We start from the raw sequence: 103,673 nt of genomic DNA, 5'->3' as shown, positions 1-103,673 counted from the left end.
TTGTTTTCCAACGTGCATTACTTTGCATTTATGAATATTGAATTTCATCTGCCATTTTCTTGTCCAGTCACCCAGTTTAGTGAGATCCCTTTTTAACTCCTCAAAGTCAGCTTTGGACTTAACTACCTTAAGTGATTTTGTATTGTCTGAAAATTTTGCCATCACACTATTCACCCTTTTTCCTAGATCATTTATGAATGTTGAACAGTACAGGACTCAGTTCACATCACTGGGGGACCCCGCTATTTACCTCTCTTCCTTAGGAAAACTGGCCATTTATTCCTACCCCTTGTTTCCTATCTTTTAACTCAGTGTTCCCCTGCATATACAGCCAGAGATTTACTGTCTTAACCACTGAGTCACTACTTCCCAAAACTGTCAGCTCCTTCTAGAAGTGTGACCTATATTCTTGGCTCCTAGAAGTATGACACTATATTGAGCTATATTAAAACACATGCTGTTCAAGCTGGCCATGCAATCCAGCTTTCTCTGTAAAACCAACCCGTCCTTATGACCCTTCCACTAATTTTTGTGTCGTGTGCAAACTTGACAAATCCAGGTCATTGAATAGCATTGGGCCAAGAATAAATCCTTGTGGGATCTCCCTAGAAAGGCCCCCAATAGATGATAATACCCTATTTAAAAATGTTTTTGAGATCTATCAGTTAGCCAGTCTTTCATCCATTTAATGTGTTGCACTAATTGTTTGCAGTGCTAATATTTTAATCTGAATATTGTGCAGTACTAAGTCAAATGCCTTATATAAGTATAGTATGTCAACACAGTTACCTTTTCTCAACCAAACTTGCGATCTTATCTGAACACTTTGTCAAGTTTACTTGAGAAGAACTTTCGTCCATGAAACGACATTCATTGGAATTATTTATGCTCCATCCTTTAATTCTTCACTCATTGAAACCTGTGGTAGCCTTCCAATGATTTTGTCTGAGATTGATGTCCGGCAATTGGGCTAGGGTTACCCAGGTTATCCTGTTCACTTTTTAAAAATACTGGCACATTAGCTCTCCTCCTCAAACTTACTGGCCTTAGATTTTTTTCATTAATAAATTTAGCTTCCCTTATCAATTGTCTGCATTTTATGACTGCTAATTTAGCCATTTTTATAAAGTTCCTCCTTTTTTCATTGATTTAATTTTTTTTTAATTGCTGCTTTCACTTCCCTTCTTAACTAGGGTGTGGTTTTTTTAACCAACTAAAGACATTTTTTTTCTTGATTGAGGAACTGTGGGGTTTTGGGGCATCTGATAATCTTTCTTACACAACTCCTAGTTATTAGTTTTATCTGCCCTATAGCTTGATACTGCATCCCTCGCCACCAGTTTATTTCCAAAATCTTGGCCACTGTATGTGGCTTAAAAGCACAAACACTCAATGCTTATTGGAAACATCTCCTTTTATTATTGGCTTCCCCCCACACAGCCCCTCAGTGGAGATATGGGATGGGAGCAAGGAATTTTGTTAACAGTAGCGACTAAGAGCGGGGGAAATGAAGTATCCTCTGCAATCCCTGGCTATTTCATCCCCCTTCCCCCTTTTCTCTTTACCTTGTCTAGGGAAAGAAATTAACATATTACTGATAATGATCGTTAGACCCTTCACAACTAATTCGATTAGTTTAACCCATAGAGTTCTCAAGCCTTGGCACCACATGCCCCAGGGTTGGGACCACCCTACCTCACTTTCTGGCTAGCTCAGGGGTCACGTCTTACCTCTATGGGAGGGGACTAATGGGGCCCTTTCCTGTCGTAACATGGGGTCGTGGCCTGGCAATTGGCCCAAGTCATTCCCAGCCCCAGGGCAGGAAGCCTGGCTGAGCTGACTCCATCCTGCACCAGCCCTGGGGGACCTATCAAGTGTCTCCAGTCCTGCAGTGGCCACAGTCCTCATCCACGTTCAAGCGTCCATCCATGCTAGGAAATGGACCGCTGGCGGACAGCTGCCTCTGCCCCACCCCCTCGCTGCCCTGGATGCTAGCTCTTAACGCCTGGGGAGGGGAGGGCCCATTGATGACAACCATTGTCCTAGCGTAGATGGGGGTCTTGCCCGTTCGTAGGCATCCTGTGGAAGGTTGTGCCATAGCCTCATAGATCCCTCAGCATTTGCACGTGTTCCCTGATGGGCCGCTTAAGTGCTGGCCTTGGATACGGGCAGGTTCGCAGCTGGCACTGCCCTGGCGGGAGGTCCGATGCCGAGGGAGGAATCCCACCCCAACACCTGGGTGAATTAGAGGGCTTCTCCTCCCCTCCCTGGGTGGAAAGTTCCCTTTCTCTGAGTCAGTCTAAGCTGCCTGCTGCCTTCCCGAGGGGCTCCTCTGGCCGGAGACAGCCACCTCTGGGCAGCAAATTTAATTAAGGTTTCTAACAAAGGAGTCTGAGATCCCCTCCTGGCTCTGATCTTCATTAGGAGCTGGTTCGTTGCTAACGGACACCCTTCTAATTAATAATGGCTCAGAGCAGCTGCCAAGCTGGGATGGGGAGGTCCTTCTCCTCCCCCCCAACCCCCCTCCCCCACCATGTGGCTTGTTTTTTTTAAATCAGCAAAATAAATATTCCTATCTATGGAATGTAAATAACAAGGGGCTGAGATAAGCCACCTATGGGGCTGAATTAAGAGTCGGCTCCCTGGGGCGCAGTGTCCTTTATTAGAGCCGAGGGGGGCTGGCCGCTTCCCCCATTTCCATGGCAGGAAACCCTCCACCAGCTGCTCCGGCGCTGGGTGTTAGAGGCCTGCTCTGAACCACCCCTCGCGCTCTGGGGCTGCCCCACTGAAGCATGGGAGACAGCAGGGAGGAGAAGAGGGAACTTGATTGAGTGGCAAACTGACTCGCCGGCCCTTTATTCCCTGCCCCATAGGGACAGGCTGAGGCCTGAATGACAAGGGCTGTTTGCTGGGAGGGAGCTCAGTGGGGCAGGCATCCCCCATGCTGCTCCTGCATCCCCCCTGCCCCACCCTTATCCTCCTGGCATGGGAAAAGGGAATGGCCAGCAGATCTACACCAGCCTCCCGGCCCTGCGCACAGGGATCCCCTGGGCTTGCAGCTCCTCTCTTGGGGGGAGGCCAGAATCCTGCCATGCAACTCCCCAGTGCCACTACAGTCAGGCTGCCCCAGCCCACCCTCGGGGAGGGGGTGGGCCAGGCCAAGCCCCACCCATGTCAGTGACCGGGAGGTGAGCAGTCGTGCCTCATGGGGGGAGCAGGAGTCAGGCCTAGTAGTTAGAGCAGGAGTCAGTAGCCGGAAATCTGAGCCCAGGGTCAGAGGCCGGGTGCCAGAGCTGGAGTCAGAAATCCGAGGAGTGAGGCAGGGCTGGGAACAAGCAGAGCCAGGCGCTATCGTGGCTGATGAGCCAGGCTGCTGACCCTGCAACCAGGCAGCCAGCTGCAGGCCAGCTGTGTTCTGCTTGTCAGGCTGCCCAGAGCCTGGCTCTGCTGCAGGCCCTGCTTCCCGACGCCCTGCATGGAAGGAAGTGGCCGCGGAGGAACTGCTGCAAACGACTTTGGCTGGGGTGATCTCTACTGCCCTTTGGGCCCTGTCCGAGGAGCACTGGGCCGATAACTAACCCAGTTTAACCCCGCGCAGGTTGGTGGGTAGAAGCGAAGAGCCCCACTTCCCTGGCCACAACAGGACCTGCCCCTGCAGCGCTTTGCGCGACCGGAAATGCTTCCTGAGCTCCAGAAAATGGTTTGTCTCCTGCAGGACAGGGAAAAATCAAAGCAGCCTCCCAGAGCCCGAGAGGAATAGAGCAAGTGGCTCGCGAGGTTGTGCCATGCATGGGAGCGTCCAGCAGCGGAACTGCAAACCTCGCAGAGGGAAGCTGCGTTTCCCCCTCTCTTGCTTTTCTTTCCTCTCCCTCCTGGTGCATTTGTCTTCGCTCTGGTCTATGCTACAAACGTCTGTGTAATGACCTCGCTCAGGGTCACCGACAGCCCCCAGCGTAGAGAGCCCTGTGCTGGCAGGAGAGTGTCTCCCGTGGACGTAGTTACCAGCTCTCGCGGAGGTGGAGTCCCTACCCTGAGACAGAATCAGACTTTAACAGCAGAACTGAGATGGCTTTGAAAAGACTCCCACGCCAGGGCCTTTTCCCCGTTTTGGGACGGGACATGATTAACACGGTTAACATGATTTCTAACAATTTAAACCTTTTGACTATTCCCTTGGTATCAGGACCCCAGCTGGCCCCACGTCACTGCTAATGATGTGGAAGGGGAAAAGTAACTTTAAAATGATCCCCCATGAGATCCTGTCTGTCTAAAGCAGTGGCTCTCAAACTGTGGGTTGGGACCCCAAAGTGGGTCGTGACCCTGTTTTAATGGGGTCTCCAGGGCTGGTTTAGACTTGCTGGGGCCCGGGGTTGAAGTCAAGTCCGAGGGCTTTGGCTAGGGGTGGCAGGGCTCTGGTTACAGGCTCCCCCTGCCCAGGTGGCGAGGCTGGGGCTGGCTGGAGCAGGCTCAGGCTTTGGTCCCCCCGTCCTGGGGGTCATGCAGTCATTTTTATTGTCAGAAGGGGGTCATGGTGCAATGAAGTTTGAGAACCTCTGGTGTAAGGTTTCTATAGCCACCTATTGTTGTAGAATCTGTGCACCTTCCATATCAAATCAACAGCAATAGCAAAGACCCTGGTGCATTAGGATGGATGTCCAAAGTCTGCGATGTGGCTGACAAAATCCAAGAAGCCTGACTTTGCTGGTATGGACACATGCAGAGGGTGAACAAAGAGATCCTGGTGAAGACAGTATGGCAGAAGAGTGGTGTTAGGAAAGAGACCCCGTGGAAAGCAGAGGAAGTGATGGATGGATTGCATCAAAGAGGATGGCAAACAGGTGGGTCTTATTTCCACCTCAGACAAAGATAGCGGACGCTTGCATGAGGACCCCACCCCAGATGATGGGATGAGAAGCCTATCCAAATTCCTAGTGGACTTAGTGCAGTCTCTGGCTCTTCTCCTGTTGGGATAGGGTGGGGATGGTTGGTAGATTTATTTGTTTCACTTTTGGGGAGGAGGGTGCCCGTGTTGAGTGTCATTCTTGCTACGTGGGAAGGCAACTAATTAGGGTCAGGCTCTGAATATGCTTGATCTCTTCTGGAAGATCCCATAGCTGGAGCCCCTTGACGGAAAATGCTTTGTCCCCAGCTCTCACCCGCTTCGTCCTGGGCTTTGAGATCTGCACTGTCCCTGAGGAGCCCAGCTGTTGTCCTGGTTCAGAGATCAAAATTTGATCTTGGACATAACTGGGGCTTAATCCATTAACTGCTTTGACATTTAGGACTAAGGCCTTGAACTGGCATCAGAAAGTGACTGGGCGGGACTTGGGCACAAGGCTGATGTGCTTACAGCAGCCTAGATCATGGTAGAGGCAGGCGGCCGCCTTCTGTACCACCTGGAGCCTGGGGTACTTGGCTTCAGAGACCGTGAGTGACAGCAATCCAGCCTGATGAATGCAGCCAGGTCCTCAACTTATTGGAGCTTATTAGCTCATTAGCCCCTTTGCCTGCTAGATTGAAGAGCCCTCTGCTATCAAATTTCTGTTCCCCAGGTAGTTACCTATAGACTGTGGTCAGGTCACCCCTTTATCTTTTCCTTGACAAGCTAACCAGATAGACTGCAAGAGCTTAGTCACCAAAAGGTAGGTCTTCCAGTCCTTTAATCATTCTTGTGGCTCTTCTCCGATTTATCAACCCCCCTTCGTGCATTGTGGACTGGACATAGGCTTCCAGTAATGGTTGCACCAGTGACAGATACAGAGGTCATGCAACCTCTTATAAAAGCGTTCCCTCAACACTCGGCGCCCCTGCTGGACAGGCCCGGTATTGCAGCACTCCCTTCTATAGCGCCCCCTGCCAACGGTTCTTCCGGCGCTCGGTAACTCAGCCTCCGGCCGGGTCAATCTCCTCAGTCCAGGTCTCTTGGGGTCACAATCGTCCAAACTAAAAGTTCCCAAAATGTCTGAATAGAAACAAAATCCTTCCACCCTCACTAGAGCCGTTCCTCAGCCTGTCTTCAGGGCTCCTCCCAAAGCCCCCTGGCTGGGCTCGATAACCCTTCCGATGGGCTTGGCTGCCCCCTTCCCTGGGCCAGGAGGGGAACCCAGTCGTACCCTCCGTCTGGGTGCCGGCCCCGAGCCCTGCACGGCACAGCTAGGTCTGCTGCTTCCCCTGTGCTCCGATTTGCCCTGGGCCACTCCCTTCCTCGAGGCTTTTTATGTTCCCCTCTGGATTGCCTAGGCTCTTCGCTGTTTAATCAGGGTCTCTCCCAGGCCTCCCTGCCCTGAGCTTCTTGCCCGGCTCTCCCACCGCTCAGGCCAGAGAGGAACACGGGGCCCACCGTTGTGCGGAGCCATCCACGCCTGCTGTGGCTTGTAGGTGAGCTGGATGTGCCGAGACGAGAATGATGAAAATACAGCCGGGCCCAAAGCGTGCCATGCGTCCCCCAAACCCTGAGCCCTGTAGAATTCCGGACCGAATTCACGGATGGGGACGCCAGCTGATGTTAACAGGCAATAAATCTAGGCCTGATACTGCAGGGATGGGGGAAGGTACTAAAATCTGATTAGAACTGAATGGTGTTACTGTGGACAGGACCAGTCCCCTCCCTCTGCCTCAGTTTCCCCCTGTAAAACAGGGATGTTGCGAGGCTTAATCCCCTGATGTCCATCAAGTGCTCTGAGATGCTTGGATGGAAGGGCCGAAGAGGTGGTCGGACTGGCTCTGTGGGGTCATGGGGCCACGCGCCAGCCCTCGGCGCAGGACAGGTGATGGGTTGCTCAGCCCGGGTGGCTGAGGCCTCGCTGGGGCTGCTGAGCCGTGCGTGTGCTGTGCTTTTATTACTGTCTTTCTGGAGGGGCCTGCGTCAGGGTCTGCCTCGGCGGCGGCTCAGCGCTCAGGAATGCCTCCCGGCCTGTGCAGGAGCTGACACATTAACACCCTGAACTCCTGCGGGGCTCTGAGTCTCGCCACCGTAACAGGAGATGCAGCGTCACCCAGCTGGGAACAGGGCAGCACTCCTTCCCCACCCTGGCGCTGGTGCCAAAGTTTCTCAGTTTCTCAGCCGTCCTCCCAGCCCACAGGGCGGAGGCCCTTTTCCGACTGGCCCCAGGCTATGGGATTTTCTGCGCCGCCCTGAGATTGCCTTGGAAAGAACAGAAGGGGGCTGGCCAGGGGATAGGGAGCATTTCCCCTGCAGGCTGCCGGTTCACAGCCCAGAGCCAGAGTGTGATGGTGGTTCGGTGTCTGAGGACCTTTCGCGGCTGGTGCTAACCAGCCCCTTTGCTGGCAGCCTCAGGATGGATTTGAATAGGCCACGGAGACCGACTCCTCCCAGATCCGATCCATGGCCCCTCCGGCCCAGGGCTGCGGCGAGCATGGCTTGTCCTGACGTTGTTCCTCCTCTAAGGATATTCCAGAGTTCCTGAGGTCTCCAGGGCGCCCTTCACCAGAGATGGACTTCTGACACTAACGAACCAGCTGGGCTGGTTTCCTGGTCCCCCTGTAGTGATCCAAGTGTCGGTTTCAAGATCGCCGGCCTCAGGAGACAACTAGCTCTTTGCTTCTAGAGAAACTGATTTGGTGTAGGCCCTATGTAAACGTCAGAGTTTGTTTGGGTTTAAATGCTCATGACAAGATTGTGGAGCGACTTAGGAGGTCGAGCTCTGGGCTTAGTTTGGCTTCATTATTCGTTTCCGGCAGTGCCCGCAATGTGCCGGGTGCTGCACAAACCAAAGGGCGCAGTTCCCCGCCCCAAAGAGCTTACCATCTGATGTGTGCTTCGGAGTCCCCTGGGAAGAGCCTCTTTCAAGTCCCTCTCCCCAGCTCTGATTCACTGATGCCACAAGGCTCGCCGATCGTACCTCCGAGCTTTGGGACTTGGTGGGGGAAGGGAGTCCTCTGTCCCGTCACTCAGCACAATCCCTGAGCTGGCTGGCGAGCGGAACAACCGTGGCTCCAAACGCGGATACCCACCCAGTCCATGGCAAGATGGTGACAGTCACGGGAGACCGGGGGTGGGGAATTGTGGGCCGGGGGGGAGGTGGCTGCTGTTTCCAGCCACGATGGTATTTCCTGACCAGGCTCCGACAGGTGCAGAGCGGGTTGTGTTTGGAGCAGGTGTTGCCCGCAGGGAGAGCAGGCCATGGGGAGGAGATCTCTGGCCAGGTGGCAGATAAAGGCAGCGCCAGGAGGCTGCTCGCTCTCCAGGGAGGTGGAATTTGCCTTGGTTTGACTTAAGGAAGGACACGACGATTGGGATCTTGGAACTTAGAAAAGACCCGACTTGGGTTTGCTCTGAACTGTTAGTCCCAGCCAGGCGGTGCTGGGAGCTGCAGGGGTGATGGGTAAATCCCAGGCCAGCCCACAGGAGGCTGCAAACCCCTGTGTGTGAGAGGGAGACGATACCGTCTGTGTGGCATGTGTTGCCCGCTGGGGCATGTGTGCTGGGGCCCCCTCTATGGCTGACCCACAGAAGAGATGAGCCTGGTCTAGCCTCTGCTAAGCAGCCTGGAGTTTTTAGCTCACACTGCAGCAGCTCCTGCTTTTAGTTTTGCAGGTCCTTGGTGCGTCATCCAAGATGGCTGCTGTCCCAGGCCCGTGCCTCTTCGTGGCTGGATCTCAGCGTGTGAGGCCTTGCTTTGTGCACTGATACACATTCTTGTGTGCACCGCTCTGTGTGTGTGTGTTTGCACCAGGCTGCGTTCACACCTGCTTGTGTGCACATGGCTATGGTCCTGGGTGTACACACGGCGCCCACGTGTGTTTCTGTATGTGCTGCCCGTACACACGTGGGCGCCTGCGGGCTCCTGTTTGAACAGGTGCAGAAGTAGCAGCGTGACCCTTACGGGCTGGTGCAGAGGGTTCAAGGTGTCCTGTTGCTGTCCCTGAGCGCAGAGAGTTCTCCACGTCCGTATGGCCAGGCAGCTCCTGGGGAACCAGCCCTGAAATCGGGTTTACTCCCCTCCCCGGAAAAGGAAGGGGACTCGCCCCCAGCAGCTCTAGTCCTTGCTGGGTTTGCTCAGGACAACTGCAACCATTCCCTGGCCATGGCGTCCACCTTGCCCCGGTTGCTTACACCTAATTCCTTTCCCTGCCAGGTGACCGCTGTGGGATGCCTGTTCTCACTCATTTGTTCTGCTTTCACCCTGGCCTCTGCCCTGGCCCCCTTTTCTGCTCACTTGTTTTGCAGGTGAGATTCTGATCTCTGGGCAGAAGGGACAGGAAACCCCCCAGGGTCTCTGCAGGCAAAGGAGGCATATACTTCCGTGGGCCTTAAAACTGCCATATAGATCCCAGGATCTCTCTGCCTGCTTTCGGCGCTCCAAAACCCTCTCCCTGGAGACCTCCCATCCACCCCACACTCAGCTTTCACCTCACGGCCTCCCCCTCTGCTGCTCCTCCTTCGTGGACCGAGCGGAGCAGAGCATGGGGGCCAGGTAGCTCAAGGGCTGGATGCGGCAGTTCAGAGCTGTCCGTCTCACCCTCTCCCACCCAGCCCCGGGCAGTAGGAACAGCATTGTTACCGGGCTACCGGTGCCCTGTGTATATCAGGGAGAGGCTAGCGGACACCACGGGTGGCAATCGGCACCTTCGTAGGCAACCTGAGCAGCCAGGCCAAGGACCGAGTGGACCACACAGACTCTCATCCCTATGTCTGTCCAGGTAAGGGCTGGGGCACACGCGCTGGGCGGTGCTTCCTAGCTTGCCCTTGTTCTGTGTCTAAAGGCAGCGTGGGTAGTGGCCAAAGCACAAGGCTGGAAGCCCAGGGCCTCCTGAGTTTTAACCCTGGCCCACCCTCTGGCTCGGTGCATGGCGGGGAAGCACATCACCCCCCACACCCCGCCTGCTACTCTGCTCGGTGGGGTTTATGCTTCCTGCCGGGGGGAGGGTCAGCTAAGCTTTGTGCAGTGCTTTGCAAAGTTCTTATTACATTTTTTTTTCTCCCCGTGTTCTAAAAATGCTCCCACATCTTGCTGTGGGTGCTAGGATGACCAGGTAGCAAGTGTGAAAAATCAGGACGGGGGAGGGAGGAATAAGGGCCTATATAAGACAAGCCCCCTAATATCGGGACATCTGGTGACGCTAATGGGCACACATGGACCCAAACTGCCCCACACCAATCGGATCAAATAAACCCAGAGCTCCTCCCTGTTACACAGAGAGCTCACCCCTCCCTTTACGTCCCTTTCACTTCTTTGCGGGGAACCCAAAAGGGAAGCAGGGGCTCAGGCAGGAGGTCCTAGAGAAGGGCTAGCTGTTACTGTTAAGGAGCTGGGCACTTAATTCTCCTAGGAAAATCCCAGTGCAGATCATCATCCCACTGGGGCATCTTCCGTCCCAGGGGTACATCAGCAGGGGGCCCAAGTGGCAGCCACGTCTTCTTTGCAAGGGAAAGGGAATCTTAATCTCACAGCCTGGCCGCATTTTAATGTGGGGTCTGTTTCGTGGGCACCCCATTGCATAAGGCCCCCGTGCCAGCCACAGGAACTGCTTGCACAGGAGCCGTTTGTTGGGAAAGGAGTCATGCATTTTTAGCTATGAAGCAGCTTGGAACGAGGAGGGGGGGCCAACTGCCTCTGGGATCACCAGCCAGCGCTGTGCACACCGCAGTCTGAGAGCCCCCAGCGTGTGCATGTAGCCTCAGCAGGGTGTTAGGCGCTGTACAGACATGAAGAAGCCCAAGTCCCTGCTCTGTAAATATTACAATCTTGGGATCCAATCCTGCTTGCAAGGCACCTCCTATTGGTGACTAAGTCCATAGGAACTGAGGCGCTCGGCGTCCTCAACTCCTGTGGACTCAGTGGGACTCGGTCACCAACAGGGGGTGTCCTGCACCTTGCAGGATTAGACCCACCGAGGGAAGGGGATCAAAGTGGTTGAGGGGGTGGGGAGTTGAGCACAAGCTCATTAGGCCCGTGCTTCTTGCACTGACTCTCTTTATCCTATTCTCTCTCTTGTGACCATCGGCGCTGACTCTGTGGGGCTCCGGGCACCCACCAAAAATAATAGGGGTGCTCAGCACCCACGGGGCCGGATGAATCTTTCGTGCACCCCGACCGTGGCCCTGCCCCACCCGCCCCCCGCCCTGCCCATGCTCAGCCTCTTCCTCCCGAGGCCCCGCCCATGCTCTGCCCCGAGGCCCCGCCCCCATGTGGCTGCTTCCCCCTGAGGCCACACCCACTGCTCACATGGAGGGGGGCAGAGAGGAGCACCCACCCGCAAATACAAAAGCCAGGACCTGTGTTGTGACTAAATCGCAGCAGCTGAGTCCGGGATCCCTCTCCTTCCTTTCTGAAGGGACAATCGCCTCTGAAAGGGGGTGACCGGGCGGGGGGGGCAGCTGGAACCCCGACCAAGCCCTGACCTGCCTCTTGGCTTTGCATATGAAGCAACCATACAAAGCCGCCCTCCTGAGCCGAGGGCTTGGCGCCCTTCCCCCCGCTCCGCTGCCGAGGCACTGAAACCTTTCGCGGAGACGCTGATATGCCCAAAAGCTAGAGCAATTACGAATTCTCCAAATATCTTTCATAACAACGGCTCCATCTGTCCAGCAAAGTTTGTGTTGGATAAAAAATGGCTCTGTCTTGCCACAACACCTCATCACTCACTCTAACTCAAACAGCACGAGAGACAGGCGAAGGCTGGGCCGCTGGGGTCAGCTCGAATGCTTTCTTTGTTTCCTGTTATTTACCTCCTGGCCCTGGCCTGCTCCAGTTCACCTGCCTCATCCCAAGGATAATACGTCGGAAAGCAGGAACGGGCTGCCACACTTCGGGATTTGCACAAAATCGGCTGGGGGGTGGGGCGGGGGGGTGATTTTAGCTCAGTTCAGGAGCCGCTTGGATAGGCCCGAAGGCTGAAGCCTTGACGGAGTGTGTGTCATGTGGGAGACAGTGACGTGAGATTCCCCCCTCCTTGATTTCAGGTTCTCTGGTCCATTCAATCCCTGGCCTGGAAGTAAGGGGAATTCCCACCCTGCTCTGAACAGAATAGACACACGTCGACCAGGATGTTTGGTTGGACTCGACACGCACGCTCGGCGCACGCCTTTTGAGAGCGGTTAGATTTGCAGGCTAGCTTTGCTCAGTGGATGCCAAGTTCTCTTGAAAATCCAGCCAGGAGCGTCAGCAGACCTGGTCGTCTGAACTCGGTCTCCACACTGCGGGGCAGCTTTAGCGGATGATTGTTTGTGTTAAAGTAGTGCGTAGAAATCCCAACATTGCTCCGGGGGCCCATTGGGCTAGGTGCTGTACACAGAGCGGGAGAGACAGTCTATGTCCCATAGAGCTTCCAAGCAAAATCAACTAGACAAACAAAGTTGGCAGGGAAACTGAGGCATGGAAGCAGAAGTGATTTGCTCAAGGGCACACAGCTGGGACTACAACCCAGGTCTCCAGAGGCCTAATTCAGCAGTGACATTGATCCTTGATGTGGTCTTTCAGGGGTCTCTATTGCCCCCTGACTGGCTTTCTCTGGTTAGCCCCTGGTCAGGACAGTTCTTGGCCCAGGCCACTAATTAGGCCTCGTGGTGTGTGTCAGTCCCCGTGGGCTGTTTCTGGAGGCAGCCTGGTGCTGTTACCCCTTCACTCTCCCAGGCCTTTCTGCCTCTCTTCCTGCTTTGAGCCCTCTCTTTTTATAGCAGGCCTTGTTTTCCCCTGTTGGCTGCAGCTGTGAGTTCCTGCCTCCATGATTGGCAGCTGCACAGGGGTGTGGCCAGGCTGCTTGCCTGTAGGCAGGAGGGGCTCCCCTCCCCCTTCTGCATCTGCTCAGTATGGGGTTTCTAGACTGCACTGCACACAGCCTGGCCACTGGGCCACACTGCTTGCCCCGGGCCTGCTGGCATTCTCTTCTTATTGCATGCTGGTTTCCCTCCCCTGCAGTGCATCTTCTCTAGTGACCGCCGTGATCTGCTAGCCCTGGGGTGCAGCGCTGGATAGCGTCGAACGCCGGCTTCGCCAGAGCCACGCTCCAGCAGGTGCAGCCCTCCTCCAGCCAGCTGGCCATGCACAGGCGGCAGGGTGGGAAACCAAGGAGAGACGAGAAGAGAGAGCACCAGCCAGAGAGCACTAGAGAGATTTGACTGAACACCGGGCCCCCCGGTGCAGCTCCGGTGCCCAGAGTTCCATGGGAATTGCCGTCGTGGATCAGAGCAGGGCTCCCTCTAGTCCAGTGTCCTGTCCCCAGTAGCGCTATGGAACCAGAGGAAGTGTGCGAGCACCCCAACGGAGTGGTAGAGCACCTGTCTTCCTTACCCCTGCCAGCCAGGGCTTGTTTTGTGCCCTGACGCATGGGGTTTGTATTTATTTTATGTTTTTACCCCAGCTAGTGTAAACGCAGCTGTTCTTGGTATCCCTGTACATCGATTGTGAGGCCAGAGGTGACCATTTTGATTACCCACTCTCTCACCTCTGGTGTAATGAAGGCCAGAGATTTTTACCCAGTGAGTCCTGCACATCTCCGCAGTCTTAATCCAGTACTACATTATTGCCTTCTTGTGGCAGTGAGTTCCACAGGCTCACGGTGCGCTGTCTTTTACATGCGTTACCTTTTAATGTAACTGGCTGTCTCCTTGTTTCTAACATGACGAGGGACTGGACAGGAGCCTTCTTTCTCTCCCATTCATTATTTAATTTACATGTCCTCTGTTTGTTGCACTAACCTAATCTTTCCACTCTCTCCTCTTATGAAAACGTTTCTGAGCCCCTTAGTAATTTTCATAGCCCTTTGCCATTGTATAAACCTCAGCTGGGATGCCACCTTCCGTTCTGGCTGCCTCACCTCAAAAAGAGTAGAGCAGAAAGCAGTCAGCGTTATTCGCCCCTAATACTCTCTAGCATTGCATTGGATCATTTGGGGGATCTCACTTTATACCAGACTGAAATGTGGCATGTTCCAGCATGGCCCCACCCCTGGGAGCTCTCTATTCCAATCGCACGTGCCCTTTGAGTATCCACTGCGTGATACGGAGCCAGAAATTCTGCTGATAGTAATGAACGAAATGATTATATTAATTCCATTTCCGACAGCACCAAATCCCAGAGCTTTGCACGCCTCATGAAACAGGAGCTCATCCCCTTAACCACGCCTCCCTACCCATCCCAGCATACAGCCTGCCGCTGAGCACATGCAAACACAGCTGGGGTATCCTCCCTGATTCCCCCAGGTAAACCTGACACTGGCCCAGTCCCAGCTAGCAGATGATGAAAGATTTAACTTGGCGTGTAATTGATCAGCTCCTGAAAGGTCCCAGCTTGGGTGAGGGCGGTAGTATTGAATTGATTAGACTGTTAGGAAAACAGGATCAGGCACCTGCTGACCTTGCCCACATCAGTAGCCTAAGGAAGAGGGAAATGGAAAGCAGGCAGGCAGCAGCTGCTGCTGCGTGGCTTTTGGGCTGGAGGCAGATCAGGGTAAATTTCACCAAGTGTTGATTGAAATATACTGGATGCTGCCTCCTTAGCTGCATAAGTCTTGATGAATTCTGTAGCTTGACTGGTCATGGGAGCATGGTTTAAGAGAGCTCCCGTGGCACAGAAAGGCACAGTGTTGGCTGAGGTTACAGGAGTGAGTGGCAGCGGTGGGATTCGAACCCAGGGCTTCCTGCCCCTTGCACAGCCCATGAGGCAACGCTGCCCCTCGAGTAAATTGCATCGTTTTCTTCTCTTGATATGCTTATTTTTCCACAATGAAAAACTAAACAATTAGTCGCTATAGTCAGAGTTCTGGAAACAATTGGTCAGAAGGGCTTGTCAGTCAAGCGATTCTCATTGTGTGTTCAAAACTTCTGACCAATAGTAGCTTTTGGGGGTTGATAGTATCATGGCTCAGCCGTCATATGCTATGAAGGGAAATGCCCCTGAACTAGCCCTTGGTCTATTGCTGTTCAGAATTTGTCTAAAAGGTACAATATGGAAAATGCAATACTTCACTGCAAACCTACCTTGGGGTTAATTCACACAGACACACTCCTCTCTCACCCTCTGCGTGTGTTCAATGCAGATAGTTAGGCTTGGATTTTTATTGGCGAACGTCGATTTCACCGCCACGCACAAACTGACGACAAATATTTCCGTCAATAATACTTTGCCTCTCTATACATTTCAATTAAGAGAACTGCTGCTTGAGAACTTAGTAGAGTTGGATTGAAGGCTATTTACTTTGTATATTTTGACACGTGGTGCTGTAGCGGTTAGAAAGCGTTCTCTTTTTGAAATCAGTTTCTGCTGTCATGGAATAATTATTGCCTAATCCACCCTGTTGTCTGACTCCCCCATAAATTGCCCACAACCATGAACATTTAAATTGATAAAAATTGGGGGAAAAATGCTTCAAACTAACCATCAATATTATCTGTCTAAATGATTTAAAAAATTAATTCTGCCAAGCCTACACATGGTCCATATGTAGAAATGGACCCAAACTGCCATGTTGATAGCCAGATGCCAAATTCACCATACTTCCAGCGTAGTCTGAGTGGGGAGATTAATGTTTCACCAAACTTTTCAGGCTCTTTGGATCCAGGATTTTGATTCAGGCCTTTAAGCAGCATTAAACCTAGAGGCCGCAGATAGGACACTGAACTGGGAAACAAGAGACCTGGGTTTTACTACTGACTTGCTCTGTGACTTTGGGCAGGTCCCTTTGTTTTTCTTTATCCTTTGTTTCTCTTTCTTATTTACTTGCTTTAAAGCTCTTTGAGCTTTCCAGATAGAAGATCCTACATAAGAGCTAAATATTGTTCCTCTCTCAAATTCATCCAGCACTAGTGACTGGAGAATGTATTCTTCACTCCGTGTCCTAACCTGTGCTTGCCATGTGCTTTGAAACAGCTGCAATGATCCACCCTAGAGCTGGCTGCATTTCAGAGGTGGGTGAGGCCATTCTTGTGTGTCTATGTTGTAAAACACTTTGTGAGCCTTTGGTGCTACAGAAATGCCAAATAGCGTTAGCATTGTTTCCTATCTGACATTTCCTTTCATGAGTTGCTGCAGCTGATTTAACAAACTCACTGGTAGTAGCAAAAAGAACAGGAGTACTTGTGGCACCTTAGAGACTAACCAATTTATTTGAGCATAAGCTTTTGTGAGCTACAGCTCACTTCATCGGATGCATGCTTGGTAGTAGGTGAATCTGTGAATCTGTTTTAACCGGTTAATGAGCAAAACAAATAAAATCGCTTCCTATGTATAGGGGATTTACCATTGCAGGGGTGGATTTTCCTTCAAATCAGACTGGATGCCTTTCCTGAAGAGATGCTTGAGTCAAACCCAAGTTATTGGGCTCAAGTCAGGGATGACTGGGTGAAATTCTTGGGCCTGTGTTATGCAGGAGGTCAGGGGTAGTTAATTATTTTTTGTCAAGGTCCAAATTTCTTGGTCAAGGTATAGTCAAGGTCCAGACTCAGGAGAAAAGAATAATAAAAAAGAACAGTCATGATGATAATAAGTAAATAAAAAGATTTCGGGGTCTGTTCAAAGTGTCTGGCTCTCTGGATTTGGCCCACAGTCTGCCTATTGACTACCCCTGGACCAGATGATCTAATGATCCCGCCTGGCCTTAAAATCTATCATCTTATGAATTATCTTTGGTCTTTTCAGACTAAATTTGTGGTTTTAATTGTGCAGCCATGACATTCCATTACTACAGTATTTTGCATTTGATTTCTTAGCTTTAAAAACAAAAGAGAAAATACATTTGCAGATCTTACCATCTGAAATGTAGGGGCCTTTGATCAGGGGAGTTTGTAACTCCACAATCTAAGCAGCATGCCTGCAGCTCGGTGAGAAGACGTGTGCCCTTCGTCCATTGTTAAGGGCCTCGTTGTAGATTTCATGGAACTTTTTACTTTGCAAAAGTAAAGTAAAAAGTGATTCACAAACACTCATAGCCTTTATGAAATCAAAACCAGTTTTTTTCAAACCAGACTGAGACACTCGGCCTCAAAGGCCCTGTTGACACGAGGAAAGACAAGGAAAGGAGCGGCAGAAGAAAGGTCAAAGTTTGCCCAGCCCGGCAAAGCCAGGCATAGCACCCTGAGTCTCCAGAGTCTCTGTCTAGTGGAGACGACGCTGCCTCTGAACCGGAGGGGACAATCCTGACCCAACCGAGAGAGGGTGCCGATGGTGAAGTGGTAGATTTTTGTTTTTCTCTCTCAATTTTCTCCGATCTTATCTACCCTAGCCCGCCTCACCATCAGGAAGAAAAAAACCCACTCCGCAGCCTGCGACGTGTAGCGTACAGAGTTCACCGTGCTGTACTAATTGATCTGATATCATCCAGAGGCATTGCATGTCGTATCCCGGTGCACTTCAATTGCCACCATTTTATCTATTTTTAGAGCAGTCGTGAGCCCCATTAGCATGATTACTGCTCCAAAAACTTTACAACTCACGGCTTAATACGCTGCTGAGACCCAAGTGTATTTCATACTTTAGAGAGAAACTAATAGCTGCAAACATCTCCTGTTGGTCCCTACTCAAAAGCCGGGGGGAATCTGTTTATTTCAATAGACTAGATCAGAGTATTTTGTGGGATGCTGGTCGGATCCTCAGGTCAGATCCTAGTGAGCAGCTGTCCTCATCACCCTCTCCCACTTGCTCCAGCCGTGTCACTTTCAAGCAAATCTGCCAAGCGGACAACTATTTTCTCCTCTTTGGAGCTGGTCCCTTCGGGTCAGGGCTGAGGTATGTTGCTTGGTGAAGTTGGAGCTGCTCGGGGCCTAATCGGGCTTTTGGGCCAATGCGTCACTGCTGCTAAGCGCAACCAGCAATGAAAATAAACAGCTAAAGGCAAAATCTCATTGCCCTGGTGGGAGCTGCACTGCAAACCAAAGAGGATTTGTGGGGGCTGTCGTTAAATTCAGCGATTCCACTGCACGTGGCGGGGGACAAGGAATTCTTCTTCTGAAAACCCCTCGCACAGATCTCAGACCCAGACGAAGGGGAAGAGCAGCATGCTGTGATCTATCACTGAGTGCTAAAGTTCTTCCCATAATCTCTCAACGCAGCATCCAGGACACCTGATAAAAGCTTTTGTACTCTCCTGGCACGTGCTCCCTCCTTTGCCCAACTCACTCCTGTAGATTTAGCCTACAACCAGTTTATAAAGGGGAATTGTCCTAACAGTAGTTAAGAGAACATGGTAATGCACTTGCATATGTATGCATGTGTGGCAGAGCTCGCTGCTGGGTACAAGTGATGTTACTCCGCTGTGTCTCATAAGCTCCATACTGGTAGACATTCATGGAGATTCTCCTACGGCTCAAGTAGCACTAGCTTGGGATTTTGGAACAAGGTGATCGGCGTTCCAGCCCCCTTCCTGCAGTGACGTTCCAAGCAGACAGCGTGCGTGTTTGTTACACTCCTCAGCATTCATGTAGTGCTTGACATTTTTTTCAAACAAACTGCAGCTAATTAAGCCTCATCCCCACCCCCCCTCCACTCCCACGCACAGACTCTGAAACCCAAAGGCCGTTCCAATTGCTCCTGCTTTATCTCTGATTGCCTTCTGGACAACGGCTTGGAAGGGCAGCTCGGAGTCACGACACCTCGTGATGGAGGAAAATGCTAATCAACACATGGACAAAAAAATTCTCCAAATACAAATTCGAGGAGAAGTGCACAAAAACACCTTTGGGGTGAGCTATTTCTGAGCCTGAGTGGGCACTTTAAATAGTAACGTGCTTCGTATTTATTCTTAGATTTGTTTGCAAATTTCATGTAGCTGGTGATTTTTAGAAAACTAAAATCATTTTTTTTCTCCCATACCCCAGGGCAGCAGCCCAGTATGCAGGAGCGACCCACTGATAACACCCTGGAGTGTGCATGCCTAGCCCACACGAAACACCCTCCAGTGCTCAACTGTGCATTTGTGAGCCACTATACAACAACAAACTGTTGTGTAAAACCCAGTGTTCATGAGAGACTCTACAATAAGAATCCAAAGCATGTAATTCAGTCCTCATAGGCAGCCCTAGCAAATGAGTAACGGGAAACCTTACAGCTGACCTGTGAAACTCATTGCCACTGGATGCTGAAGTCAAGAGCTTGCTAGGGTTCAAAAGAGAATAATCTATTTAGCTGGAGAATGAGATTATCCAGACAGGATTAAAATGAATAAAAGGGATATTGAACCTTCCTGCAGCAAAGCCTAAGCCAGTCACTAATTGGTTGGGATTTGGAGGAACCTTCTCCTGTGAGTGGCTTCTTCCATAATTGTTTGCCTCAGGAATCCTTTCACCTTCCTGTGAAACATCGCTGACTCCAGCCAGAGCCAGGCCACTGGACTACATGGACCCTAGAGCTGATCCAGTCTGGCATTTCCCATGGAATGAGCTGGGAGAAGACTTTTTTTAATATAAAGAATACCGTGAGAGTCCTTTAAAGAACAAAAGGGAAATAATCAAAACCAGAATGAATTCGTAGATGCCTGGCAAATAGTTCCGTCCTAGGCCTCTGAGCCAGCCAACAAGTCGCTGATCGGTCTTCTCTGATGCATGGGAGGCTGCCTTGACGATTTATGGGCAACGGAGCAGGAGCAAGAGGCATTGGGAACACGATCAGCAATGGGAATGCCAGTCATTGCCTTCAAAGGCGCCATCGGGGTGCTTTGATTGGAAATTGTGTTGCAAATAATAAGACGAAACTCGGCAAGAGGGCTTCAGGGAGGCACCCGAGTTCAAAACAGCGGCAGAAGGTGTTTTCATACATTCATAGCATTTAAGGCCAGAAGGGACCATTGTGATCATCTAGTCTGACCTTCTGTATAGCACAGACCAGAGAATATCACCCAGTCACATCTGTATCTCAGCCCAATAAATGGTGTTTGACTCAAGCATATGGTCCAGAAAGGCCTCTGGTCTTGAGCAGAAGACTTCAGGAGGCGATAAATCCAGCACTTCCCTTGGTAGTTTGTTCCAGTGGTTAAAAATTTGTGTTTGATTTCTGTTTTGGAGTTGTCTGGCTTTCCTTGGCCTAGGAAGGCCTATTCCAGATGGTGCAATGACACCTCCCTTTGAGGCACCCGACATGATGAGACTGCAGGTGGTTAACACGGGTGGTTAACACTCTCCTGATGAGAGAGAAACAGAGATTTCCACAGGGAAACCTCCAAGCTGCCCATCCAACCCAGGCTCTCTCTAAACGTTGACCCTTATATTTTTATCACATTTACTATTAAGGTTCCATTTATAAATGGCTTGTAAAGAGTTAATACACAATTCACAGACGTGATCGGCACGTCACCCCCATGAGCAGGATGTGTCATGGAGGTTTAGAAGCATATTGGTGGAGGGTGTTTATAAATGTTTATATCCCCCGGCAATAAGACACCTGTTGTCTTGTCTGGACTCTGTTTGATCAACCATCTATTAAAACACCTAATCGTGTATTAACCCTTTATAAACTATCATTAGAACTTAATCTCAAGTGAGACTTTTTTTAAACTAAAGCCATAAGAATTTTCCTTCTTTCTGCATTTTTGCTTTCAGAAGAGGAAGTCTGGGTCAATGGTTGGGCCGCTAACCTCGGACTCAGGTAACCAGGGTTTGGTTCCTGGCCCCACCCCTGACTTCTTGTGTGATTGGGGGCAAGAGGCTTAAGTTCAGCTCCACAAATGTATTTAGGCTTCTAACTTCCATGAAGCAGGAACTGTGATACCTTTGAGAATTTGAGCCTTAGTCTGGTTGTGTCTTGGTTCTCCACCTGTCTAACGCAGATGAGGGCACAGCCCTCCCTCACTGCAGTGTCGTGAGGCTCAATACACTAAAGATTGTGAGAAGTGCCAATATGACAGTCATGGGGACAAGATAAGTACCTGTGAGCGCAAATCTGAGATGATGCCTTTGGCCCTATGCATCTCAGACAGCAACTGCAAGCCTGCCTGTCCATCAGTTTGTCACACGTGTATCACCCAGTGTTTTTCTACGCTGCCCTTTGTACACAGAGCACTGTCCCAGGCATCACTTGTAAGTCACTGCCCTCGCCTTCAAACCTTATCTCAAGACCCATCCACCATAGGTACTGAGTTTTACTTTTCCCTGGGGGTGCCCCACACCTGAACCACCCTGAAGCCCTGCCCCCACTCCACCGCTTCCCCTGAGGCCCCGCCCTCGCTCCGCCTCTTCCTGCCCCCGCTCCACCCTCTCTCCAAGGCCCCTGAATGCCTGCTGCTTGCTCCTCTCCGCCTTCCCCCAAGCTGTGGCTGGTGGATGCTGAGCACCCCCCCTTTTTTTTTCTGTGGGTGCTTCAGCCCCAGAGCATCCATGGAGTCGGTGTCTAGGACCACCTCTTCCACGGTGCCTATAGGAAACCAGCCCATTCATAATGGCTCCGTTGCAGGGAGATGGGGATAAGTGGCACACCCTAAAAAGAAAATTACAAACAGGTAGCCCATTTTGTATCATGGTCTTACCACCCTTCATATGTCACTTGTTTGCTTAGACTGTGTCGCTACATGAGTTTGTACAGCACCCTGCACAAGAGAGGTGCTGCTCCTGATTGGGACCTACTGTAAAACAAGAGATGTTTGTTCCTAGAGATAACCCTGACCTGCGACTTGCAGTGTGTTTGGATCCAGGTTTTGAGGTGGCCTGTGATGGTGAATGGGGCCGGCTGCACAAGATGGACCCAGATTCAATTCCACGAGGTTCCGGTGTTCAAGTTTGGGCCCTTTTTTTATTTTTCTGGTCCATTAGTGGGGTGTTTGGTTTTTAATGGCTGGGTTAACCTGTGGATGATTTTTAAAAGGCAGCCAAGAACAATGGGACCGTTTTGTGGCTACCGCCGGTCATGTGTTTTCCTCTTAGTAACTCGCGCCCCAGCAAAATAGCCAGCATGTCACGCCCTGCCGTGATATGTGGATTTGGTATCTGACGTGCCTGACTCAGAGCCCGCAAGGGCCTGGCCTGGATGAAGTGATCACAGGAGGAAAGCTATCTTATTTGGCTGCTAGGGCTCATGGGACCAAACCCATCCCCACGCAAGGAAATTCTGCGTCAGAATTCCAGTCGCTTATAGCGCTCAGTCTCCATTCAGTCCTTGGCTGTTCTGCTGAAGCAGCCAACAAAGGAGTCTACAAGAGCCACTTCCAAAGCCCGCTTTTTAGAAATCAGCTTCTCTTTGGCTTTCCTGCCGGTGTTCAGGATTCTGTTCTCTGGAGAGCGCCAATGGGCCAGCACTAAATGATCTGCAAGATGCGACCCACAAAGGGCCCCAAAATCAGCCTTGGTGCAAGCTGGAGCCACAGACCCGCGTCTATATGGCTTTTGTTTGTCAGTAGAAGCGTTTAGGGAATCTTTCCTTGCTCTGTTAGGAGCTGCACGTACTTTGTCCATCAGCTGTTGGCTTCAGGTTGGAGAGAGGATACGGTAGTGTGTCTCCCGAAGACCTGATTAAGCCTGTCGTGTACAGTCAAGGGCAGGGGAGTCTGCCTGACTCCGCAGAAGTTAATTCCACATGGTCTCTCTCGGAGAGGAGGTTGCTTTTTAGCTGAGCTCTAACCCAGCCTTTCATGTGGATTTTTGCCCTTATCCAAAATGGTGGCAGGCTGCCCTCAGCGGAGATGGCTACCATTTCCCCTCAGGCCTGTGGAAGCAAACTGCTCCTAGTCTAGATGGCTGCCATCTCCCATTATTTCCCAGTGGGACTGAAGCCAGGCTGCCCTCTGGGTCTGGGTTCAGTGTTTAGGAAACTGGCCAGGGAACTGCGAGCAGCCTTGCAGGAGGGTTGCAGAGGAATTGGGGGAGAGCAGGGTAGACTGAGGGGATGGGTGGGAATCTGGGGACCAAAGGGGCTGACTGCAAGGGGATGCAGGAGGTAAAGTGGGGAGCAGAGAAATGTGGGTGCAGGGCAGATGGGGGCTGGGAAAATGGGTAGGGAGAGATAATGTAAGTGGTAGGATACTGGAGGGAAATGGGGGCAGGTGGCTGTGGGACAGTCTGGAGAACGTGAGTGGGACAGGAGGCTGGGTGGGGCTCAGAGTTGTTAGTGGCAGCAGGGGGCCCAACTGGGGAATGCTGATTTGGCCACCCTGACTATAGCTAATGAATAAATGCTTGTGCTCCAGGTATCAGATACCAAGGTGATGGGCACCTTAGAAACACCTGACATAAGGGTAGCTTTTGGTCTGATCCCTCATATAGGAAGAGACAGCATTAATCAGATTAATACAGTGGACTTAATACAGTGGTGACACCCAACCTCTGGAGCCTATATTGTGACCCCCAGGGGTGACTGTATTAGGAAAAGGTGTGTTGGATTATGAATGGAAAATGTGTCCCCTAAGGCAGAACCCACAAAGTTAAAGCTGTGAGCCTGTAAGCAGAAGCCGACTATTGCCCGGCGGCAACTGCTCTGCAGCGCCCCCGCTGGCTGCCTGCTGTGTTGCAGGAGAAGGAAGCGCGTAGCTTCTGGCTGTGGGACTCATCCGGGGAGAGGGGAATAGTGACTCAGCGGGTGAAGGGGTTGAGTCAGGAGAGCATCGCTATAGGTGCGTAAATTACCTGGCACATGCTTCAATGCTTGCCTGAATCTCCTAGCAAACTGAAGGTGGCAAGAGACATTGCTTGACCCTGTTTCAAGCCGCCTGAGCCCTCTGTCAGTAGACTATCCTCTTTCTTTGATCTCAAGGAGTCACCCTGAAAGGACTGTATTTTTTTTGTCGTGTCCTTTCCAAATATACACAGGTCTAGATCCATGATTGCTCCTGGTACACAACCAGCACTCATATTTGACTAGCACGCATTCCTGGCCTAATTTACACCGATATCTTTGTGCTTTTAAAGGGCTTTTCACATTGCTCTTGGGCAAACAAACCTTTTGGTCTTTGGTGAGGAGAGTTGGTTTGGTGGTTAGGGCACTGGACTGGCAATTAGGAGCTCTGGATTCTATTCCCAGCTCTATCCCTTTGGGCAAGTTACCGCACGTTTCCATGCCTCAGTTTTCCCATCTGTAAAAGGGCAGGGGGGAGTCGCTTCTCTACCACTCAGGGGCGCTGTGAGGCTAAACGGATGTTTGCAAAGCGTGCTGGGATGGGTAGGTGGAATGTGCTATATAAGTTTGAAGCATTAAAATAGTATTTTGTTAGAGCGCTCAGTAACTTCCTGGGCAGTGGGTTTATTAACATGCATGTGATGATAGTTGTTTGGAGGCAGCAGGGTTTAACTGTATGACCCATGTAGAAGAGGAAGGAACGGCAGAGAAATAGGTCCTCAAAAAGCGTAAATACAGATTACAAAGGTTACAAAAAGAACAGGAGGACTTGTGGCACCGTAGAGACTAACAAATGTATTTGAGCATAAAATTTATTTATTTGAGCATGCATCCGATGAAGTGAGCTGTAGCTCACGAAAGCTTCTGCTCAAATAAATTTGTTAGTCTCTAAGGTGCCACAAGTCCTCCTTTTCTTTTTGTGGATACAGACTAACACGGCTGCTACTCTGAAACCTGTCAAAGGTTACAAAATGTCTCAGCCAGCCTGAGACCTGCGAGCCCGAGTCAGCTGACTGGGCCAGCAGTGCGTGTTTAACTGCTGTATATATAGACGTGCCTGAGCGGTAAGACTTGACTACAATCCTGAAGGTCGTGGGTTTGAATCTCATTTGATCTCACGCTGAAAGGCCACCTCTAGTTCCCCCAGCGCTAAATAGGTACCTGATCCACCCGGTTAGGGCATTCAAACGTAGTCAGTGCTGGCCCCTCTTTTGTGTACCTTTTGGAGTTCATTTTCCATGGTCCATTCAGCTCTCCGCTGAGGCGGGCAGCAAGAAGCCGTTACTTCCGTGTTCTAAACATTTGTGAAGTGTTGCCATGTGCTGTTCAGCAGCTACTGCGTTCTGCCCAGAAGTGGTTGCATTTCACTGGTGGATGAAGTGATCCCTGAGTACGTAGTTAAGCCCTCTAGAAATATGAGGAGGAGTTCTATATGCAAGGCACCAAATTCATCAAAGGACTATTGTGAGGGTATATTTCTAACTGAATGTGCTGTTCCTCAACAAACCTCCCTACCCAAAAAGTGCTGAGATGTCATAAACAGCTCAGACAAAAAGTTCGGGCTCATCCAGGGGAGTATGAACAGTCCTCGGGAACAGGCTTCGGGAGGGCTGGAACCGGGCCATGGCCCTGTAATTACAGCTTTGACTGCTTCATACATTCCCATACACTCTGGACACCCTTGCACTAGGGGGTGCTTGCTGTGCACCCTGCTGCTGGCGGAATCCCGTGGAGAGGAAAGCGGGAAAGGAGGCCTCTCAGTATTTCCCAGGTGCTCATCCCCTCGGTGTCTAGGCATCTAGGGCCGTGCACGGCTCCAGAATGAAGTGGTTCTATCCACATGAGTGAGTTAGGCAAATCATGCCAAACAGGTGCCAATAAAACCTTTATCCCCTTCCCTTCCCCCAACTCCAACACGCTTTCTAGAAATGCCGTATCTAACAGAAAACCTGTTCAAATAAACCCCACTCCCCATCTAATGTTTAAACCCCTTTTTAATTGCTCCACCTGCAGAGCCAGGCCTGGAAGGGAAAGGAAAGTTGAACTAATGACATTTGAGGAAATATCCCTCAAGTAGCTTATCTCCACTCATCTCAGCTTTCCGAGCCGATAGAGCTGGACCTGCTTGGGCTAGAGAAGTAACTGCTGGAATATCCTCTCTTTCCAACTGTATAAAGAGCCTACTTCTAGCCCTCAAGCGTTGCGAGCAGGGCCGGCTCTAGGTTTTTAGCCACCCCAAAAAAAGAAAAAAAAAAGGTGGCCAGAATGCCGCCCCTAGAATTGTGCCGGCCCAAGCACGTGCTTTGCTGATGCCCAGAGCCAGTCCTGGTTGCGAGATATCGGAGCTTTCACACCACACCGTAGTGTATTACACAGGCCTTGTCTGCACTAGGGTTTGGAAGGTGTTTGCTAACCGATTAACATGTATTAGCATAGACCAGTGGTTCTCAACCTATTTACCATTGTGGGATGGTCCTGCTTTGAGCAGGGAGTTGGACCTCCTGAGGTCTCTTCCAACCCTAATCTTCTATGATGCGTATGCAGCTCTCTCTGTGTTTTGTGGGCTGTGTCCACACAATATATACACTACCTGCACCTGGCCCTGAGGATGTCACGTGGGCCACAGCTGTGTGCTGACTCAGCGGCAAGCAGGCCGCAGGTTGAGAACCACTGACTTAGACACATCAACTCAACCAGTTTACAGAGTAACAGCCGTGTTAGTCTGTATTCGCAAAAAGAAAAGGAGGACTTGTGGCACCTTAGAGACTAACCAATTTATTTGAGCATACGCTTTCGTGAGCTACAGTATGCATCCGATGAAGTGAGCTGTAGCTCACGAAAGCTTATGCTCAAATAAATTGGTTAGTCTCTAAGGTGCCACAAGTCCTCCTTTTCTTTCAACCAGTTTAACAGGTGCTAAAGCTGAGGAGGTCTAGGCTTTAACTTGACCAGTTTTACGCACGTTAAAGGAACGCTGGCTTGACTATATTGGGCTGCTGACGCATGTTGGCAAACACCATCCAAATCCTAGTGTAGACAAGCAATAATACGACTGTTAAATATCTGGACTGTGGGAGACAGGAGTTACAATTAGCCGAGGAGTCACATCTGTAGTTTTGCGTTTTCTAGTGTTCTGCAGGAGCCAGTGCGCTGAACTTTTCCTGTTCTTGTCCTTCTACCGCCGTGGCTCCCCCATTGTGCCTCTGGATTGGGTCATCTCCCCTGGAGAAACTGAAGGTGCGTGGAAGAGGAGGAGTTTGTGGTTGTCTCTCTCTCTCTCCCAACAACAACACACTTTACTGTACTTTTTTCTTCTTCTTCTTCTTCTTCTTCTGTGTGTGGCTTTGACGCAGTTTCCTGAAAATCCTGCCTCATTCTGCCAGGGCCTGAGCAAACGCACACCCCTGATCTCGATCTCGGAGGAGGAGCAGAGAGCTGGGGAAAGTGAGCAAAGACTTTGCCAAACTGGCCTGACCAGAACGTGACAGGAGAGCAGGAAATGAGTCACTCCGCTGGGGCAGCTGCTCTGCTCTCAGGCATTTGCACAGAAAGAAACCTCACCAGCCAAGGGGAAATTGACACCATCCCTTGGAGCTTTAGCTCAGTCTGAGGTGCCAGGGGGTTATCTAGCTGGATCCATCTGTCCATCCTTGATTGTTTCTCCAAGCTTGCGGGGGGTGGGGGGAGACCTCCTACCATGTCAACCCATCAGCCTCTGTTTAAAACCAGACCAAACCAACCCCTTTGCTAGGCCAGGAAAGGCTCTGCCTTGTGCCCCAGGATGGGCCGGGCTAGGCCAGGGGGAAGGCCACTGGGGGCCCTGCTAAGCCCCGCTGGCCTGCTCGTTGCACAAGGACAAAGCTCTGGTGAGGGGATGATACAGACATAACTGGTTCAGCATCAGAGCTATTGTCTGCACTGGTTCCTAGCTGCAAAGGGATTTATTTGTCTTTTGCGCTGGACCGGGGACAGGGCGAGGGGGGGACAGGAGGGGTGAGGGGCTCGCTTTGTGTGGTTTGATGTTGGTAGCTGGTGGATTGTTGGCTGGCTCTAAGTCCTCTTTTATTAATCATTAAGGATGGGAGCCTGTCCCTTCAAATGGCAGCGCTGGCTCTTAAAAGGGCAAAGCCACCCACGCCTCAGGCGCCAGGGCAGGTGGGAGGCTGCTGGAGAGAAACCCACTGAAAAGATCGTACTGTGTGTGCAGCACACGTGTATACAGCACACACCTTCACCAGCAGGAAGGCATACACCTGTGTGTGTGTGTGTGTGTGTGTGCGTGCGCACTAGTGCAGTTGTGCATGGGGGTAAGTAGTGTGTGCATGTGTGTGTCTGTGCAATTGGTGTGTGTGAGAGACAGAGAGTTTGGGGTATGTGAGGGTGCGTGTGTGATCATGGGAGAGTGGTGTGTGCACGCATGTGTGTCTCTGTGTGTGTGTGTGTACATATATGTCTGTGTGACTGGTGTGTGTGTGTCTGTGGGGTGTAACTGGTGTGCGACGGGTGTGTGTCTGTGTGGTGTGTGCCTTGCGTGTGTGTATATGTGTGTCTAGTGTGTGACTGTGTTATATATATATATGTGTGTGTGACTGGTGTTTATATATGTGTGTCAGCATGAGTGGTGCGTGTGTGTCTGTATGGTGTGTGACTGGTGTCTGTGTGTGTCAGAATGGTGTATTTCTGCAAAGATGTATATCTCTATGATGTATGTGTAGACCTGTGTGTCTGCAGGGTGTATGTCTGTGTGATTGTTGTGTGGGAGTGTGTTTGTGAGGGTCAAAGAGATGTGTCTCTCTCAGACCGGGGCTGTGAAGTGACAAGTGTTGTGTTAAGTAATTTCTGTTCTATGACACTCTCTCATAACATGTTCCAGGGGCTGCCATTAAGCAGACATATTTATGGCTGCAGCCATTTGAATCCTGGCTCATGCCACCCTGTGAGTTCACTTCGTCCATAAACCTTAAACCCAGTCTCAAAACTTCAGCTGAAGCCTTTACCGTATTACTCAACACAGGAGAAGTTTGTTCCACAAGCCCCTAGCCATCCGCTTGGCTTTAACGGGAGTTTAGCCACAGGAGTCAGGTCTGAGTCAGGACTTTCAGAATTGCCCCTGGCTGTTTAGTTTAGTTGTAAAAATCTGTGACCTTTTAAAAAAGGTTTATAAGAGTAGATTTCTGGCAAACTAAAGTGAACCCTCTGCTCAGAGCCGGTGACCATCGTCCTGGGCAGCAGTGGAGAAGGGACCTGTCACTTTAATAAACCCTCACTCAGTAAATCTGTGCAAACAGCTCCATTCTCCAATCAGATTATAAGGGTCTGTGGCCCTAAATAGCAAACATCGGTTCTGTAGCTCTGTGGGCTGATTAAATATAGCGCAAGTAGCTTTGGGAAGCAGAGGCAAGCTCTTAATGCGATCCACCAGGCACAAGTACATCAGCCTTCTTTGTAGACAGCAGGAAAATGCATTTTCATGCATGCCGAGTGACAAAGCGACCTTCGCTTCCTGGATGTGAAGCAATTTTTCCCTACAGTGCCTGAGACATTTACAGCTCATAAAAGCTGGTTTGGGGGATTGAGATGCCTTGGGCTGGGGAACCTTTTGCTGCTAGGATGCCTGTTTGAGCCCAGAATAGGTCACTAGTGAAGAAAGCTGTTGCCAGCCAATGGGCATTTTGGTGGCCTGGGACCGTACGTGAAATAAGCTGCTGGACTCACATCAGTTTGAAATGGGCAGGCATCCAATACCTCCCAGAGCCAGTAGCTCTAACTGGCAGCTCAGCAGAGAAGCCAATGATTTAAAGGGCCAGAGAGACTGTATTCCTTTCTGATCTCTAAAAAGAACAGGAGTACTTGTGGCACCTTAGAGACTAACCAATTTATTTGAGCATAAGCTTTCATGAGCTACAGCTCACTTCATCGGATGTGGTGGTCCCTCCCCATCAGAACTGAAAGCAGCAAGTGGCTCCCAGTACATAGATGAGAGTGGTCAATTTATCAGCGAGCTGGGTGCCATTAAGATCATCTGTCACTGCAGGGGAAATTAGGAAGCAGACAGGTGCAGTGACCACTCTAGCTCTGATGCAAGTAGGGTGACCAGATGTCCCGATTTTATAGGGACAGTCCCGATATTTGGGGCTTTATCAAATATAGGCGCCTATTACCCCCCACCCCCGACCCGATTTTTCACATTTGTTATCTGGTCACCCTAGATGCATGGCCTATTGCATCTGGTGCATACACTGCCATATATGCATATAGCAAAGCCGCCCCGACCTACTGCCTCTAACCACACCTCTGTTTAGTATAAACACATCCTTTTCTGCCACGCTCGGTGCATCAAGTGTGGAACTGAGGGGCCTCAAGGAGAGGGTAAGAGCACTACCTTGTTTAGTTGGAAGGATCTGAGTTCTATACCCGGGGCCTTGCCATGTGCAACTTGATCTCTGTCTATCGGATTCCCTGTGTAAAGTTAATGGCCGTTAATGATTGTAAAGTGCTTTGAGTTCTGCACACTGGAGCCATGAAGTTTTAGAGTCAAGGCTCCCAGCACAGATTACCCCTTTCCATCCTCTATAGTCCTTGCCCCACTGGGTCTGGGAAAGGATTGGCAGGCGAGAGGGGAATTCTAATTCAGCTGGTCAGGAAGCCCCAGTAACAAGAGTTACCAGCGATTAAACACACCAAAGGCTTCAAGTTCAGTGAACAAATTGAGTTGTCTGTTTGTTTTTAAAGCTTTTCTAATATTATTCTTATGTTAACAGTGAGGGTGATTAACCATTGGGACAACTTTGAAGGCCGGAAGGGACTGTCTGATCGAATACTGACATCCTGTGTATCACAGGCCAGAGGATTTCACCCGATTCCCCCTGTATTGAGCCCAACCTCTGGGGTTTGGCTAAAGCATCTCTTCCAGCAAAGCAGCCAGACTGACCTAGCTGTGGGGTGGATTCTCCATCACTGGAAGATTTTTAAGTCCCTCTAGGACCCGGGGAGGTGGCAGGGCCCTAGAGATCGGGGGCTGCAGCCAGAATGTCTACACTGCAGTTGTGTAGGTGCCTTTTTAAGAGACATGCTACATGCGCAGACAGAAGGTCTGGGCTTGATGCAGCAATTTCTGGGTGAGGCTCTCTGACCTTTGTTAAGCAGAGCTCAGACTAGGTGATCCTCATAGTCTCTTGTAGCCTTAAATGCTATTTAATGATTGCAGGGTAGGGTCATTTTTGGCTTCTGTTTGCGCCATTTCATAGGTTGCTATTTGTAGCATCCCTGCTCCCAAGGGGGTGGCGAGGGAAGGCAATCTAGATCTGTGTAGAATGGAACCCTGGACCGGATCTCTTCTGTGTAGACAGACCCAGAATGTCAAGACATTAGAGAGTACAGCTGCGGGCTGCCTCTCAGGAATGAGACTATTGTGTCAGCCTCTTGAGCCCCAGCCTCTAAATCCTGTGAGTCTCAACCTCATTTGGGATCATCCTCATTGCTCTGTGTGTGTGTGTGTGTGTATGTATTTACTACTGCCTCCCACTGGGTGGAATCAAAACAGCTGTCCCATGTGTCATGGCCCTATACTGTTACTAGCGCACAGGGATTCTCCTTTAATTCAAGTGGATGGGTGCCAATGCTTTACAGTGCATCTACACTTTGAGCTTGGGGTGTGATTCCCAGCTTGAGGAGAAATACACGTGTAGCCCTGGCACTGCGAGCTAGTCATCCAGAGTACACACCTAGAGTCTCGGACAGGTATGTACTCGGTGCAATTAGCCCCTGCTGCTACCTCAACAAGGGCTAGCGCGAGAATGTCTCCTGAAGCTGAAAAAGCACAAGATCAAATCCGCACAGACACACCCCTGGAGCCCCGACCTGGGATATTCTGTCTACTACCCAAGATCCATAAACCTGGAAATCCTGGGCGCCCCATCATCTCAGGCATTGGCACCCTGACAGCAGGATTGTCTGGCTATGTAGACTCCCTCCTCAGGCCCTACGCTACCAGCACTCCCAGCTACCTTCGAGACACCACTGACTTCCTGAGGAAACTACAATCCATCGGTGATCTTCCTGATAACACCATCCTGGCCACTATGGATGTAGAAGCCCTCTACACCAACATTCCACACGAAGATGGACTACGAGCCGTCAAGAACACTATCCCCGATAATGTCACGGCTAACCTGGTGGCTGAACTTTGTGACTTGGTCCTTACCCATAACTATTTTACATTTGGGGACAATGTATACCTTCAGATCAGCGGCACTGCTATGGGTACCCGCATGGCCCCACAGTATGCCAACATTTTTATGGCTGACTTAGAACAACGCTTCCTCAGCTCTCATCCCCTAACGCCCCTACTCTACTTGCGCTATATTGATGACATCTTCATCATCTGGACCCATGGAAAAGAAGCCCTTCATCGGATGAAGTGAGCTGTAGCTCACGAAAGCTTATGCTCAAATAAATTGGTTAGTCTCTAAGGTGCCACAAGTACTCCTTTTCTTTTTATTGTAAGGAGAGTGATCACTTTAGATAAGCTATTACCAGCAGGAGAGTGCGGTGGGGGGAGGTATTTTTTCATGCTTTGTGTGTATAAAAAGATCTTCTGTACTTTCCACAGTGTGCATCTGATGAAGTGAGCTGTAGCTCACGAAAGCTTATGCTCAAATAAATTGGTTAGTCTCTAAGGTGCCACAAGTACTCCTTTTCTTTTTGCGAATACAAACTAACACGGCTGTTACTCTGAATCCTGAAGCTGGGAATCCCCCCCACTCCCAGCTCTGTGTCCACATTCCCTTTGAGCAGCATCAGAGTTGATTCCCACTGCTGCTGGGCCACTCCAAGTGTGCCACATAGTGACAGCCAGGAATGCCCAGGTGGATGCTGATTTGTTACCAATTAATTCTGCATTCCTGCAGCGCGTTCTAACTCAGGATCCCAAAGCACTCTACAAAGGCTAATACATTTAGCTCTACAGCATCCCACGGGAGTTTGGGAGCTGCTAATGTCCTCTTTTTGCAGATGGGGAAACTGAGGCACAGAGCCGCTAAGTGACATGCCTCTGGTTACATTGGGACTCTTGCCCAAAGATAGCCTCTGTAGCAGTTTAGCACCCCGTAACACCATGATGGGATACTGGATTTAATACTGAATCAGAGGGCAGAGTGCCCCTGCCCACAAATCATGAACACCACATTCTGCTGTGTGCTGCATTATTTTCTTTTCTGAGCTCTCTCCTCTCAGTCTGGTCCATCCCTACTAGCTATGATATGATCCCAGCCCATGGGCGTGTAGCTGTGAACACAGCTTACGGTGGTGTCTAGGTGGAAGCAGTAAGAAAGGGCAAGCCACTTCTTCATATAAAAATCCAAGGAAGAGCCGTGTTGTGTGGTTGAAGAATGACAACGACCCGCTTGAATTTCCTTACAAAAATGTTTTGCTTTTATGACCCAGACAAATATTTTTTCTGACGTGTGAGAGTGATCAAAGCAGTCCTTTAACCAGCTTCCAGAAGCTGCAACCCCCACTCTCAAGTTGCTGTTGTACACAGAGCTGTGTCTTCAAACTAACTGAACAAACACAGCAGGTGCAGGCTAGAACATTTGTTGAAACAATGACTTTTTTTTTGTCTGCAGCACTTGTAGCCAATAAGAAAGCAGCAGATTTCATAGACTCCAGTTCAATCCTTGTTCATACACACTGAGATAATTAACCCTTTTGTTACAGGTCTAAAATATAACATGGGTCAAAGCACATATCTAACGACTTAGCACCAACTCTTCCTTTTTTAGAATCAACATGATTGCAGTCTGCTAATGGAAGAATGAAACACACACATGAATGCTGCCAGGGCCTGTTTGTCTGTGTGTCATCTTAGGTATTTATAAGGGACTCGCTACCTTAGGATCTAGGTGCTTGCAGCATTACATTTAAAGCAGCGCACTCTCGAAAGTTGTAGTAGATAGCAGGGGTGCTCTGTGTTGGGGGAGGGGTGCATAGGGAGAACCTGGAGAGAGGAGTGGCCCCAGGACAAACCAGCAGTGGGTGCTACGCTTCAGGACTGCTCTGTGTTACTGAGCAGGAGGCCCAGGACTGGAACAACAGTGGGGCTGCGTGTCAAGCTTGAGGTATTTGGTAGAACTTCATAAGGACTACTGGGAGGGGCTGCAGGCCAAAGCTGAAATGCCGCGCTGAGCTGTGCCAAGCATGGGCTAAGCAAGTCAGTGTTGGCAGAGCTGCATGGAAAACGCTTGCTCAGCATTTGCCTTACACCTGTGCTAGTCGCCTGTCACGTTTACAAGCCCTCTCTGTAGGTTCCCCTCCCCCAGAACGAACGCCCTGCACTTTCAAAGCTAGAATCAGAGTTGAGCATTTTCTTCACTGAAGCAGCCCCATGCCTTCCGGACACAGTGGGGATTGCCAGGGAGTGACTTGTGCCATTTCCAGGGTGGGCCGGTCGGCTGTCACTCACGATTGCCAGGGCGTGCAGGAGTTTATATAGAAGCAAGAGTCATGAATAGTTTTGAGCTGAGCTTTTCCAAGGGAAGGTTTTTCTTATTAATAATTTGTCCGGCTGACAGAGCCTCTGACACAGCACCCGCCACCCTGCCCAGCTCCTACAGATCTGAGTCTTAAGAAAGCTTGTAAAATCCAGGAGGAGGAGAACAGCCCCAGGCTTCCAGTGCTGTACAAGAAATTACTTTCTGCTGTTTAAATAGACAGATTCTTTCAGTCGGCCTTATCCTTTAAAATAAATCAAAAATCATCCAAGGAGCTCAAAGAACTTTAGAGACCTTAATTAAGTCTCACACCACCCTAAGCAGTAAGTAAAGGCACCAGAGAGGGATCATGTCACCTGTCACTGGAATGCAGCCACCTCTGAGGTGGTAAATGGCAGCTGTTTAATACCACAAAACAACATTATTGCAGGCGTTCAGGACAAGAAGTCAAAAATACCATATCCAAGTCAAACAGCAGAGCTAAATTTAAGGTGCCCAGGAAGGCAATGCTGGAGCTAACATTTGGCCAGCACACTTGGGCATTACCCTTACTTTTGCAAATAAAACTGTAATGAAAGTAAAGTCTCAGAACTTCGGCTTTAAGTATTGTTTAGATGGCAGAACCTCAGCGCCCCTTAATGCCATGTTGCATTCAGAGGGACGAGTGCAATCTACTGAATTGCTAGCATCCTTTCCTGTACTAGCCTGGGTTTTCTTATGGGGTCTCATCCACCTGCAGATGAAGCCAAACTCTGCACAGCGTGTGCACTGAAAAGTTCTCAGTACAAAGAGGCCTGGTTGCAGCCACACCTTGTTTTACTGCATTCTAACGTTAAAGGCAAATGATGTACCACACACACACAGCAGCAACTCTATGCTGTTGGGGCATGACCTTTTAAGGGATCACAGCAGTTTTCTTCCAGGAAGTTGTTAGGTTCACAGGCCCACACACACACAGAAGTTAGATAAAAACAAAATACTCTTGCTGGAAGGTTGTAATGTAACATGACTTTATATCTTAGAATTCGGAACGATAACACACAAGAACCGAAAAACAGAGAGAGAGAAAGCAGGCTGCTCCCTAAAAATGGAGTGACACAACTCACCCTTCCTTATTCTAACCTGGTTCTCTGCAGAGTGATTGCTGCTAGGTCTGAATTGCACACGTCCACACAGAACCACCTAAACTGCAAGCAGGACCAGGAAAACCCCCTGCAATTTAAAGTGTCAGCCGACAATTTTAACAGAATTTTCAATGCACCGCAGAGGTGGGCCTGCCCCCTCTTGTCCATTTCTGATCTTTACTCAGCCACCAGCTACCCCAAGTGCCAGGAACCCCTGCGTCAATACTTGTGGCTCCTTCTTTGAGGTGCTATTAGGACTGGCACAGAGGATTCTCAGGGAACGGTTTCCAAGGAGTATAGGTGGCGAGTGCCATATGGTATGAGCAAGGCTGTGAGATCCTGACACAGAGCCCTGTGATAATCTGTATTAATGGCCCTTTAAACAGCCTGACTGGTCTGTATGGAGTAGGGGGCGGGTAGCAATCAAAGCTCCTGTTCCAAAGACAGAGCCTATTCAACAGCGATGAAATTCTAGCTGGCTCAGGGTTGCTTCCACCCTCTGCTGCTTATGCTTTCTATTTATTCCCTAATAAATGGCAAACCCTCTCAATTAAGCCTCTCCTGACCCAGGCTATGAGAACCTCCTTACAAGTCTGCTAGCTCTAGCATTCCTCATCTGGCCCCAGACTCTTTTTGATTGCCGTCATTCTTGGAGAACTTTACAAACATCAGCTCCCTGAACCTCAGGGCAGCCCCTGGGAGGGAAGGCATTAAATAAATGCTATTTTTCAGGTCGGGAAACTGAGGAAGAGAGCGTGTAAATGGCTGATCATTCGAGAGAGTGTGTAAAATCAGCACCTACTCACTGAGCTGGCGTGCTCCCTGTGGGCTTTCAGGGTCTGTCTACACTGCAATTAAAAACCCGGGGCTGGCCCTTGTCTGCTGAGTGACTTGGCCTTGCAGGGCTTGGGCGAAGGGGCTGTTTAATAGCAGTGAAAGGGTCCCAGAGCTTGGGATGCTAACCTCGTGAGGTTGGCTTTAAACTAGGCTCAATGGGGGCAGGTGACCAAAGCCCACAGGTAAGTCAAAAACATGGAGACCTGGGAGAAGGGTCGGAACCTGGGGGGAGCACGAGCTGTTATAACAGGGATAAGGGAGAGACAAGACAGAACTGGGCAGGGGGGAATCAAATCAGTATCTTAGATGTCTGTATACTAATGCGAGACATATGGGGAATAAGCCGGAAGAACTCGAAATGCTAGTAACTAAACACAACTATGACATAGTTGGCATCACGGAGACTTGGAGAGATAATACGCATGACTGGAATATTGGAATAGAAGGGTACACCTTGCTCAGGAAGGACAGGTAGGGAAAAACGGGAGGAGGTGTTGCCTTATATATTAAAAATGTGCACACTTGGACTGAGGTTGAGATGGAAATGGGAGACAGACTCGTTGAAAGTCTCTGGGTCAGGATAAAAGGGGTAAAAACCAAGGGTGATGTCATGGTCGGGGTCTACTACAGGCCATCAAACCAGGAAGAAGAGGTGGATGAAGCTTTTTTAAACAACTAACAAAATCATCCAAAGCCCAGGACTTGGTGGTGATGGGGGAATTCAACTACCCAGCCATCTGCTGGGACATCTGGGGCACAGATTATCCAACAAGTTCTTGGAATGTATTGGAGACCATTTTTTATTTCAGAAGGTGGAGAAAGCTACTAGGGGAGGCTGTTCTAGGTTTGATTTTGACAAAGAGGGAGGAACTCTATATTCAATCAGGACAAATGCAAAGTACTCCACTTAGGAAGGAGCAATCAGTTGCACACGTACAAAATGGGAAATGACTGCCTAGGAAGGAGAACTGCGGAAAGGGATCTGGGGGTCATAGTGGATCACAAGCGAAATATGAGTCAACAGTGTAACACTTTTGCAAAAAAACGCAAACATCATTCTGGGCTGTATTAGCAGGAGTATTGTAAGCAAGACACGAGAAGTAATTCTTCCGCTCTACTCCACGCTGATTCGGCCTCAGTTGGAGTATTGTGTCCAGTTCTGGGTGCCACATTACAGGAAAGATGTAGACAAATTAGAGAAAGTCCAGAGAAGAGCAACAAAAATGATGAAAGGTCTAGAAAACATGACCTACGAGGGAAGACTGAAAAAGTTGGGTTTGTTTAGTTTGGAGAAGAGAAGACTGAGAGGGGACATGATAACAGTTTTCAAGCACATAAAAGGTTGTTACAAGGAAGAGGGAGAAAAACTGTACTTAACCTCTGAGGATAGGATGAGAAGCAATGGGCTTAAATTGCAGCAAGGGCGGTTCAGGTGGGACATTAGGAAAAACTTCCTAACTGTCAGGGTGGTGAAGCACTGGAATAAATTGCCTAGGGAGGTTGTGGAATCGCCATCATTGCGGATTTTTAAGAGCAGGTTGCACAAACACCTGTAAGGGGTGGTCTAGATAACACTTAGTCCTGCCATGAGTGCAGGGGACTGGACTAGACAACCTCTGGAGGTCCCTTCCAGTTCTATGATTCTGTGCTCCAGCCTGGTTTGCAACCTGTTTCTATAGCGCCTGAGTGGCAGAGGGCCAAGAATCTGTCCTCGTATTTAAAGATATTGTTATGAACTGGGTGCAGGGGTGCCGGAACAGGGGGTAGGGCCACAGTTTGGGCACCTGTGCCCCCCCCCCCCACCTTTATGGTGCTTGCACTGCTCCTGACTGGGTGAATCCTTGTTGTGGGTGGAGACAAAACCTTGTTCAAACTGATGTGTGAACACGCACTTCATTTAAGACAGGGTAAGAGGTCGTTAGGGGGCCACACCTAACACAAGGCCTTATAGAGTCTGCCCATAAGCCAGCTTTGTTGTGCACCAGAGTTTCCCAGAACGCAGATGTTAAATGTGTGCCGGGCTTGTTAGAATGATGCCAGTTCAACGACAACCCACTTTATCTGGTTTTTCTGCTGCAACTAGATTTACTAGTTTGTCGTGAGCTCTTGCTAGGTCACGGTCCCAGCTGGGCCTTCTGGATAATTTGTCTTCTGTGTGCTCAAGCAGTCTGCCTGCCTGTTTCAATAGCCTCGGCAAAGCAAATACATGCATGTTGGAGCGTGTCTCATAGCACAGTCAGTAATCCATCGATGTTTGCTTTCTTGCTGCTCATCAGGGGAACTGGTGCAAAAGTTTTACGTGCTGCAGCTCCTTCTCAAACCTCTGGCCTAGCCTTGGGTCGCCAGGCATCCAGTTTTCGACTGGAACGCCTGGTCAAAAAGGGACCCTGGCGGCTCCAGTCAGCACTGCTGACCGGACTGTTAAAAGTCCAGCCAGCGGTGCAGCGGGGCTAAGGCAGGCTCCCTGCCTGCCCTGGGTCTGCGTGGCTCCTGGAAGTGGCCAGCATGTCCCTGAGGCCCCTAGGTGCAGGGACGATCAGGGAAGCTCCATGCTCTGACCCCACCCCGAGCGCTGGCTCCACAGCTCCCAGTGGCCGGTAACCATGGCCAACGGGAGCTGCAGGGGCGGTGTCCGTGGGTGCAGAGCTGCCTGGCCACCCCTGTGCCTGGGGGCTAGGCCAGACATGCCAGCCACTTCCGGGAGCCACGTGGAGCCAGAGCAGGCAAGGAGCCTGCCTTAGATCTGCTGTGCTGCCCGGCTGGAGCCTGCACCCCCCACCCCCTCCCGCACCCCAACTCCCTGTCCCAGCCAGCCTAGAGACCCCCTCCCACACCCTAAAACCCTCATTTCTGGCACCACCCCAGAGCCCTCACCTCCTCCTGCACCCAACCCCATGCCCCAGCCCAGTGAAAATGAGTGAGGGTGGGGGAGAGTGAGCGATGGAGGGAGGAGGGATGGAGTGAGTGGGGGTGGGGCCTTGGAGAAGGGGCGGGGCAAGGGAGTTTGGTTTTGTGGGATTAGAAAGTTGGCAACCCGACTGCCAGCCCCCTGGGCGAGAGCCGTCCACGCGGTGTACTAGGGTAATTTACTAGGGTATTGAGAGCACCAGATCTGCCCCTCGAGAGCTGCATTGAGGTGAGGGGAGCTTAGGGCAGAGAGCTCTTTGGAGAGGAACGTAAAGAGTGGGGGTGGGTGCATACCATGGGAAAGTCCCAGTTATTCTTCAGCACGTTCATAAGTCCCTCCGTAAGGACAGCGTCATCCTTGACTTCAGCTTTCCACCAGGAAAGGGCGTGAACTGCATGAGCAGCTGTCTGGATTGACTCTGCCACTTCTAGTGATTCCCAATCGGGAACCATCCAAGCTGGGTTTCCTCACCTTGCCTTTCCACTCACTCCCCTCCTGATTTACCTGACAAAAAATTCCCAACCACCCTCAGTCGGTCCCTTTTTTTAACGAGCCTGGGTGGGAAGCAGGAGAGAGTTTGCATTAGGGTAGATCTGTAGCATAAATGACTGCTAGGTAAATATGTATGCAGTGGTGGTGTAGCTGGGTGGGTCCCAGGATATAAGAGAGAGAAGGTGGGGGAGGTAATATCTTCTGTTGGACCAAATTCTGGTGGTGAGAGAGCCAAGCCTTTGAGCTACACAGAGCTTGTCTTCAGGTCATTATTTGCTAGGCAAATAGCGAGACTCTTCTGACTAACCCTGAGCTGGGTTCTCGGAACCTGGTGGTACATACAAATCTTCAGTGCTGTTACTCTGTGTCTGGGGTTCCTGGTACAGAAGAGGGCTCTTCGGGAAGGAAACAGGCTATTTGTCTCAGGCCCACAGAGGTACGTCCTGACTGGGTTTTAGCCCCGGCTCACTGGCTCTCACACAACTGCACCAAAGTTTTACATAAAGTTATGAAATGGGGAAGTGTGGAAAGAACCCAGCAAACCAATTTCATTCACGAGTGACTGAACTTGAGTACAGTTTAAACTGCAGCTCTCGGAGCCCGAGTCTCTTTGCTGCCCAGTAGACTCTGCTTAAAGAGGAAAGTTGGTCTTCTGGTTCAGGCACATGACTGGGGGTCAGGGAGGTTGGATTTGATCCTCCCTGACCTTGGGAAACTCAGCTAAAGCCAAGTTTCCAGCGGGGTCGCTGATTTTCAGGTGGACACCTCAGGCTGGATTTTACAGAGGGATTGAGCCACTGATTTCAACGGGAGGCATGAGAGCTCAGCCATGCTGGAAATCAGGTGTCACAAGCCAGGTACATCAAAGCAGGGACTGCTCTTGAAAATGCCGGCCAGACTCTCTGGGTTTCATTTTCCTCGTCTGTGAAACAGGAATAATGACCTGCTGCATTGATATGTGCAAAGTGCTTTGAGATCCTTGGATGGGAAGTATTATTAGATTACAAATCAAATTTACTTAACCCGGCTAAAAAAGAGGTGCGGCTGGTGTGGATCTTTGGGGGCGTCTACACAGCAGCTGGGAGCATGGGTCGCAGCCCCCCCCCAGACCGACACGTGCTAGCTCTGCTCAGGCGAATGCGCTAAAACCACCAGTGTGGCCACAGCGTCCTAGGCTAGCCTGAGTACATACTCAGGGGCTTGGGCGGGTTTGGATTTGAGTGGCTAGCCCACGCTGCTGCCATGGTGTTTTGAGTCTGTTGGCCCACGCTGGGAAGCACACTCCCAGCTGCAAGTGTAGACGTACCCTGTAAGTCTTGGGCAGGGGTTCAGCTGAACGCAGTGAATTTGGAAATATATTCAGTCATTTTGTGCCAGTTTGCCAGTGCTGGGGACCAGTGTCTCCTGTTTCTCCACAGAGCAGGTAGGGTGGCAGTGACTAGGCTGCCCATTCTGGCGTGACCATTTCTAGAGGGGTCAGTGTGCAGGGTTCATTCAGTGCTTGGCCTCTGTGCCCAAATTGCCATCAACGGGGCCAGGGGTTTTGGTGGCTTCTGCAATGCAGATTCCTGTCCGCTAGGGATTGGATTCAGCCCCACCAATGCACAGCTCAAGGGGCACCAAGCAGTCATTGGGTTGCAACGACTTGCAGACACTTCCAAAGTCGGTCAAGTTAGCAAAGGCAGAAGATTTCACATCCCGCACAGCCATTGGATTTAATTCAGCATTGAATTTCGCGTCCATCGGGGCAGATGAGCACTTGGTCCGGTCGTATTTATATTGTGCTGGGCCATCTGCCAGCCTGATGGCTGTGTTTTGTGATGCTAAAGAAGCTAGCACAGCACTGTAATAATGAACATACTATGCTTTGCCACGCTCTAGTTTCCTCTCTCCGAGGATCTCAAAGCATTTTTACAAACAGGGACAAATTAAATCTCACAACCCACTAAGAAGTAAATCACTGGTATCCCCATTTTACGATGGGCAAAGAGAGGCACAGAGCGGTCACGTGACTTACCTAAGGTCACACAAAAAGAAAAGGAGGACTTGTGGCACCTTAGAGACTAACCAATTTATTTGAGCATGAGCTACAGCTCACTTCATCGGATGCATACTGATGAAGTGAGCTGTAGCTCAGGAAAGCTCATGCTCAAATAAATTGGTTAGTCTCTAAGGTGCCACAAGTACTCCTTTTCTTTTTGCGAATACAGACTAACACGGCTGTTACTCTAAGGTCACACAGTGAGTCAGGAATAGAACCCAGGAGTCCTGACTCCCAGTCCTGGGCTTTAATCACGAGGTAGTGCTTCCTCCTGTTAACATGCATTACAGTGGTATCTTGATTCGGCAGAAAGCACTACGTGGTTTTTTAATCTAAATGTTCCCTTTTTAAGCCGCTCTTGAGTTCTGCCTTTTCAATTCTCCTTATGGGAAATGTGTTTACATTGGAAACATATTTTGCTTCCAACACCCTAGCACATTCAGCAGGAGTCGGATATACAACCCCCCTCCTCCTGCAAAAGCAGCTGCTGATAAGGAGATTGGCAGGAGAGATGTGATAACAGACACACCCCTATGTTCTCTTCCAAGGGAAAAGGAGAATTGCCCAATCTCCAAGAGAAGGGGAAACAAAAAACAAAAAAAAACCACAGGTAGGAATTTAGGTTTTAAAGAGACCTTGTGGGCAAAACATAAATTGTTCAAAACTGGGGAGAACAAAGCACAGCTAAAATGTTTGGACACAAAATAATGGCCCAGTCCTGAGCCTAGGGCAAAATGCTCATTGGGAGCTGGATTGGCCCATGAGGATTCGGCTCTTTCCAGAGTTTTTGGTACCCATGGCCAGTCTTGCAGTTCGCAGGACCCCAAGCTAGAACCAACTGCTGGAAGGGCTGGATCAATCTACGAATTGCTCCCTGGTGTGGCTGGAGATGAGGTTCTCCATCCCACACTGGTATCACAGCATGATAGGGACGCAGGCCCTAGGTGAGCTGTCCTGGGACAGTGCGTTCAGCTTGCGTGTAAGGCAGGCCCCAGTTGTACTCATTTGCCAGGCTGACAGCTTGATTCATCATCCCGTTTGCGTGCGTCAGGGCTTGGACTTGTCTTTAACTGAAGTATATTCTCCTTATTTTTCATCAGTTAGCTGCTACCCTCCACCCCAGAGATGGCAGCATTCAGACCCTGATGTCGGTTACACGGAGCAACTCTCCTGAGGCAAGGTACCACATATTGTAGTCTGTAAAATGGTGTGAAGGTTTCTACAGATTGTCAGCAGCTGCTTCCTGGTCTGCTGTGTGCTCTCTAACCTGGCCGAGGGTGGGTGCAGCTGAGTGGGATGCAGTAGCACGTCGGGGCCCAATTTAAGAGGCTCGTTATTAAGGCAGGAATGGGCCAGCCACAGGCTCCGAGGCCTACGGAATCAGTACCTGGAGGTGCTTAGGAACAATTGCTGTAAACTACTAATGGCTCTTGTCACCCTCCAGCTTGCTAGGTGCTAGTTCATCTGTGTTTTAAACCATTGCATGGACGCAAGCCACCACCAACCGTTTCAAATGTGGTTATGAACCCCGGTGAGGACAGACTATACAGAGCTTGTAGGGCCCCAGTTTAAAAGCAAGCGACTATTGGCTCTTCCTTTCTCACTTGACCTGCTGCCCGTGTGTTTTCACAGTCAGATCAGCTCACTTTCACGAGTAAAATGAGTGCTTACTACTTCTCTCTTCCCAGGACCGGCTCTAGGCACCAGCAAAACAAACGCGTACTGGGGGATGCACAATTCCAAGGGCAGCATTCTGGCCACTCTTTTTTTTTTTGGCTTGGGCAGTTGCGCTCTCGGAGCTTAGAGCAGCAAATTTTTTGCTTGGGGTGGCAAAAAACCTAAAGCCGGCCTTGTGTCTTCCTCAGTACTTCGATGGTCTTCACCACTCTAGACTCTGAGCACCTGCTTTATACTCCTCTTCTCCTTGCAGAACCAACACAGCACTGAGAGAGAGAGAGAGAGAGATCGATCTGGATTCTAGTCTGCGTTGCTCATGGTCAAAAGAATTAACAAAACAGTGACGTTATGTGTATTGTTTCTTTAAATCTGTAGCAATCCACCAGGCAGCAATAAGGCTTGGGGAGATTATAGGCAGAGCTCTACAGTAAAGCAGAGAGAAACAGAGGAGCTTTAGGGTTAGCATTGAGTTGCTTATTCTAATAAAGGTCCATGTTCCGTGTTGGAAGAAAGTGACGCTTTCTAGGATTCTTTGCCACTGACACATGACGGTGTCACAGATGAACTCATTCTGAACCAGCATCAATAACAGGAAAAGAAAACTGCCAAAGTTCAGCGCTCCCCAGCCCTTTGGGTTTGACAAGCCCATGGACTGGCCTGAATGAAAGGAGCTTCACCAAATCCCGAGCCGCAATGAAGCTAAACGCAGAGTGCGGTGAAGTGCAGGTCAGCTCACTGTGATCAGCACTGGTGAGCAAAGCTGGAAATATTTCTCAATCATTTATCTTCGCTGAAGAAAGAGAGAAGAATAACTGCGAGATCACTCCTAAAAAGTGGGGTGAGCATTTAATTCCAAAAAGGATTTGGCTCCAGGGACACTTATAGTGTTGCCCACTCTCACAATTTTATCCCAGCTCTCATGGTATTTGGGTTTTTTTTCTTAAAGCCCCAGCTCCCAGATTCATGTGACTATTCATATTTTAAAAAGGGTAAGGTGTGGGCTTCAAAAACATGACCCAAGTGTAGCTCAAGGGCTCAAAACACAGAAGGAAGATGAAAAGTAGCGAAACTTCATTATTTTTGGTTTCATTGTCATGATTTTGAAGCCAATCGTATAGTCTTTTGGGGGGGTGACTCATGATTTTGGAACACTTGGGGTTGGCTGGACTTAGACTGCTTTTCTCATGGGGTGCAGAAAACGTGGAGGCCTTTACAAGGTTGTATGCAAATCTGTAAAACTCTGCTATGCTTAAAAACCAGCACCCCTAGAAAGAACGCACACATCCCTACAAAGTCCTAGCTCCAGAATCTGTATTGTTGGCAATGTGTTCATCTACCTCTCAGATCTCAGGTGGAGTTTGCAGGGTGGGCAGCTAGAAAAACCATGTATTTTCCTGGAGACTGAAGAGCTTTGATCTCACACAACATGGTCTGGTGCTTAGGCCTTAGTCTCTCTGTGCCTCAGTCCCCCATTTGTAAAATGGGGATGATAGCGTTTCCCTATTGCACGGGGGTGTTGTGAGGGTAAATATATTAAAGATTGTGGGGCCCAGCTCCCCAAAGGTATTTAGGCACCTACCTCACATTGATTTTAATGGGAATTACGTGTCTAAGGGTATGTCTTTACACCACCTGCAGCAGACAGCCTTGGGCTTGCGCTACCCGTGAAGCGGGCCGTTGGCTGCCTCGATGCCCCCTTACGTGCCTTGGAGGATCAGGGCCTCAGATACTGTGGGAATGGGGGCCAGAGCGGATGGCTGTACGCCCGTGCCCCTGGCCAGAGTAGAACGCTTGATGCACCGGAGCCCTGACCCCCCGGCTGCCTTGTGCCCGGGGCCGGGAGCGCCCATGCTGCTCCCGTCCACCGCCTCCCGTGCTAACCCTCCGGGCCTGGTCATGCCGGCAGGTCCCTCCCGCCAGGGATTGGAAGCTCTTTGGGGCAGCAGCGGTCTTGGTCCCCTGCCTGGTGCTGCGGGACCCGCCTGGGGCTGGGGGTCCCGGGTGCCACGTTCACAGCCCTAACCCTGCCAGGGGGGCAGCGAGGGTCGCAGGCGAGGGGGAGGGGGAGAGCGGTGGGCCCCCCCCCCCACCTCTGCCGCCCAGGCGCGGCCGCTTTAAGGCAGGAGGCCCCGAACGCGGCGGTGTGTCAATGTAGCGACTTGTGGCGGTCACGTGGGCCGGCGGGGCGGGGCCCGGGCGAGAGGCTGGTGCGGCGGCTCGGCGCCGGCGTGAGAGGCGGCCACGGGCGCGGGGAGGCGGCGGCGGCAGCGGGCGAGGAAGCGGCGGCCGCGGCACCCTCCGGACCGGATCCCCCCGCGCTCCCCGAGGGTTGTCACTCGCACGGGGCGCCGCGGCCCCAGGGGCGCCTGCTCGGGGCGGGGGGATCGGGCCGCCCCCCTGCGCAGCGAGAGCCCGAAGAGGACCCGGACCCCCCCCCCTCCTTCCCTGCAGCCTCTATCGCCCCCCCCCAGGGGGAGCCGCTTCCCGATTTCCAGCCCCCCCCACAAAAATCCCGAGGACTTTGGGGTCCGCGCACCCCCCCCATAGCATCTTGAGGATTTATAGGGCGGTGTGGGGGCCGCTTCTCCTGCTCTGCCCCCCCCCCGTCCTTCCCCGACACGCATCTCCCGCCCCCCCGGGGATGTGGCAGCCTGGCTCTGGAGCTGCAGCTTGACGATGGATCTGTAGCTGTCAGGGGTCCTTATTCCTTCTTTATGGCCCAGCCCAGGGGAGCCGCTGCCCCGGCGGGCGTGTGACATCGGGGCCGAGCCCGCTTGGGTTGGGGCTGTTGCGTGGCGGCCGGGGGGGGTGTGGGTGTGTGTTTTTTTCCCCTCTCCCTCCCTTTTCATTCTGTTGGGGAGTCGGTTTGTTTTTTCCACCTCCCCCTGCGTGGGGCAAAGAATCCGGGAGGAGCGGGTAGGGCAGAGGAGAGAGCCTTGAAACCAGGGTGCTGCCAGATTGGTGTGTGGTTTTTTTTTATGGTTCTGGGGGCGGAGGGAGGGGGAGAAGAGACGGCTGTCTTTATTAAAAAGATTATTAAAAAAAAAAAACACACACACACACACACACACACACACACACACACACACACACACACACACACACACAAAACAACACAACAAAAACCAAGATGGCTGGAGGTGGCCGTGATGAGCCTGTTGGCTTTTTTTTTTTGATCTGATGATAAAGCCAAAAGACAACAGCAGCTGCTGCTGCTGCACCGACTCAATGTGGAGTTTCCCCTCCTTAAACTGACACATCAGGCGCATACTTTACAGGGTGGTGCCGTCTACCGGATCGGTTATTTTTTTTTGTATATTGTTTTTATTACTTTTTCTTGTTAAATCCACCCTCCTTTCTCTTGTCGCTATATTTTTAAAATCCAAACTGAGAGCGGCAACTCAAAATGGCTGAGAATTGACTAGATCCTGCTGGAATTGTACATTTCGGCAGTCGGCTTTCAGCTTCTTTCTCACCCCCCCCTTTGCAGGCTGGATCTGAAAGGAGAAATAGCTTTCATGTCAGAGAGAAAACAGAGAAGAGAAGGAAAAGGAGGGGGAAGGGCTCTTCATTAGCAGTTGAGAAATTCCTTTTCAGTTTGATCAAGGCATGCTTGTTTTCCTGCCAGCGACCCAGCTCGCTCCCAAATATTGAGCTTTTGTTTTGTTTTATTGTTTCTACTTGGGGACGTTTTTACCTTGAATCGGAATCTCTCCAGATCCTGAAACGAGATTTTCTTTTTCTAAACCTGTTCCCTAGTGAGAATTTAGAGCACAGGTTGATTTTTGTTTCATGGGCCTTTTTTTCCCCTCTCCCAAACCTTTTTTTCTTCTTTCATTCTCATTCCTATTTGTGAAAGGAGGAAGGGATAGGGAGGGTTCCTTTGGCTCTGGGCTGGAATTTCATCTGAATGATTGACCCGTCTTCCCACTGTGTTCTTCCGTCCAAGATCTCACTATTCCAAAGCAACCGAAAGAATTTTTTTTGCTGCTCAGCTGGGTTAGAAGAAAATCGTTGGGGCAGTTGAAAGAATCCAGTTTGTTGTTTCATTGTTTTTTAATCTTCCTCCTTCTTTCCATTTGGATCTTAACTCTGATTTTTTTTATTATATTTTTTTTTAAAAAGACTAATTCCTAGCTCCCCTCAGGGAGAAAAGGAAGGGGGAAAAGAAATCGGAGGCAGTCTATTCTCTTGGGCTTCTGACTGGGTTGGTGGACAAAAGTCCCTTTAAAATATTGAATGTCAGTTGCAAACCGAAGACAAGAAAAATCAAATCCGGAGTTCTAAATTTAGGAGGTTTTTAATGGAACTTGGACTCTGCTACTGGATTTTGTATGGATTTTTTTTTCAACCTTCAGTAAGTTTCGATTCATCTTCCGGAATCAGAAGAAACAGAACTGCTCCTAAGAGTTGTTAAAATTGTGGGCTTTAAACCCTGAAAGCGTCTGTGTTTTTTGTTTGTTTTTTTTTCCAGCTAACACTGGCCCTTAATCAGATCGTATATATACATTTTTGTTAGTGTTTGAGTTTCGTAGGACTCTGCTCTGTGGGTTATTTTACTTTGAATTTTAGAATATCCTGTAGTTTTTATTTTTTATTATTTTTTTATTTTTCAATAGCAGTTTACCGGCAGGCTTCCCACTGCAGGGGGAAAAGCCCACTCTCCATTGGCATCTGTAGATCAAACTGAAATAGTAAGAGAGAGATTATATATATATATATATATATCTGTAGAAATGGCTGAAAATTGGAAGAACTGTTTTGAAGAGGAACTTATATGTCCCATTTGCCTGCATGTCTTTGTGGAACCCGTTCAACTTCCTTGTAAGCACAATTTCTGCAGGGGCTGCATAGGGGAGGCATGGGCCAAAGAGACTGGGTTAGTGCGCTGTCCGGAATGCAATCAGGCCTACAACCAGAAACCCAACCTGGAGAAGAACTTGAAACTGACCAACATTGTGGAAAAGTTCAACTCCCTCAACCTGGAGAAGACCCCCTCCGTCTTGCACTGCGTCTTCTGCCGCAGGGGCCCCCCGCTGCCTGCCCAAAAGATCTGTCTGAGGTGCGAGGCCCCCTGCTGTCAATCTCACGTGCAGACGCACCTGCAGCAGCCCTCCACGGCCCGGGGGCACCTCCTGGTGGAGGCGGACGATGTCCGGGCCTGGAGCTGCCCCCAGCACAACGCCTACCGACTGTACCACTGTGAAGCGGAGCAGGTCGCCGTGTGCCAATTCTGCTGCTACTACAGCGGGGCCCACCAGGGCCATTCGGTGTGTGACGTGGAAATCCGGCGCAACGAGATCAGGGTAAGTGGACCCCGCAGTTGTCCCTTTTTTGTCTCTCTCTCTGAGATGGTTGTGCTGGTTGCAGCGTGCCCGTGGTGTGCAGGGTGCTGCCCAAGAGACAAGTAAAGGCAAGTAAGTCCCTGCCCCGAGGAGATTCCAGTCTAAAAGAGATGGTCAAAGTCCTTAAAAATAATGTGTCGTTGGAACCGACCTGGGACTGGCCAGTGGGGCAAGACAAAGGGACTTCATGGATCTCTTCCAGTTCAAGAGTGGGATGGAAGCGAATCACTGCCCCGCATTGCCTGTCTGAACCTTTACCTAGCCCCCCACGGTGATTCTTTTTGATCAAGGGCTTTTACTCAATTGTGAAGATTCCAGACTCAAGTAGGCACAGTCAAATCTGAGTCCCCCTCCCCTCCACAAAATCCACCTGGTTTAAAGTCATTAGGGGAGGAATTTGCCACCTATTCCTTGATCTACTTCATTTTTAATCCTCTGCTGTGCCATTGAGAAATCTTTTTATTTTTTGAAAAGGGCAGTGTTTACGTAGGACCTACACAAAATAACTCCTTGCACTCCTCCTCCCTGATGGTTCTGCAACTGCCATTTGATGCAGTGCCCTGTTCCCAGCTCCTCAGTGGTGCTGGGGTACAAATGAGGAAGTAAACAAAAGCAGACGTGAGAGAGACAAAGTAGGTGAGGTAATATCTTTGACTGGACCAACCTACCTACTGTGTCTCATATCCTGTGGACTAGCCTGGCTACAAAAGCAGACGTTAATTTCAAGCTCAGCTGGAAAGGCATCATGGGGGTGAGGAGAAAGGGGGCGGGGGGAGTGCATGTCAAACAGGGGTGGGTGATAAAATCACTGGTATGGGGTTTGTGTTTTCAGCTTTCAAGGGGTTATTCAAACAATGGAGTGGAGGTGGGGGAGAGGAAGCAGTGAGATATTTGATGGGGATCTTTTGAAGTCATTTGTCACCCACTGGTGACAATAGGACTTGAAACCTTCAAACTGCTTTGCAAACTAATTAACGAAGAGGATATGGGTAACTTGCTGATGCAGCTAATTATGGGTATGTGGTTATAACGTAAAGGATCCCCTCCCTGGGCCATTTGTTGCAGCGGATGAATGCAGAACATAATCGCCCTGGTTTAGAACAAAACATCAGCAGAGAGAGACCCTTTGCTAGAGGACTTGCCTCCAGAACCTTTTCCGAAGGCCCTGCCCTCTTCTGCTTCCCAAATAAGTGAGGGTGGAAGGGAAATCAGATGGGTTCGTAGGTTGAATTGCTTTGAAATCTGGTTTCAGGCAGCTTGCTCCCAGGGGTGGCAAGCAATGCCTTGATTACAATGCATCCCTCCCTTGGTATGGCTCGTCAGTGTCAAATCAGCATCTCCTCTCTCTTCCCACCCCCTGGGCTCCACCAAAGTCTCCCTCCTCTGGTGATGTTTGAAACCGGCTGGAGGTGGGTGTTGTGGAGGAGGGGTGAGGCAGGGGCAGGAACTTGAGCAGCTGGGGGTGGTGTCACCAGTGACTAGGCTTCTCCAAAAGCCCTGGGGAGGGGGCAGCATGGGGGCGCAGCGGGCTAATGCACCAGCTTTTCTGCCTGTGGGCACTTAGCTGACATTTGGCTGAACAATGAAGAGTTTGTGGTGGGGACGGGTGGGACCAGTGCCCATCCTGGGAGGAGCACAGACCACTGAGGTTTTGCGTGCTCGTGCCCAGAACTGGAATAATAGGGGGTTTTGTACATTGAGACTTGTTTGGCAGCGTGGCCTGGTGGAGCCCTTCCTGCCCTAATCCTGGGGTCTAGTCCCTCCCCTTAGCTGTGGAGACTGGGGACAGCTAACAAGCGCATAGGCCATCAACCCACCCCAGCGTTGCTGTCTTCCTTGGGCTGGCCCCAAGGTCTCTCCTCTTCTGTCCTGCTGTCTCCCGTACAACTGCTTCAGGGCAGTGGGACCCTCGGCTTCCTCCCAGGGCCGCAGTGCACGGAATAAATATTTAACAGTGAATCGAATGGTGGTTGCTGTAAAATGGGGATGATTTCCTGTGTATTTTAACGCTGCCAAAATGAGTCACCATTTAGCAATTAAAAAAAAAAAGGGGTAATAAATAAAAAGCGCAACGTGATTACTTTCCAGTTGGATGGCCAGGCCTGGGGGGGATTCTCTGCGGAGAGGAGTCAGTGTGAGCTCACAGGAAAGTGGTTTTTCCCCCTCCGGGTTTTTTGGGGAAAGCAAAGAGTTGCATGGAGCTGCTAGTGGTTCTTCTTTTCCTTCTCCCTCCCTCCCCCCCCCCCCCCCCCGCAACCCTGAGGAAGGGCAAAGACTCAGCCAGACTTGTGAGAAGCATTTGTTTGCTTCTGTTAATTCGTCCCTCTCTGGGAAAAGGGCAGAGCCAAGTAGGAAAGATACCTTCATCCCAGAGCCGGGAGTGGCTGGCTGGGCTGGGAAACCCACGCACTGGGGCGGTCCGCTGCGCAGCGCCGTGCCAAGGAATTTTCCGGGTGGGTTCCCAGCAGACTTGGATCTCATCCACGCCCACTTTTAAAATGTGTTGTTGCTCGAAGGATACCTTCTGCTGGCTCTGCATTAGCCCCCTCGGGGTGTTTCCTGGCTAAACTGCAGGTTGCAAAGCTAGAGCCAGGCAAGGAATACACTTCAGTCTCACTGCAAACCTTTAGTATTTAGGAAAGATGGTCCAGTGGTTAGGGAACTAGCTTGAGGCTCGAGACCGGGGTTCAATTCCCTGTTCTGCCACAGACTTCTTGTGTGACCTTAGGGGAGTCACTTAGCCCCTGTGTGCCTCAGTTTCTCCTCTGTGCAGTGGGGATGATGGCACTGGCCCCCCCTACAGGGCCATGCACTGTAGATTGTGAAGTGCTCTGATGTTGTAATGGGGACCTGATAAATTCCTTACATAGATTAGGCCAAATATTGAGGTTCTTAATCAACAGTGCTACAAGTCATCAGCCTGAGTTTGTCTGAATAAGCGAGGCACCCTGATCCAGTGGATAAAGCACAGAGCTGGGAGTCAGGAGATCTGGCTTCTATTCCCAGTTCTCCCATTCGCTCACTGTGTGACCTAGGTCTTGTGCCTCAGTTTCTCCCTTCAATAAAATAGCAATAAACCCACCTTTTGTCAGTGGGCCTTGGGATCTGCCCATTTAAATGTTTAATGTGCATGGTGCTTTGCAGACAAATAGGAACTGGCAACTTCCTGCCCTCAGGATCTTGGACTCTAAGGGCCAGATCTGGTGATTTTTTTTTCTCAGGCGAATATTCCCTTTGACTCCCTTGGAATTGCTTGTCTGAGTGTGGTTAGCCACAACACAACAAGGGATGGCAGAAAACCCCAAACCTGGGCTATATAATGACGTTGATGAATGGCTAATAGCACGGAGCTAGTGAGATCTGCGGCCGGGGGGGGGAATGTCTGAGAGGAACTGGTCATGTGATATTCCTCATGGATCTTTTTGTAGCTCCTTTTTTGATTGTTTTTTAATTACTTAACAAAGACATTTGATGACTCTGGGCCTGATTCTCTGCTCTGTCACCTTCCTAATATCGATGTGTAGCTGGACTCTGGATCCAGCTCTGTGTCTGTAGCAAGGGCCTGGGGCTAAAGTCGGCATGGGAGGCCTTTGAAGGTAACCAGATCACAGCTAGCCAGGTGGCAAGTTGTGATGGTTGCCTCGACAGGCCCAAGGCGTGTGACCCCTTGTTTGTGTCCTCCGCTTGTTAGGACAAGTCTTGGAGACTGTACGCTCTTTGGGTGCAGGGGCTGTCATTTTCAGTGTGTTTGGTCTCAGTCGTGCTAGGTGCTGTACAATCTAGTTGAGACCTTTTAGTACTACTGCAATATAAACAGCACGAGTCAGGCGAGATCGTTTCAGGTTGCAGGGGCACAGATAAGACTGTATGGGAGAAGGGGCAGGTGTGTCTCGAATAAACACACTCAGAATTGCAAAGGCAGATAGTCTTGTATGTAGATTGCAAACTCTTCAGGGCAAAGATTGTCGTTTTGCTCTGTGTGTACAGCACCAAGCACAGTGGAGTCCTGGTCCATGATTGAAGCTCACCGACACTATTGCAATACAGATATTAGCAGCACATATCATTTGTGGTTAATCTTTTGCTTGCGAATGTGTGTAATATATCTCCCCCCACCCCTCCCCCGAGATGTTTTCTCCTTTTAGTTCCTGTTTTTGTGGCATGAAAATAAAAACCCTCTGTTTGTTTCTTGTCATTTTGTTTGTATTAAGGAATCAAAAGATGAGGGGGGTTTTCTTCAGGCCCTGCTTTCGTTGTTGAAATCTTAAATTTCCCAGGCTGACCTTTATCCCCGGTTATAATGCAATCTCCTTCCAACCTTGCAGAATAACCCCATCTTGGGAACAATTTGTTGTTGTTTTTTTGTTTGTCTATTAAAGTTATATCCGATTCTGAAGTCATCTAATGGGGATTTGAAGGAAGATAGGAAACAAAACCAGCAAAACATTTTTTCCTCCCAAACATTCTCCAAATGTTGCCATGTTCATCCTAATCTCTGTACTGGATGCAATTGACTTAGACTAGCCTGAATCAAAGCTCACTTGGGAATCTCAAAGCAGACAGTACAGAGTTAAAATGCCATTTATACCCTGTGCTTTGGCCTTTTTTTTTAGGGATGCTCAGGATTTTAATCCTGCTATTTGACTTGCCTTACAGGTAGAACAGCTTTGGGGTGTGTGGGGGGGAGGGATTCTTCTATGTTCTGAATAGCTGTAGTATTTTTTTAAGAAGAATGGGAGATCTATATGTAACCAGTATTATTTTGGTGAGACCTTTTGAAAACAATGTTTAGTGCTCCCCTTTCAGGTGCTAAGGCAGTACAGCCCTGTTTCCAGAGCAATGCTGATTTGGCTATTGCACAGGGAGGAAGATTTTGGTTTTATAGATGGACATGTTGGGGTGGGGAGTTGTTTGTTTTTAATCACACAAAGAGCCGAGTTGATTTCAGCTCTCTTTTAAAATCCAGGAGGGAGGAGACCTGTAGTATTTGCCAAAAGTCTGAAATGGATTGGTGAGGGGAACAGTGCTGAATTCTAAGCTCCTGCCGGGGAAGATTTTTTGGGAGCGAAATTTCTGTACAGAGTCAGGCCTTGTGCCAGTGCACTGCTGGGAGAATTGGCTACAGAGCCTGACATACGTGTGACCTGTTAATCGTGCCTGTCCAGGCAAAGCAGTGGCTGGCCATACCCTCCCTGCAGATGATCTGTGGAAAATGTCCATGGTGGCTTTCTTCCACCCCTTTTCCTGGCTGGCCCTATCAATTTGCCCTGACGCACTCCAGCAAGGACAAAAAATTGCCAGTTACACAATGGGTTTCAGAGCGGGAGCTCTGCAGGCCTCTGTTTGATAGACAGCTGTGGAGCTGGGGGAATTTTTTTTTCCCCTTTGAAAGGGTCCTTCTCTCCCAAGGGTAAAAAATGTTATTGGAACTGGAGTGCCTCTAAATACCGGGTGGCTGGCACTAGCTAGAACTGAGACGCTTTAGGCAGAGCTGAGGTGGGTTGCATTTTAAAAACAAAACCAGGTTTTGTAGCTTATAGTGCACAGGGTCTGATTTAATAGGTGTGTGTATATTTCCAGGTGTTTTGTTATCAGACGTGTGTGTGAGGTACAGATCCTTGGAGGGGTAGTGTTTATACATATTTGCCTAGAGCTTGGTGTAATTTAGTACTCGTGGCTGGTCAGTGGGGGCAGATGCTGTGCAAGCATTTCCCGTCCGGCACTAGGTCCCGCCCAGCTACGCCAGTGGGCCTCCGTACTCACAGGAAGTCCCTGGCTATTCTGGTCCGAGACACCCGTCACATAGCTCTGCTGATGTCCCTCAATTCCCTGCCCACAGCTCTTCCGGTGTTCCTCAGTCCTGACCTGCAGCACCCTCTTGTTGTTCTGGCCCTGGGCTGCCAAATGGGAACGGTTTTTTGTGCTCTGGGATTCTGCCTTTGTGTGCAGTGTCTTTTTAGGCCATCATAGGTGATCTCGTCAGACCTCCCTGGCCCCATCTCCGTGTCTCCAACAGTCCTTGGTTTGTGTGGGCTTTGCTGTTGCCCTTGGTTTTCCTGCCAATTTCGAAGACAGGAAATTAAATGCATAAGATAGCAGGAAAGGGTACTTCAGAGGAATCTTGGGGGCGCCTAGCCATCCCTGGTGTAAAGCCTTTGAAGTCCGGGAAGTTACCCCGAGCATGAACTTGTCTTGATCCTCGGAGTCCCCCAAAGCAAGACGATACCTTTAGGCCATCGGTCAACTAAAACTGTCTTGAATTTCCCTATTGAATTCCTTGGCTGTGGGTTGAAATATTTCTTTCCTCTTCCTATACCCTCCCCCTTGTCTTCCTTGCTGCATTTATACTAAGACCTCGGAATGCAGTCGCACCTAGGCAGCTTGCTTGCTTGTGCCTGCTTTGCTACAAATCCCCATCCCCAAGTGCTTTATACACAGCTAACTAAAAAATAACGACCAGAGGAAGTAAGAGGCAGAGGTTGGGGAGAGGTTTTTGGCAGAGACCGGATACAAGACGTGGAGCTGATGAAGTGGGAAGGACAGAAGAGGGTGGCTTGGTGTGGTAGGAGCTGGAAAGGCGAAGGCCCTTGGGCCGTAATTTGGGACTGCACATAGGCATGTGCAATGGAGGAGGGACAGTGTTAGGGGTAGGTGTATATAGATTACATCCGCATATGAGACAGGTCCGTGTGGTACTGTGCATAGCATCTTTTATCGGGGCTCCCAGAGTGCTTTAGAACCAGAAGCAAGTTAAGGTCCTCCCCCCACCCATGGTTTAGCTATTATCCCATTTTACAGATGGGGAGACTGAGGCATAGAAAGACTGGATGATTTGCCCAGCCACTGAGTCCCTGACAGCTTGGGTATAGAACCCCCCCTCTTCTGACTGCTCTCCCTGTGTCACAAATTCTAGCACAAGGACCTTCTCTGTAGCTCCTACCACACCACGCAGCCTGCTTTGGAGAGCTTCAAAAGCAAAGGGAGGGCAACTGTGAAATGGGGAGTCAGTGGAGCGTTGGCCAGGTCTGTTCCAGTATAAACCTGCGGGTGTAAACAGAGCTTTTGATGGCTGCGGAAATACCCTTGTTTTAATAAACTTGGTCCAGCATCTTGTTCAGTCTGAGGCTACCCCGTGGTATTCACAGAGTGCCATTCACTAGAGAAGCTGGGCAATGGAGAACCATTCTCTGCTACACGTGATCTGGCTGGGGGAGGAAAGGGCTAGCTGGGTGGTTGGTTGGTTGAAAAAGAGAGGGGAGAAAAGAGGCCTTAATTTGAAAGTATAATTTCTTTCCCTTCCCTCCCCCCACAACAGAGGCGTGATGGGGAAGAGAGGGGGCGTTTGACACCCTCCCTGACCAGCTGTAATCAAAGGAGCGGAGGAGTTTGAGTAAATATTAGAGAGGTTTTGAAGAGACTCTCTCTCCCTCCCCCCCCCCCCCCCCCACCACCAGGAGCCTGTGGACCTGATTCTGCTTAAGCCCCACTGAGCTCAGCGGGTGTGCCCAGGTGATCTCCTGGCTCAGACCAGCATAAGCAAGAGCTGGCCGCATGAGGAGCAGGTTACTGGATTAGTGGCAATAGGTTAGAGCAATGAGGGAAGCAAAGAGCTCTGTGACTGCCTTGCAGTGCGTTGGCCTATTCCGTTGTGTGTGGGGGTGTGTGTGGTTTTTTTTTGTTTTGTCTTTGTTTTTTCCTTAGCACACCTCAGTGATCCTACCAGTTTTTGCAATCAGAGCTGAACTGGGCCTGACAGCAGCAGATCCTCCCCTAGAGTGGGGGACAAAAGGTGGGGAAGGAGAGGAGGGGCTAACACTGAAACAATGAAATAGCCAAGAGAGGGCAGCGCCGTTAGGTAGCTTTGCAGAACTGCTAGCCGGTGCGGTGTTTTATAATCCGCTTCTGTGCTGCCCTGGCAATGTGATCAGCGTGGAACGCTGGGAACTCAGCGGCCGCCGTTCTGTCCGAATTCAAACGGACGTGTACATACGGATTTATTACTCAGCACTCGGGGCCGGATCCTGCTCTGGGTCGTGCACGTTGCTCCCGTGGGTTCCAGGGCAGAATCCAGTCTGCTTTTTATTTATCTCCAGGCTGGTGTCTCTGGAGACTGTCCCCTCTCTGCCTTAGCAGCAGCAGTAGGCTAAGGGGGAGGGGGGAGTTGTCAGCCCCTTGTTAAGAGAGATGGTGTTTAGTGGACTTGTAGCCAGGGACTCTTGAGTTAATCTTAAGCTCCTTTATTCACTTGTCGTGTGAATGTAGACAGGCTGCTTCACTTCTCTGTGCCTCGGTTTGCCCACCTATAAAATGGGGCTAACATTTATTATACCATAGATGCGGGCTGTGTTTGCACAGTGCCTTGGACAGAAGCGTTGCAGTAAACTGGCTGGTGAGGTCTGGGTGTGTACACCACTTCCTTTATTGTATGGAATCAGAACTGTTCAGCTGTGTCTCATAAACCCTGTACTGATAAAGAAGATCTCCTTTAGCTCAAGGGGTAGGGGCCTGTGCTTTTGGAGGAAAAGAGAACTAGTCCTGAGCAGCTGTTGGAGGGCAGCATAGTTTCAGCCACGAAATCCTGGGTTTGTTATAAGTATTTTATGTCTCTCCTCCAGATCAAACTCGTTAAAACAGTCCTTGTCCAAACCCCGTTGTTTTCAGCAAAGGAGAATCTGCAGCCCCAGGTCCAGCATTCAGTCACAACCTCAACCTCTTCCCCTTTCTTATTGGTCGTATTACGGCAGCACCAAAAGACCACAGCCAAAACTGGGGTTCGCTTGTGCTGGGTGCCATATAGCGACATAGCAAGACATCGCAAGCTAAATTATTTCTGTCTCCTGGTGGTGATGTACCAGAAAAAATGGAGTTTTGTTTTTCAGCCTGAGGTTCTCTCCCCTGTCTTCCCTCCACCCCCCACCCCTCCACCCCCATTGATGCTTTTTATCCTTTGGTTTGTACCTTTTATTTTTTTGGACACATCCACAAGCAGATTTGGAAACTTCTCAGCCGTGGATGGATCCAGATGAAGCGCTTGGCAGACACAGAAGTTCTGGCTGGGGAACGAGCGCTCGCATGCTCTCTAAAATATGAGTGAATATTGGCAGGCCGACACAGTGTATCGTCTAGTGGATTCATGGAGAGCTGGGCTCTCCTCCCCCTTAGCATGTCCTCCAAGGAAGGATCCTCTTGTCCCCTTGGCACTCCTGCTTTCGAAAACCTCAAGGTGACCTGGCTTCTGAAGCTTTGGTTCAGTGCTGGACCATTTTTTTTTTTTTTAATTTTTAAAAAGAGGTTATTAAATTGAACGGGCAATTTCCCTAGAAATACGTGGGGTTGATATAAGCCCTGCTTTGAGCCCAGTTATTGTATGGGTTTCATATCCTGTCCCCTGGAACCTCCCTCCAGTCCGTTCTGATGTTTTGCTGGGATTGCTGCAGCTGAGTTGGAAGGTTGATGCTCTGCCACGGACCGATGAGCGTTGGTTGGGGTTTCTTTTGGCCTCTTCACGGTTGTGCAGCAGGCATGAGATGCAGGTGTAAACAACCCCCCCCCCCCCCCCCCGGCATCTGCACAAACTGCAGGTCGCTCAGTGGAAGCTGATGTGGCTGGGTGAGGATCCCTGCTTGCAGACAAAGGGATTCTCTCTGTGTGCGCGCGCGCCTGTCTCTTTGTTCTCTTGGCCGGGCACGCTGGGCTCTGACGGCGAAAGCTCATTTGAGCTCGGCTTTCCAACAGGCTCGGGGGGGGGGGGGGAATAAATAATAAAGCCACGCGGTCTCCATCACCGCCAGCAGCGTTGGGGGAGGGATGAATGAGGGGAAATTTGGCCCCTGGTTGGTTTAATTTCAGTTGACTTTCGCGGCCAGATGACACTTTTTGCTCCAGGGTTGATGTCCAGTGGAGCAGGGGGGTGGGGGGCTGGGCTGGGCAGGCCAACAGACCATTCCAGCTCTGACATTGAGGGCCCGTCCAGCCTCGGCTTGACTTTAATAGAGCTATTCTGGAGCTGGTGGCGTGGGACATCTCGTAGCTCACGCCTGGCTCCGATGGGAAGACCCTTGTGGATGGGGTCATAAGATTGCATCCCTGTACCATGCAGGGTCCCCAGTTTTCTCTCTTCGCCCCTTCTGTGCTGTTCCCGCAGCTAGGAGGTGTGGGTAAGCTGCCTCCCGTGCGTGGCCCTGTTAACCTCCCCGTGTTAGCCAGGAGGAGGTGCTGATCCGCTGCAGCCGGTGGTGACTACCCCGCCCCAGGCCAGCGTTCCAACCCAGCAGCTGTGACAATGTGCCTGTCTCTGGCCTCTGTCCAGGGATTTCAAAGCACTCGACGTACGTCGGGGAAGTGAGCTTAATTGCACTGCTGTGAGGTGGGCTGGCGTTATCCTCATTTTACAGCTGGGGAAACTGAGGCAGAAGGGGGAAGCGCCTTGCCCAAGGTCACATGGCAAGTCAGGGGCAGAGCCAGGAGTCCTGTTTTCTAACCACTAGTCCATGTGCAGACGCCATCACCATATATGCTGCGGTGCTGAGAAGGTGGCCAAGACTGGAACGTGCAGCTTCTGGCCCCGATTCAGCAAGCAGCTTAGGCACGTGACACCCCATTGAAGTCAGCATGGCTACTCAAGTGCTTAAGTACTTTGCTGAATTGGGGCTCCAGTGGCCCAGGTTTCCTTCCTGACCTTGATTCACTTCAAGGTTGGTTTGTGATTCTTGTTACCTGTTAATTTAAACGGCACCAATCTCCATGCACCGGAGTGCACTACGGCCCACTAATAATAAACACAGACTCGACAAACAAACAAAAACTCAACCTCCAGCTAAGTGGTAAAGCTCCCCCAAGAACAGAATGATCTGCCCGAGAGGCGAGGCATGCAAAGGGGTACGCTGGATGATGGAGGGGCTGGAGAGGAGAGTCGAAGGGTGCGTCTACACTGTGATAAAAGACTCGCTGCACAGCCGCAGCTGGCCTGCATCAGCTGCAGTAGGCTCGTGAGACTTGGGCTGCCAGGCTATAAAATTGCAGTGTAGATGTTCGGGGTGGTCTCAGAGCCCGGGCTCCAGCCCACTGCAATTTTTAGCCCCATAGCCTGCAGCCTGTGAGCCTGAATCGGCTGATCTGGGATCTGAGGCAGGGTGCCGTGGGTATTTTTAATCCCAGTGTAGCCATATCCTAAGGGAGACTGAAGAGACCCCTAGAATAATACGTAACCTGAATGTAGCACTTCTTCGCAAAAGATCTCAAAGCACCTGAAAAAAGGGGGAATAAGGGTCAGTTATTCCCGCTTTTCTGGGACTGTGGGGAAATGAAGGAACAGAAATTGGTTTGCCCCAGGCCACGGCAGTGAGCCAGTGGCTGAGTGAGGGAGAGAACCCAGGAGTCCTGGCTCCCAGCCCCCAGGCACTCCATTAGCCTGCAGCTGCCCGAGCCAGATCCTGCCAGTGGAAGGAAGCAAATGTTGACCTGTCGAAGGTCAAACCAGATTTGAGGTGCCGCTATGCAAATATCCAGGTAATATGGAAACAGCCAAGAAAAACCTCTGCAAGCAGTCAGGCTCTGATTGTTAGAAATGCAGGAAGACTAAGTCCCTAGGTCAGAATAAACACAGTCGTGAGTGAAGCCAGGAGCTCCTGGTAAGGATCTGGGAGCACAAATGGTCAAAAGAGATTTTAGAGAGAATGAGAGCTCCAGAATTTCCCAGTAGAACTGGGGGCATGATGAGCAAACTTTAAATCTGAGCAAACCAAGTCTCTGAGAGCCATTGCTGCAGCCCCGGTGGAAGGGCAAGCTGGAAGACAACAGGGTTTCAGTGAAGATACTTAGGCACAAGAAAATTGGCCTCTTCTTTGATCCCTGCTTCAGAAAATGGCAGTATACCCGAATCCAGAAATTAGGCCTGAATTTGAATCACTGCTCTGACACGGTCTCCCTCTATGGCCACGGGCAAGTCACTTAACCTCGCTGCCTCAGTTTCCCTATCTTTAAAATGGAGATAATGTTAAGACATTGGGAGGGAGAATGAGAAGGTGTCATAGACTTTGTACTGTTGAATTCCACAGAATCCTAACGGAGACTCTCCTGGAGCCGAAGAGGCTGTACTTTAGAGTCAGGAGACCCGATTTCTATTTCTGCTGATAGCCAACTTCCTCGGAGCTGCTCTGGTTTACGTGTACCTCTATGGCCGTGGGAAGCAGGACCACAGTGCAGTCTGGCCACTCTTTATGACAGAATTGAACTAGCCCAGAGTTTCATAGATTCATAGATACTAAGGTCAGAAGGGACCATTATGATCATCTAGTCTGACCTCCTGCACCATGCAGGCCACAGAATCTCACCCACCTACTTCTGCGAAAAACCTCTCACCTATGTCTGAGCTATTGAAGTCCTCAAATCGTGGTTTAAAGACTTCAAGGAGCAGAGAATCCTCCAGCAAGTGACCCGTGCCCCATGCTACAGAGGAAGGCAAAAAACCTCCAGGGCCTCTTCCAGTCTGCCCTGGAGGAAAATTCCTTCCCGACCCCAAATATGGCGATCAGCTAAACCCTGAGCATATGGGCAAGATTCACCAGCCAGATACTACAGAAAATTCTTTCCTGGGCAACTCAGATCCCACCCCATCTAACATCCCATCATAGGCCATTAGGCCTATTTCCTATTTACCATGAATATTTAAAGATCAATTAATTACCAAAATCATGTTATCCCATCATACCATCTCCTCCATAAACTTATCGAGTTTAATCTTAAAACCAGATAGACCTTTTGCCCCCACTGCTTCCCTTGGAAGGCTATTCCAAAACTTCACTCCTCTGATGGTTAGAAGCCTTCGTCTAATTTCAAGTCTAAACTTCCCAATGACCAGTTTATATCCATTTGTTCTTGTGTCCACATTGGTACTGAGCTTAAATAATTCCTCTCCCTCTCCGGTATTTATCCCTCTGATATATTTATAGAGAGCAATCATATCTCCCCTCAACCTTCTTTTAGTTAGGCTAAACAAGCCAAGCTCCTCGAGTCTCCTTTCATTAGGAATTCTTATGCTAGTTCTGTGCCAGCTGGGAAGGTCCCCTGTGCAGGGGTATATTTCCCAGGCTTGTCTCCACCAGCTTTATACACCTCTGAAGTGGAGTGTATTCTGATGGAGAATCTTTAGATCTATTAATATCATCTGCAGAGAGAGGATACTGAAATCCACTGTAGCTTTATCAAACTCAGGGTAGGTTTGCAGATCCCAAGATAAACAATCAAAGTCCAAGGATGGTTCCCTCAAATACCTCAGCTTAACTCTCCAAAACTAGAGAGAAATTCTTGCAACGCATCACTTGAGGTAATTGACTAGGCTAGATTCAAACCCCTGAGCACCAGTCCCTGGAAATCAAAACAAGAAGATCTTAAGATCAATAGTGTCAAAGGCTGCTAACAAATCAGGGAAGATTAAAAACCAATGACAGGCATCCGGATGCTAGCAGGAAAAAAAAAAAAAAATTTTAAAACACAACAGTTATAATCATTGATTATCATGGCAAGTACCCAAAATGTGCTTCCCAAACACAGAGGGAGACACTTTCCCTTCCCCAAGGAGCATGCGATGCAAGAAGATCTCCAGATCAATATTTACTAATCATACCTCTTGAAAAGGAATGTCTGAAACACCTGCCACTACTTCATGGTCTCCATCAAACGGCCGGGACCTCTCAGTCCCTGAGAATGGCCATGGGTCTGACGCTCCCCGGGAAGAGGTGTGGTCTGATTATAGTTTGAGACAAAGGAAATTCAGCTCCACATCTGAGCGTGGGGGTCTCTCAGGGTTGTAAGGCAAATTGGGTTGTGTTCAGGGAGGAAAAAAAATTTCATGGGGTTAATTAACAACCGCTTAACCACTGTTCAACCTGGCATCGCTGGTGCTAGTCAAGGGAGGAGTGTGGTCGTAAAGAAAGGTGGGCGCAAAATAGGGTGTCAAGATCCTGGAAATGGATAGTAAGAAGTTGCAGGGATTTTTGTGGAGTAGGAACTGCTGCTGGCCATGTGTAGACCTGGTCTGAATTTGGGTTTTTAATGCCCTTTGGCCCTCTTGGTATTTTAGCCAGTTAACGCTGGTTTAATGCAAGTGTAGCCAGGGTTCAAAGAAGGTTCTTTACTGGCCCAGGGAGCGAGCAAAAAGACAGGTGTGTTCATGAGTTGATGGGCAGATTAGGATGGCCAGCAATCCTCACCCAGTTGATCTTGAATGTGATCTGCAAAGAGGAAGGAAAACACAATTGTGCTCTTTATTCCTTCTTCATGATGCGTAGAAAAAACTGTACGGTTGTTTTGGGGGTGTTTGGGTTTTTTGTTTTGTTTTTAACCTGACATTTTAAGAATTAATTAAACCCTTGTCTCCCTTGCTTTTGCTGGCAATCTCCTTGGAGTACTTAGAGAACTGTGGATGAGTGTTTACACAGCCTTTGCCTGAAGGAGCAGTTATGTTGGATGCCTTCACAAAGAGCACTTTTCTCCCAATTGTGTGTTGGGTGTTTGAATTCAAACAGGTGTAGAGCAAAACCAAGGGTTTAAGCCTGGGATGCTCAATTACTTTTATCAAGGTCCAAATTTCTTGGTCAAGGTATAGTCAAGGTCTAAACTCCAGAGAAAATGATTTAAAAAATAAGTAAATAAAAAGATTTCAGGGCCAATTCAGAAGCATCTGGAGGTCCAGATTTGGCCGACCATCTGCCTATTGACTACCCCTGATTAAAACAGTGCAAATGGAAAACCCCTCCCCAGCTCTCCCTTCCTCAACTTTAATCTCTTGAAATGTCACAATTCTACTAAATTTTTCAACAAAAATGAGGAAGTCGGGACTTCATAGATTTCCCAGGCCAGAAGGGACCATGATGATCATCTACTCTGAACTCCTTTATGACATAGGCCATAGAACCTTCCCCAAATAATTCCTAGAGCATAAATAATTCCTAGATTTGGTATTTTGGGTGTTTTTTAAAAAAAAAACCATTGAACAGATTTTTTTAAATTTAAACTTCTCCTTTGAACATCATAAAGGGGCACAAACTGATGCGGCTGTGATAAGGCCGAGCAATTGATGGTCTCCTACGCACATTGGCCTGATAGTAAAGACACTGGGAAATAGAACCTAACCTTTCCTTTCCTTTCCCAGCTGTGAGCTCATACTGTTCTTCCATACTGGTGCGCTCATCAACCACATGGTGTTAGCTAGAGGCCCCAGTTGCCATAGGCACAGTGAGTTTCCATCCCATGTCTTCCCAGGAGGCGTGGCCTTTGTGCAAAATAATCCCTCATGACATCAGAAGGGATCCGCGGCTTCCTGAATGGCCTGTCCGCTGGCCTAGCAAGGGGAGGAAGGTGCCACTCTCAATTAGGGGTAAAGAAATCCAGAGGCTCGCCGGCAGATGCCTGGCTTGGGAGGAAACACTCAACCCATGGTGACGGCCCAGGCTCGTTCACATCAAGCGCCCCTAGCAAGCAGCAAAATACCCATGGACTGTCCCATGGGCGTGACCCCTTTTGGTGCTTTCAGTGACGTCTTTATGAGCAGTAAAGTGCGTGGGCAGAGCACACAGGAAACAATTCCCTTGTATCCCCTCCAATCTGGGGTGTGCATGAAACTTACCTACGGTGTGCGCCACTGGAATTAAGAACTGTGAAGCCTGTACATGAGTTTCCCCTCCTCTATTAGGCAAGCTCTCATCTTAGAATATCAGGGTTGGAAGGGACCTCAGGAGGTCATCTAGTCCAACCCCCTGCTCAAAGCAGGACCAATCCCCGATTTTTGCCCCAGATCCCAAATGTCCCCCTCAAGGATTGAACTCACAACCCTGGGTTTAGTAGGCCAATGCTCAAACCACTGAGCTATCCCTCCACCACCCCAAGCTATTGGGTCTGATTTCCCTCCTGCTTGCACCTGTAACTCGATTCGCTTAAATGGAATCGGCCCGAAGTCACATGGCTGAGTGGGAAGGATTGGGCTCTAGCACTGGGGAAATCCCTACAATCTGTCTACAGGAGGTCAGACGAGATGGCCTTACGGTCCCTTTGAGTGTTAGTATACCGGTTCAGTGGAAATGAGGAGCCTAAATACCATTGTGGAGCTGGCCCTGAGCTAGTTTACTAGGCCTAGCGTAGACCACCTGCTCTGAGCAACAGTGGCCAAATCCCAGAAAACCTGGGGTGTAGACTCAAACTCAGTCTGGGAAGCCAGCGGTAGAATAGGGATTAGAATCCAGATCCGCTGGCTCCCAGTCCTGGGCCTTATTCATTAAAGAAGCATTCCTGCCTGGGTGCTGCATCTCTCGGGTGAGGACACGCTTACAGCTGAGCACAGGTAGGTTAATGGACTTCACTCAGGCCTAGCTTAAAAGGCAAGGAGACTAACATGGTGGTCATACCCAAATTTTTCCGAGACAGGAGGCTGCATTGTCCATACCTGATTCTTACCAAAATGATGCAGATTTTCAGCTGCCCCTGGCACGACAGTGGGACTCCATCTCCCAGAATACAATGTTCTACATAGCCTGGCTCCTGAGAGCAAGATGGGAGCATTGCATGCTGGGACACATAGTCATTGTCACCCCTTTGATTGATGCTCCGTTTGCAGTCAATGGAAGTTTTGCCATTGACTTCAGTGGGAAGGGGATCTGGCCCAGAACCTCCATGAGCTGCATTTTCTCTGTGGCTGGACTTCAGTCACCCCTGCTCCCCGTTAGCCTCCATCCTCCCAGCATAGGCCTGGATTCAGCGTGGGAGTCAATAAGGTTTGGCCTGTTTATGCCAACAGAGAATTTGGTCCCTTCTGTGTGAGTGCAAGATTTAAATAGTCTGATGTCAAGTATTTGTTGAGGGCTTTAAGACTAAGGGCAAAGATTCATTAATGGCTGTGCAGTGCTAAGTGTAACGAATCATTGTTGGACCTGATCTGGACAGGTGTGGAGCACTTGCAATGGGACAGAAAATATCAGACAGGCTGGTATGAGCAAGGTAAAAGTCCCCTTTCCCCATGGGGGTGCTTATATCCTCTCTCTTGATGCGCAGGAAGTTTATTGCCATGGATAGAGAAGATTATTTCACACAACGTGTGATTAACCTCTGGAACTCCCTGCCACATTATATTAGTGAGGCAAACAATTTATTAAGTTTGCTCAAAGGAGCAGATGCTTAGCAATAGGAACATAATCTGAAGTTACTTAAGCAAGGGTTAGCTTTGGAGTGCAGTCAAAACTCCAGATCTGAATACCCTACCCTTGAGAGTGTTTAAATTATGGGGTTGCAATCCTGGCCCCATTGACTCCAGATCTGAATTTAATGGCTTGAGCTCACCTGCCCAGGGAAGAAAAAAACACATGGTATTGCATTGTACCCTTGTACTTCAAGCTGTAAAGTAATCGCCATGTGGGGTTTCCCCATGGAGTGGCATTGTACCACTGGCCAGGTGTATTTCAGCTAGGGGTTTGTCCCCTTCCTTGGAAGCATCCAACAGTGGTCACGGTGAGAGACAAGTTGTTGGACTTGAATGACTATGGGGCTGTTCCAACAGGACAACTCCTTTTGTCCTGTGCCATTCAGCGCTAGTAGCTTGCAGTATTAACTTCAGAGTCAGGTTCTGGTCCTGCCTTGGATTCTTCTTGCTAGGATTGGTTTTCCCCAGCATTCTAATGGAAGCTGGGGCAAGATAATACATAGTCTTAACAGACGCTTCAAAATGTGAAGAAACGTGGAGAATAAAGGTAGGTGAAATGATTTTCTGGTATTACTTTACTAATAGGACTGATGCTGCCCTTTTCCACTGCCTTCCATTGGAGGATCACAGAGCACTTTACAAACGTTTAAGTTCCAACATGGCAGAGCATTATTATCCCCACTTTATAGTCATGGAAACTGACCACAAAGGGGAAGTGATCAATGCAGGGAGTCATCGGCAGATCTTGATAGTATCTTGATTTCCAGTCTCCTGCTTTAACCATTAGACCCCACTCCTCCGCAGATGGATGATCAGGATGACTTTTAGTCAGTCTTCATCCTGCGAGAGGCTCTGTATCCCTTCAGCGCCTCATTCTGAAACTGCCACCCCATGGTTCCGTACATGTTCCTTTTATAGCATGTTGGGGGTGGGGAATCTTACCATGAGCGAAAAATGAAAGTGTGTGGGATTCTGCTCTTGTGAGTTTTGGTGGCAGGGGAGCCCCAAAGTGTTAAATGGGCACGGGTAAGTGGAAATCAGTAAATATAATTATCTCCATGTCATGGGGAAACTGAGGCACCATGGTTAAGTGACTTGTGCCTAGCGAGTCTGTCACTGAGCTGAGAATAAACAAAGATTTGGCTCCTATTCCTATGACTTCATCACAAGATCATCCTCTCTCTCCCCCCAGACTTTCCCCCTGCATCCCTCAACTAACACTGATCTGAATAAAAACCCAGACTGGCCCCTCTTCTCTCACTCACACACACACCCCGCCCTCCTGTGCATCTCAAGATAAACAATGCCAGCGAGGTGATGCCATTAAACCTGGGTGCTGGCACCATTAGTTAGATGGTGTTTATTTGTGGTGCTTTTCTTTTCATTGGCAGGTTTGGACAGACCTTCAGAAATCCACCTCCCCCTCAGAAAGTAATGTGACTCTTTCCTAGTAGGAAAAGGGCCAGGTTTCAAGGGAGGGTTGTTGCAGAGATCCATCCCTTCACTGCCATTCCCACGTAAGAGAAGCAAAACCCACAGCCTCAATCAGTACCATTAGGCATGCATGTATCTAAAATCTATATAATTTTTTTTAATCTAGATCTATATCATTTTGCTTTTTAAAATAAAAACAGGCTGCAAGCAGCTGCTGGTTGGCAGCTTGGCTGGAACATCTGGTGTTCTCGGGCCGTTTTTCAGCACATTCTAACTATGGGATTCATAAAGATCCTAATCCAAGCCTTTAGAATTCTGAGCAAACACCCTCTCTCCCCCACCCCCAAAAAAAATATCCAAGCTGATTTTGCTTTAAAGGAGACAGCTGACGGGTCCTGAGCTTCAGCAACATTGTAATTGGTAAGGGCTTTTCATGGTTGAAATGCCAAGCTTCATGGGCAGAAATCTCACGGTGCTATAAACTGCTGTTTGTTTAATCAGCTGTCGGGTTTTGCTCCAGAGGCTAGTGCGATTCAGCGTTTGTCACATGGTCCCCAGGTGTCCCTTACTGGGTGTGGCCTAAATTAATGTTTGTAAACCGCTTTGAGATCCTGCGATGCCGGTGCTGGAGAAGTGCAAATGCTGATTTAATTTTTCATTTTGATTGCCGAGTCCAGCTGGCTCTCAGATTCCTCTGGTTTGTTTCTCTCTGTTTAGCTGAGGCAGCAGGTTTGCTGTTTGCTGGACTAGCCATTTGCAACTGTCAGAGGCACCAAGGGACTGCGTGTTAAAACTGGAGTGTTTGTATAAAGTGAATGACGATGCAGTAAAATTTTCAAAAAGTGCCTGAGCCTAAATCCTATTCAAAAGGGGTTAGGGTCAGATTGCCAGAGGTATTTAGGCACCTAAAGATCTAGATAGGCACCTAGTGATATTGCTCCTATCTGCATGTTTACGTGCCTAAAGCCCACTGACTTACAGCGAGGTTTTTGAACGCCTGAGTCACTTTTGAACATGGGACGAGGTTCCTGGGTACTTCTGAAAATGTTGCCCCACATCCGCACTAGAAGTGTTGCCCTGGTTTAACTTAATCCATGTGGAAAGCTGTCCCTTTCAACTGGCGGAACCCCCTCCTGGAGATGCATTTAAGCCGGTTGAACCCACGTGCATATCGATGGAGTCAAAATTGGCAACTTACCAACACAATTTAAATCTCTTTGCGTGAGGCTTAAACCACCAAGCTCATCTACATTAGGGTTTTACATCAGTTTATTTAAAATGGCGCAAGCTTTCTAGTGTAGACAGGACGGAGGGGCTGGATAGCGAAGAGTGGACACTTCAGACCCAGGCTGTAGAGACAACTGAAAGTCGTTGCTCTCTCATTTTGCTTGGTGGTCTCAGCCCAATTCCCAATGAAGGGCAAAGGGCCCACCATAGTGGGCAGCGACTAGTCCCCTTGTTGCTGGTCTTGGCAGAGGGCGCTCGAGGACTGAATGGAGACTGAACCGCGCGCCCGCCCCTGGAGCAGGGCCTTCCGTGTCAGGACTAAGACAGGAGGGCCAGTTTTTGCTACCTGCTCTGTTCCCTAGAGGTGCCGATATCATCAGCCGGAGGTGCAGGCAAAACATAAGGATTTTTTCAGCCCATTGTTAGTATAAGAATGAGAGCAGATGCGGGGGTGGAGGGTGGGTAGCCTGTCAGGTTCAAATCCTGGCTTAGGTAACAGATAAAGATGGATTTAGATGATCCCATCTTCCTCTGATGCCATCTCAGTCCCTGTGTGTGGGTTGCCGTGTGCCCTCAGGCTGGAGGGACACAGGAGTTCTGGCGATGATTAATTTCCCCCAGTAAGATGAGGGTTCGTTTGCCGTGGTTAGTGACTAAATGCAGTGGAGGACAGAGTTCTCTGCTCACTAAACGGCACAGAGCGAAATAGCGTGAAGCATTTTAAAGGCTGAGATATTATGGTCTATTGTGCTTTCCATCTGAAACTCTCAAAGCACTCTAGAAACCCTAATTAACCCTTTTGCACCCCCACTCCCAAGATAGGGAAACTGAGGCCCTGAGAAGTGAATTGATTTGTCTGAGGTTACCCAGGTCTCCTGACTCTTCCTTCCTGTGGTCTGAGCCACAAAACCACCCGTTCCTCTCTCTGATTTATTTTCCCTGCGCGGTAGCCAGCCCAGCCTGTGTTTCCCAGGATTTCATGGCTGCGGAATTCACAGTGTTGAAGAATTTGACTGCAGAATCTAGATTTGCATTGGGGAAAATAAAGGTCAGGTCTTGAGCCATTAGGAGTGTGGAGTTGATCTGAATGTAACCCACGCAGTGATAGCTGCAAGCAGCCTGAAGCAACAGCTCTGAGAGGTCACGCTTTGCGCACACCTAGTGGCTGTGTTAACTCTGAAGCCTAATGGCAGCACAAGTGATTATTTCGCTGCTCAACCTTTTAGCAAAATCATTTGGCTGTTGTGCTTATCCACCATTGATGCAGTGAGTATATTAGGGAAGTGGAGTTGCTGGGATACAAGAAGAGGAGTTCAAACTCCCCAAAGAATTTCAAGGTCTCTTCCCCTCTCACGCTCCTCGGAGCCTGCCTGTCTAGTCTGAACTGGAAATAAAGGAAGGCAGCATTGCCATGTGGATGATTCAGCCATTGCACGTCCCCAGTTCTGCACGCTTTCTGCCCACCGGGAAACGGCCTGGGTTCTAATGCCGTCTTACGTTGCCTTCGGAGACCAGACAACCTCTGCTTGGTGGAGCTGGGGATGGGATTGTGCAACAGAAGAGTAGCTGGATCTTGCACTTGGAGGCTGCTCAGCAATGAAACCAAGTGTTTTGCTTCACAGTAAAACATAAATGGAGAAAGGCCCTGCAGGTTCCACCCTGCCCCCGCATGGAGAAGACACAGGACTTGGCTGTAGCCCGTAGAAAGGGGGTTTCTTTATTTAGGCTGCCGGACCCCAGGCAGACCCTGTGGTTCCTTTTGTCCAACCGCAGGCTGGGCTACCTAGTTTTTCCAGGCAGGAGCTCCCTGAATCTTGGCCTGCACTTTGCAGTTGTGGAAAGGACTGCTGATTACAGTCCCCCCCCCCCCCCGCCCCCGCCTCTTAGCAGCTGGGCAGGAAGATCTGCCTCTTTCCCTTCTGAGAACCAGGTTGCTGGTTTGTGCAGGATTTCCTGAGTTCCTGTCCCTCTGAGAGCCTGCCTGGTTACTGGTTACCCTGCCCTCTGGAAATCCAGCAGGGCCTCTCTGTGCTGCCGCGAATCTGGCCCCACGCCCCAGCCTGGCTGTATTAGCAGAGCTACCTCGTGCCAGAGGAGGTGGCTTGGAGAGCACAGTGCGCGGGGCGGGGGGGGCTGGCAGCACCACTCGGCAACAGGGTAAGCCGCAGAGCGACCTAGTTTACGTCTTCCAAAGTACAGAGTGGATCTGCCTGGGCTTGGCAGGGGATGGAATGGAGTTGGGGGAGGAGGGGTTCGCCTGCTTCCGCAGAGGAGGAGGGGACCCGAAGCGAAGCTGGGAGCAGGACCATCCAGCCAACAGATGTCGGAAGTTTGATAGCAGGCTGCGGAGCGCCGGCTTACCAGCAGACAGCATCTCTCTGCTCCCAGCCTGCGCTGCGGGGCTCGGAGAAGGGCCAGAGAAGGATTTGAGGGTTTGGATTCAGAGCTCCCCTCGGTTCAGGGGGTCAGGCTTATCTCTGGCTCATTTACACCTTAACCTCGCCAGCCGTCACAACAAGGGCGAGAAATTCCAGGCACCCGACTCCCAGAAGATGTTAGGCGCTTAACTGCTACCTGTCCCTTTGGAAACCCGCCCAATATTGCTATCTCCTATTCTAGAGCTGGGGCCACAGAGTGGCACCCGAGGAGTTAGGTGAGCTGCCCAAGGTTACGCAATGAGTTGGTGGCACAGCTGGGATTAGAACCCCGGGACTTCCAGGCATCCGCTGATTATGTTCAAGCCAGCCGGAGAGATCAGCTGCTGGCTTTGGTGTCGCATTGTTTCCCTGGGTTGGCCCCACCCGGAGAGATCAGCTGCTTGTGAAAGAGAGAATTAGGGAAAATCCAGGGACGGGAACCGGTGAAGTTAGTGGGAGTTTTTTCCATTGTCGTCAGTGAGGCCAGGACTTCACCCCCAGCTCTTTCTTGATTGTTGTAAAGGGCTCTGGCCAGGGCTTTCAAAGTCCAAGGGATTTCGTGCCTAACTCCCTTAGAATCGTTTGCTGACTTCAGCCTCTGTCCTGTTTACTGTGTTGGTACAGCACTTGGTCGGTGACTGGGGCTCCCCAGTGCTGCCACAATTCACACTATAAATCATAATTTCTGTGCTATATGGTGGTGCGCTGACTGTAGGAATAAATCCCTCTTCTGCAGCCCTCGTCTCTTACCACACCATGGCCGTCTTGTTCTTTTTCCTCGGGCTTTTCATCCTCTCTTCCTGGCCAGATTTCCTTTCTGCGAACCCTCCTCTTTCTCTCCTGTGCTCTGTGGGGTCCACCCCCCCCCCCCACCTGGTATTTCTGTTTTGCTGAAAATCAATACAACTCTTAATCGTTAAAAAGCACAAGAGAGACGCGATGAGCTAAGGAGCCGATGGAGGCGAGCGGGGTGTGGGGCTGTGCCCTGGAGCCCTGCCAGGGCTAAGCACCGTGCATTCGGAGGGGCTGTGCTCCAGGGGTTAAGAAGGGGGTCTCTCCGTGGCCTTAAACCCGCGTTCTAGCAGTTAGATGGGGTGGGGGGACTGGACATTGTGGATACAGGGTTGTGTTCTAATCCAGGCCCTGCCTCCTGCTCGTTTCACGGGCCAGGCGTGATACATCCCAGTCAAGCTGGGCCCCCAGAATTATAAAAGGACTTAAAAATATACTCCTTAGTTCCCTATGCCCCCCATCAACCACAGGGAGACAGTTGTTACCACCCCCTTTGCAAAGGGCTTCGAGATCTGCCAGTGAAAGGCAGCTGTAAAAGAGCCAAGTGTTGCTGCAAAAAGACCTGGGATGATGAGCGGTCGGGGGGCAAGTCACCTGGGCGTGATCTCACCACCAGGGCATCCTAGTTCGGTTTATGTACCCGTAACGGTTTGGATCTTGCTTTGGGCCATGTAACCTCTAGATTGCCCTTCGCATCCCTGCTTTCTGCAGAGAGGTTCCGGTTCCGCTGGCCCGTCATCTCTCTTATCGCCTTTGCTTTAAAGCAGACAGGAGCCTGCGGTTAGCCATTCAGCTGCTCGCTTGGCCAGAGGCCACTGGGGTCCTTGCGCTGATGAGGCCACGTTGGCTCAGAGCTGCTGACCTCTTTCCCCTCCCTCCCCGAAAGCCTAGCTGTCGCCCCTGGTTTCTCCATCCCGTTGCCATGGTGACTGGGCAAGTGAAAGTAGCTGTCTCTGATTTGATGTGGTGGGGCCTCCCCCTTAGGAAGTTTATGGCTGGGGATGTTGTTATGCCCTTAGAGAGACTTTGCTGCTTGTCACGTAATTATGGTCAGGAGGCTGATCTCCTCACTGGGAAACGTCAATATTGATCAGTTTCCCTCCCCGTGGTCCAGAAAGGGGGAATTTTTCATTGTTAATCATCAGGATTTATAAAGAGGGATATTTTTCCTTCCATAAATATCGATTGAGGGCAAATTACAGAGAGAGACTCTCTCTCCCCCCGCTGGACCATGGGGCTGTGATTGAGAGTATGAGCATGTGTATGTGAAACCCGGATCCCTGCAAAGAACTCGTTAGTCCATGATGCCTGATGCAGCGTTTAAAAAAAAAACCCAACAAAATCTGCAGCCGTTGTGAACTATCTCAGTTACAAAATCCGCGTTTATTTTTGACTCTGGGGGCAGTGCTGTCTCTTGCAATGTTTCCGTGCTGCAGAGCTAACCATTAGTATTCAGGGTGTTCAGGGTTTTGGAATTCTGCCAGGGCAAAAATGTAAGTCGATTGCAGATCAAAAATCAGCCAACGTCACTAGAAGATCCTCTCTGGAGACAGCACATCCTCTCACTGCAATGTGACCACGGCCTTAGCATTATTATTTGCATGACGATATCACCTTGAGCTGGGTGCAGTGCAAACCTAGTGAGAGACTGTCCTTGCTTCGGAGAGCATGTACATATCTAAACATGGGAGACAAAAGGTGGGAAGGGAAACGGAGCAAATTCGTTCCCATCGGTAGGTCACACATCCGGTCAGTAGTGAGCTGGGAATAGAATCCAGGTCTCCAGAGTCCTTAGCCTGTTCATTATCCACTAGGCCACACTGCCTCCCCCATCCCACATGTATTGTCTTCCTCTCTCCAGCCAGCCTTTGCCTTCTGCCACGTTCCTTCGTTGCTGTTAGGCTAGTGGCCGACGCAGGAGCCCTCTGCTCTGCGGAGTATTTTGATGCATATAAAACACCTGTCCCTGGATTATGGCATTGCAGAACCTGGACGGTGTCGTCTTCTAATGAGTCTGTCGGGGAGAGCAGCCTGATGAGAAAGGAAAAGCATTCTCATCTAGCGCTCGGGAAGGGCAGGCAGATAGAAGAGGAGGTGTGTCTGGCTGGCCCGAGATGGAGCTGAGACGTCCTCTCCCTGTCCGATCTGTCCTCTAACCATAGCGATATTTGTCCTGTCTGTCGCACCTGAGTTAAGCCTCAGGCTGTGGCTCTAGGCAGTAGAGTTACCCTGGACTGGGGTGAATCGCGCTGGCGCAGTGTGTCTGCACGAGGGGCTCACGTTGATGGTACCATGCTTGTCTGGTTCCCCTTAGCAGAGCCCTGCCTGCGGCTCCGTGCTCAGCCTCATGGTATCTGTGCTGGGACTGAGGGAAGGAGCTGCTGGTTGGAGCAGAGAGATCACCAATGTGACCAGGATAAACCCACTGTCCCCACCTTACCTGTGGCTAGGGTGACTGGGGGGGCAGGAGGGGGGAGCGCTGGGTGCGGGGGAGGGCTCCTGCATTCACTCCTGCCAGGAGCTTTCTGCTCTTCCTCTTTTCTCCCCTCCTGTTTATCCTTCTTAACCCCCCCGCTCCTACTCTGGCAAAGGACCCTGGCCAGCTAAGGACAGGCCTGACAGCATGCAGTGGTCTGCAGCGGTTGGAGGAGGGCTTTGCCTGCGTGAGGGGGTGGCAGCCTGAGGGGAGAGCCGGGAAAGGATCAAATCATCCGCCTCGCTGTGCAATCACAGTCACTTGCATTGTCTCCCCCTGGAACCCGCTGATGGGGGCTTTCCTGTCTCGGGGGCTCACCACCGCAGAGGGGTGACCCCCAACAATGCCGCTGAGGACCAGGTGACCCAGCAAAGGTCCATGGCCCACATGGTTCGAAGAGGGGACGTTTTCCCCATGGCAGCCTGGAAGTCTCTCTAAAGAAAACGGGCCAGTTTGTGAGGCCATTGGAAGGGGCAGGACTCTTACCAGGTGGCGCCCCTCCCTCCCCCCCTCCCGCGGCAGTACCAGCGCCCAGGAAGTGCGTTCAGCAGAGGGCACTCGCAGGCCACGCCATGGGAAATGTGGCTTGTCTCTTTCTGCGACTGCAGCGGCAGGGTAAGAGGGGAGAGAGAAGGCTGCAGAGCGGCTTCTCCTGTGGGTGTGACATGAGTGGAGCCGCAACACAAGGAAGGCAGGCAGGCCCAGTGGTATTTAGGCTCCTAACTCCCATTGGTTTCAGTGGAAGTTAGGTGCCTCAGTACCTCTGAAGATCTTCCATAGGCACGTTTGGCCGACCCGACCATGGGGCCAGTGTGTGTGATGCTTCAGAGGGAGGCCACCATGATTGGACGGCACTGTGCACACGGGGAGGGGTGGGGAATTTCTTCCTGACCTCAGCTTCCTGAAGCATGAAATTTAATTACCCCCATCTCACCATGTGTGACTTGAAAATTATGGCCCATAAAATTATCCAGCCGCCACATTTGACTCCCTGACCCTCTGCGAATTGGCTTTCCCAGGCTGGGGGAAAAGGAGTTCCTTTTGCTTGTTCTGTTTGTCATTTGTTGCTTCCCGTTTATGGGTGGGACCAAGCAGTGTTTGCTGGGCCCTTTGTTGCCTTGGATGCCTTGTTCTGAGCCATTTTGCACATGGTGTCCACGGAGGGGTAGGCAGCATCTAGACAGAGGGAGTGGGAGTTTCTCACCGATCACTGGATGTTCTCCCTGTGTGTGTTTGGGTTTGTAGGGGGTAGATTTCTGGGCAGGGCTGGAGTGATACACAGACCCCAGCAGGGCAATAATTCCCCACCCCCTTGGCGAATCCAGACCCTGTGTGGTGGGAAGGCTGCCCCTGGAGTTCATTAGAAAGTCTTACGAGCTCTCCGGCATGTCGGGAGCTGTGACCAATGACTATCCCCCTCGCTGTCCACTGTGCTGGGGAGCAGAGTGTGATTGACTGGGTGCGGCGGGGCCTTTTGCTTTAGTGTTGTGTGTGCGTGGAAAAGCGGGGAGCAATGACTGGAAACGGGGCTGGCAGTGGCAAACCTCGGAGGAAACCCGGGCACACGACTGCTATTTCATACCAAGCTGAGTTGGAGGCCAGTACAGGGCAAGTCCCCCTCGCCCCCAGTTCTGCAGGTGAACCTCAATCCAGACCTCATGATGCCCTCTAATTTTTTTTCCCCACCGAGCTCTCCCAAGGAGAATGGGGAGCTAGCCCGCAGTGTCTCCTGAACAGGGGTGCTGGCGCTGAGCTTCCAGAAGTACCGAGCAGTGGAAGGAGTTTGAGAGAGAGACGCTCACAGGGCTGCTGCGTGGGGGCTTCTTCGCAGGGTATGGCTGGAGGGCCATCTGCTTGGCAAAATAAAGAAACCGGAAATATTATGCACCTTTCTCCTCCAAAACTAGCCAGCGGTAAGATGGATCCTGCGGGCATCCATGGCCCCCTCCTCTTCCCTCCCGGCCTGCAGGTGGTAATCTGATGGGATGGGGGAAAAGGGGACGTACCATTAAGGACATGAGGTCACTGAGGCTGCAACACAAATTCAGATTCCTCTGCCCAGAGCTGTGCGGTATTTCAGCAGCAGGCGGTGACAGTAAACGGGTTCTCAGCCCTCTCCCACCCAACGTCCTCCCACTGGGCTCCTTCCATGTGTCCCAGCAGGGAGCATCGAAATTGCACTCTGTATCCAGGCCCCAGTGCGGACAGGCGCGAGTGAGGGCAGAGCTTGACCCCAGGTGTTGTCCAGTTAGCATCTCCCGACATCTGTCCCAGCCGTGGGGTATTCTGGGGCCAAGAGCCGACCTTGATCCATGTCCTGCTGTGGTTGTGAGTCCTGACTCCAAGGAAGGACTGGAAGCAGACCGAAGTAGACAAGCGTATTGTTGCATCTTACTGGGGGGCGGGGAGAAGGAATGTGGCTGGACTCCTGGGTTCTCTTCCTCACTTGCTGTGTGAATTTTGAACAAGTCACTTCCGCTCTCCATGCTTTAGTTTCCCACGGGTAGAAAGGGGCTCCAGCTCACAGGGGTGTTACGATGGTTGATTAAATGTTTGTCCAGTGCTTTGAGATCCTCCGTTGAGGCCAACCAAAGGTGGTTATTTGGAAAGGTGACAGGGAGGCATTTGGTCACGACTTCACCACTCAACATGCTGATTTTAAAGGCATTGGAGCTAGCTGTGGAATTTCAGTGCCCAGATATCGATCTTTTTTTTTTTTTGTAATTGTGGCAGATCTGCAGGGCTCTGTGCAAACACAGAAGTCACTAAAAGCGCAACCATTTGGGGAGACAAGGTGGGTGAAGAAATATCTTTTATTGGACCAACTTCTGTTGGTGAGAGAGACAAGCTTTTGAACTTCCACAGAGCTCTTCTTCAGGGCTGGGGAACATACTAAGTGCCACAGCTAAATACCAGGTGGGACAGATTGTTTAGCGTAAGTAGTTAACACACATTTCAGACCTGAAGAGGAGCTCTGTGCAAGTTCGAAAGGTTGTGTCTCTCACCAACAGAAGATGGTCCAGTAAAAAAATATTTCCTCCCCCACCTTGTCTCTGTAATATCCTGGGACCAACACAGCTATGCCAACACGGCATAACCATTTGGGGAATCATGTTCAAATTCCACTTAGAAATAGTTTTGCGATCACATATCGTATTCTGTTCAAGGACCTTAAACCAAATGGCTCCTCCGTGTGTCATGGGCCCTATACAGCTCAATGCCAGGGGAGATGTTCCTTTAGTTCAAGTGGGCAAGGCCTGTCGTTTTGGAGCAGGGGGATCTGAGTTCTGTCCCTGTGGGGAGCGTGAAGTTCCATGTGGCCCAGCTGTATTCAGCCCAGTGACCTCCCTGAAGTGTTTCCTGGATTTGTTACAAGGCTGACCGGGAAACAGGGAGGTGCCTTTGTCAAATCATTAAACTTGCAAGCACCAAAAGCCGAAATGCGAGTGAATAGACTGCAAGGCCAGAAGGTAACCACTGTGATTGTGGAGTCTGAATTCCTGCGTATCACAGGCCACAGGGCTTCCATAAAATTACACCTGACTTCCTTATAAAAGGCTGGACCTGACGGGAAGAACAGATCGGTGCAAGCAATGTGGTTTTGATGCATCTGTAATGGTTTGCAAAACAAGATGGGCCTCTTTGAAATCCAACTGCAAGAGTGATCTTGAGGTGTAGCTGAGCGGGGGTGGGTCAGTTCTCAAGACCCATTTTTGCATTGCCTCCTTCGTAGGGGGACATTCAGCCCTTGTGGGTGTTGCGGGCCCCCCTCTCCCGGTAGCGTTGGTGGAACTTGGCCTGAGATCTGGATCCACCCGAAAGTAGCGTGAGATTGGCCAGACCTGAAAATAGATGATCTATGTGTTTAGCTAGCTGGGGAGGAGGAGAGGCGTTCAGCTCTCCCAAGACCTCCTCTGTTGACTGCTGGTTACTGTAAATTTGTGTAAGATGAAACCCAGAAAACATTTCCTTCCTGTCTATGTAAATGGATCGGCCTACAGTCAGTCTCCTGGGGGTTGGAGAGATAATTAAAGGGCCAGCGCCTCTCTGTTTGCATCAGTCGTAGGCACTCATCCGGAACTTAGCGTGTTTCACCCCTTCAGAGGCTGGGGTTGTTTCAGATGGGGACAGGTGGGGTCCCAAGGTTTGCCCAAGGAGTTAGCTGCTTCCTGGCTCTGAGGCTGTGAAGTTCTGCACGCTGATTTCTCTGTGTTAAAGGCAACACAATGCTCCTTCTCTCCATTAGGCTGTTTGTACAGAGACATCACCTCGGGCTGCGAGCGCAGCGCATCGCATCTGATGAACTAAGTGGGGCTGGGCTTGCATAGGATTTGAATGAGAGGCATGAAGGGGTTTCGGGGTCACTGATCCCCCGCAGTACTGGAGCAATGGCCCAGCACAGGACTAAGGGCTTCTCTGCTGCAGGAGGTCCTGTCTTCTGTATCGGGGACCCTAAACACTCTTTGTCATTTAAAGTTTCTGCAGTAGGTGGGGTGTTCACCCCAGTGTCCTGGCCAAATTCCAACCCTGGTGTTTACTTCCGGCCCCCCTAAAATTCCTTCTGTGGTTTCAAATGGGTATAGTGTTCGTCACGTCCTGTCTTAAATTGCGCTCGTGCTGCAGCATGCTGTTAAACAGCCATTGTGCTCCACCCCAGAGATGGCTGCATTTTAGTGGTGGCTGAGTGATCTCCATATAAAGTCTATTGCTTGTTTACAGGCTAGGGCACTGTAGCCCTCCACTGGATGGGAAGGGGTCACCATAGTTATGAATGCGTTTCTCTTAGGAAATTCACTTTTTTTGTGGTGCGGGCTGAAAAGCAGCAACCACAGAGGGAGGAGTCTGGTGTTGGATGCAGCCTGAGCGGGGCGTGTGTGTGTGCTGTGTGTGTGCCCGCTGTGTGTCTCTAGTTCATTGTGTTCTAAAATTCAGTGCTGGTGACTTAACCCCACTGCTATGCTGGGACACTGGGGCAGCCAGTATCAGCTTTCCCACAGGGCCGCTGTGCCGGACTCAGGTCTCAGCGTGGGGCCCAGATACTGTTTTCCCTCTGGCCGATTTAAGGTATCTGGAGCCGTTGCTCTGATTGTGACCTCTTTGCTCTTGCTGCATCTTCCTCCTTCTGCCCCCCCCCCCCGCCCCCACCTCCCTCTGGCCCTGTGTTGTTCCCTCAGCTCTGTCTTTCCGGTTGTTGCAAACAATGACCTTATTCACTCGGGCGCTCAGCACTGTAATTTGGCTGCAAGGGGAGAGCCAGAGCAAGAAGAGAGCGAGATCAAAGCCCTACAACACTTGCCCTCTATAGAGTGAGACAACTGGACTAGCTAGCCCGTGGTGTTTAAAGGGACAGTGTCAGGTGGCATAGAGTTTTATTTATTTATTTATTTTAAAGGTTTCGGGTATTTAAAACAAATACTGTAATAAACTCTGATCAGAATATAAATTTTATTCGTGGTTCAGTGAAAGCATGTTATTTATTGTTTGCCTTATGTCGCCTCTAGAGACCCCATTCTGCGATTGAGGCCTCCATGGTGCTAGGCACTGTACACATCTAACAAAAGAATGGTCCTCGTAAGTTACAAGAGGAGAGACAAATAACCAACAGACAGGGTGAGGCACAAGAGGACAGCAAAATGATTCTGATCAGTGTGGCAAGCAGCGGTCACAGCACGCGAACTGTGCTAGCCAAAGCTTTCTCTTGTGTGTGTGTGGGGGGGATTTCAAATTACCTTGTGGCACTTGCAGCCCAGACTTCTGCCACAGCATGAGAACTAGCGAGCAAAACTCACTAGAGCCAAAAAGAAACGGGGGCTCCTCTGATTGTGCACTGCCCCAAGCTCAATGAAGGAGCAAAAATGTCAACGAAGGGGAGAACCAGTGTGAAGCGAAATGTAGAGGTTTAAAATGCTGCTTTAGTGATCATTGGGGTTTGTTAGTAAGGACTTAACCAAGCCTTCCTTGGAAATGGACAGGACCCCCTTCTCACTGATGGTCACCGGTTCGCATCTGATGCGATGCAGAGATCCCAGCAAGAGGTGCTATGGAAGAACCTCAGCTAGACAAAGCTTTTTGGTTCTTGTCACCAGATGACCTGCTGGGGGAGGGTGCTTCACTGGGGTGGATCGTGTGGCAGATTAACTTGCAAGTTTAATTTAGTCTGGGTAGCTGCAAAAGCATGAAAGGGCTCCCTGATAGGAGGCTGATCCCCTTTGTTTTAAAGGGGAAGGGCGTGCTCGGGAATTCTCACTTCTGTGATCTGGAGAGCAGGAAAAAGCAGCTTTCCAAGGACGGCCTGGGGTGTGACCCACTCCAGTAGAACTCCATAGGAGCTTGGCCATTGACTTCCATGAGAGCGGGATTTGAGCACGTAGTTTTCAGCTTCTGCCGTGGGTACAGCTCAGACATCGAACTATCCCAGGCTGGGCTGTCACCTTGGGTTAGCGATGGCAGCTTCCAGGCAGGGCTCGGGGGTGCTGCTGGGGGTATCGATTGTTATCTGCTGAGTGCTGACCAGGGTTCAGCACTGATCAACACTTGAAAGTAGGGCAGTCGCAGGATTGCTATTGAATGGATTTGGCAGAAACACTGTGTACGAGCTGCTTGCTGCAGAGAGGATAGTATAGTGGTTAGGGTATTCACCTAGAACATGGAAGACCCTGGTTCATTTACTATGGATGAGTCATTTGAGTGTCTCTGGCCCTCAGTTCCCATCTATCAAATGCAGATAACAGCCCTGCCTTGCTCTCTTTACCTAGTACACCTTGTTTGTTTGTTTTTTTTCCTTCTCTCTGGAAGCTTAAAATATATATATAATTTCTATGAAGTTTTAGTCCCTAGTACCAAAATCACCTCCCCCTAGGTCTCTGTGCATGTGTTGTGCCCAGTGCCATGGGGCCCTGATCCATGATTAGATGCTACTACAAGCAATGTAATACAATGTAATACAAGCAGTAATTGTGTATCTGTGTGTGTGGGGGTGTGTGTGTGCGTAATGACGGCTGGAATTTTTATAGGCAAATCCTATTGCTCTTCAGTGAGATTTGCGCATCTAACTCCCCTCGGCACCTTTGGAAGATTCCAGCTCCCGTGTACCCACTGTGCTCTAGACGTGTATAGATGAGAGAGAGAGAGACAGCCTAGCCGAAATTTTCAAAACAGATTAGTGCTTTAAGGTCCCTCTGTTTTTGGGGTGCCCAATTTGAGACGTCACAGGGTACATCTATGCAAAAAACCCGTGAAAGCGAGTCTCAGCCTGGTCACTGACTGGGGCTTGGGAGGCTCATGTCATGGCACTAAAGTAGCCGTGTAGACGTTTGGGCTCAGGCTGGAGCCCGGGCTCTGAAACCTGGCAAGTGGTGGGTGGGTCTCGAGGCCCGGGCCCCAGCCTGAGCGGGAATCTCAACAGGGCTACGTTTAGCCCTGTGATGCGAGCCCCCGTCCCTTGGCCCAGGTGCTGAGCCTCACTACTGTGGGGTGTTTTTTGTCACAGTGTAGACGTGCCCTGAAAGGGGCCTGGTTTTCAGGAAATGCCGAGCCTCCTCCACGCTTGTGCCCTGCAATTAGAGTTAGCCGTTTTCTCAGCGAGTGCAGCCTCTCCTTCCTGCTCACCAATTCCCCGCTCCCAGGCCTCGATTCTTACCAGTGTATCTGTTGGTCTGAACGACCCGGCGGTCGGTTTCCACCTGGGAGCTGCTGGTGGTGACTTAGCGCTTAGGATCCTTGTGCTGCCAGGTCGATTATCGGCTTGAATGTGCATTTGCGATTCTCTCTTCCCGCGAACAAAATTTCACTCCTGTTCATGATCGCAGGGGACCTCAACACCACTAACCCGAGTAGACATTCCCAGGTGTTCACCCAGCCCGGACCAACATAGATCCTCTGATAATTAACCTGGATTTTCTTTCCTCCGGTTACCTTTAATAACAGCTTGGTGTTTGTGGCCTTCCTCTACTTGCAGAGTACGATCCCATCCTTCCCTTGTCAGGGCGGGATCAAAGCTAGCTATATAGCTACCTTGGGGGCAGGGGAATGAGCTGTTACGCTCTCAGAACGGGCGGGTGGGGAGTGCTGTGCTGCTGGGGGTTGTAGTACGTCCACTCAGCCCAGGCTCCGATTAATTTGGGATCCCCACTGGCAGGCTACTCTGAGGATGTAAAAGAGTATTTCCCTCCATTCAGAAATCCATTGTGCTCTGATGCTGGAACCGCTTCCGCTTTCCGCCTGTGAGCCAGTGCATTGCCGGCTGCTAAGGAACCAGTTACTGCTGCGCCAACTATGCATGGCGCGAACAATAGATTCAGCACAGTGGGGGCCGGCCCTGCAAGGTGGTGAGCACCCTTCTTCCTACGTGCTCAGCACCCAGCTCCTCCGGCACCGTGCAGGACTCAACCCTTGCCACGTTGGACTATAAAAGAGACTGTGTTAAGTGTTGGGGCAGCATCTCCTTACTTGTGGGGATTTCTGTGGCTAGTAATGTTATTTATTAATAAGACACTGTCAACATTTGCATATAAAATAAGAATCCTTTCCTGTGTTACTGACAGCACCGTGAATTACTAAGCCTCAAAGAGCCTAAACAAACAGATCTACTTTTCACCATTGATGCGGTTGATTCTCTTTTTGCGTTTCACTTGGCTGGAGCGGTGAAACTGGACCAGTCAGTTTCTCTCTGTGTTTCTGGTCAGTTTCACTTTTGGTTTTCATAGGCTACTAGGTTCACCTCCCTGTACTTAAGTTCACAACACCACAGGGGAAGGCTTAAATTTTAAACACAGCAAAACAAAACAAAATACCCACCTCTTTACACTGAAATAAAAAGGAAATTATTAATCTTCATTTTATCTTTTGTACATTTTGTTCCTCAAAATTCATGTTGTGGAGCAGTGTAAACTGTGGGGGGTTTATTGCTTTTTACGGATGAGGGGTGTTCTTTTTGTTTTTGTTTTTTAAATGGAGTAAATTGATCAGCTGCCATCCCAGCAAATGGCTGCACTGTCCCATTTCTCAGAGAAAGGGCGTAAGGTTTCTTAGACTCTGGGAAATGCAAACAGATAGCCAGACATCAAACAGATGCAAAGGGGCTCAGGTTATCCCAACAGGAAAGTCCTGCATGAACTGAGACTTTGCTGCAAATCTTGGGGGGGGCGGGGGAATCACCCATTAAGTGGTGAACCCTGCTGAGCTGGGAGGAGGGGGTAGTTCCCGAATTCAGAAATACCTGTTTGGCAGGAAGTCAGGGGGAGAGGGAAGGGATATATTTTCCTTTTCAAAATACCTAAAGAACTCAGTCCATATTACAGAGAGAGGAAATTGCTCTCATCAATACAGCAAGGGGTGGTTTCTGCCTATATTTTTTATTATTGGAACTTGTTGCTGTGGGTGCAACTGTATCATGAGCTGTATCAAACCGTCATAAATGTCAGGTTCTTTTATTGGTCTTCTCAGTCTTTAGATTGTATTCATGGCACATTTTCCAACTTTTCTCTGCACCAATGAGGCCTGGGAACTTCAAGCAAGCAAGCAGTGATTCTCATGTAATCACAGGATTCCAAGAGCTGGGGCTTTAGATGAAACACCACGTATTGTGGGGCTTGTAATGGAATCACGAGAGTTGGCAGCATTGCGCGGAAGGGTTGAAAGGATGTATAGATAGATAGGGGTTAAATAGTTAAAAGAGCTGCCACATGGACAGGACAGGCCCTAAGTGCTTAGGGTGTTGATCTTGCCTCTCCAGAGGCTTGGGCCGAGGATCGAACCCAGATCTTTTGCATTGCTGTGCAGCCCTAACAGCTGTGAGCTGGTAGACCTGCTTCGGGCCCCATTCTCACGTTGGGATGTAGAGTCCCATTGAGGTCAGTGGGAACTTTTCCTGCGGGCTCTGGGGGGCCTGCTGCAGGATGTGTGTGTGGGGGGGCTTCTGGTGGAGCTGGAGTGTGGGAGAAGAGCCAGGGCTCAGGAGTGGTGAATGCGAAGGGGATTCTGCATCGAGGCGGCTGAGTGGGGACAGCCCCTGTAGCTTCATGGGTCAGTAGCCTGCAGCATGAAAAACCCAACCTGTACTGCACAAGGTCTGGGTGGGCCTTCCTGGAATGGATTGCTGATGGCGCTGCACTCCTCCCACATTTAAACTCGGTCAGATGACTGAACTCCGGTTTAGCTACTCCTTGCTAGGAACATAGATGTATGGCAAAGCTCCCATTGAGTTCCATGGAACCAGGATTTCACCCACTACATTCCTATTAAAAAAAAAAAAAAAATCCTATTATCCTCGCACAGTCGATGACCACGGCGCGTTGATCAGTCACCACGGAGCTCTACAGGGTCCTGGACTCTCAGGAGTTGTCTGTGTTCGGGGCTCTGGTTGTGGAGAGATGTCCCCCTCAGCAACATCCTCCTCCTGCTCTGTGGCTGGAGGCCAGGAGTCACGTCTGCGTTCTGTGCAGCACGTCTTGTTACAGAATGCCCGTTACTTGGGCCACTGTAGGAGAATTGAATGGGGCCATCCACTTCCTTCCTTGCTCTGGCAGGCTGTCGTGGTGGCCTCACGAAAGGCTCTGACCAGGCTGCTGCGCCGTTGTCCGGCCCTGGGAATGGCCCGGGTTTTGCGGTGTGCAGCTTGAGGCCGGGGATCGGGACGGGCGTGCAAGTCGGAGCTGCGCCGGAGGCTGTCCTTGGGGTTCCTTAGCGTCCCAGAGGAGCTTGCATTGCCTCTGTTTCCATGGCTGCCTTTCTGCTGCAGAGGCTGTAATGGCTTTTTGTAGAGGTTTCATGAAGCGCTCGGCTTTCTGGGAGGCCCCTGAGAAGGGATTTTTCCCCTGAGGGGAAGCTGGGGACATGGCAAAGTTTGTAAACTCCTGGCCTGGACAGTGGTGATTCGTGGTTAGATCTGACTTCCCAAGGGTATCCCAAAGGCAAAGAAATCATTGTCAAGCAGTGAGGTAACCTCGTGAGCAGATGCGGGGTGGGGGGGCCCGCTCTCGGGCTGGTTCCCTGCATGTTGATTGAGGAGAACCAGGAGCCAGTCATCCGGGAAGAAGTGACCCATGAAAATCAGCAGGGTCCTTTGGACGGATCTTGCATTTGATGAAGTTAGTTGGCTTATGTCTGCGGCAAACATTGCTTGCCATGGGACTGGGGAAATCAGCTGGTCAATGCCCGTCATCCGCTGTGTGTGAGATATGCCGATACCCCATCCGCTGGGCTTCACTGCCCCCCTCATCACTTCCCTCTACTGGGTGGGACCCAGCTCCACCACTGACACATGTGACCGGAGGCAGGTCACGTCCGCTCCCTGTACCTCTGCTTCCCTTCCCACGTGGCCTTGTCTGTTGAGATGGTGAGTTCTTCGGGGCCGGGGGGCTCTCTGCATTTGTACAGCGCCTAACGCAGCAGGGCCCTGATCTCCCTGGTGGCTAGTCAATGCTACTGCAATATAAATATTAATAATGCTGTAAGTGTGTGTATGTACACACCCACAACCCCCAACACCAGTTTCTTACAACCACCTAAAGACACACACACACCAGGGGCACCAGAACGGGGGGGACCAAGGAGCCATGGCCTCCCCACTTTTTAAAATTGGAAGGGCATAGCCATAAGAGCAAGCGCTGGGGGAGGGGGTGGGGAGGAACAAGCGAGGGGGTCTTGGGGGAAAGAGGTGGGGGCAGGGCCTCGGGGGAAGGGGTGGCTGGGGAAGAAGGGGTGGGGTGGGGCCTTGAGGGGAATGGGGAGCGGGGGCTCAGGGAGAAGGGGTGGTGAAGTGGGGGCAGGGACACCTATGGCACCCCCCCACACACACACTTTTTTAGGGTGCTTCTGCTGTTCCTGACACACACACACACACCCTCCCTTCCTGTTAATTGCACATCTAGTCAGGCTCACTACTGCTGCAAGTCAGTTTCCCCCTCAGGTCCTCATGCCCCGCCCCACCCAGGAGAGCAGAGTGGGGGCTGCATACGGACCCGCTGGGAGCTGCTGGTTTGATCCAGAGCCTAGATTCAGGGCCAGTTTGACCCGTCAGTGTCTCATTAAGGGACCGAGGCTGGAGGCGAAGAAACCCAAGAAGGGGCCCACTCGTCTTCTAGTGCTAGACTTATCCAGGTGTTAACGAGGCTGCAGGTGCCCCAGACCTTCAGAAAAACACCGAATCAAGGAGGCTCCAAATTCTTGCTTACAAATTAAGTTGAAGGCTTCAGCCTCTCCCTGCAATGCAACTAATCGTGGCAGCTCCTTCCTCCGCCTCTCTCCCGCCCTCCCTCCCTCCCCCTGCTTAGACCAGGAATTAATTACTTGATTATAAATCCCTGAGTGCTGGTTTATATTAGCAATAATCCCCTCAAAATTGGTCTTAGCTGCCATTTTCCTCCGTGTCCCCGTTGCTGTGCCGTGTTTCTCTTCCAACCGGTCAGTTTCCCAGCTGCCCCTCCCTTCTTCCTCGGTCAGGTTAGGAGTGCAGTGGCTTTTCCTGAAGGGATTAACGCAGGAAGAATTAAGGGCAAATGTCTGAGAATTCTTCTGCGTGTGTTACGGGCTGGGCGCCCTTGACGTAGCGCCTGGAGTTGCCCGGCGCTGATCCTGTACCAGTGGCTCATTGCTCGCCTTCTGGCCGGAATGCCGGGCCTCCGAGCCAAGCTGTTAGCAGATGACTCATATGGTTGTAGCCATTTTTGGATTTCTGATTTATTCTGTCTTTTAGGGCGTGTGCATGTGTGTCTCTTCCATCTGGCTGAGGCTGGAAAATACATGGTCCTCTTCCCAGAACAAGATTCCCCCTGTTAGAAAATAGAAGCTGCTTGCAGGGCAGCTTTTACAATGTTCTTTCCTCTCTCATCCCTAAATTCTCGAGGACGGGCCTTCTCTCCAAGGGCACTGCCGTCGGGGAGGAACCTGCCGGAGCTTCCTCTCTCGTCGGAGTAGCTGAAACCCAACACGAAAATGTACCAGCCCAGCCACGGATTCCACCTTGACAGCGATCAGCCTGGAAAACGTATTGTGATATTTCACTCCCCCAGCCAAAAAAACCTCCGTAGGATTTCACAAGTTTGGTTTAGCTGAATCTTTATTATCCAGAAAAAAACACGTGTATCAGAAATGAGGCCACCTTCTCCCATCTTTTGGGATGAAGGTCCCTCATCTGAAACGCTGTTTATCTGCTCTACCGTCCTATCACCCATCTTGTTGTGTCTTTCACTCTTTACAGCACAGAAACAATGTGAAGGAACCACAGGGCGCAGTTAGGTCCCAAATAACCATGTTTACTAAATATACGTGAACATGCGAGGCCAAGGGGCAGACACCCGGCTGTTCTGACTGGTTTCTGGCCGTGTCTACAGCATAGAACACAGTGAGCGCCTCTAGAGGGCTCACAAACTATTAAAAGGGATACTGCCTTGTTCCACTACACTGCACATTTCACTCTGATCAGCGAGGCTATACTATAAATATTTCCTTCTATCATCAGCTCTAAAATAATCGGGGGATATAGGGATTTGGACTGGAGGTCAAGAGATCTGGCACTTGTTCCCAACTCTTCCACTGACTTGCTTTGTGACCTTGGACATCTCTCTTTGCCTCGGTTCCTTGTGTATCAAATGAGAGTAACCCTTCTTTTACATGGCACTTTGGGAGCCTCCCATGTAGGGAAAGGCCTCTAGAAGTGTAACTGAGTAGTAGTAAGATCAGCATATATGTAACACGCTGTACCGGGAGTCATGAGTGGGGATTGAACTTACAAACTTCTGTACCTACGCATCGGCTTCTACCTCTAGAGCTAAAGGAGTAACTCAGTCAGCTGCTGGTGGTAGTAGGCTCTTATCCCTAGCAGCCACTAGAGAGGGCTACAACATGCTCAGCCAGCCTGTAAAATTTATCGCCAGTATTACTATTCCCTGGATTCTTTACTTGGTTGCTTAGACAAAAACCCTGTCCCTGGATAATGGGGAAGTGGGACTACAAGGGACAGAAGGAGGAGAATGAACGGGGAGCAGACGAGATGCACTTTTTTCTTCATTTATCTTGCATAGGCTGTTACTCTTGGTAGCCGCTTCCGATTGTGTCAACTCTTCTTCGCAGCCAGACCTGGTGGTCCTATAGGAAGTGGCTGTGGGAAAGGGGTCTTGTATGGGAGACCCCGTGAATACAGCACAGCTCTGTTTCTCCGAAGGCCTGGAAGGGACAGTGGATAGATATCTTTGCGTATTCAGTGGAGGCGGCTGAGAGTGCAGTCAGCAGCGCCTCCCTCAGTTTATGGAGGGGTGCTGTTTCCTCCAGGCCAGCCAGAGCCCCAGATCTGCTCCTGGGGGGGTGCCAGAGCGTCTGTCCCGCCAGACCCAGTCAGTATCGGCTCGTTGGGTAATTGTGATGGTCATTATCCCTGTGACAGGGCTGTGCAGTGTTGCTTGTAGCGGGGAGCCGAAACGCAGGGTCTTAAACAGAAACGGGTCAGACCCCACGGTGGCCAGGCCCTCTGTGTGGAGAGGGAACGCTGACCTTTCAAACCCCACCCTCGGGACGGCTGTTCCAAGGTGGTTTCCAGGCACAAACAGGCTTTCAGTCTAGAGGAGTTTTCTTATCGGCTCACGAAAGCCACCAAGAAAGAACCAATATAAAGTCTCCCATGAGGGAGGAGGCAGGGACGTCTCTCTGGCTCTGCAAGACCCTCCCGTGGTCGTTGCTACCCCCAAAAAGCCAGCTAGGCAGAGACTGGCACTACAGAGAGGCCGCGAATCAGGGACGGACGCTGCCTGCTAGCTGGGGAGGGTTGCTTAGGATGGGACCTTGTAGATCAGAATTTCATACCCCTGAACGGTTGACCCGGTAGCCAGCACGCCACCTCCGCTGCCCCGTTGATGTTGTGTACCGCTGATCCCGCTTGCGTCTGTCTTCCCTCGCGTGCCCCTGCGGCTCGCCCCGGTGCCTGACGGCCGCTTGCCGTCTGTTCTGTTGCAGAAGATGCTGATGAAGCAGCAAGACCGCCTGGAGGAGAGGGAGCAGGACATCGAGGAGCAGCTCTACAAGCTGGAGTCAGACAAGCGGCTGGTCGAGGTAGCTGGTGCTTTTCCCTCCCTTGTGGCCGCGCCCTTCGACCAAGGCAGGGCCTCGCACGGCAGCAGGGCATGAGCCAGTCCTCCCGCGCCAGGGGCTGCCCAGGCATCGCCCGCCGTCCTTGAGGCGGCTGCGGCTCCGCGGTGCCGGGCTTAGGGGGGACAGAGGTCCAGCCGGTGTGGAGTTAACTCTCTGCTCGGGGCCAAGGCAGTCAGCCCAGAGCTGCCATTGCTGTGAAGATCCAGAAGGGGCCTGATGCTGGTGGGAGGTCTCCCGGAGCTGTTGGCCATCTGGATTCACTAGGATCTTGGGGGAGGGAAGGGGAGTCAGTGCCCAGAATAGACCCCCAAGTGAAGCCGGGGCAAAGTGAAGGTGTGGGGAAAAGGGGCTGATGTGGGGCTACCCTCTCAAGGGAGGAGGGGCGCCCTGCTCAGGCGCGGGGGGGCTGGGTTTGTCTCTCTCTGCCTCATTACTCAGGTGCTAGCTAAGCAGCCCTGGTTGGGGAAGTAGGGGAAAGTCTCTTGGTACAAGAGCTTTTCATTGCTGGTCTATGCAGCCCCTCTGCCTGCCCCCAGCTCCCAAAGGATATAGGGGGTTCTCACTGCTCTACCCCAGGGCCATGGAAGAGGAAGGAGTGTTGGGTGGGTGCGGGAGGGAACCGTCTTAATACACTCCAAGCCAAGCGGGATGCCAACGTCTTCTCGGGGCAGGGCATGGGACCCAGAGGTGTGAGACCCTTATATAGGGACGTCAGAGGGGAGTGCTGAAATCCACAGGAAAGGGGAGACTTTGGAGATCGAGGTTAATATTTTGCATAGGGGAAAATCTGTTGGGTCCGTCCCCCTCCTCTTTATAGCCCCACTGCAAGGCAGGTCACCCCCCGGGGGGCCCAGGCAGAGCAGGGGGCGTGTAGAGCCTTTCAGCTCTACCTCACCGGCTCTGGTGAAACTAACGGACGGGTCTCAAGCCACTGAGCGCAGCGGGATCTGGCCCCTCTGTGGGCAGGCTCGGCTGAGGAACTAAGGGCTGAACGGGCCCTGGAGAAAGCTCCCCTCGCTGGTGGAGTTGGTTGCTCTGGGGCAGAGTTGAGCCCCCATAGATCCCAGGTGATCTGCTTGGATCTGGAGGGAATTCGCTATCCCAGCAGAGGCCTTGAGCCTCCACAGCCGCCCTGGGACCTCTGCAGTTCCCAGGCTACTCGGCTGCATTGCCAGCGATGGTCCAGGTGGCCCCGGAACTGCTCCGCCACCCATCATGGGCCTTCCCAGGCATGGCAGAGGCCTTGCACGGAGGCCTGCGGCTGCAGGTTGCGTTGGCTTCTGGATGGAGGGGAAGGCTGTTCTCTGGGTTCTTAGAAGCTAGGCCTGGGTGGGTGACACTGATTAATCCATTGTGATCGCTCCTCAGCTCACCCTGCCAACCCCCCGAGCCAGGAATGGAACCCAGGCGTCCTGACCCACAGGGCCAAGCTGTTCCCTCCTGTAAATACCTCCACAGCCCTGAATATCTTGGTCCATGGGCTGAGGCAAAGCCGAAGGGCTGGCCCACCAGGAGACAGGTCGGGGACGTCGGCAAAGCACTAGCAGGCCCTGTCCCCGTTTCTCCCTCCGCGAGGGTGGCGGGCGGGGCTCTGCAGCGAGCGGGGGTGGCGGGGTCTGACCTTGGGCGCTCTCCTCCCCTCCCCGCCTCCCCCCCCCCCCAGGAGAAGGTGAGCCAGCTGAAGGACGAGGTGCGCCTGCAGTACGAGAAGATGCACCAGCTCCTGGACGAGGACCTGCGCAAGACCATGGAGATCCTGGAAAAGGCCCAGGCCAAGTTCTGCAATGAGAACGCGGCCCAGGTGCTGCACCTCAACGAGCGCATGCAGGAGGCCAAGAAGCTGCTGAGCTCCGTCCAGGTCATGTTCGACAAGACCGAGGACATCAACTTCATGAAGGTGCCAAGAGGGGCCCAGCTGGCCATGGGAAGGCAGAGGGGGAGCCCCTGGGATAACGGGGCTGGTAGCCGGATTCTAACAGTAGGGGAGGGATGGGGGACATCTTGGGGCAGCAACTGCTTTGTCAGGGTCCCTGGCCTGACCATACACCCCCAGTGTGACCCTAGAACAAAGAGACTCAGGTTTAGTGATGGGCTGGGAGCAGAGTAACCTCGTGATTCCCACACCCCTTCCCCGGGTCAGCTCTCCCCAGGCCATCAATACCCCTATCTCCCAGCCTGGAAGAGTAGGTGGAGCACCTTAGGGGAGGGGGCTCCTGAGCAGGGGACAAGGCAGGATCTGCTCCTCCTAAGTGTCTAAATTTGGCCCCAGTCTCCTGATGGCCGGAGTAGCTTTTCCAGCCCACATGCCTTTGGCTGTAAGCCGGGACGCTCCTCGGTCCTTGCTGTGGATTAGCTGGTTTCTCCTGGGGTAGGCTGGCAGCAGTTGGCCCTGCCCCTGTCATGGCCCGTGGGGATAATCAGTCAGCCCGGGGAGGGAGTGGACAAAAGATGGGCCAGGAACAAAACCCAAGTCGCACAGCAGAGCTAGGGGTGGGGGTAGGCCCTGTGGATCATCGCTAAAGAGAAAAGGGGGACCCTCAGGATCTCCCTCCCTCCTGAGCCTGCGTGGGTTTTAGGGCCTTCAACTTAAACCCTGATTGAGCTGGTGCACGAACCGGGTCGACCCCTCTGCCTCACCTCACTCCCCGGATGGATTCCGACTGATTAAGGGGCCCTTCCCGGCCTTGAAGCTGGGGTGGGGGAGCGGCTGGGCCAGTGTCTCCCCTCTCCTCACTCTCCTCTGGTGGTAATCACCTGCTCACAGGCCCCAGACAGCTCTGCTCCTTCTTTAAGGCGGATGATCAACGCCTGAGCTCCTCATGAGCCTGCAGCCTGTGCTGGCTTCCTTCATAAGGAGGCTTTAAAGGAAGCTGGGAAAATCTCTGGCCGAATCCAGCGGATGAGCAGGAATTTACACCCTGATAGAGGGGAGCGCTGGGGCCAGTGGGAAAGGCCAGGGCCCCAGATCCCTTCCCAGAGGTGAATCTCAAGGCTGCTGTTTTGGGGAGTGGCGGTGAAGCTAGCTGGGGGTGGGCACGACGGGGCAGTGCTGCGTTAGTCGTTCATTCCTGGTGATCCTCCTCCTGAAGTGTAACACCAGTGCCAGGTGACTGTGTCCCGTCCCAGCTCCTGGCGGGTGACTTACCGCATCTCACGCCCCCTGCGGCAATTTGGCATCATCTCTGCTCAGGAGAGAGCCAGGCCTGGAGTGTGTGGGGGGGCTGCAGGTCCTGGGAGAGGTGCATCGGGACACAGCTGAGACGATACACAGCAGTCACTGACCAGGGTTTCTCCTTTCCCTCGTAGAATACGAAGTCCGTGAAAATCTTAATGGACAGGTAAGAAGCCAGTCTCCTGACAACTCATGTTCTCAAGCAAGGGTGGGATCGGAGGCTCTGACGGCTGTGTTGCAGGGCTACAGAGCGTGGCTTAGACACAGGGCTAGGCGTCGTCCGACCTTGGTTCTAGCCCCATCTCTGCCACACACTCACTGAGTGACGTTGGGCAAGTCACTTTCCGGCCTTGTGCCTCAGTTTCCCCCACCTGCAAAATGGAGCTAAGAATTTACCCCACAGGGGTTTGGGAGGTTTGAGTCATTGTCATGTGTAGAGTGCTCTGAGATCTTCTAGAGCTACTAGAAGTAGAAAGCGTGGCGGTGGTGGTTGTATGATCCAGAGCCGTTATCTGGGGCGGGAGGAAGGTGGGGAGAAAAGTCAGTCACACGCTCTCCCAGAAGAGCGAGCCTTCATGAGAAGGGACTGAGTGCCACCACTGTTAGCTCAGTGGACCCATCCCTGGGCCTAGCTACCAGCACTGCTAGGACTTGTGGTCACCACCCCTGCAGCGTGTGCCTCTTGGTCTCTCCAGCATGGTCCTCGCCTACTTGCTGGCCGCAGAGACGCACGCAGGGCACCCCGAGGAAGAACATGCCCTTCCTAGGCCCCGAACAGATGCATTTGCCTCCCGCTGAATGGGAGCTCCGAGGAGAGCCAAAGACTGATTTGGGAGGAGAGATTAAAAGAGCTGGGAGTAGGGGGGCCATGATCACAGGGCATAAGATCCCCAGAAGGGAGGGGGGCCATGTCGGATGGTACCCTGGGATCTAACTGGGGCTAACGGGCTGAACGGAAAGGAAACGCAGGCTGGATATCAGGAGCGGCTTCCTGCCTGTGTCCTGTCAGGCTACGGGGGCATCTCCTAATAGAAATAGCGCTTGCGGGGGATGCGGGAGTCGCACCACGGGGGCCTTTTAAAACTAGGCTGGCCAAAGCCCCAGGAGAGGGACTGGCTGATGTAAAGGCCTTTCCGTCCCTGGCTGAAGCGGAGCTAATTACAGATGAGGCTGCCCGGCAGATGTTCGGCAGCTGTCAGCCGCTGGGAAAGGCCTGGGGAGAGATGAGAGCCAGGGAGAGCGTGGGGGGTGAGGGGAGAGGAGGGGAAGCTTGACGCTTTTAATGAGTCCTTTTGCTCTCCTTGCTGGTTGGTAAAGGACTCAGAACTGCACGGGCGGCAGCCTGCCGCCTCCCAAGATCGGCCACCTCAACTCCAAGCTCTTCCTGAACGAGATCGCCAAGAAGGAGAAGCAGCTGAGGAAGCTGCTGGAAGGTGAGACGTCCCTCTGATCCATGGGCCTTGTCGTGCGGCACCGAGATCCGGGGAGAGAGGCAGCCTCCCTACATGCCATTTCCATTGGTGATGGCGTCATTTGTTGTGTATATACAGTGCCATGGGCGCATCTGGGGCTTCACCCGGCCCAAGGATCTTCCAGGCTAACGTAGAGTTAACCCAGCAAGGAGGACAATGAACAGGGTCTGGCGGGAAGGCATGTGGGAGGATGGAGGATCGGGCAGTGATGATGAAATGGTGTGCACAGCTGCTGGCTGTACCAGTTTCCCCAGGCGCTCCCTGACGGCCGAGCAGATTTAGACATCAAAAAAGGCAGCACAGCTCAGTGCCAGGTGCCCATTGTGCAACCGCTGTGCATTTCAGGTTTGCTTTCTGCAAACATTCGTGCGAGTAAAATGCAGTGTCTCTTGAAGGCTGCTCAGCAGCCAATACAAAAGGGGACTGGAGTGAATTCTTTTAAATAGATGCTGGTCTTTTTAATTACTATCCCAGCTCTCCCAAAGTAGTGACAGAAAACGGCTATGCAGGCAGGGGACTTTCCCACCCTGTTCCAATCACAGAACACATACAGAATCTGGGCCAAATTTGCCTCTGTCTATCTCTGGTTCCCATCACCATGGTATCTGGGCACCTTCCTGCCATTTGCCTTTAGCATTAACTTAAATAACAACAAAAGAAACCTCAACTGGCTGTCCTTAAAAGTTTGTCCCTGCAGGACCCCTTTATCCCTGCCCAGAGTTCCCTCTGTCTCTTTTCATACCCCTGGGTTGGAGCTGATAGGGGCCACCTGGTCTGGCTGCCAACGTGAGTCCGCAGACATAACTCTGCCTCTCTGTTAGCAAGAGGCCTGCAGGTCTGCGCAGGCTCCTTGAACTGGATGCCCTGTTACAAGGCAGAAATCTGAGTCCTATTCTTCTCCGGTAAATGGCTCTGGAATCAATGGTGTTACTGTGGATTTCTGCTATTGAACCCCTTTAGTTAAAGAGGAGGCAGAAGTCCTTTCTAATGGATGTAGATGGGATTCTGTATTGAGGCTGCTGGACACAGACAAACCCCATGGCTCCCTCTAGTTCCCAGGGTAATTAACAGCCCGTGATGGCTAGTATCGCCTCCAGGCAGGGTCTCCTGAATTTGTGGCCTGGGGCTGCACTACTAATGCAGAGCGTCCCTAGCCAGCGGCTGCTCGGCAAGGAGGGTGAGGTCATGTTTGGCTGGTGTACAGAGCCCTGCATTTCCAAGAGACCCAGCCGGGGTTCACCTTGTACGCTGGCTGACATCAATGCAGCTCCTGGGCTGGGAACAGGCTTCGGGAGGGCTGGAACTGGATCATGGCCCTGTAATTGCAGCTTTGATTGCGGCTCTGAAACCAGCTTCCAGCCCCTCCTTCCCGCCTCCTTCCATGTGGGCAATCGTCTCAGTGCACGGGGCAAATTCCATCTCTTCTCTTCAGATGGTTGCCGAGGGCGCGGGTTCCAGCTCCCTCCCTCGGGACGAGTGTGGTGATTTGGGGGGCCGGTTCCAGGGGCCCGCCCTCTCTGGAACATGGCAGCGATGCCTCGGGCAGAGAGCAGGGTGGAACTGACGCCGATCTTTAGCTGTCCCCAGTAGGGTGCTCCACCCCGAGGCCTTGCCCCCACTCCGCCCCTTTCCCCAAGCCCTCACCCACCCTCTGCCTCTTCCTGCCCCCTTCCCCACAGCTACAGCCCCTCCCCGCCTCCTCCCACCCCCACTTGTCCCCCTCCTCCTCAGTGCCTCCCGCCTGCCACTGAACAGCTGATTGGCGGTGGGCGGGAGGTGCTGTGGGGGAGGGGGAGGAGCTGCTCAGCGGGTGGCTCCAGCCACGGAGTTGGCACCTATGGTCTTGTTGTTTCTCTGAGCCATTGTTCGTTTTCCGCTCTGGCTCCTGAATTCCAGCAGTGGATTCTGATCTGGCCGTTTGTCTTTTCTCTCTCCCCATCCAGGTCCATTCAGCACCCCGGTCCCATTCCTACAGAGCATCCCCATGTACCCGTGCAGCGTCAGCAACTCCGGAGCGGAGAAACGCAAGCACTCCGCAGCCTTCCCCGAAGGCAGCTTTCTCGAGCCATCGTCTGGGACTGTGGCAAGCCAGTATATGAGCCAGGGGGCTTCCGCTGGCGAGGGCCAGTCCGCACAACCCATGGTGCCTTGTAGCTCCACGCAGCACATTGTTGGACTGCCCAGTGGCCCGCAGCCAGTCCACTCTGGTTCGGTCTTCAACCCGTCTCACTATCCCAATAGCACGTCCTCTCAGCAGTCTGTGCTATCCCAGTACGGCGGGCGCAAGATCCTGGTCTGTTCAGTGGATAACTGTTACTGTTCCTCGGTGTCCAATCACAGCGGGCACCAGCCGTACCCCAGGTCGGGTCACTTCCCCTGGACAGTCTCTTCGCAGGAGTACTCCCACCCACTCCCCCCTGCTCCGGCTGTACCTCAGTCACTTCCCGGACTTGCCGTGAGGGAATGGATTGACGCATCCCAGCAGCATGGGCGCCAGGATTTCTATAGAGTCTACGGCCAACCTTCCACCAAACACTACGTCACCAGTTAACCATCAGACTCCCCACAGAGTGTTGTTAATTACACATTCGGAGATAAAAATCCAGTTTTCTTGCTTTTCTTTTTAAATCGCACCCAGTTTTCTTCCTTCCCACCTCTTCGGAATGTGGGAGGCTCTTTTCTCTCATCTCGCTTTTTTCTTTTTTAATATTGGTTTTTAATTTAATTTTTCAAAATTCCTCCCCTCCCTGGAAAAAGATGAGGACGAAATGAATGAGGTTTTTCAATCAGACATCTGGTTTCGAATTTCACATGTACTTGCTACTTTCTGGTTTGGAAAACTTAGAGGGACGGTGGCTCCTTTTCTGTTTCAGTGTCTGTGGGTTCTTTTTGGTTTGGTTAATTTTTATTTTTTCCTTCCCTTTTAAAAAAAAAAAAAAAAAGAATTATATCATTGATTCAGTAAGAAACGATACTTGTAGATTTTTGGGTTTGTTTTTTTTTTTTAAAACAAGGCTTATCTTTTGTGTGTGTGTGTGCGTGTGTGTGTGGAAAGGCCACTTATCATGCATCCTGGCATTTTTTTTTTTCCCTTCTTTCGGAGATTTGTAAATACACAATGGCAGGAGATTTAATGCACAAACAAACAGACAAACAAAAAAAGGGAAAAGAAACTTTAAAAAAAAAAGAAAAGAAAAGAATAAATAAAAAAAAAAATTCTGTTTTAGTTTCCGGGGGGGAAGCGTCGCCAAGTTGCACACGCCCCTTCCCGTGTATCGCTGATGCAACTTCCTGTAACAAGCACTTTGTATAAAAAAAAAAAAAAGTGGACTTCCTGCTATAAGGCACAGGTATTTATTCTGTAACCAATTTTAGAACACAAAAAAAATATTCAAATAAATGTGATCACTTAGTGCAAATGCCTCGCTCTGCTGCCCCTTCTGCCTCCCCCGCGCACCCCCCCAGGGAACAGGGGCCCGTTTCTGCTCCAAAAGAAGGCTGTGACCTCATTTTAGAAATAGGCTATTCTCCGGTTTGGTGGGTTTGTCTCTCTAATTCAGGTGTTGGAAACGATCCGATGAGCAGCGCCTGGGTTGGGGGAACACCGCAAATGTTGGTCAAACGCATGCAGGCTTTGGGCCGCTCACGCGGAGGTAAATCTGGAGAAGCCCTTTTAAAATCAAGGGGCCCGATTCTGGTCTTGTGTCGGGCCCGATTCTGCGGCGCTCAGTGCCTTGGATCGTTGCGGTTGGCCTGCTTCTCCGTTGCCTTGCATGGTTTACCTGATTCTCCTCCTATCTTACTCCAGTTTTTCCGTGGTGTAAATCCATTGACTGGAGCGGAGTCACTCCTCATTTGCGCTGGAGGGAGCGGCGATTCAGCCCCCTTGTGTCGGCCTTTTGCTCCTAATTCAGCAGAACACTTGAACGCGTGCTTAAGTCCTGTTGATTTGACTTCATCTGGGTGCTGAATGGGTGGGTGCCTTCCCTTGTTCTGATCTGGTAGGTTTCACATTCGCTTTGGGAGGAGTACGTGACTACACCTGGCACAGCAGTGAAGGCAGCCCTTTGACTTCAGTGGGGCTACACCTGGTCATAAGGGCTACTCCAGGTGATAAGTGCATGCAGAACTGGGCCCTCATCCTGGTTCTACCCAGTGACTTAAAGTGTAATTACTCCTGATTCTCGCTGACGGAGCGTGAGACCTGAATCAGAATCATTTTTTTGTCAATATAAATCAGTCCGACAGAGCTCTGTGTCAGAGCTGTAAGTGTGGATGTAACGTTCTAAAAGCTGTGACCAAGCAAGTTTTATTGGGGGATGTGGACAGGATGGAGATTGCTGTCCCCATGGACTAGAATGAAATCTTGCTGACTACGGTGTAAGGATCTGCCTGCCTTTATCAAGTAGCAGTGAACCCAGTATGGATACAGTTCAGAGCCGCCCTGGCACATCCGGAGCTGGATTGCACACCCGGTTGTGGCCAACTAATCGGCCCAGAGCTGGTCTGGACCAAGAGATTTAGGTCCCATGGATGAGTGGGCGTTTCATGTCTCCGCTTTTTATAGTGTAGCCCGTACTGAGACCAGCTGACCTGGAAGCTGTGGGGGGCAGATCAGAGGGAGCCGTTCAGACAAGCTCTAATTCTAGTTGACTTCCACAAACCACCGAACTCCCCCTTTTTGCTGCAGAAGCAAGTTGGGAGGCGCAGCCTGTGAAATCCGGCTCGGCTCTGAGCTGGTGACTGCAGGTTTAGCGCTGTTGACTTCGCTCCTGACTTACATGGGCATTAGTGGTGTCTGGCCTAGCCTGGCCCTGTCGGGACACCAGACTCCTTCCTGGAGGAACATTTTCGTTGAGCTCGGCTGATGTTTTGGCTTCAGACACCGGCGCGTGGGAGGGAGGCTGTGAGGTCCAGGAACATTTGTGGTTCCTGAACTGGTGACAGCTTCCCATGTGCCCTCCCCGGTAGCCGGTGGAGGGCTACATGCTGGAGAGAACAGGCAGGCGTGGTCTAGGCTAGCACTGCAGAACCCAGGGTCTGGGCATTGGCTGCTCTGGCCCAAACAGAATCAGAATCAACGCCTGGCTCTGTTTGGCCCTGGAGTTCCCATTTGGGCCCTTCTTTGATCCACCCTGCCTGTGCGTGGCTATCAATCTGTGCCGTCTCCCAGCTGGTCGCAAACGGTATCAGGAGAGGAACTGCAGCTGCAGTCTTTTTTCCCCGACCTGCCGTGTGCAAATGTGATGCACTGCTGCTTCTCCCCACGGGCTACTGACGGGCGCATGGGGTGCAGAAAGACCCTCAAGCAGGGGCTGCTTAAGCTTGAGTGTACTAACGGAGGAGGGGGGCAGGGCAAGACGTTGTACAAAGGGATCGGATCCCCCTGGGGCTTGCGTTCTCTTTCCTGTTGCATTTGAACATGTAGACATGGAATAAAGGTATTTTCTGTCCCCCCTCATTCAGCGTGTCCCCTCCTCTGGCTCCTTTCTCCTCTTCCTCCGGTTCCCAAGAGGCCAAGGTTCGCAGGCTGGCGTGGCCTCGTGGAGGACCGGTGCTCACAGAGAGCTGTGGCCTGCTCCCATGATCCTACAGAATTATGTCTATTACATCAGCACCTAGAGGGCCCCTGGCAAGACCAGGCCTGGTTGTGCTAGGCACTGTATAAAAACCTAATGAGAATCAGCCCTTGCCCGGAAGAGTTCATAACCCAAATACACAAGGCAGAGGGAGGGTGGGTGGGTGAGAAGAGAACCGATTTGCCCAAGGGCACCGGCAGAGCTAGGGATGGAACCCAGGTCTCCTGAGTCCCAGCCCATTGCCTTATCCACTGCCCCAATGGCTGAACTCTCAGTGTCTGTCTCCGCTGCAACAAAGGACCCAGGGGGCTGGGTCTCGGAGCCTGGGATCCAGCCGAGTCAGTTGACCCAGGCTCTGAGACCCAGTGCCGTGGCGGGGTTATGGCAGTGTAGACGTACCCTCGTTGGCTTTGACGAGAGACCGATCGTGCTCCCTCTGCCGTCTCCCGGGATGTACCAGCAGGCCGCCGCGGAGTTCCCCTCTCCGCAGAGCGGGGTTTGTCAACCGAAGTAGTTCCTCTCTCTCACGCAGTGCGAAGTGCTGGGGTTGCTCATTTCGGCCCCGATCCAGGCAAACCCTTACACACAGGCTAGGTGCTGTGCAAATGGAACAAAGCAGCCATCTCTGCCCCCAAAGAGGTCCCAGGGGAAGGGCTTTGCTCAACAGGGAATACAGCGAAGCAGGTGCTTAAGGGCTTGGCTGAATCAGCTACAGAGTCTCCAGTCCTCCTCGCTTTACTCAGGTCAGCATATCTGTTTACACCAGAGGGGCAAGTGGGATGGCGGCACTGAAAGAGAAGCCTTTACTTTCCCCCACCACGGTGTTCCCATGAGAGGGAGCTGCTGTACTGGGAAGAGGGAGGGGAGGACACATCAATTGCTGTTTCATTCAGAGCAGGCTGGAGCAGGAATTAGTCCTATGGTGCAGGGAAGGCTCCTTGTTGCTGTTTGAAGTCAGCTGGGAGTTGAGCTTTTGGCTTTGATGGCAGCAGGGCCTAGCCCTAGATTTCCCCCCTCCTTCCCCATTATGTCATTGCTTTGTCCTCCCCCACCTTCCTTTCCTCCAACATCTGTCCCTCGTGTGCTGAGCGCGTCTCCGCTCTGGGCTGACGCCCGTGCAATGGCACTCTCACATGGACCAGAAGGCTCCCGGCTGCAGGCAGTTTGCCTCTGGCAGCTGCAAAGTGTTTGTCATGCAACCTGCTCCATAGGGCTGGTGTCCTCGGCAAGCGTTTATTGCCAGCCTGTGGGTTAGGGACGTGTAATGATACCTCTTGGAAGCCTCACCAGCCAGGCTGAACAGGGCATGGAAGGAGCAGCCTCGCAGCCGTCACTAACCGAATAGCTAATGCCAGGAAACTCAAACGAGCGTTTGTATTGCAGTGCATTGCCCAGTGTGTCTGGGCTCTGCTGCCCTCTGCTGGCTGCAATCAGCACTGCTGAGCTCTGTGTCATAGACCCTGTACTGAAAACAGCTCATGGGAGTTCTCTTTTAGCACAGCCTGTACAGTCCTGTGCTTCTGGAGGAGAGATTTTTCCCTGACATTCTTGGTGATCTTGGGGTACAGCACAGAGACCCCCAGGATGTTCTAAGCCACTGTGGAGTTGCTACAGGCGCATTAGTCTCATTTTACAGTTGAAGAAACTGAGGCACGGAAACTGTGACCTGCCCTGGCCTTTGACTCCCTAGGTGACCTCAGCCAAGGAACTTCACCTCTCTGCCTCAGTTTCTCTTTTGATAAAATATCTGTTTTTTTCCCTCTCTCTCTCTTTTTTGCAGCAGGTCACAAGTTTCCATGTGTTTCTTTAGAGTCAGTATGCAGAAAACTATAGAGAGGTGGGGGGGTTTTCAGGGAGGGGGGGGTGGTTGCTCTGTGACGGTTCTATACAAAGGTGACCTCAGGCATCCAGGAGGGACAATAGTCTAGAGATCCGTCTTGGAGAGAGTCATTTTTTGAAATGGGAAAAGGAGCTGCTGGAAACCCTGCTAACAGGTTAAATAGACACAGCCAATTAAAAATGATTTTGTCCATCACTCCTTCCCTTCGCTAACAATGACACTGGTGAGTGTCAAAATCGAATCCCGGCAGCACTGCTGTTTACGTTCCCTTTTGCACTTGGACCGCGGGTCTGTCTCCCTTGAATACCCTTGAGTCCTGTTTTGTCGCGTGTTCATTAACATGATTGAATATGCTAGTGTACAAACAAGCTCCAAGAGTGGGAAGTTGAAGCTAGATCAATTCAAACTGGAAATAAGGTGTCAGACGAGATGGTTATAATGGACCCTTCTGGCCTTTAAAATCTATGAACCAAACATTTTTGCCCCGCTGTGAGGACAGCCTGGGGTTAAGCATGTCTAGTAACAAAGGGTTGTGTCCTGTCTACACTAGAATTTATCGACATGCCAATGTGTGTTAATACACAGCTAAAAAGTGACATGTAGCCAGACCTAACCTAGGCAGGTCAGTTTAGTATTAGATTTTTGTACAATTTCTTTCTTTCAAAAAGATCTAAAATCTGTATTTTTATGCCAGGCAATGTTTCAATAGAGATGGTTTCTTTACCCTTCTGCCTAGCAAGCTGGGTAAGATGGTCCCACTTTGGTTCTCTTTGCACTGCACGAGCAATCATATTTTGGTAACTATGTGTGACCAACTCATCTGCCCTGATTACCACAGCTGCTTTTGCCACCAGCCATGCTGCCTAACTGGGTTTGTACTGGAACAGTCTGGGAAGAGCTGGGCAGCTCTCCCATACTGCAAGGCACAGAATGCCATGGGGGTGTGCATTGCCGCATGGGGAAATGCCCTCGGGGACACCTTAGCTCACAGAGAGCTGGGTGGAAGGACACCTGGCCTCCCTGTCAGAGACAGGTGGTTGGGGGTCACCTCTGTACAGCGGAATGAGGGCTGGAGCCAGACTCCAGGAAGACCATCATGTGGCAGTCTTGGGCACAGCCAGCTGCTGGTTCGTATTAGCCCTGGTGGGAAGCCAAGCGTGGCTAGAGCCACGCATGTCTCCCATGGGATCACAGACCTGGTGAAAAGCTGGAGTGGGGGGAAGAAGCGGAAATCAAAACTGGGTGTGAGGCTGATCTGGGGGCATTCTCCACATCAGCTGTCTTCGAGGCACCTGTCCGGGCTGCATAGGGACTGACTTACGCGTTCGTCTGACCGGCTCCCACTACCCCAGTTCAGTGTGTCTATGCGACCGTATTTATCCCCTCACAACAGGGTGCCTGCAGCCTCCTCCGCCCACAGCTGTGGTCCTGTCCGTGCTCTCCCATCCCATCCGGCTGCCGCTGCTGGGGGCAGTGAGGTTATAGGTGCCTCTCACCCGCCGCGACGCTTTCAGAGCCATCCTCCGGTTCTGGGAGGAAAGGCTTAGCCGATCACACAGCTACGCCTGGAAAGGACAGAAACAGCGGGACAGAAGCTGGTTAGTGATTTAAGCCTGGTCTGAAGTGACACTGTCATGGCTTGTCGGGGTGGGGGCGGTGATAAAACCACTCCCCTGACCCACGGGCGCTAGCCTCTAATTTTCCCTGGGGGTGCTCAACCCCCCGGTCAGCCCCAGGCTCTGCCCCCACTCCACCCCTTCCCCCAAGCCCCGCCCCCACTCCACCCCTGCCCGCCTTTTCCCTGCCGCTTTCCGCCCCTCCCACGAGTGCACACCATCCCTGCTCCTCCCCCTCCCTCCCAGCGCCTCCAGCTCACTGTGAAACAGCTGTTCTGCAGCGTGCAGGAGGCACTGGGAGGGAGGGGGAGGAGTTGATCAGCAGGGGCCGCCAGCGGACGGGAGGCACTGGGAGAGAGGGAGGAGCTGGCTGCCGGTGGGTGCTAAGCACCCACTAATTTTTCTCCGTGGGTGCTCCAGCCACGGCGTCGGTGCCTATGCCCTGACTCCCACAGCTATCGCACCCCAGTGCGGCCATGGCTGTGCAACCAGAAGAGGGCTTCGGTGGGCAGAGCTAAGGTTGGTTGGGGAGTTGGTGCTTGGGTGGGAGTTGGAGCAGAAAACGTCCTCTGTCGGCGTACGCTGCGCTGACGCTAGGGGCCTCGGAGGGCAGAGGTTCCATGGTGTAGTCATCGCCCCAGTGACCTCATCTGCAGCAGGAATGAAGCAAACCTGGTGTGGTAGGATGTGACTCACGTGTGGGGTTGGCCATGCTATATCCTGCCTATGCGCTCAGAGTAATCTGCCTTGGGGCTGGGACGGAGGCTGACGGGGCCTTCCTTCCTGCCTTGCCCCCTCCCTTCCCGCCTTGCCCCCTCCCTTCCCAGCAAGCGGCCTGGCATCTCTGACCACGCAGCTAGGCCCACGCAGCTCCAAGCTGCCTTGAAGCCCGACACCATCATACTGCTCCCATGCAGTCAGGCTCTTGGGGCCAGAGGAAGGAGAGGCCACAACAGCGGCTTGCAATGAATGCGCC

General features: G+C 51.1%; 1 protein-coding gene across 1 annotated transcript; it reads left to right on the top strand.

Annotated features, from left to right (window-relative positions):
* The first annotated feature begins 46,171 nt into the window (after positions 1-46,171).
* TRIM8 (tripartite motif containing 8) lies at positions 46,172-96,610 on the top strand. The gene is made up of 6 exons (XM_074959442.1): positions 46,172-48,364; positions 88,884-88,979; positions 90,682-90,915; positions 92,325-92,356; positions 93,508-93,623; positions 95,606-96,610. Exons 1-6 carry the CDS (start codon positions 47,795-47,797, stop codon positions 96,211-96,213), a joined length of 1,656 nt encoding a protein of 551 aa, XP_074815543.1. The 5' UTR covers positions 46,172-47,794; the 3' UTR covers positions 96,214-96,610.
* The last annotated feature ends 7,063 nt before the right edge of the window (positions 96,611-103,673 follow it).

This window comes from Natator depressus, chromosome 7, assembly GCF_965152275.1.
Source record: "Natator depressus isolate rNatDep1 chromosome 7, rNatDep2.hap1, whole genome shotgun sequence".
Classification (NCBI taxonomy): domain Eukaryota; kingdom Metazoa; phylum Chordata; order Testudines; family Cheloniidae; genus Natator; species Natator depressus.
This window is presented reverse-complemented; position numbering and strand designations above follow the sequence as displayed.

What these genes read in the sequence shown, in the direction of transcription:
- TRIM8 (XM_074959442.1), top strand. Translation starts at nt 47,795, where the DNA reads ATGGCTGAAAATTGGAAGAACTGTTTTGAAGAGGAACTTATATGTCCC. An exon ending in TCCGGCGCAACGAGATCAGG is followed by an intron (nt 48,365 to 88,883) that starts GTAAGTGGACCC and finishes GTTCTGTTGCAG; the next exon opens with AAGATGCTGATGAAGCAGCA. An exon ending in GCTGAGGAAGCTGCTGGAAG is followed by an intron (nt 93,624 to 95,605) that starts GTGAGACGTCCC and finishes CTCCCCATCCAG; the next exon opens with GTCCATTCAGCACCCCGGTC.